The sequence below is a fragment of the Apus apus genome, chromosome 3, assembly GCF_020740795.1.
Source record: "Apus apus isolate bApuApu2 chromosome 3, bApuApu2.pri.cur, whole genome shotgun sequence".
Lineage (NCBI taxonomy): Eukaryota > Metazoa > Chordata > Aves > Apodiformes > Apodidae > Apus > Apus apus.
In genome coordinates this window covers 3037584-3148771 of record NC_067284.1, presented here as the reverse complement: position 1 = coordinate 3148771, position 111188 = coordinate 3037584, and the positions used below count along the sequence as shown (strand labels likewise).

General features: G+C 45.4%; 2 protein-coding genes and 1 long non-coding RNA gene across 3 annotated transcripts in view; 1 reads left to right on the top strand and 2 right to left on the bottom strand.

The window, feature by feature from the left end:
- Nucleotides 1-24144: 24144 nt before the first annotated feature.
- On the bottom strand, nt 24145-84365 carry SEC63 (SEC63 homolog, protein translocation regulator). Its single transcript, XM_051613112.1, has 21 exons — nt 84201-84365; nt 65064-65163; nt 64102-64216; nt 59926-60038; nt 57427-57488; nt 53510-53568; nt 52697-52747; nt 50343-50451; nt 48674-48768; nt 46010-46142; nt 44817-44909; nt 40632-40786; nt 38712-38859; nt 36753-36835; nt 34409-34468; nt 34010-34171; nt 33121-33279; nt 32140-32241; nt 26109-26207; nt 25147-25251; nt 24145-24569 (listed from the first exon to the last, which is right to left on the bottom strand). Exons 1-21 carry the CDS (start codon nt 84322-84324, stop codon nt 24426-24428), a joined length of 2271 nt encoding a protein of 756 aa, XP_051469072.1. The 5' UTR covers nt 84325-84365; the 3' UTR covers nt 24145-24425.
- Nucleotides 84366-84594: 229 nt separating this feature from the next.
- Nucleotides 84595-92665, top strand: LOC127382082 (uncharacterized). Its single transcript, XR_007888865.1, has 2 exons — nt 84595-84657; nt 91348-92665. It is a non-coding gene; the product is annotated as an uncharacterized LOC127382082 (long non-coding RNA).
- Nucleotides 92666-107510: 14845 nt separating this feature from the next.
- Nucleotides 107511-111188, bottom strand: part of OSTM1 (osteoclastogenesis associated transmembrane protein 1) — an 8889-nt gene continuing 5211 nt past the window's right edge. Inside the window, exons 3-6 of the mRNA XM_051613171.1 lie at nt 111008-111105; nt 109634-109798; nt 108202-108367; nt 107511-107905 (exon numbers count right to left, since the gene is read on the bottom strand). Of these exons, the coding sequence (XP_051469131.1) occupies nt 107850-107905; nt 108202-108367; nt 109634-109798; nt 111008-111105 (485 nt within the window). The 3' untranslated portion in view covers nt 107511-107849. The remainder of the gene's footprint in view (nt 107906-108201; nt 108368-109633; nt 109799-111007; nt 111106-111188) is intronic.

Below are 111188 nucleotides of genomic sequence, written 5' to 3'. Positions count from 1 at the left end.
CACATCATACATTTCTCCCTTTAAGATGGGCCTGGAGCATTTTGCTTTGCATAAGTCAACCCCTTATTGTCCATTCTCACTGCAGGGAGCCCAGTGCTGAGTGTCTCCTGTTAAACACTGTAGCTGCTCTTAATGGTCAGCTGGAGAATTCAGCTGGGAGTGTTTCATGTAAATAAAGCTGACTCCTCCTTTGCACCATTTTAAAGCTAGAGGGACAAAACTAGGGCAGGATTTGAGGAACAGGGGATTTTTATTTTTTTTTTTACCTCATTGTTACATCTTTCTTTTAAAATACACCCTGATGCCATGGAGCATACTTTGGGAAAGGGAACTGGAATCCCCTGCAGACAACAGGGTTGTGCTGACTTCAGTGTTATCGAATATAAATATTTGCTCCATTCAATTTTTAAGAGAAATCATTGCTGTCTTACTCTCACCAACTATTCCCAGAAGGTCTTCCTTACCTGACCACCCTGCATTTATGCTTTATATTTGTTTGCCCAGCTGACAGGGCTTGCCTACCTCCTGTTCCCAAACCATCCCACACCCCTTTCCTTGCCTCACCCTACAATCTGTGCCCTCTCTTGTTTTTTTTCCCCTTTTTTTTTTTGGTTCAGTTACCTTCAAGGCACCAGGGAGACATCTGTGCAAGTTCCCATCTCAGCCTCCTGAAGCTCAGGGTGTCACCCACATGATGGGGTGCTCTAAAGTGTTCCTCTTTTAAACTTTTTTAAAAAAATACCCATTAAAAAAACACTCAATTGCTTGTGCCAAGCACAGAACCAAGGGAATGGCTGAGGCAAAAGCATCCTGCTGCAATTCCTTCTTTCTGGGTTCTGTAGCCACCATTAAGCACCTGTACAGTCATGTGTTCTCAGCAGGTGAGAAACCTCAGGACAAGACACTAAATTGCCCAAGAAAGAATAGTGCTTCTTTCTACCCACTCTTTTCCACAACAGACAGGAAGGTGCTCAAGTTAAAAATCTCCAATAAACAACAGAAATATCAGAGTGACTTTGCTGCATCAACAAAGCATTTATCAAGGTAAGCCCCCCCCAGAGAGTTTCTGAGCCAATTCAACACATGTACCTTTTCTGCTGGCAGGGTTTCTTCCTCTTCCACGCTCCACCATTAAAAGCCCATGCCCTGCCAACCTTTCTAAGCTGAAGGGCATGTGCTTCAGGGAGGTAACTTTTATGATGAGGCAGAGGGGTTCTGCCTTGCTGGGAAAATCAGTGTGCCACCTGAGTTAAATGAGCAAGTCACCCGCAGCTGGAGAGGACTGGGAGACACCTCATCTAAACAGAATCAGAAAACCTGAGCTTGCAAATCTCCCATCCAGACCCTCAGCTGGGGTCAGATGAGGCTGGAGCCAAGGAAACTCTCTTGATTTACACCCCCAGCTGACTGGGCTGGGTGTGCTTAGCTGAGCCAGGCAGCACAGTGTGGTGGAGGGTGCTGGAAGTGCTCCTGTAGCACAAAGACACTTTTTAGACTCCAGCCCTGCTCCCACAAATAACAACACCCCCCCACTTCTCAAGTGTTTGCTGTTCAGCCCCCCTTCACGTGCTTTGCTTCCCATTGTGCCTTTACTCCGCTTGAAAAGCCCTTGGTCTATCCTTGAGCAAAGTGTCTTCAGCTGCCCTTTGAAATAAACCCAGGATTAAACAGCAACTCAGAGAATTCCAGCACCTCTGCAGCTCACCAGGCTCCTGCCGCCCGCCTCGCCTGCACCGGCACCAACACCAACTTCTTGCTGCCAGATGGCTGCTGTTTGGCTGAGCCCCAGGCAAAGAAACCAGGGCTCACAGCTATGGAAAGGGAAGCAGCACCAGGATCTCCAAGGCTGAGTTGCTGCCAGAACCACACCGGGGGCTTCAGCCTCCCTCAGCGAGCCGTGGGCTGGGGCGGCAGAGCCTCGCGGGGAGCAGCAGGGCTAGCTGGGCACACACATGCACCCCATCCCCCTGCTCTGCCCTCTCCCAAAGCTGCCTTTAAATCACCTGGAAAGACAAAGCTCAACAACTCTGCCCAGGTATGCTCCTTGGTGCCTCTCCATGCCTGTTAGTCTCAAGAAAAACAACCAACCAACCAACCCCCTTCAGTTTTCTGACAAAAATTCAACTTAGGATCTGGAGATTATCATTAAACTCCTTGCTCCATGAACTACACAGGGATCAATACTGCCTGCTACGTACATTGCAAAATAAGTTGCTTTTAAAATGGAAGAGGCATTTACCTGGCAGCCAAAAAAAAAAACAAACCCACCCCTGCTTGGATTCAGGTTTGGAGAAGCCCGAAGCCGCCCTGCATGCAGAGTGCTCTGTAGTCAGAAGTCTTCGCCAACTACTGCACACACACCCAGGCACACACACAGCCACGGACACGCTCCCGAGCAGCATGGGCTGATCTGCAGCCCCTCTCCTCACACAAACTGCTTCCCCGGGCTAAGGCAGGGCGTGCTGTGGTGAAGCCTCCAGCTGAGGAGCTGTAAAGTTCCCGCACGGCAGAACGCGAACTGCTCCGGCAAGGCTCAACAGCAAACACCAGGCAGAGGAGGAGGAGGAGGAGAAGAAGAAAGAAGCATGCTTTCCCCTTACCTATGGCTTAGGTTACAACACTGAGCAGTGCCTTTAGAGAGCCTGGGCACTGGGACTCCAGGGGCAGAGGACTTTCAGCACAGCCCCACTGTGGCCAAAACCATCTTCTCCCTGTCTCTGAGCACAGCGTTAAGTCTCCGGCAGCTCCGCTCTCCAGCTGCAAACATCTCATTAGACTAATGCATTCAGCACAGGCAGAAAACTCGATTTACCATAGCTACAGCAATGAATTCCCATTACGATGACAGCTTCAACCACATCATGTCCGGAACAGCAGCCAACCACTGCCTTTTAAAGAACACACACGTTTTACACACAGAAAACGAGGCCTTCGCGCCGGGTTTCCCCGCTCTCCGCAGCTACGCCGAGAGGGGGGAAAAAAAAAAATGAATGAATTGCCATTTCATTTTATTTCAGAAACTCCACCAGCTGAAAGGGAAAGGAATTTGGACTTTTCCCTCCCTCCCCCCCAAAAAAAACCCAACCAACCAATAAAAAACCAAACAAACCCAACCCAAAACAACACAGCAGCGTCTTTTGCGACGCCGCGCGTGGGGCTGCGATGAGCAGGAGGGGTGTTTGCAACATTTCTGGATTGGCTGCCCCTCCTCTGTTGCCGTGGAAACCGGGTTGTAGCATCAGCCTTTTGTCCCCCTCCTGCAGCAGCCTGGGTGCCACGGAGGGGAAGGACCAGTCACTCCAGTTTGGATAATTTGCATGGAAATCGGGGGAATAGCGCTGGGGATCTTCTTGCCGGCAGCACTAGGTGTGCGTGTGCAGTGTTGCTCACACACACACACACACCTGTACACAAGCACCCCAAGTCAGCTGTGGGGAGAAAATTACAGGTATGGCCAGGCAATGATAGCCATAATTGGTAGAAATACCAGGTAGTGCAGCCACACTGTGGTATTTGGGCAGGATGAGGGGGCAGTTTGAACCTGTATTTCCACTCACATCAGAGAAGGCACCGGGTCTTTCCATATTTAGCACAGTACTAGCAGCTCTTACCAGAAAAAAAAAGTATATATATATATAAATCAGTAATACATATAATAAATCATGCTCATAAGTATCCTGCCATGCTAGGCTGGGCTAGATCACATTGTCCCAGCAAAGGGGTTTGTCACAGCTGCTGGTGAGCGCAGGGCACAGCTCCCACCGCCCACTGACGGTGGGGACATGCAGGGTTACTCAGGGTTTGTTGCAAGCCCAGATGTGCTCCTCACCTCTCCTTGCTGCCACTCCTGGAAGTGCCCCAGCAGATGGGATTGCAGCCCTGGTCTCATCGGTCCTGCTGGTTTCATGGCCCCTGCACACGGGTTTGGTGTTAGCCTGGCTTTGGGTTAGTTACTTCTGACTTGTCAGCACAGAAGGTGAGATGAGCATTAAGCCTCTTGTATTTGCTGAGGGAGAAGAGGAGAAGCAAGGAACTCCTGGACCATTCGCACCAGTAAGAGCCAGGGCTCTGCCAGTGTCCTTGCCCAGCAGAGGGGGAGGATGGTGAGCACCTGCCCAGCAGTGACTGTGAGCAAGGAGAGATGCTGGAGCTCACATCACCTTGCAAGCAGGACGAGGCTGGGAGGATTGCTGGGCTGTTGATTTCTTTCTTAAAAGCACAGCTAGAAAAAAAATTTGTTACATTAAAGTAAATAAATAAATAAATGAATAAATAAAAGTTTGTAGGTTCAGGGGAAAGAAGGCACCCTTTTTTCCTCTGCTTTTTGCTTGCATTACTATAAATTTGACAGACGTTGTAGGTGTGTGAAAAAAATGTATTAGCAGCACAGAACTGGAGCAACTGGTTTTTGTCTGCCACTGCTGGAGAATGAAACCCATGGGAGCCACAAGGACACTGGGTAAGGATGTACACGAGTGCTCCTCAGCCCAGCCTTCATCATGGCAAAGTCAAGTCACCCTCTTCTCCTTTTTTTTTTTTTTTTAATTTTGTTTGACAAAATCAGACACCAGGAAAAGATTCTTTCCTGTGAGGGTGGGGAGAGCCTGGCCCAGGTTGCCCAGGGAAGCTGTGGCTGCCCCATCCCTGGCAGTGTTGAAGGGCAGGTTGGATGGGGCTTGGAGCAACCTGGGCTGGTGGGAGGTGTCCCTGCCCATGCAGGGGGTTGGGACTGGATGGTCTTGAAGGTCCCTTCCAACCTGAACCAGTCTGGGATTCGATGGAAACCAAGGTCAGCAGGCCCACACACATGGATTTCCATCCCAGAACAAAATGGAGGGAACTGGAGCACAGTGCAAATTCCACTTTCAAGTTCTCTAATAGGATCAATGGGAAGAGGTATTAGTGAGTAAGAAAATCCATGGCAGGATCTTTGGAAAAGCTTGTCTTCTCTTTTAAGTTATTTAAAATTTCAAGCATGAGTCTTAACCATCCCTGCCATTTCCCACAGCCTCAGCAGATGTGTTGCTGCTGTGCCTTGTCACACCCAGAGCTGTTGATTGTTGGGTCACACCCAGGGCTGTTGGTTGTGTCACACCCTGGGCTGTTGGTTGTTGGGTCACACCCTGGGCTGTTGGTTGTTGTGTCACACCCAAGGCTGTTTGTTGTGTCACACCCAGGGCTGTTGGTTTTTGGGTCACACCCTGGGCTGGTGGTTGTGTCACACTCAGGGCTGTTGGTGGTTGTGTCACACTCAGAGCTGTTGGTTGTGTCACACCCAAGGCCATTGGTTGTGTCACACTCAGGGCTGTTTGTTGTGTCACACCCAAGGCTGTTTGTTGTGTCACACCCTGGGCTGTTGGTTGTTTTGTCACACCCAGGGCTGTTTGTTGTGTCACACCCTGGGCTGTTGGTTGTTTTGTCACACTCAGGGCTGTTGGTTGTTGTGTCACACCCAGGGCTGTTGGTTGGGTCACACTCAGGGCTGTTGGTTTTTGGGTCACACCCTGGGCTGGTGGTTGTGTCACACTCAGGGCTGTTGGTGGTTGTGTCACACTCAGAGCTGTTGGTTGTGTCACACCCAAGGCCGTTGGTTGTGTCACACTCAGGGCTGTTTGTTGTGTCACACCCAAGGCTGTTTGTTGTGTCACACCCTGGGCTGTTGGTTGTTTTGTCACACTCAGGGCTGTTGGTTGTTGTGTCACACCCAGGGCTGTTGGTTGTTGGGTCACACTCAGGGCTGTTGGTTGTTGTGTCACACCCAGGGCTGTTGGTTGTTGGGTCACACCCAGGGCTGTTGGTTGTTGTGTCACACCCAGGGCTGTTTGTTGTGTCACACCCAGGGCTGTTGGTTGTTGGGTCACACCCAGGGCTGTTGGTTGTGTCACACCCAGGGCTGTTGGTTGTTGGGTCACACCCAGGGCTGTTGGTTGTGTCACACCCAGGGCTGTTGGTTGTTGTGTCACACCCAGGGCTGTTGGTTGTGTAACACCCAGGGCTGTTGGTTGTTGTGTCACACCCAGGGCTGTTGGTTGTGTCACACCCAGGGCTGTTTGTTGTGTCACACCCAGGGCTGTTGGTGGTTGGGTCACACCCAGGGCTGTTGGTGGTTGGGTCACACCCTGGGCTGTTGGTTGTGTCACACCCCATGTCACCTAGCATGGGCAGGCTGGCACAACAGCACAGCTCAGGGGCATCAACTGCAGCCTCTTGCAAAATAAAGTATTATCTTAATAAAACACAGCACAAGAGCAAAATGCTGGGGGGGACTGGAAATGTGTCCTTGCTGTTGCTGTCCATGCCACGAATGTTTTTGGAGGCCCCAGACCAGCCAAATCCCCACTGCTTTGGGAGCAGGTTGTGCTCAGTGAAGGACTGCAGAGTTTTTGAGGCTGTGCTCTTTGCAGGGTTTACTTGACAGCCTTGAATTTAAAGTTTAATTTAAAGAGTCTTGAGTATTGGTTTAAAACATCCAGTTGGTCTGTAGGGCAGCTGAACTTACAGCCAAGGAAGGATGAGACAGCATCAGGGGAAGGGTTTGAAGCATTCACATCTGCTATGAAGCTAAGTGGAAGGCTCATTTCCAGAGCTTGGGTGCCCCAAGACATGGCCAAGGGGCAAAGGGACACGAGCCAGAGGTGGAAGGTTTTGCCCTGACAGTTTGAGCCATGGGCCACCATCAATCTCCAATTCCTTTTTAAAAAACACAAATGTTTTTCATTGTGCCCTCCATCCCCCCCTCTGCTCTTTTCACCAGTGCCCTGGTATTTCTCTTTCATCTATTTTGTATTGATTATTTTTCAGCCCTTCCCTCCACTGCTTGTCCTCACAACCTCTTCTGAGCTGGAGGAGACACCAGAGGTGGCAGTGAAGCTCTTGGGGCAGGCAGTGGCTGCAGGTCAGGGCTTTAATGACCAGCCAGGAGGCAGCCTGGTGTCTGGGGTCCAGACAGGACCAGTGCTGGGTTGCCAAGAGAGCCAATGGAATCCTGGGCTGCCTAAGGAAGTGTGGCCAGGAGGTGGAGAGAGGTCATCCTGCCCCTCTGCTCTGCCCTGGTGAGGCCACATCTGGAGTGTTGTGCTCAGATCTGGGCTCCCCAGTTCAACAGGGACAGGGAACTGCTGGAGAGAGTCCAGGGGAGGGTGACAAAGATGACTGGGGGGTTGGAGCATCTCCCTGATGAGGAAAGGCTGAGGGAGCTGGGGCTGTTCAGCCTGGAGAGGAGAAGGCTGAGGACAGACCTTATCAATGCCCACAAGTGTCTGAGGGTGGGTGCAGGGAGGCTGGAGCCAGACCCTGCTCAGCAGTGCCCAGGGACAGGACGAGGGGCAACGGGCACAGGCTGGAACATGGGAAGTGCCCCTGAAAGATGGGGAGGAACTTCTTGGCTGTGAGGGTGACAGAGCCCTGGGACAGGCTGCCCAGGGGGGCTGGGGAGGCCCCTTCTCTGCAGATATTCAACCCCCTGGATGCAGCCCTGTGGGATGTGCTCCAGGGGGTCCTGCTGGAGTGGGGGTTGGACTAGATGATCCCTGGAGGTCCCTGCCAACTCTGACAGTGCTGTGGTTCTGTGATGAGCCCCTGGCTCACCCAGCATCCTGGATGCAAGGGCTTCCTCCAGACTAGCTGGGTATTTTTCTCTCTCCTGGATACAAATTTTACCCTAATTTTACACTTGCAGACCTGAAGTTGTATCTGAAATGCCAACAGCCACACCAAAACCCTGCCCTGCTCTCTGCTACAGGCTCCTCTTTTGCTGGTGATGTTGGTTGGGGTCATGGATACCCATCATCATCCATGTGGATACAGAAATGGGTACAGAAACATCCCTGATGCCCAGGGTAATCTCTGTCACCCCGCAGATGCCATTCAACACCTCCAAAGAGGGCCTGACCGACCAGCTCTTGGACCACTCGTGCCAGTTTGAAACCAGGACAAATCTGGCCACAGCCTGAGCTCTCCCAGTGAGGGATGAGCCTCCCAGAGGTTGCCACCCTCGGAGTGTGCCAGATCCTGACCTCGTGCCATCATCCCTCCCCAGGCGCTGGGTCCCCAGCAGCCCCATCCCTGCAGCCCTGCTCCGGGTGGGATGTCACACAGCATTCCATCACTCTCCACCCACCAACAACGTCCATAACTCCCACAGGTTGTCATTTTCCTTCAAGCACTACCCAATACTTGTAATAATTCAGTCCTTTAAACGATTACATTCAATTACCTTCAGATTTCCGTTAAATCAGAAAAGCATTCAGGGCAAGTGAGGAAAGGAAATGGAATATCCCAAAACAGCCTAAGCACGTGCAGCCCTGCCTGCTGTTTGGGCAGAAGATGAGGGGGGCAATGTGGGGTGCAGAGGCTTGGAGCACTCCTTTCTGCCTGGCTTGAGGGGTGACATTCACCCTGCCAGTCACCACTGCACACAAGGCAGGGGTGGCAGCAGCAGGTCTCCTGGGGCAGCTGCCTGCTCAGGGTGTGCCCTGTATGGGATTTCCCCCCCCACCCTGCATCTTTCTTTATTAGGCATTTCAGTTTAACAAGGTTTTCACCTATAAATCTTTCCAGGTGCTGAATCCATCTGGTGACACCTGCCCCCGACCCTCCCCACGCTCACCTAGACAGAGCAGGTTAAGTCGTGACGGGGTCCGGTTTAAGGGAATGAATTGAAACAATTACCTTAATTACAAGAGCAGGATCGTCTTTCAAGCCAGCAGGTCTCCAGGGAGGAAAGCTGCTGAGAAGTCATTTAGATGTGTGAGCCCTTGAAGGCAGCAGTGAGAGGGGCTGTGACTCCAGCCCCAGCTGCCACCGCTCCCCTCCCGCATCCCGGCCTCTTCCCCCTCTCCCAGCAGAGGAGCCAAAATGGGATGGCAGCTCTTGGGCAAGCAAGAAACCCCCAGACTGTTGGGACCCCACAGCACCCACCAGTCACCCCCCGTGCCCACAGCCCATCCCTGGACATCACCTTTCGTGCAGGCACGTTGCTGAACTGGAGTCCGGCCGCCCAGACTGGCTGCGATTTGCTCAGGAACGTGAAGCCCACGCCTGAGGCAAAGGGAAACTCCCAAATTAAAGCCTGGCAGCAGCTTGGATGGACAAAGGGTGGCAGGGCTGGGTTCCCATCTCGTTCAGACCACCTCCCAGCCCAGCCCGTGCCCACCAGACACCCCACAAACCCCCAGGACAGGCTCTGGACCAGCTCTGCCTCCTCCAGCCCCTGCAAGGTCACCCCCTCTCCACCCTGACTCTCTGCTGGCTTGAGGACACGATTATTTCCCAAATCACTGAACATCAGGAGGGGCTCTGTAATTTGCTTAGTTCTTTATTACATCTATTGATTTTAAAATAGTTTAATGGCTCGTTTATTGCCGTGTTAAAGAGCTCAGAAAGGCAATAAAGTCACGCCGCATCCGTCGTGATAAAAGAAACAATCCTTGGAGCTGCAGAAATGGTGCCTTCTCCCTTCCCTTCTGAGCTTCTTCCAAGCTAAAGACAGAGTGTGATGGCACCCAAAAGGCCAAGTGCCTGGGTAAAAACCCCACCCCTACAGTGGGCAGGTAGAAGCAGGTGCAATGAGCTGTAGCCAAAGCTCTGGAGAAGCCAAGCAACCAGCTGCAGCAAGGCAACAAAGGGGTCTTGCTCATCCCCCTTGGGGAAGGTGCTTGACACACACGGTCATTTTTTGGTCTGTTGGCTTGTATGACTGAAGTGTCTGGCCATGGACCACCTGTGTCTGCCCAGTGATGCAAAACAGTGATGTGCCTCCAGGTCCAGCAGAAGGAGGGTGTGTTGATGCCGGCTGGGATATGTCACACTAAGTTGCTGATCTGCAAATATCTTCTAATGAGACTGCTCTAGATCCTGTGCTGGTCCTGCTCTGGCAAGGGGGTTGGACTCGATGCTGAAGGGAGTGGAACATCTCCCTGATGAGGAAAGGCTGAGGGAGCTGGGTCTCTTGAGCTTGGAGGAGACTGAGGGGCGACCTCATCAGTGTTTATTATGTTAAGGGCAGTGTCAGGAGGGCAGAGCCAGGCTTTGTTCAGTGATGTCCAGTGATGGGACAAGGGGCAATGGGTGCAAACTGGAATATAACAGGTTCCACATAAACATCAGAAAAAACTTCTTTCCTGTGAGGGTGACAGAGCCCTGGGACAGGCTGCCCAGAGAGGCTGTGGAGTCTCCTTCTCTGGAGACATTCAAAACCCACCTGGACACGTTCCTGTGTGATGTGCTCTGGGTGACCCTGCTCTGGCAGGGGGGTTGGACTGGGTGATCTTTCCAGGTCCCTTCCAACCCCTCAGATTCTGTGATTCTGTTAACTCCAGAGGTGCCCTCCAACTTGGACCATTCTGTGACCCTGTGATGTTGCTTTGAGAGCCAGAGCGAGTCATTCTGCTGGGGCAGAGCTGGAAGGGCTCCTGGCCCCCAGGTGCACCCAGTGCCTGCTGCAGACTCATGGTGCTGTCCTGGTGCAGCATCCACATCCCTTGGAGAGGTGGGTCTGGTGCTGGTGTAAGGAAAAGCTGTGGGGTGACAGGGAAAAGCTGTGGGGTGACAGGGAAAAGCTGTGGGGTGCGGGGGAAGGAGTCCCTTTCTCCCCTCCATCCCCTGGCCCCAGCTCCAGCCCTGTGCACGTCACCCTGCAGGATAGCAGCCTCACCACTCAACACCTGGAGGCTTCACCCTGGGGGCTGGGAAGGCAGCAAACAGAATCACAGCATCAGCAGGTTTGGAAAAGGCCTCTAAGATCACATGGTCCAGCCACCCACCCAGGGAAAAAACAAAAAGAACCCCACAAACCCCCCCCAAAACCACAACCCCACACCCCACAAAGCCACCACCACCACACAACCCACAACAAACCCCCCCACACCCACTAAAACACGTCCTGAGGTGCCACATCTACACATTTCTTTAATATCTCCAGAGGTGGTGACTCCACCACCCCCCTGGGCAGCCTGTGCCAGCTCCTGACCACTCTTTTGGTCAAGAAATTCTTCCTGACATCCAGTCCAACCCTCCCCTGGCACAACTTCGGGCCATTTCCTTTAGTCCTACCGTTATTCCCTCGGGAAGAGAGGCCAAGGGATGGCCCCAGAGGGTGGTGCCAGCCTTGGGGTGAGGCTGACACAGCTCCTGCTGGCTCCTGAATCAGCATCTCTGGAGGCTGTTCCCAGGAGAACAGACAGGCTGGCACAGCCCAGCAGCTTCATTCAGCACTAACTCAACAGGTGCTGGGCAGGGAGGCTCCAGGAAGCCTGAGATGGGTGGCAATCACTGCATCCCATTCCACAGAAAGATGAAGGAGCAGCCAGGACTTTCTGCTGCTGATGACAGGAGAAGTGCCTGACCAGGCATCAGAAAGCTGAGTTAGAAACTCCTCACTGAGCACACCCCAGACCTGTTGTTTGTGAGCTGAGGCACTGGAACATCAGCTTGTTCTTGCAAGAGCCACAGAAGCACACAAACAGAGGGGGGGTTTATAACCAGTATAATCCCCCCCTCCCACAAATCCTGCAATTGCCCCCAGGCAGAACCAGCCCCGTGGTCTCCTCAGACCCAGAAGTGGCCTTGGCAGGGGTCACAGCCCATTTTCCCTGGTGCCTGGAGCACAAAAGGTACTTGCTGGTCTTCCCAGTGAAGCTCAGGGGATGGAGCAAGGGAGCTTGGAGGCAATTTGGGTGCACATCTGACAGCAGCTCATCCCTTGCAGCCCCAGAGGCCTGCACACAACTCCTGCAGGGAAAAAAACAACCCATCACTTTTGCCACAGTTGAAAGCAAACCCAGTTAGGGTGCCTTTCTTAAAAAAAGGGATTTTCCTGATTCTGGGAAATTGGCAGCAGTTGATTCACTAGTATCTTAAGTTTTGGCTTTTGAATAGTGAGGGGTTGTGAGCTGGGAAGTGTTGTTATTTGTCAAATAAAAGTGATGTGATTTAACAAATACACAACAATAATACAGTAATAGATGCAATTAATAACTCAATTACATGAAAACAGAAGCAGCAATCGAAGCATTTTCTATTTTGAGCATCTCTCTTGGCTCAAATACTCTAACTTTCCACAGTAGAGAGAACTGGATCTGGGCAGTAATTAAAAAAAACCCACCTCTTTCATAGAATCATGTCCCAGAATGATCAGACAAACAGATGAGGGGTTTTGTTCCTTGCTCCCCCTCTTCTACCCCAGGCTTAAGAGGACTGCTCTGGCACTAGGAGAGCAGATGTTCTTCCCACCCCCCAGAAAAGATGGGGTTGCTGAGAGCGTGTGAGGACAGAAATCCTGGAGGAAATGGTGCTGAAGAGGCTCAGCAGGAGGGGTGATAGTGGCCAACATGTCCCACCTGAGGGGGGTGAAGGCCAAGAAAGCCATTCCCAGCAGGGGATTCAGCCCCAGAAATGTGGTCTCCAAACATGAATGACCGCAAGGAGGAGGAAACGAAGCTGTTGGTCCCCAGGCCAGGAGGCACAGAAAAGCCTCTCCTCCCCAGGCTGAGCACTTGCTCACACCCCAGAGAGAGATGGGGCACCATGGTGCCACCTCCACCTGCACCTCCCTGGCTGGGGTGGGCTCAGCAGCCCTTCCTCCAGCTGAACCCACCGGGGAGAAAGTCACTCCCAGCAATTTCACACAACAAAACCCTGCACAAATGCCCAAACCCAGCAGCTTGGCTTTTCCTCCATAGCTAAAAGAGCAGCAAAGATACATCTATAAGCTCTGTTTGCACACTCCCCTTCACTTAATTCAATAGAAAAGACAAAATCAGTCGCTATCCAAATTCTCTGCAATTCTCTCTCTCATTTTTTTCCCCTTGGCAAGTGCCTGGTTTCGCTCAACACGCAGGCACCATCATCCTATAGCACAGCTATTTGGGGGGTTTTTTTTGGTCTAAAATTACATATGCCAGCAGAGTTTCTAGATTTTAATTACCCAGGAAGTTGGATAGCCATCAGCAGGCAGGAGCTGCATGCTGTTTGCATACAAACTCAGGCAGGAAACTTCCCCAGATGGCATCTGCTTGTACAACAAGAGGAGGGCCAGACCCCCTCCAGCAGCCCAACCCTGGGAGTTTAGAGCCTGTGGAATGGTAATGGGGATCCCAGGGCTCAAACACCAAAGCTCTAGAGCACAAATCTTATCAGGAACTTCTAGAGGAACTGGGGGTGTTTAGTCTGGAGAAGAGGAGGCTGAGGGGAGACCTCATTGGCCTCGACAGCTGCCTGAGGTTGTAGGGAGGTGGGAGTTGGGCTCTTCTCCCAAGTATTAGGTGATGGAACAAGAGGAAATGGCCTCAAGTTATGCCAGGGGAGGTTTAGATTGGGTGTTAGGATGAATATCTTCCCTGAAAAGGTTGTCAGGCCCTGGCCCAGGCTGCCCAGAGAGGTGCAGGAGTCACCAGCCCTGGAGGGGTTTAAAAGTCACGTAGATGTGGTGCTGAGGGACCTGGATTCGTGGCAGACTTGGCAGTGTGCTAGGTCAATGGGTGAGCTTGATGACCTTAAAGGTCTTTTCCAACCAAAAGTGTTCTATGATTCTACTCTATGATTCTTCACTTGAAGGAGAGAAGGGGGGCTGGGTGGGAGGGGGTGTTTCAGTGATGAGCGTGGATTTAGGAGCAAAAATGCTCCTAACTTCCCAAACTTCCCAAAAACCTGACAGATGGGCACACGGGACAGGGACCCCTCCTCTGCCAGTTTATTCACAGGCCATATCCAACACTGGTCAGAGAGGTCAGTTGCTGTCCAGGGCATGGGACCCATATCCCCCAGCTGGAGCCACTGCAGAGACTCCTTTCCTTGAATGTGTCAGGGGTGGGTGGTGGCTGCAAGACACACTGAAACAACCCAACAAACTGAAAATACCAGCAGAGGACAGAAATATCATAGAATCACAGAATGGTTTGGGTTGGAAGGGACCTTCAAGATCATCCAGTCCCAACCCCCCTGCATGGGCAGGGACACCTCCCACCAGCTCAGGTTGCTCCAAGCCCCATCCAACCTGCCCTTCAACACTGCCAGGGATGGGGCAGCCACAGCTTCCCTGGGCAACCTGGGCCAGGGTCTCCCCACCCTCACAGGAAAGAACTTTTTCCTCATGTCCAACCTGAATCTCCCCTCTTTAAGCTTCAGCCCATTGCCCCTTGTCCTCTCACTACACACCTGTGTAAAAAACCTACCCCAGCCTTCTTGCAGGCCCTTCAGGTATTGGAAAGTTGCTATGAGGTCACCACGGAGCCCCTTTTTCTCCAGGCTGAACAACCCCAACTTCCTCAGCTTGTCTTCATAGAGAAGGTCATCTCCACCAATGGCCTTCTAGGGGGAAAAGTTAGAGGTGCACTTTGCAGGGATACCTGCAGCATCACAGCATCACAGACTCACAGAGTGGTGGGGTTGGCAGGGACCTCTGGAGATCACCCAGTCCAACCCCTGCCAGAGCAGGATCCCCTAGAGCAGATCCCACAGGAACACGTCCAGGTGGGGCTGGAATGTCTCCAGGGATGGAGACTCCAAAGCCTCCCTGGGCAGCCTGTCCCAGGGCTCTGGGACCCTCAGAGTCAAGAAGGGTTTTCCCATCTCCAGGTTCAACCTCCTGTGCTCCAGTTTGTGCCCATTGCCCCTTGTCCTGTCCCTGGACACCCCCGAGCAGAGTCTGGCCCCAGAGATGCTGGAAGACAGGAACTGACTGGACAAACAAAGTTGTTTGTATCCTGATTATTTCTCTTTTTTGCCTTCTGCTTCTATGGATCTCCCAATAGAGATGGTCTCCCCGGCCTTGCCACCCAACCTTCTCTTGCCTGCAGTGCTCAGCTTGCCTCCTTGCTTCCACAGAGCTCAACACAGCACCCTGGGTGCCTGGCAGAGCCAGCTCTGCTGTCACTGCAGCAGGGACCAGGTCGTGGTGCCAGGAGCAGCAGCACCCAGCGGTCCCCCCAGCCATCCCCACCAACACCCTCTTGCCAAAACAAGACCATCCTTCAGGTGGTGGGGACCACCACCCTGCCTTCCACAGCTACAAAACACCCAGAGGACAAGAGGATCTTCATCCAAAAGCAGCCTGACCCCTTGCTCTGGGGCCCGGGGGCAGAGGGGTTGGGACGAGCAGGTGACATGGGCCACTTGCATCCCAACTATGAAATCCAGCCCCAGCTGCCCTGCCCCTTTGCTCTGAGCCTTGTAAGCCTGACCAGAGAGGGCTCAGATGCTTCTAAACGAGTTTGAGCCAAGAAACGAAAAGCCTGTGCATAGAAGTCTCTGTATTTTTAAATCCCCAGTGACTCTTGGTGCACACACGACGTACGAAATGTGAACTTGAATGTAAAATATCAGGGGGCAGCTTTTCCTCAGCTGGGTGAACTGCTCAGCCCAGGCTGCAAGGAAGGAGTGGGGAGGGGGGGAAAAAGGGATCACACCTAACAAATCTACCTCAGGAGGGAACCATAAAAAGGTACAACTGAGATAAAACCCGATGTGAGGAGGTTAACTGCCAGGAGTGTATCTCATAACCTGGGGAAGAAGTGCCTGTGTGCAGCAGCCCCTCCTGCCACGTGATGTTTAAGAGCATCTAAGGACCTAAAGGAGGTTGCTTAAATTGCCTGGGGATGGAAAACTGCCCCTGGTGTGGTGGGAGCAAGAGAGCAACTGGCTCTCCTGCATCTGAATTGGTTTGAAGGGACCTGCATGGCTGGGTGGTGCGGGTGGGCCAACAGCTGGGTGAGAAACAAAGCAAGAACTATTGCCCTTGTGGCGAAGAAGGCCAATGGTATCTTGGGGTGCATCAAGAGGCATGTCTCCAGGAGGTCAGGGAGGTTCTCCTCCCCCTCTACTCGGCCCTGGTGAGACCTCACTTGGAGTGTTATGTCCAGTTCTGGGCTCCCCAGTTCAGGAGGGACAGGGATTTACTGGAGAGAGTCCAACAGAGGCTACAAGGATGATGCAGGGACTGGAACATCTGTCTGGTGAGGAAAGGCTGAGAGACCTGGGGCTGTTCAGTCTGGAGAGGAGAAGACTAAGGGGGGATCTAATTCACGTCTATCAATACATGAGGGCAGCAGGAAGGCAGGGACAAGCTCTTGTCACTTGTGCCCTGTGGTAGGACGAGGGGCAATTGAGTCAAACTGGAGCCCAGGAAGTTCCACCTCAATACAAGGAAGAACTTCTTTCCTGTGAGGGTGACAGAGCCCTGGGACAGGCTGCCCAGAGAGGCTGTGGAGTCTCCTTCTCTGGAGACTTTCCAGACCACTCTGGATGCCTTCCTGAGTGACCTGCCCTGGGTGTTTGGGGTTGTATTGGTCCTGCTCTGGCAGGGGGGGTTGGCCTTGATGATCTTTGGAGGTCCCTTCCAACCCCTAAGATCCTGTGATCCTGTGATTTCATCTCTTCATTTCAAGTGCCCAAAGTCGTTGTCACCAGGGCCTCCAGATCTTGCCACCGTGTCATGGACAGTGTCTGTTTTACAGCCATTATAGCCTAATCCCAGCTGATGTGATTTACAAGGAGCAATTAATGGAGCTTCAGCTGCAAGGAAATTGGTCTTTCAATTGGAGTTTAATTTACTCCCCACACACACACACGAGGAAGCACCAATTCCAAAGCTGTGATCCGGGCATCAAGAGAAGATTGTGTGCTGGGAAGGAAGAAATAAACCAGCCCAAACCCAATATGCTGCTGGGCTTCCACACCTCCTGCTCCTGAAGGGTCTCCACAGTGGGAGGATGGGCAGGCAAATAAATCTGGGCATCTCAGTATGGATGCTTGGAGGTGTGAAGGCGAAGTCCCCACGGTCACTGCCATCCCATTTCATCCCCCAGCCTGGTGTGCTGGTGAGTGTGGGCTCAGTGTGACCCCTGTGAACATCTGGGATGTGTCCATGAGCCAGCCATGTGCCCTGGCAGCCAAGAGGCCAACACCTCCCTGGGGGGCATTGAGAAGAGCGTGTCCAGCAGGTCAGGGAGGTTCTCCTGCCCCTCTGCTCTGCCCTGGGGAGGCCTCCCCTGCAGCACTGGGGGCAGGTCTGGGCTCCCCAGTTCCAGAAGGACAAGAACTACTGGAGAGAGTCCAGCACAGGGCACTGAGGTGCTGAAGGGGCTGGAGCATCTGCCTGGGAGGAAAGGCTGGGAGAGCTGGGGCTGCTCAGCTGGAGAAAAGGAGGCTGAGGGGGGATCTGATCAGTGCTGGTCAATATCTGCAGGGGGTGTCAGGAGGATGGGCCAGACTCTGCTCAGGGGTGTCCAGGGACAGGACAAGGGGCAATGGGCACAAACTGGAGCACAGGAGGTTGAACCTGGAGATGGGAAAACCCTTCTTGACTCTGAGGGTCCCAGAGCCCTGGGACAGGCTGCCCAGGGAGGCTGTGGAGTCTCCATCCCTGGAGACATTCCAGCCCCACCTGGACGTGTTCCTGTGGGATCTGCTCTAGGGGATCCTGCTCTGGCAGGGGTTGGACTGGGTGATCTCCAGAGCTCCCTTCCAACCCCTTTCTGTCATTCTCTGGATACAATGGTACTGCCTATAATGGCTACAAAAGGTGCTGTACCTGTGACACACACACATGAACAGCTCCAGCAGTGGAAAAGCATTCCTAGAAGCCAGGACAGCCTTTCACATATCAGCCTGGTCTTTGGAGCATCTAAGAACTGTGCCCAAGCAAAGCCAAAAGCAACACCAGGGCAATCCTCACTGGCCTGTGTGGGACAGGGAAGTGCTCAAGGTGTCCATGCAGTGTCCTGTGTGCCATCAAGTGCCACACGTGCCACGTGTCAGTAACATCTTCCCTCTTGAATTATCAGAGCACAGACGTGGGAGCCTCATACACAGGGACAGGCTGAAAAGGCTTCCTGGTTCAGCACACATCTGAAATTAAATTCTAGGTAGAGTATGTGCAATTTGGCTTAAAAATACGGTCACTAGCTTTGCAATCTATTGTGGTAATTAGATTTATTATTAGGTTTCACTGTTAGTAATGCTTCTGTTATTTAGATGAATGATAAATATGAACAGTTCTTGGTAGAAAATTACTTCACCCAACTAAATGCTGTCTGTGTGGGCTCAAGTTGCATCTTAAAACAAAACATTGATAGGGAAGAAATTAATTGCAAGCCATGAGCATCACCCAGATATACACTGTATACAAATTGGTGTCCCCTCTGAAGTCCAATACTGAATGTGAGGCACCCAAAGTCTGTTTGTTCCCAACTTGCTAGAGCCCCAACAGCACAGCCAACAGAGGACCTGCTGCCACTGCTGAATAGAGAGGAGTTTAAACACCCCCAGCCTCTAATCCAGCACTTGGGTGCCCTGACAAGCCTTCAGCAAGCCTAAAAAAATGAGCAAGCCATCACCCTGAGCTCATCACAGAACCACAGCACTGTCAGGGCTGGAAGGGACCTCCAGGGATCATCCAGTCCAACCCCCACTCCAGCAGGACTCCCTGGAGCACATCCCACAGGGCTGCATCCAGGGGGTTGAATATCTGCAGAGAAGGGGCCTCCCCAGCCCCCCTGGGCAGCCTGTCCCAGGGCTCTGTCACCCTCACAGCCAAGAAGTTTCTCCCCATCTTTCAGGGGCACTTCCCATGTTCCAGCCTGTGCCCGTTGCCCCTCGTCCTGTCCCTGGGCACTGCTGAGCAGGGTCTGGCTCCAGCCTCCCTGCACCCACCCTCAGACACTTGTGGGCATTGATAAGGTCTGTCCTCAGCCTTCTCCTCTCCAGGCTGAACAGCCCCAGCTCCCTCAGCCTTTCCTCATCTGGGAGATGCTCCAACCCCCCAGTCATCTTTGTCACCCTCCCCTGGACTCTCTCCAGCAGTTCCTTTTCATGCTGCTTCCAGGGGCATTTTAAACCCTGTCGCTGCAGGGAACGTGCCCCTGGAGCGAGCACAGCACCTGTGGATGCCCACGAGGCACAACAATGCACCCCATGAACCAGCTCTTGAGACACGAGCAGCCCCGTGGTGGAACCACCTGACGAGTCTCACTTGGCAGAGCTCAAAGCCCAGTTGAATCGGAGACACCTTCATGACCTCCACTTCATGCAAACACCTTTCCAAAAACATGCAAAGCAACAGTTAAGGCTCGAAACGGACCCATGAACACCCCAGTCCCCACTACAGAAGGAAGCTCTGCCTTCCTTTCTCTGACGGGCTTGTATTTCTAAATAATCAAACCATAATTTATATAATTCCAATTTTAAAATGGGTTTCCCTCAGCAGTTCTTAAATAAAGAGTCATCAAGGAGCCTGGGGGAAAAAAAACCCCAGCACAGATCAGCAGATATAAAAACAGGGGGGATGCAGAAGTGACAGCAGAGTTTGTTGAAAAGCAAAGAGAGAGAGAAAAGTAACTTTCACGTCCGTTTTTCCCCCCCAGAAAGAGGGAAAATAAGCCCAAATCAGGAGGTCTGGGCAGGCCAGAGACCCCTGGGCAGGACCCCCGGCAAGATCCTCGGGAAGGACCCCCAGGGCAGAACCCCCAGAGCAGAACCCCCTGGAGCAGGATGCCCAGGCTGGACCCCCAGGCAGGACCCCTGGAGCAGGATCCCCAAGCAGAACCCTGGTCGGGAACCCCAGGCTGGACCCCCAGGCAGGACCCCAAGGCAGGACCCCTCAGCAGGACCCCAGAGTAGAACCCCCAGGCAGAACCCCCTGAGCAGGACCCCCAGGCTAGGACCCCCGGGTTAGGATCCCCAGGCAGGACCCCAAGGCAGGACCCCAGAGCAGAACCCCCAGGGCAGGACCCCTGAAGCAGGACCCCTAAGCTGGACCCCCAGGCAGGACCCCTGGAGCGGGACCCCCAGGCAGAACCCTGGGCAGGAATCCCAGGCAGGACCCCAGAGCCGAAGTCCTGGGGCAGGACCCCCAGGCAGGATCCTCAGGGCAGAACCCCGGAGCAGAACCCCCCCTGGGTAGGACCCCCAGGCAGGACCCCCATGGCAGGATCCCAGGGCACAACCCCCTGGATAGGACCCCCAGGCTAGACCCCCAGGCAGGACCCCAAGGCAGGACCCCTGGAGCGGGACCCCCAGGCAGGATCCCAGAGCAGAACCCCCAGGCAGAACCCCCTGGGTAGGACCGCCAGCTTAGGACCCCCGGGTTAGAATCCCCGGGCAGAACCCCCTGGGTAAGACCCCCAGGCAGGACCCCCAAGCAGGACCCCCGGGCTGGACCCCAAGGCAGGATCCCAGAGCAGAACCCCCAGGCAGAACCCCCAGGTTAGGACCCCCGGGTTAGGATCCCCAGGCAGGACCCCAAGGCAGGACCCTAGAGTAGAACCTGCAGAGCAGAACCCCCTGGAGCAGGGCCCCCAGGGCAGAACCCCCAGGGCAGGACCCCTAAGCTGGACCCACGGGCAGGACCCCCAGGGCAGGACCCCTGAAGCGGGACACCCAGGCAGAACCCTGGGCAGGACCCCCGGGCAGGACCCCCAGGTTAGGACCCCCGGATTAGGATCCCCAGGCTGCACCCCTGGGCAGGACCCCAGAATAGAACCCCCAGGCAGAACCCCCCGGGCAGGACCCCCAGGGCAGGACCCTCGGGCAGGATCCCGAGGTTAGGACCCCCGGATTAGGATCCCCAGGCAGGACCCCTGAGCAGGACCTCCGGGCAGGACCCCCAGGTTAGGACTCCCAGGTTAGAACCCCCAGGCAGGACCCCCAGGTTAGGACCCCCAGGTTAGGACCCCCGGGCAGGATCCCAGGGCAGCATCCCCAGGTTAGAACCTCCGGGTTAGGACCCCCCGTTTGCCGGGCCCTGGCGCCCCCTGGCGGAGCGCGGCGGAACGACACCCCGGCGCGGCGCTCCCGCCTGTGCCGTTTGGGGGGGAATCTCTCGGGTTTGGGGTTTTTAAGGGCTATTTTGTGGGTTGTTTTTTTTTTGCACCAGTGTCATTTTCTAGCCCTCAGACTAGAGGAAAGTCGCAGCTTGTTTTCATGTGCATCAACCACTGACAGCGTTGGGGGGGCAGGAGTGTTGCAGCTTTTTACACAAGCACAGCAAAAAAAAAAAAAAAAAAAAGCCTTTTATAAGTTATAGAATCTTAAGAGTCGTTTTTTGGGGGGAAAGGCCTTTGAGGTCATCGAGTCCGACCGTTAAACTGGCACTGCCAAGTCTGCCACTAAGCCATGTCCCTCAGCACCACATCTACAGGACTTTTAAACCCCTCCAGGGCTGGTGACTCCACCACTGCCCTGGGCAGCCTGGGCCAGGGCCTGACAGCCCTTTCAGGGAAGATATTCATCCTAATATCCACTCTAAACCTCCCCTGGCAAAACTTGAGGCCATTTCCTCTTGTTCTATCACCTCATACTTGGGAGAAGAGACCAACCTTCACCTCACTACAACCCCCTCTCAGGTAGTTGCAGAGAACATTAAGATCTCCTCTCAGCCTCCTCTTCTCCAGACTAAACCACTCCAGATCCCTTTCACCTACACATACCCACTTCAAATTTATCCCTTATTTTAACACAGGGTGTTTATCTACCCCAAATCTAACTCATTCCACCTACTAATTGCAAGCCATCACACCCCACATTGAAACACAGGCTGGGCCAGGAGGAGCAGGACCAGTTGCTCTTCCATTACCTTCCTGCCTGCTCTAGCCAAGTCCATTTTTTAACCCCTTGGAAAGTGGCTTCTGCAAGCTCTGAAAGTATTTGCAGCATCTCTGCTTGTTTGGACAGTCCAGCTGCCCACGTGCCTGCTCTGAACAAGAAGCTACAAAAAGGAGCACGACAAGAGAAGGGCAGAAAGAAGTCTGTCCTCACTGAAACAATTCTAGATGCTTCCAAATTATGCCTGGGCCATCATTGCACGGGGGGTGTAGCAGCAGAACATTTTATTTCTGGAGCTATTTTATTCTGCAGTTACCATTCCACAGTTTCACAAGATTTAGGTGCAAAATCAATTCCTAAACTCATTCAAAAAGCACGATGTCTATGACAGGGAACATAAAATGTTGCTGCTCTTTGTTAAGGTCTTACCCTGGTAACTCAAGCACAGTTACTGAACCTTTGAATGACAATTCAAATTGTCCTTCAGAAAATGGTCCTTACTGGTCACGCCACACCATGGACCAGCCAGCAGTACAGTAAGAGTCCTGCACCCACAGTTGGTGTTTTTAACTCTTTTAAATTTGAATTTCAAATACCTCCTCAGACCCCTGTTTCCATCTGCCTTGGAAGGTGGTGGAAAGTGATGCAAAACTACAGAGCTGGTGTTTTGGGGGAAGTCTCAGGATGCTGCCTGCTCATGACGAAGATTCCCCAACACCACTGCAGTTCTTTTCCTCACATCTTCTGTTAAGTTACCTTGACCTGACAGGAGATCCACATCTGGAGCAGCGTTAAGATTTTGCCTTTCCCAGCTCAGACTTCCAGTGCAACCCCAGCTGTGCCAGCTCCAAGTGCTCAGACCAGGGACACAATGACTCTTTCTTCCTTCTTTTTAAATGGCTCCAACGCATCCACACCTTGCAAGGACACACATTTTGAACAGGAGAAATCAGGGATCAGCAGTGAGTGCTTCCCCCACCCCACCATGCTCTTATTACCAGTTATCTCACCTCACCATGATCATTCCCAACTTCTAGCCACCACAGCAGTGCCCGAGGAATTTCTCCCTCAGAACGATGTCAGGTCAGTGTTCATTTTGCCCACCTGACAATAAGAGGGCAGGTGACTCTTCCTCAAGCATTTCTATCATCTCTGGCTTGAAAGCCTCTGGGATGCAACCAATGCTTTTAATTACGTCAATACTGTATTTTGCAAACACAAACTGGAGTTAAAAGGCATCAAGTGTACAAGTAATTTCATTTTGACTTAGTCTTCATCCTGGAGCCTGAACACCCGACACTGCTCAATGCTTTGCAAGACCTTTCTCTGCACCAGATGCACTTCAGAATACTTTGAAAGATACCATCACCTCATTTACAACACTTCCAAATTTTATTTGCAACTCCTGCAATTACAAAGAATATAACAATGTCAATTTGCATGTAAAGTGACAACCCTTCCTCAGCAACAAGGTCACAAATTAGTGTGCAACTATTCTGCCTTGGGGCCATTTTCATAGGATGGAACATGCCCCTGCATGACAATTTGTCCCATTTTTCCTGCATTTTCAGAGTTCAATAGATAGGGACAGAAGTAAGTCTGTTCCTACTCGAAGAACACTCATGGATTTCTGAAGTATAGAAATCCAACTTTAAATTAATCACTTCCATTTGTTTTATTGAGAGGAAATGAAGAATCCATTCATGGCTTTTTTGAAGTTGTGTCACACAGGAACAGCCCTGATCCTCTCCCTCCCTCTTTTTGTTCCCTATTTACACTTGTGTGGGGTGGTTTTCTTTTTAACAGGGGTAGGGACAGAATCACTGTCTTGTTTGCAGCCCTGCAGGAGACTGAGGTAAAAACAAAACAACAACTCAGAGATGCACACTATTACAAATGCAAACAGCCATCAAATTGTCCAGTTTATTGGTGGGAATTCAAAATGGATACAAAACATGCCCTTCTCTGCATGTTGTGTTTTACCCTTAAAATGTTTCCAACAGTGTCAAACAGACTCAGAGTTCAGAATATACCTTGGCTTTCAGCACTTTACCTTTCATAAAGGCATGATACAAAAGCCACCAACTTAAGTAACACGTGGTCCCAAAACTGCTTTCAGACATTTTGTTTTATCAAAAGATTCAGATCTCCTGCTGATCTGATGAAATTAAAGGCTTAAAAATGTTTTAAGCCATCAATAAGTATCCTACAGCAGAGTCAAGGAAGTTTAGGATTTCCATCATCATCTCGGGCATAAAAAGGCAACAGCCCTAAAAAAGCAGCCCTCCAGGATATATGGAATGTGGCAAAATGGGTGGGATGCCAGTTGATAGAGTTGATTAAAAAGAGATGTTTAAAGCAGTATCACAGCAAAATACTGAATGGATGCCACAGAACCAATCCAGTTTGAAAGTTGAGCAGATGTTTTGATGGACAGACTCTGGTAATGTCAAACATACCAAAAAAAAACAACCCTTTCCTAAAATAAATTCCTAATGCAGAAAAACTGATTTCAAGTTTGCTCCTAGCTAATAGTACCTTTTTTTTTTTTAATTTCAATCAGACCCCTAAACTGACCAGACAATTCACAGCCCACACTTCCAGACATTTATATTAAAAAAAGCTTTTATTTTCAATTGAAACAAATGCACCATCCTGCACTTGAAGGCTATAAATGAGCCAGAAGCATTTTCCAAGGTGTATCAATGGCAACAGATTTGTTTCACCTCCACTGAGAAGATACATAATGCACTCTTAATTGGTAAAGAAAAATTAAATTCAGCCTTCTCAAAGCTTCTGTACTGTGTTCCTTTGTTACTGTACAGTTCCACAGTCAGACCAAGAAGTTTGCAGTGTGTGCAGATATTGTAGTCAATCAATAGTATTGTTTAATCATCATCTTCCTCCTCTTCCTCTTCCTCCTCAAAACTGTCTTCAAAGCCCTCACTGTCCTCCTGGTCCTCATCACCTTCTATTGCTGTATCCCATTGTGGGTGATTTTCTGGCACTGGTTTTGCTTCGTGAACTTCCAGCTGGAATTGGATAAAGAAATAAGGGGGGGGGGGGGCAGGAAGGGTTATGGGCAACACACACCAATTTAGGAAAACAAAAGGACCCCCAGAATAAATGACACATCACACCAAATTGACAGTTTCAAAAAAAAAAAAAAAACCACACCAAAAAAACCCAGCTAAATTTATAAAAATCCCCCAACAAACCCAACAACTGCTTCCAGATAAAAGGCATGCCAGTTTTTTCCCCATCACCTGGATGTATCTAGGGCTAAGGGCAGGGAGATGGGATGCCAGCCCTCAAGGTAGAAAGCCAGAGCCAACCCTACTGCAGAAACTGAATACAGGTGAGAAAACATGCATTAAAATATACAGAGGCACTGGAAAGCCTCACAAACTTCAGTCCCATTTAATCCATCATTAAATTGCCACCACTGGCATCAGGCAGCAAGCTTCCCAAAACTTCCCAGTCCCTCCTTGCCACTGTTTTAAAATCAGGGCAGCTTGGATTCTGAGAGATGACAGGATTTCTGGGGTTTCACAGCTGTATGAAGCAGCTTTCAAGATCATACAAACACAGGATACAATGACACTTTACCTTCAAAGGTTTAATCTGGTCCAAACCCATATATGAATCTGATCTTAAATAAACTGTGTACTGATAGTTTCCAGGCTTGCCTGGTGCTGGGAACTTCAGCTCTACCTGCAAGACAGAATTCACACCCTTAAGTTCTTAACTGCTTCCAAGTGACACACTAGAGCAAGTACCTGACTTCTCTTCTGAGACATAAATACTCCCACAAACCAGGTTTTTTTTCCTTAAAATTCTTTCACTTCTTACAAGTGACACTTAAAATCTCTACCTAGTAAAATACCCACAGAAAAAAAGAACACAACACCTTCCATGAAAGGTCAATAAGCATTGAGTCTCATAATTATTTATTCTCAATTAGACCAAGTAACTGTGCATTAAGTAGACAACTTCACCATGTTGCATGCTTCCTAAATCTCCAAAACCCAAGCAGGTTAAAATACTTATTATGCTAAGTATTAGCTTCACTCTGCTGTTACTTGAAATTCAAAATAAGATGTAGTTTGAAAGGACAAAATAGGTCAAATCTCCATTTTTCAGAAAAGCAAAGAACACAGGCAAAGGTCACAGTCTCAGAAAGGTTCATATGAGCTGAAGCCAATTAATTTGTCACACTCTCTGCTTTACAGAAAAAGAACACTTAGTATTTCTCACACAGTTGCATAACTTTTAAGAATGACCATTGTGTATGAACACTGGTTTTCATCAGCTTTTGGTATCAGGGAGAAAAAAACAAACCCCAACAGTCTGCAAAGAAACTTGAAAGTCATCTTCAATTATCTTTTCTTTCCCCATGATCCATTTCCCCAGTTAAAAGACTCTTTTCTACTTTGATCAGGAGAGCAAACTTTGCTTCCCATCCTGAGTATGAAAAAATTCAAATCTAGATGTATTTGCATAACACAAGATACTTCAGGAGTCTGGCAACACCCCACTCCCCAAAATGATTAATTATTCCAGTACTTTACCTCTTCTTTATCTTTTAGTGTACAAACATGGTATGGCATACATATTAGCATCTGCTCCTTTCGGTCTGCAATATACAGCCACCACCACTCTTGTTTTTCCTTTCATAAAAGAAGAGAACAAAGCAAACAGGATTGTTGAAGTTAATATAAGATGATGCACCTAATGCTTTTACAACAGGTAATTATGATTCACTGGTCCTTACCATCCAGATGAGAAAGGAGGTGGTTTGGGGTTGAGGTTTTTTTAAACTCTGGGATGTGTATGAGTAAAATCTACAGTTGGTCAAGAGAGGTTCTCCTCCCCCTCTGTTCTGCCTTGGTGAGGCCACATCTGGAATATTGTGTCCAGTTCTGGGCCCCTCAGTTCAGGAAGGACAGGGAACTGCTTGAAAGAGTCCAGGGCAGAGTCACCAAGATGCTGAAGGGAGTGGAACATCTCCCTGATGAGGAAAGGCTGAGGGAGCTGGGTCTCTTGAGCTTGGAGGAGACTGAGGGGCCACCTCATCCATGGTTACGAACACGTTCAGGGCAGTGTCAGGAGGACAGAGCCAGGCTTTGTTCAGTGATGTCCAGTGACAGGACAAGGGGCAGTGGGTGCAAACTGGAGCACAGGAGGTTCCACGTAAACATCAGAAAAAAATTATTTCCTGTGAGAGTGACAGAGCCCTGGGACAGGCTGCCCAGAGAGGCTGTGGAGTCTCCTTCTCTGGAGACATTCAAACCCACCTGGACACGTTCCTGTGTGATGTGCTCTGGGTGGTCCTGCTCTGGCAGGGGGGTTGGACTGGATGGTCTTCCAGGTCCCTCCCAACCCCTAGGATTCTGTAATTCTGTGATATAGTGTAGAGAATCACAGCCTGGTTTGGGTTGGAAGGGACCTTCAAGACCATCCAGTTCCAACCCCCTGCATGGGCAGGGACACCTCCCACCAGACCAGGTTGCTCCAAGCCCCATCCAACCTGCCCTTCAACACTGCCAGGGATGGGGCTTCCATACATACACTGCACACAGAAAGCAAACAGGTTATCACCAGTAACTGTTGGTCTCCAAAGGCTTCATTCTGTACATTCACCCTAAGCTGCCATGTGAGACATGAAACCATCCTGAAGAATTCTGTCCACCAAGGATTAATAGGCAACTTCATGCAACACAGCACTACCTTAGGTCCTCCAGCAGCAACCCAGCCTGGATAAAAATGTCAGCACACAAAGTAAGGCATGCCAAAAGACAGGTAAAGTACTCTTCCCAGTAAACCATCTTTTTCAGAAAGTATGTTTTGCCCCACTTCTTCTCTCTCCTGAAAGCTGGAAGTTGGACACACTGAGGCTTCACTTCAAGGAAGTATGAAACACAGGTAAGACTGGTATTTGTGAAGGACACCCAACAACTGCTGTCTATCACCTACATGTGTCAAAGGTCTTGCTGCTGCAGACACTGAAGCAGAGTTTCCAAACCAAACCAGTGCAGTTCATAAAAGACTGCAGCACTGGACAAAAATCATATTTATCCCTCAACTGGAGTTAGGCACCCTGGTGCAGTTCAGCAGCAGAGACACAACCATTCTCAAATGGGCAAGACTATAGCTCCTCAACATCTGCTGCCCTTCATGTTAACCACTATCCATTTTCTGTCTTCCCTCTGGCACACATTTTAAGCAAAATCCACTTTTGTTTTAATAGAAGCTGAAGCTTCCTGTTGCAAAGTGGTCAGTTTAGTACTGCAAAGCAAGTTTCTCCTCCTTCACCTCAAGTCTTTTCTTTAAAAAAAGTGAGGGGAGGCTAGAAGGAGACTTCTCCATGTTTATGAATGACTTTAGTAGGTAGATAATAGTCCTAACAGTGTCATCTTACCCTTAGGGAAAAAGGGGAAAACACCAAACCTTTTAGACAACCTAAACAGAAGATTGTTCAACTGTGTTCCCAAACAATTTTCACCCATCCCTGATGGCCTGGTAAGTCATCATATTTCTAACAGACTGGAGCCCAGAAGAGTCCATCTTATCAGAACTCTGCTCAGCAGTGCCCAGGGACAGGACGAGGGGCAACGGGCACAAGCTGGAACATGGGAAGTGCCCCTGAAAGATGGGGAGAAACTTTTTGGCTGTGAGGGTGACAGAGCCCTGGGACAGGCTGCCCAGGGGGGCTGGGGAGTCCCCTTCTCTGCAGACATTCCAACCCCCTGGATGCAGCCCTGTGGGATGTGCTCCAGGGGGTCCTGCTGGAGTGGGGGAGATGTCCTAGATGATCCCTAGAGGTCCCTTCCAACTGACAGTTCTGTGATTCCATGACTGTGACATTTACAAGTCAAGCTCCAAACCAGGAGGCCAATTTTCCTGTCTTTACACCAACAACGATCAGGTTGGTTGCTTCAGTGCCACATGAAAGTGGCTGGTTGTTCTGTTTCATTTTTCATCTAACAGCAGGAGAAGGACTGAATGAAAGATGCAGTGGACACACACTGAGCCCCTTCCAAACTCCACAGGTGGGAAGCAAATGCTGTTGTTGTGTAGAATTTGAAGAATTTTTATCTCTCCTGGAGGAGCCAGAAGTTCAGCATTTTTGGTGTGGGATTTTGTTGTTGTTTGGTTGTGGGGTCTTTTTTTTAAACACTTCAGAAGCCAATGTTTGGTGATCTGAAATCTAAATAATGCAGTTTGAAAAAAATACTAAAGCTCAATTAACTCCTTTTCTCTTCTGAAGTGACTAATTGTTATGCTAGTAGCAATTACCACCATCTCACAGATACATCCAGCTAGCAAACTAGATTTACAATGGCAAGACACTCACACCAGTAACCAAAACACCCTGATTAGCCCTGTTGACTCCCAGAGCAGTGTAAAATTGACTCAGTGTGTTAATGCCCATTTTAGAGTATATAAAAGTAGTAGCACCTGCATCCCTTCATGCAACTGAACAGGCACCAAGAACAGGATAAAAACCTATTCACATACTGTTTAAGATCAGAAATTGCAGAATGATGTGAAGTCCTTCTGACAACTATTCTACATTCTTTTCTTCATGAAAAACTGTCCCATGTGACTACAAGGCATAAGTTATTTTATCTGTAAGTTTCAACAGTAAATATACTGTCCATCTGCTAGACAGTTGCAGCATAGGAGAATCTTCTGCAGTCAATGTGTTTATTTCCTGGCCAAGGGACCTCTAGGAATAGAAGGATAAACAGCATCAATAGTAGAGATGAACAAGAACTACAGAAACCAGATCCAGTACAGAAATGGCTACTTGCCATTTTGGGCCTACAAGGACTCTGACCATAGAAAAATATCTGCATTGCCATGAATATTATATTTTTGATGTTACTAAAACACTGTCCAGACTTACTATATACATTGTGCATGTTTCCAGTGCTCTCAGTGGCAAAGAGTAATATTTCTTTTAGAAATAAGACCAAAACTGTTAAAAATAACAGCCACTGGGCAAAAGAAATACCAGAACATTCATTTTACAGGCTAAATTTTTGGGAAGTAAAGCTCCTGACCCCAAAGCACCACTTTTTTATAGAGAGGACAACTGTGCAGGGGTGTCATTTTCCTCTCTCCTATTGGGTGGAATTTAAAGTTTATGCCTGTGAGAATTTGGCAAGCTAGGAGGCAAGTGGGCAAAATGCCCTTTAACAGATGGGTGCAGTGCTTGGTGTGCCAGGAAGCCAGTATGTTCATGAAATTGGAACACCAGGACCAGTTTCTACCTAAAAATGTCAAAACCACAATCTGTGCAGTTTCTGGATCCACTGATGCAGGAGCAGAAGATAATTATTTAGGAACCTGCATAGATTAAAGATGCATCTCTGGCAGAGTAATCAACTGGCCCAAATCAGATGAAACAGTGTTAAGGCTTCCTCCTGAGAACAAGTGTATCAGGCTTGGCTACACTTTTAACATCTGTAAATTCTGGAAATAGGGAGATTGACACAACTGCAGGGTTTGATTCTTAACTCTGCACCTCTGAACTGGCCATAATACTCTAAACCACAGCTGAAAAAAAACCCACTCAGGGAGAATGATGAACTTTGTTCTTCAGAAGCTGCAAATCATCCCTACCTGAGCATGCTCCAAATGCAGCTATAGCACCAAGGGCAGCTGCATTTAACTTCTAGGAGATCAGCAAAGTGTGGTTGGAACATTTACAACTGCAGCACCACAAAATGGCACGTGTTCATCTTTCAGGCCCCAGCATTCAGTTCAGCATTCATTTTAAATCCTTTTTTAGCATAGCACTGAATTTAGGTGTTATCATAAAACCCCTCAGCAGGTTGGTTACACACAGCTGAAGCAGCTTTGGACAGAGTATGAGTGAAGTCTCTGAAGGAAGCCTCAGTGCAGTGAGGAAGGAACAGGAATAGTTAGCACCCCTGGGGCACTGGGCATGGCACAGACTCAATGTCTGAGCTAAAGCCAGCTGCCTTCTCAGCAAAGGAGGTATTAAGGCCCTGCTGCCTATTTGACATGATCTAAGGCAGCCATGAGAGCAGAATGCCAGTACCCCCTTATCTGTGATGCTGGTGGGCTGCTGGCAGCTGTACTGAGAGATTGGAGGGCACCTAACAGTGCCAGGAAAAATACTGCACTAGGATCAGTCATTAAAAAACATCACAAGGCCACACAACTCTCAGCTGAGGCCTTCAGGAAAACAAGGTCTTTGGTTTCTTAGTGTATCTTGTCTGGCTCTTTAGCAACAAGTCTTGCTTCCCACACTTTGCTTTCTCATGATGGCAGGACTAGGCAAAAACAGCAAGAGCAGTATGGGGACAACAGAGGATGTTTTGCAGATGCAACAAGCTGTACAGGGTAGAGACATAAAGAGCCCTGGGGACTGAAAAGAGGCAGCAAACATACACAGTGTCTTCCTTTTTTCTCACATTTTCTTGTTTCCTGTCTCAGTCGTCTCCTTTAAACCACAAAAATAAACTCAAGCCTTGCATCCCACCTCACTGTTCTTGGAGATAGCATGATGAGAGAGAAAAGAGAGCCTAGATCAGCTCCCTAGTCAGACAGCAGGCAAGCAAACAAAACCCTCTGAAACACTAGCCTGGAAAGAAAGTGTGCCCAAATACTCCTTCCTCCTGGTTCCAATCTGGTCGTATCCCAAAGACCTAACTACCTTACTTACTCAGAACACAGAACTCACACTTCCAAAAATCCCACCTTCAGGGTTTCCTTGCTGTGATGGGTTTTCAGACACCTGCTGAGTGGTTGGCTCCTTGGGTAAGTAACAACTGATAGATCAAAACATACTTTCAACACCCAAGGCTGCTGTAGAGACCCCTCAGTCTATCTACTATACCGAGTCACCACTCTCACATACGTCCCTTTCTCTGACACCCACCCACACCTGATCTTGTGTTTTTGAGCTCTGTAGGAAAGACTATTTCACAAGTGGCTTCTGCCACTTCCAGACTCCACTGTGGTAGAAGCCAGCTTTGCCAACCCTCTCTTTCTTCCCCAGCTGCAGGCTGTGTTGCCACCATGCTGCTGCATAGAGACTCACTGTCAAGCAGCAAACCTAAACCACCTAAACCACTCTGCTGATCTCCCCCAAACTGTTTTGTCACTGCTGCTAACTCAGAAGGGGTCAGGATCTGCCTTAATCACAGAAAGATGAAGAGCAAGTAATAATACTCTGTCCCCAGCTCGACACTAGAGCCACTGCTGTGCTTTCAGGTTCCATAGCAAATAAAAAGAGAATAAAAGGTCTATAAATTAGATGCCTATAGATATGAAAAGCTTAATTACTAATCTATCTATACGTAGCAGATCATCAGAAAAAAACCCCAACACTTTATTTCCATCAAAAAGGAACCTTAAAGCCTATAAAGTTTGCAAGTCTTTGGGGACGAGATAGAAAGAAGAATACACGACAAGTTTTTAGGCAAGTATCTGAAGGAGTTTGAGGGGATTTCAAGTATTAGATTGTTAAAAGCCTAGTATTTACAATAAAAAGATGAAAAGAGCAATTCATTTGTATTATTTTACTTCTCAAGTTTCACAACTGCAATGTTTGCTCTTACTGACCTCAGGAAAAAAAAGACTGTAAACGGGATGCGTTATCTTTGACTTGGTTTCAAGAAGGGCTCGTTCCTTTCTCTGTATACTTTGCTGTAATTCTTGCCACTCCTGTCAAAGATAAGTTTAAAGAGTTACTGTGCACTGGCCATCTTTTGCATTAAAAACCACAAACAGACACTTTAGCCCATGGAAATGATACATACACCAAGTTCTCGTGCTACGCTACACGTTATAAAAGGCACTTAGGGACTAAGTCATACAGTAGGGTTAAAAGCAAAACAATCAAACAGTAAAACTAAAGGGATCACTCATGCAAATATTTTTTTAAAACCCCAAAATACACATCTGCAAGGACTGCAAACATTATTCAAAACTCACTCCTAAAGCACTGCCTATAAACACCCACTACCTGAGCTGTACGAGTCCTGACAACAAGCTTGAGGATTCTTTTCCCATCAGAAGTTTATTCTCACCCTATATGGGACTTCCAGCTGGTACACTCAGGTCTTCGTGGTGCAGACATCATCTACCATCACAATGCCTCCTTCTCAATTGTAATTCTGAACAATTAACTTAGTAACTAACAGTTACTAGAGTTTAGTGAGCACAAGTTTGTTGCACAGGGGACACAATATGCAGTATGGAATAGCCACTGCATGGAAAGAACCATGTTCAGAGGACCTTCTCTCACACAAACTGCAGCAGCTAGTAATCAAATGAAGCTGGAAGAAACACCACAATCTTTCCCTTAAGTCAAGCTATTTTTCTCATTTCATGTTTAGGTCTACGCTGCAAAGACCCTTCCCTGCTCTCTCTGACTTGCAATGACAAAGCTCTTATGCCGGAATGAATTCTCAAAACCTCTGGAGAACTGATATTATTCCTTCATCCCAGTGTTGCCCAGCCTGAGGGGATGCTAGAGGATTAAAATGCATTTTCTCTCAACCCCAGAGGCAACATTACCCTTCAAGAAAAAGTAAGGCTTACAGCTTCATCATCTTTGTTCTGCTTCTCATCTTGTTCTCTGTCAGAATCTCTGTCACTTCCATCATCTTTTTCACTCTGAGAGTCTCTGTTTGTTTCTTCTTCTTCAGATTCACTACCTTTATCAGAGATCTCCTCTTCTTCTTCCTTCGCAACTACTTCCTAATGGGAAAGAAAAATCAACAACCACCAAAAACCTCAAACTGAGTTTGTCTGCATTGTTGGAACACGCAGCATTCACAGCACCCATCTTTGTGTCATAGCCCTGATTTCCTGTTTTGATCCACACACTTCTTGTGTCACAGAGTATGTCTACAGTGAAGCTTAATCCTTTTTACCTCATGTGCTAAGAGGAGCAGGGAAGCAATTTTCTCCTTCTCCATATGGTGTTTGCAACACCAATAAGGAGAAAACAGTATTTGATCCTAGGGTCACATTTCAAAAAGCCGTAAGAAAATTAAGAGAGAATATAAGAAAGTCCCAACAACACAGCCCCTGAGGGGGTGAAAACACCATGTAGTGGGAGCATCAAGATACTAAAGCTACTTCATTTAACAGAAGAAAGTCAGATTTTAGCTTTTTCCTTTAAAGGAAAAGTAGAAGGTACAGAACAATCCACCCCCCATAAGGCAGCGTAACAGGAACTCCCAAGAAGGGGCAACGAGGACAGGCTTCCAAAGCAGGAACTCTGAGCAGCCCACTGGAAACACCACTGTGGTGATTCCCTGATTATTTTACCAGTCATTTTCAAATGTAAAGGAAGAAAATGCTATTTTAGGAGATGTTCTTTACAAAAGCACTGAACAAAAATATAACAGACAAGATCCAAAACCCCCATCAGATGCAGAGTGACCAACCAAAACATGAAAATATCAATGAATCTGTGAGCTACCCCATTAGCCTGTCTCTGCTTCTGTTGCTTTGGTGGCTGCAAAGAAGGTGGCACAGGTTTCTTTTTCAATGGCTGCTTCTTCTTCTTTGATTTTGAAGCTTTCTTAGTTCCTTTATTCTTTTGCTGCCATCCTTTGCTCTTCACTTTGCTGGCATCTCCTTGCTGTAGGAAAGCAGGATTTAAAATATTTATCCTGTTCATTAAGCTGCAGGCATTCACTGCACTTGAAGCATTTTAAGCTGAGAACTAAAGTTAGAAAGAAGGGCTCAAGACACATTTCAGTAGGCTTTTCTAAAGAAAAATTAAAAAAAACAGGCTTGAGAAGCACACAATTAGCAATTCAAGATCTGAAAGAAAATTCCCTTCAGCTAACAAGAGGAACATTCCTTCTTCACTCACCCCATCTTCTGTTGGTTGCTCTTCTGCTGCACATATAGACTGTTCCTTTTCAAACACTTCCTAGTTAGGGAAAGATGTGAAAAACAATTAATGCCTCTTCTGTAACAAAAGAGCACATTGCTATTTTAGATTTGAACTCAAACTAAATCACCTTAACCAGATCTGCAGGTTTTACTCATTGTGGCAAACTCTTTTATCAGTGACAAACACAACAGGGGATTAACATCAAAATTAAACACCATTTTGAACATTCCAGGATTTCTCTACCACTAGCATACTAAAGAAGTTTAGTAACAACATGTCATCTTGTTCCAAGGAATCTACTTGTTTTATAAAGCATAGAAATCCTGTAGCACAAAAGCAAGGAGTAGTAAAATACAAAGTCTGCTCCAGTTGCCAAAGCATTAAAAACTTCAACAGCTGCACTGCTGCTAAGGGACACAGGAAAACACACCAGAAAAAACAGAGCTGAAATCAGAAGTCTGACACATTAAGACAAAACACAATGTTAGTATCATGCAGACCACAACATCCCTATGCAAATGGGATTTTTTTAATGCATTTTTTCTTCAAAACATAGCATGTGCCATTTAGAAACAATTCAGTCATTAAGGAGGTGTCTTACCAGATACATTATAGTGCAAAGATGAGGTATCACTACCAAAAGGCATCATATAAAAGGCAAGCCCTAGTTTTTAGGTGGTGTATCTCAATGCCAGATTGCCTAGTGAGTTCACTTAGAAAACATGATAAATGAGCTTTCTATCTGCTTCAAACGTGTAAGTTAACTTTTAAGTACATTTCAATATGCTCAAAATTGTCAGTTTCCTTCATGTTTAAGATCTAGCACACGGACAGGATGCTTTTCCTTTATACCTGCTGCATCCTCAGTTATCACTGAGGTGATGCATTCTGAAATTCCACAGCTTAAACACATGGTACTTATATACAGACAGCTTTCTGCTGAACTGGCTTCAGGCACAGAATCACAGGATGGTTTGGGTTGGAAGGGACCTTCAAGACCATCCAGTTCCAACCCCCTGCATGGGCAGGGACACCTCCCACCAGCCCAGGTTGCTCCAAGCCCCATCCAACCTGCCCTTCAACACTGCCAGGGATGGGGCAGCCACAGCTTCCCTGGGCAACCTGGGCCAGGCTCTCACCACCCTCACACTCCAGAATTTCCTCCTCATGTCTCACCTCAATCTGCCCTCCTCCAGTTTTCATCCACTTCCCCTTGTCCCAAGCCCCTCCCCAGCTTTCCTGGAGCCCCTTCAGGCACTGGAAGGTGCTCTCAGGTCTCCCTGGAGCCTTCTCTTCTCCAGGCTGAACACCCCAACTCTCCCAGCCTGGCTCCAGAGCAGAGCTGCTCCAGCCCTCCCATCATCTCTGTGGCCTCATCTGGACTCTCTCCAACAGCTCCATGTCCTTCTTATGCTGGGGGCTCCAGAACTGGCCACAGCTCTCCAGGTGGGGTCTCACCAGAGCAGAGCAGAGGGGACAATCCCCTCCCTGGCCCTGCTGCCCACGCTGCTTTAGGTGCAGCCCAGGACACGGGTGGTTTCTGGGCTCCAGCACACATTCAATGACTAGCCTGTTCCTCAGCTGTAATACTCATGTTTGTGTGCCTTACCTTAGAGGAATAATTCAGACTTTGTTTATTGAGACCTGAATACCACAGATGCAAAATTTGACACTGCAGCTTTTGTCATGTAAAAGTTTGATCAGTTTCTGTGCATTTTTTTGTTCAAGAAAGTTATTACAACGTTTTAAGCTAAAAGATAAACACAAGTCAGAAATCTAACTGCTAGGGTGTAGTACTACCTCAGGTTATGCCACACTCCTACCAGTTCAGCAGTCCAGTTTTTCCATATGGCACTGCTGTACCTTCTTTACATGAAGTTATGTCTATTCTGCTGCACTGAGTGTCTTTCATAAAAGTGTCTAAAACCCCCCAATGACACATAACGTTACGAGCCCACATACAGTGAAATCAAACACTGTCCTAAGGACTTAAGTGAGTATTTTATTCTAGTTCAATAACTAAGTTTCTGAATGTCTCTTTTCCTGTTATTTGCTAACCTCAGGGAGTATCACTTGCCATATTCTTTCACTGTTTCCTAGACAACTGCAACGGGTCAGACTGAACTTTGGGTTGATTCCAGGAAAACTTTCTCATTCAGATACAAAAACATAAGGGAGGATTAAGAGCACGAGTTCTCCATTTCAAATCTTAGTGTTACAGTTATATTTACAAAACACTATGTTAGCTTGCAAAGAAATATGCCTGTTATTACCATATACTTGCAGTTAGCCTGAATGAAAAAGCAGTCTTAATACTTACTGCCATGGTCTGTCTTGTTAGGGTGACCAGAACAGTGACAAGAGAACCTACTGTAATATTGTTGCTATCTTCATCATCCAAAACTAGTGTAAAAAGAAAAGCAAAACATCTATTAAATTTCTTTCAAGCCCTTTTTTCCATTAAACTTTGCTTTTGCCATGTCTAACTATAAGCATACAAATGTCAAAATTTTAAAAGAAAAAAAATCATTTCAAAATATTATTTAGTAGGTCTCTAACAACCCCAAATACAGTATGTCAGGATGAAGGCTGGTAATTCAGCAAACTATAAAACAGCAACATTGAGTCTGAACTTTTAATTGCATGAAAGTTAGGAAATTCAAAGTTATAGCTGTTGTGGGAACCATCACTCTCAAATATGGTGCTTTATATACAAAAGCATAAAACTTCAGAAACATGAAATACCACCCATGACCAAAGGGATCCTGTTACATTTGTTCTGGGAATCATAACTTTGATTTTCCTGACTTTCATGATTAACAACTCAATTTCAATGCCACATTAAATGCACTATTGTTAATTCTTTTTTTTTTTTTTTTTAAGTATGAGGTAAGGAAAATAAAAGAACAGTAATGATTATTTTAACTAAAACATTCAACATAAAATCCACAGGAAAACCACTGAGGAGTTAATATCTCCAACCTATGAACTGGAGAATGCCCCAGGTTGGGTAGGAATAGAGTTATATCCCAGTGTAGAAGTTTTATTTACTTTTTTCTACCCCCCTGAGAAAGAAGTTTTACTATTCACTAGTTTTATACATATATTTTTATATAACAGCAGGACTGAACTAAACAGAGAAGCATACAGACTGGTTTGGGTTGGAAGGGACCACAAAGACCATCAAGTTCCAACCCCCCTGCATGGGCAGGGACACCTCCCACCAGACCAGGTTGCTCCAAGCCCCATCCAACCTGCCCTTCCACACTTCCAGAGATGGGGCATCTGCACTGCTTAATTCTCCATTCCACACCTGAATTGTTACACATTGTGTAACAAATTAAGACCCTGGGCAGAAAAGGGTTGCTTGCCAAAACATGGGAAGGTATTCCAAGACTGCATTTTAAGCAGATTAACAGGACTGTGCACAATCCCCTGCTACAATGAGATGAAGTCTTTTTGTTTGTTTGTTTGTTTTAAAAAAACAATCAGATAAACAACATTTAGAAGTACCAAAATGAACAGACATTTGCTTCCTGAATGGTTATTTCCATTCACATTTGCTTCTCACAAAGGGCTACCCATAAACCAACTAACAAATTAAGCTACCCCAAACATATCACATCCTTAATTTGATAATTGCAACCACAGTAATAATATAAATTAAAAACAAGTCTTGGATGGCAGAACCAATTCACTTCCCACTGAAAGGCTGCATGACAGGAACTGCTGTACCTCATCCTCAGAGTAGAAAAGCACTGTACAGTCATTAAAATAGCACACACAAAGAAAGGGTGGCTAAGCAGAGCACAAATTCTGCCAGATATAAAAATTATCCAGGGATTGTCACAGAGGAACCATGAATATTTAGTCATCAGTATCTCCAACTCAAAAGTCTCACAAAGGACTCCCAATGCTGCAGCAAGTGGAGCATAAATTCTGGAATAAGCACAACTTTTTAAGATAGCTAATAAAAGTGGTATTTCCACCAGAATTCCACATTGCTGGTGATACATTAAATCAACAGATGAAATATCAGATAGGCTCCTGTAAGAGAAACTACTGCTGGCTTGGGAACCTGTGAAACGTGTCCATGGGTTTTATCTCCTCCGACCATAAATCTCACCTACAAGAGCCCACCACTCGAGAAGAGAACCTCATTCCCAAGCCACATAAATAACTGGGAGTGGTGTCCCAGTCTCCTCCAAAACCTCACTGCCAACAGACCAGCAAAGGTCAGAAAAGCAACACACACAGAAGAAAAGGACCTCCCACTCACCCTGTGGCTTTATATCCATGGTGACATAGGGGAAGCTGCCAAGGACAGCCATAACTTCATCGTATTTCTTATCTTCCAGGAAGTGCAGCAAATTGCGACGATCAGGACCTTTCAAACTCACCAAATCCTGAATACTTTTGATTTTATACTGCATGAAAAGGGGGAAAAAAATAAATACAAGTCAGTCATGTGGTAGGAAAGAACACAGTCCACAAACTCTTGATAATACATCACTCGCGTCCCCACATTACTAATACAAACACCATTTGATTTGTTGGGTGTTTTTTTTAAAAAACATAGTTTAGGAAACTAGCAAACCTATGTTTTGAGAGACAAGTCAAAGAGGATGTATTCAGACCTCCTAAACAGCACTGCTTTCAACACTGGTGTCTTCCTTACTATGTCACCCCTTGGAAACTGGACATCTTTCTTATAAAACTGTCATTTCAGCCAGCTTTTTCAGAAAGCTGAGCCAAGAAATCTTACTAATCAAGCTCTTTACTCTGATAGAGCACTTCAGTGTTTTGAGATTTATGTCAGCAGGATCAACTAAGTGTAAGCTACTTTTTTTTTTTCCCATCATGAACTGCAACAAACAGTAAACTACTCCTTTTCATATTTGCAGAGCAGAGGGAAAAGGATAAAATACACACAGAATTGTCTGAAGGCTTCATTACCTCACCACTATAAATGTATGTATTTTATTATTAAGAACAACATGCATCCAGGTTGACTGATCATATCTCCAGTCTAGGAGACTATTTTTGAAGAGCTCTATGCATGGGCAAACAAGCCTAATAAATTAGTCTCTTCCCTCTTTCAGGAGAGGGATAGGAGGGATTATGAGGTATCCAAAGTATTAACTCTTGTACTTAGTTACACTGCACATGTCAAAAAATACACCTAAAAACGGGTACTTATTTTTTTGTCTCCTCCCTGTAGTTTAGGGCTGGATTATGAAAAGTGATGGTACCTCTAGGAGAATGATTCTTTTACTTTATACCAAGGAAAAGGCTACTTGACTATTTGATGAACAAGCATCTTCAAAGGGGTTTAAAAAAATGCAGTACTTAAGAAAACTTCACATGGACACTGAAGCATTTAAATATCACCTAAGGCTGTTGTTACAGCTAAACAATACTCCCATTAGATAAAAAATATGTTTAAGATTGATCCAAATTAACCACTGGAATGAGACAATCAAAACAAGTCAACAACTTCTACTAAAAGATACCTTGTTGGTTGCTAACCAGGCCTTCCCAGAAGGTCTGAATTCCAAGCAGGTTTGAATACAGGGTCAGTGAAACAACGTGAAGAACTGAATGCAGGTATTCAGACAAGACTATTCTTTTTTGTCCTGAAATTCTACAAATACCAACACTTGCCCAACTACAATTATATAGCAATAGCTTTTTTTTAAACAAAACAAAAAACAACCACCCTCTTTCACACATAAATGATCACAAAATCTTAAATACTTCTCATGTTAACTGACGTTTTTTAAATTCATTCATTCCTCTGTGTATTTTCTGTCAAACTAGATAAAGAATTATGTAAAGCCAAACCAGGAAAAAAAAGTCCCAGTAGGGTATTCCAGCTGTATTCTGCAAAAATCTTATATTTGATAGGACATAATACTTTGTAATAAGAAGGAAACACTGTTTCTTCTGTTTGTGAGGCCAACACAGCCCAATATTTTGTTCTCTTTTACACTTGTAGGATCTCTGATCCTAATTCCTACCTCCCAAGATGGGCTTTAAAGAAATAGATTCAGGAACATTGTATGGAATTCCTGGAAAGATTCATGTATTTTTATTCTCTTTAGTTAATTCAGGACCTTGCTTCCTTCTAGGCAAATAGGTAAAAGAAGCAACAGAATACGTTTTAAGATGTTGACAAGTAGAATTCATAGTTTTATACCTTTTTATGATTGGAGACCCGCCTAAGATTGTCCTCTTCAATGTGGGGCAGCTGCAGAAGGGGAGACTTGAACTGCTGAAGTCCCTGGACAGTCATCTGGGAAAGCTTCATACAATTTTCCAAAGATCCCAAAGATGGAGCACGGAACTCCCTTTCTTGGGGAGAATGAAACAGATGGCAGAATCTTTAATATTATTTTGTCTTCTTACAGTTTTACAGTGTATACTGGTGTTCCAGACTGCAGAAAACCTTGCTTTCAGGCAAGCCAAATAAAGAGGCATCTTAAAATGTCCAGCATAATTAACCAGGCAACCTTTTTGTCAGCAGACATTTTCTTCCCTCTCTTTAGGCTATGACAGCTGAACACTAAGAAAGGGCAAGACTTCCATCTAACACTCTCTCAGGGAACAACAGCACAAGGTATCTATGCAGTTACTATAGACAAAACCACCACTTCAGTTTAAAAAGAAAAAAGCAACTTGTTTTAAATTTGTAGAACATGTGTGTGTAGAACGTGTTTAGCCTTGCTTTGTAAACCTATCATTAAATGCATTTTATCAGTAGACATAAAGCTTTAAGAACACAATGCATTATTTATAAGATTTTCATCTTGAGACATGAACATAAAGGTATCAGCCTATTACATGCCAGAAAAAAAGAAGTATATCTGAAACTAAGCAGAGCATATGATGCTAGAAGGCAACAAGAATAGCTGTGAAAAATATCAAAGGCTTGACTTACAGAATTAAACCTAAAGGTGAAGAGGGGTGTCCTGAGCAAGTATCTGTTTGATTTTTCCTTTAGAAATTTCCTATCATTCCCTTACCATTTAAAAGTACAAAGAGGTAAACACTAGATGGAATTAAACGGTTAAAAGACAAGAAAAAAGTTTTAATCAGACCAGAGCAAAAAGAAAAATAATGTAATACTCATCATCATGTCTGCAAAGCAATCAAAAAAGGAGAGCAGAGAGGTTTCCACATATTGCTATCTAACTTTGCTAGACAGCCATCCACTCCTAAGCAAGACTTTTCCAAACCCTGTTTAGAAAACTCATTGTAAAATTCCCCTGGAGCTGCTGTGAGTCAATGTTCAGGTTTCTCCATATGTACTTTACTGTGAGCCAAGAGGAATTTCAGCTACTTAATTTTTTCTTTCCTGAACTCATATGGGGCATATGAAAGAACTGAAGGCAATTTTAAACATTTATTACAGAAAGCACCTGTAATTTGTGATGCCTGTCATTTTATTGAAGGGTCAGTATGTCTGTTCTCTCTATACTTTGGAACCTCTCCTGAGGAAAAAAAAAAACAATCCACAATGCATATAAATAAATAAGGAGGAACAGAAATATCTGTGTGTGTACAGCCACAAATACATGTATACAAATGTGTGTATTTGGGATGGATATTTGGTAGGTGGCTGGTGTCAGTACATTTGGGACACAACAACAGGGGCTCAGAGGCAATTTTCAGGAGGATGATGCCCACCCTGCCAGGGCTGTAGGATCCAGTTTATCACACCATCAAGGTAAGGACAAATGTGGATAAAGGCAGGTTTCCTGACACCTGGGTGAAGAGGCACCCAGGCTGGAACCTGCACCTGACCAAAAAGCTACCCAAGCCCAAACTGCTCAATGTTTCAGTGCCAACAGCCATGCCTGTTGATACAAGGCAAGTTTAAGTGCATTTTTCAACATCTTACGGATGAAATATGAAAAAGTAATAAGTCTGACCAAAAAAAACCCAACAAAACAGAAATTTGGTGTCTTCAGCATGTTGTTTTCTCCTCCCTTAATCTTGCTGCAAATTTCTAAGCAGCTACTAGACCATGGTAAATGCACCTGAAAGATCCCTCAGACACCTCTGCTCCATGTTCCCCTCTCCCCTCAAGTGGCCTGTTTCTTCATTAATTCACCAAACTATAAATATAATGAGCTTTCCAATCAAACTACATAGTAGAACTTTTTTTTAACCCAGTATATTTATAAACACTGAAGACTATATGGAATGCAAAGAGAAAAATAACACCTGAAAGGAACTCCCCAGCTAGAGATACTGGTAACACATTTAGAACTCCTACCTTTAAAAGAAAAAGTTATTGAAAGACTGATCTCCCAACTGAACAGCACAAAGTTTACTTTCCATCTGACCTACCTTCCACCTCCCCCATCATTTTTTTTGGTTGCTGCTAAGGAAAGTCATAGGTTTCTTTAAATTAAAAAAAAACCAAACAACAAAACCAACCAACAATATAAAACAAGCTAATAAAAGTATCCTAAATATTTTCTGACAAACTGACTTTTGCAGGAAATTAACCTAGAGCTTTGAGACCACAGAGCACTAGGCAGAGTAGAAATTCTTCTCTTTCTTAAAGCACTGATTTATCATCCATATGACAGTAGAAAAATATTTTCACTAAACTGGAGAATATTATTTGGGTTTCTGAAAATAACTCGGACTTTATATTGTCTGAGAATGGACTGTGAGGACAGTACAGCTTTTAACAACACCCAGCTGCCCCCACCACAAAATTAATGCCACTACAGCACAGGCAAGAAGGCTGGGGAAGAGCTGTTCACAAGGACATGGAACATCAGGACAAGGGGTGATGGTTTTAAGCTAGAAAATGGTAGATTTAGGTTGGACATTAGGAAGAAGTTCTTTACCGTGAGGCTGGTGGATCACTGCAACAGGCTGCCCAGAGAGGGGGTGGAGGCCCCATCCCTGGAGACATTCAAGGTCAGGCTTGATGGGGCTCTGAGCAATCTGGTCTAGTGTGAGATGTCCCTGCTTGTTGTCGGGGGTTGGACTAGAGGACCTTTAGAGGTCTCTTCCAACCCAAGACATTCTAATGATTCTATATTTCAACAGCTTCTGCTTGTCAAAGTGCACGAGACAAGACGACCTTGAACCTAAGGTCATAAAGTCATTCAAAACACATGATATTAGAGATCCCAAATTTCAATGCAAGTCACAGTTGCTTGTGAAGGAACAGTGCACACCTGGGTCAGACCACAACCTCCACACTACTCTGCAGCTTCCAGCCTGAATTAAGAGCTGCACTTGGACTGTGACAGCTGAACTGCTGCCTAACTCTTCTCAGGCATTTCCTAGAGCACATGCCATGTTTTTTCAGCAAAGTTGGCAGGGCAGCTACCTACTTAATGATACTTCAGGATGATCTCAAAGAAGCCATCAAGGTAATTCAGACCTGCTGGTTAGTGACTACCAGTTAACTGTCACCAAACACTGGATGCAAGGAAGGGATGCCACAGAGCAAAGCACATTTTCAGGGATGGAAAGTCTCTCAGACTATGCAGAAATCAGGCAAGAGAGTAGAAGAAATCTTATCTCACAATTGTCATCTTCTCCACCAGGCTTGAAAAAGCTGAACAGTAACTAAAAACTGACTGAACTGATATATATGCCACCTTAAGAGAAATCTGTCAGAGGTTTGAAGTATTTTTATTTTTTAGAATATCCAGATTTAAAAATATATATATACACAGCAACATTTGACATATGGAAGGGTTTATGAACAAGTTAAAAATATGTCTCCATTTAAGCCCCTTAATAATATCTGAACTTTGTTATTTTACACTGCTAGCAACCATCTTCAAGCATAATTGCTTTTTTAAAGTAAAAAAAAAATATAGCTTAAATATTACATTTCAATTAAATTGTCATTTCTATGGCAATTACAGCAAAGCCCCTGCAAGTTCAGAACAAAGCTACAAAGCAAGATAAACAGCACAGGATCTTGAAATGGAGAAATATGAGCAACCTACAAAGAAATGATCCAAAAAAGCAAGTGACATAGGAGAGGAAGAACTTTAAAAAAGACAGATGAACACAAGGTTTAATGTATCTTATACTAAGTGTTTTGCTACCAAAACCAGCCCAGATCTTTAAGAGAAGGTTTTCAAAAGGAGAAACCTTTAACTGCAAAAAGAAGCTGAGCACACATACTCAACATGTCAGAGTAGGGGTTGGTGGCAGATTTCAATTCTCAAAATTGGGAGCTCAAATAAAAATAGAGAAGTAGAATAAAAAGAGCAAAAGTGCATTTAGGCATTTGTAAATATCACAGGTTAAGTTTCCCACAAGAACCAAAGACTTGACTGACAAATGTTGCCACAAAGAATCATGTGTATTAGTTTTACTCACACATTTCTTTGCTTACCTTCCCGGCTTCGAGCCATAATTATTAGTTGGCAGATGACATTGATCATTTCTTGAAGTAGTGCAGGACTCTTTTTCAGGATGAACTGCTGATCTGCAAGACATAAGTGGCTGCAATTATGCTGCACTGCTATTAGGGAAAAAAAAAAAAACCAACAGCCAAGTGAACTGGACATTTAACAACGTGGCCTTCATTTCTATCCATTCTTGTGTTATTGAAAATGTCACTTTATTCTCACTGGCACATCCACCTGTAACATTCCCCAACAAAACAGGGAAAAGCAACTAAGAGGGAGCACAAATTTTGTAAACCAGAGAAGCAGCTTTCATACCAAATGAAGAAGCACTTCCTAGATCCACCTAAAAAAGCAACAGAAGGGCACAGACAACTGACCAGTCTTATTAAAATAGCATTAAATATTCAGGTCATCACAGGATTAAAAAAGGATTTTTGATTTTAACTGAAACATCAGTTTTGGGAAAACCATTTGTAAAGTACTAACTACTTTTGGATACACATCTGTTAAATTGTAAGCATGCACAGTAACTAAGTAGCAAGGAAAATGAGTGATTTTTAGTGACTTAAACCTGATCACTTTTCTTCTGAAAGAAACTGGAAAATTTGAACCAAAGCATCTTCACTGGTTTGTTGTGGGGTTTTATTCTTAATTTGCATTAAAATAGAGAATATCTCAAGGTTGCTGGTCAGCCTGAGAAACCATCAGTTTCATGGTAGAAATTTAAGAATCAAATTTAGAAACATTTCAGTTTGTATATTTACAAGCAACAAAAACTGAAGCTCATACATATCCTGCCACTCCTGCTTTAGTGGACTAAAATAATCCAAAAATAATCATGCATGGAAATGTCTGAGAGCAATATTAAGTTTATCTTGGATTTCTTTACCCTAAAAAGCAAATACACTTCACATGCTTAACTTTTCATTTGGCTACAAAGAGAAAAAAATTATCAGTTATGTTTGTAGCCAAAAAGCATTAAAAAGTAGGATATCAGTATTACAGGGCTGTGAAGAGAAGGAGTAAATGCTAAGCAAATGTTTTCAAGAGTCATTGAAGTTGAAAAATTAAGTACACTGCAGAGAGATTATTGAGCAGAGATCCATGTAACTCCTTAATGGACAAGAATTATAAATACTGCAGCATGCAATGGATTTATCTGGGGAGGAGCCACTACCTTCTTCAAGGACCTCAGGAACTTTCATCCTGGCAAGGTGAGTCAACAGCAGAACTCTGGCTTTCAGGCTGTAAGGGCAGGTGAGTGGGGGCTCATTCTTCTTCAAGTTTATGCCACCAATTTCCCTGATTAGCTAAAATAAAAAAACCAGTTAATCCAGTAGCTATTTTGGTGCTAAAGAGAAACAAATACAGGAGCAGAATAGTTTACAAGGAAAAGAGTTCCATTCATAAAAGCAAGCTTTTAAGTAAGGCTGATTTTGAAAGCCTGATTTTATTCTGACAGTTGACTGGATTCAACCATATTTCTAAGGTATTTATATTAAACTCAACAAGCACTAGCAACAGGATCACCCTGAGACCTTTCACACCCCTCTCAGACCTAGTCAAGCTGCTCAGAAGTTGTCTTGGGTATCTCAGGAAGGAAGGTTATAAAGTCTGAACTCTCTGGTAGGCTGAAGATGAAGTGTTTTAACTTCAATATAAACAGCATCACCTTGAGCAAAATGTGTTCTTTATTCAGGGTGACCTCCCTTGATCCTGATTAGACCAAGATGTGCAGTTCAAACAGGTCTCTCCCAGCTGAATTTGGAGACCCTGGATGGAGAGACTGCAAAGCTGAGTAACAGGAGCTCATCATTTATAAGAATCAATGTCCCAGAAACTTCACTTTTGAGGACAAGGAGTCACCCAAGGAGAAACTGAGGTTCCAAAATCTCCAGCCACAAAAGGAAGTTAGGATATCAACAGCCAGGATAAGCTGGCCTTTGAGTAATTTTTCCTTACACCAGAAAAAAGACCTTCTAACAAGAAGTTCCTTATAAGCACATCCTGGTATAACACTAGACCATGATTACTAAAACTGATAGGAAAACTTTTAATAAAAAGTATCAATACTGGATTTATGATAAAATAGTGAAATAAAGCAGGATACACTAACAAAAATATTAGCAATTATTAGCAATACCCTCATATATTGATGCTTCAGAGCTACTCATACTGCCATGTGCTCAGAGGAAAAAGAAGGACACAGATGACAGTGATTACTGAAGTTTTAGAAATGGAACAAAATCCAAGAGTATTAAATGCAAGGTCATGCACTTGCACACTAACAAGGACTGTAGCTCAAAGATGGGAGCTTGTTAGCTGGCAAACAGGGGTATATAAGAGAAAAGCAGAAAATTTAGCAATCCCACACTAGTTGTATTAAACCACCGTATGAAACAGTTGTGGAAAGGAAGGTGGTGCAAGTTATTCCCTGCAGAGCTACAGGAATAGTAGTGCCACTGACTAAGGCACTGCTAAGACCTACCACAGGATCACCTGGTTCCCTGCTCATGGCAGGGGGGTTGGAACTTGATGATCTTTTAAGGTCCCTTCCAACCTTAATGATTCTATGATACTGCGGATAATTCTGAGCAGACCATTTAAAAAATAATATCCTATTCAGAAATGTATCAACTGGGAACAGGACCTCTTTCAGCATTTAGCAGCATGAAGGACATGAGAAGCCTTCTGGGAAAGAGGGGATTAAAAGACAACAGCCCTTTTAGTTCAGCAAATTAAAAGACAAAAAGAGAACAAATGGACTATTGCTTCTGTCTGTAAACACATTAAGGATACATACAGCAAGAATTGCTTAGACTCAAGAATAATGATGACAAAAACATGGGGATAAATTGATCACAAACAAGACTTCTAACCACTAGAACAGCAAGTTCTGGAACAGCTTCTCAGTAGGACAGTGGTTACAGGAAGCTTGACTGCCTTTTAAATACAGAATGATTAAATGTAAAGGGCTCACACAATGCCAGTGCTTGCAGCAGCACAGGAGAAGAACCGATCAGCAAGGTGATCTTTCCCAGTCATGTGCTCCCAAGCACAATGCCTGCTGAGAAACCACACCTAACTACACTTCCAGCTCCTTCTCTTAAAGTCCTCAAGATGAAAAAGAATTTGTAAGAGAGACAAAAGACAAGTAAAGAGGCATTTCCATCTATTTTCTTCGTGTTTATGACTTGAAAATTCAATTGTGTGCATGCAAAGCTTAAACCTGTAAGACTACTTCCCCTCATTTTGCCAACTCAAAACATTTCATTGGAGCATTTTGCATACTGTGCTTTTAAACCAGTCAGTTTCTGATAAATAAGACTTCCTAAAACTCTGCTAGCAATCATTGTTTGCCACAATTTGCATTATGGCACCTCTGTTGGGAAGACTTAATGGAAACAAAAATAAAAGGCAACCAGAGGGGAACTGAAATTAATGGAGGAATCTCTTTAAAGAGAATTCAGACATCAACTACTAATTTCATTTCAGAATTAACATATTTCACCAGATACGTGTTAATGATCTAGAAAAACTTTATCAAATGGCAATCACCACCTTATATGAATACTCAAAATTTATAAGGACTGACACACTAATTCCAGACTTAGCTCACTCCTCAAAAATATATTCAGTTTAAGCTAAGCACTGCCACCAATTAATGTTATCTTTCCATTCAAAATTAAATCAAATCTAGTTTCTAATTCCTATTTCTGAAAAGACTCAATTGCATCTCAACAAAATTAATGCCTCAAGAAGTTTAAGTCTCTTAGCTGGTCATCTCCCTCCTCTCATGAAGGGGTCAGCTATTCCCAAAACATCTCTGGATATGACTCACCTGTGGTATCTGAATGTTGTCTGCTGGTCTGCTTGTAGCATCTTTATTGTACTGAGGATCAAATTCTGATGCCCCTGCTAAAACCATGATCAGCCCTGCAGAGATAATTGGAGGCAGAGAGAGAAAATATCAGCAATATCCTATGCCAACAAGTGATTTCTTCAGAACCCTCAGCCATAAAAACCTCATTCCCACCCATCAGTAACTCAGGGTTACCTTTTTAACCAATCTGTAGGAGACACAAGGCAAGCCTCAAAGCTGTGGTTCTGAGCAAGGCTCAATATGAAATAATCTGCTGACAAGACATTTGGTGAAAGAGGAGACCAGGTTTGCAGTGAACTCCCTAAACTAAACAAGTCTCACCTACTCTCCCATTCTCACCTACCTGTCTGGAGAGGGGGAAAAGTGTGAGAATGACAAGGTAGAGAACTTAAACTGGTCTGAATTAATCCCACACACATGGATTTGTGTGTGCTGTGTTCTTTCTCTCCCAGACACTTAAATCTTTTCACAGACTACTCTCCACTTGCATAAAGTGAATGTATTTCCATATGTTGCTCTCCTAGACCTCTCTCAGTTTATCTGCAAAGCATTTGTTTGGTAGGATAAGGATATATCAAGAGTGGATGAGTCCAGCAAATGTAAAACTGAACAACAGTGCAATTCAAAGAGCAAGAGAACACACTTATGAACCCTTTTTAGAGGGTTTCTGCTTTTTTTTAAATTTTATTCTGCTTTTCAATTGCTCTGACAAACAATATAGTAAAAACCAATCTAGTATCATGCTAATTTTTCAGGCCCCTGACAGCCTTCAAATGGAAAGATACAGTTCTGTATCAACATAATACATCTTCATACTGCCCCAATAAAAGGTTTTTTAATTTCTTTAAAAGTAGACAGACAGGAAAATTAAGTATATAAAAAACTATACACGAGTAACAAAGGAACATGAAATTGACAGGGAGCACAACTTTTAAGCTGAAATTCAGCTTTAACATAAGAGCTAAGAACAGAGAATCAGAAATGGAAATTCATTCCTGATGACACAAAAAATTTATGACAACTCCCAGAAAATTCCCAAAGCCCATTTTGTTAAACTAACAGAAGGAAACACACAGATAGCAGCTATGGTCCTAATGGCCACAGAGCAACCTAGGATTAGCATGTTTTTCTGAACATTGTAATATCACCTTCTCTTTTTTTTTTTTTTTTTAATGTATATATAGGCAGACAAATATACATCCATATCATTCCCTCTCTCAAATACTCCATAGAACAGTTTGGGTTGGAAGGACCTTCAAGACCATCCAGTCCCAACCCCCTGCATGGGCAGGGACACCTCCCACCAGACCAGGCTGCTCCAAGCCCCATCCAACCTGCCCTTCAACACTGCCAGGGATGGGGCAGCCACAGCTTCCCTGGGCAACCTGGGCCAGGGTCTCCCCACCAACACACTCAAGGATCTCCTCCTCATGTCTCACCTCAATCTCCCCTCCTCCAGTTTTATGGAGCAATTTTCACCTGCAACTAAATGAAGTTTTTAAAAACACCCTAAAAGAACCAGAAACATCATTTTAAGATAACAAAGGCTCCTAAAGCAGAAGCATTTTAGCATCAGACTGAGAGTTCCAGATGAACACAACAACATTTCAAGATGCCTTTTACTCACGTTTCATGTCCATGTTCCGTGTTTTATAGACAAAATACGTGTAGATCTGAGTTGTCCGGATGAGAATCTGATCCCCGCTGTAACGTATCGATCGGTACCACCAGGAACCCTGACACGTGTCAGAACAACAACATTACATCAGCTAGCATGATCATAGAATGGTTTGGGTTGGAAGGGACTTTCAAGACCATCCAGTCCCAACCCCCTGCATGGGCAGGGACACCTCCCACCAGCCCAGGTTGCTCCAAGCCCCATCCAACCTGCCCTTCAACACTGCCAGGGATGGGGCAGCCACAGCTTCCCTGGGCAACCTGGGCCAGGCTCTCACCACCCTCACACTCCAGAATTTCCTCCTCATGTCTCACCTCAGTCTCCCCTCTTCCAGTTTTCATCCATTCCCCCTTGTCCTCTCCCTCCCTGCTCTTGTCCCAAGCCCCTCCCCAGCTTTCCTGGAGCCCCTCCAGGTACTGAAAGGTGCTCTGAGGTCTCCCTGGAGCCTTCGCTTCTCCAGACTGAACACCCCAACTCTCCCAGCCTGCCTCCAGAGCAGAGCTGCTCCAGCCCTCCCATCATCTCTGTGGCCTCCTCTGGACTCTCTCCAACAGCTCCATGTCTTTCTTATCTTGGGGGCTCCAGAGCTGCACACAGCACTGCAGGTGGGGTCTCACCAGAGCAGAGTAGAGGGGACAATCCCCTCCCTGGCCCTGCTGCCCACGCTGCTGTTGATGCAGCCCAGGACACGGGTGGTTTCTGGGCTGCAAGTGCACATTGCTAGCTCATGTTGAGCTCTTCATTCACCAATTCCTCCAGGTCCTCCTCCTCAAGGCTGCTCTCAATCCATTCTCCCCCCAACCTGTATTTGTGCTCAGGATTGCTCCTACCCAGATGCACGATCTTGCACTTGGCCTTGTTAAAACTTCATGAGGTTGCCATGAGCCCACCTATGTTAAGGAAGCTGCCCCAACTGCTTTTGCAGATACAGGTCTTCTCTCTCACCTACTCTACAGAACAGCATTCAGGTCAATAGAAGGAACTACATATCAGTGTTTTCCTCTTCTGTGTATCTGGATTCAAAGGGTGGAACCAGCCTCACTTTACTTTAGATGCCTACCTCAGATACAGGATGACTACAGCATAGTTAACTTTGGCTTCTTTATTGATACAGGAAAGAGAAACAGGCCCATTAAAGGCATGAATCATCTTGCATGTCTGCTTCAGAATGAAAAGATAAAATAACTTGCTCCATAAAAATGACTATTCCCCTTCTCTGACTATAGAAGAAATGTACTGTGACAACTCTGAATGCAGAAATCTACCCGTGGTATAGGGGCAAGAAGAGGCAGATTATTCTTTTTCTCTGCTCAGGACATTTCTTCATAACACCAGGAAGCATGTTTACTTTCACTGGAGCTGTGACAAACCTGCTATAAATCACTAAAAGTACATGTACACAAAAAAGCATTCACAGACAGCAAATGAAACCCAAGAAGGAAAGATGGGAAAAATATGTAGAGATTGTACCCTGGATTTTAGGCTTATTCAATAATGTGATGACATTTCACTGTCTACAGAAAGTCTCCAGTTATGCAGAAAGACTCTCAAAGAGAAGGGATAATGCCTGGCTAAGCCTCCACACCCAGAGATGCAAGCAGTTCCCAAGACCTCAGGACATCTTCTCAAATGAAAATCATCTTCTCAAGAACATGAAGGTTTTCTGAGTGTCAATTTTCTGAGACTTTCTTCATGTCATGCCCCAGATGCACAATCACTGGATAAGCAACATGGTTCAAAAGCAAGACTGTAGGGCAAGCTTGAGCCCTGGAGTATCACTCACTTAGCAATTGATTCCTCACACAAAGAAATCCCAAGGGCAGACATTTCGTAGTGTACAGAAGATCAATAAAAACTGAAGCTATGAAAACCAAGGCAGCCAGGAGAAACCAAAGCAACAACTTGTTTCACCTGCAGTAATCACTCCAGTGCCACCAGCCAGACACCCGAGTCTTGGCTCTACAGTAACAACACGGAATATACTCTTGAGTTCATCATATAACATTAATTTTATGTGATGAATGACAGAAGGTGCAAGGCAAATGACATAACTCACTCTCTAACTCTTGCTTTGTCTAATATTTTCCCTGCAACCCTCTCTCTATCATGGCACTGCATTTTTTTTTTTTTTTGGAAATTCTACAGCAGCTACATTTTTTCCATAATAAAACATCCACATGTGTTAAAAAAGAAACACTCACTCTCTCCATGAAAGGCAAGAATGAGCAACTCTACTTATGTCTAAGACAGCTTAGTTTACAGCTTGGTTACAGAGGGTAGAATATTCATCAGATAATACTTACCACAACAACTGGAAGAATAACCATAAATGCTAACCCATACACAAGCAAAACCTAAAGAAAAATTAGGAAATACAGTACATGAGACACTTCAGTTACTCAACACCACTCCTGTGTAATCTTTATTCCAAAATACAGTCAAGTAGTATTACCACAAGCCTACTACAGGTTAATGCAAGCTTATTGCATAATGCCTGTCATCATCTCTGAAGCACAACTTAAAAATAATGTAATCAGCTGGGGAGTGTTTAAATAAGGACTATCAGTTTAGCACAGTCATCTTTTAAATCATCCATGCATTGTCTCAGGTGGGTTTCTTTAATAATTTAAGAGTTGGCAGGAAAAGGGTGATGCAGTGGACAGGGATGATTAGCACATCAAAAGAAATCAGGCAGGTGAGCCAAGGATCTTACAACAACAACTAGGACAGAAAGAACACTCAGACACTGTGTGATTACAGCTTTGCTAGTAAACCAAACGGAACTACAGAACCCCAGTAAACCAACTGTTCCATGTCCATTTCTTTGCAACAACAAACACTTTCTAGCAGGGGTGACCACAGTACAGCCTCATTATCAGATCTGCAATTAGGTCCTTACAAGCCTATTAATACTTTACTCTCAAGAGGTTTTTACATTTAAGCTGCTCTAACACTTTTGACTCCTGAAATTTGCTCCACAGATGTGCATTTGGACCAAAGTCTTACATGGACCAAACACTGTGTTTTGACTAAAATGTTCAGGTTTAAGCACAAACATTTTAAGGTGAACACCTGAAAGTTCATCTTAAAATCTTGACCAAAGAAAGCTGACTCACCAAAATGGAATTTTTCTGATCCACAATCCAAGCTGGCAAAGCTATACCAAAGCTTGTAGCTGTAGGATGAAAGAAAAGAAATTCACTGTCAAATATTAAATAACTGTTTTAAAGTCACATTAACCCTAACAAAAAAAAAAAAATCCCAACAAAACCACCAAGCCACAAAAACATCCTCATGTTTATCACTTCAATAAGCAAAATTCCAACAAATTTAGCAAAATCAAAAACCCAATTAGAAACAGACTCAAGTATTCAATAAAACAACAAGACTTAAACACAACACCTGAACACCAAAGATTTTAGCTACACATATTGCAGTGAAATAGATATGCAAAATGTATTAATATATGAAAAAAATATAAATATTTTAAAAATTGAAAGATTTATGAGCTTTGCCTTGTAGAGTTTTCAGCAGTTTCAAAACATATAGTGCAGTGAATACATGAACTGCAAGAAAACTGTTTGAGCAAATTAATTCTATGGAAAAAGTTTTATTAGTTTGTCACATCAGGGAAGTGATCAAAATGGTAAAAACAAAATCTTCTGCCACTTCAAGTTTCTGTATGATTGGAATGAAACACTTTTCAATTCAAAAGGACTTAGGCTGCAGAAAATAGAAGACGATTCTCTTAACAGCAACATCTACAGGACACAGATCTGAATTAGCATAAAACAATCCAGAGGGACCTTGACAGGCTTGAAAAGTGGGCTGGTGCAAACTGCATGAAGTTCAGACAGGCCAAGTGCAAGGTCCTGCACCTGGGTCGGGGCAATCACAAGCTCAGATGCAGGTTGGGTGGAGAACGGATCGAAAACAGCGTGGAGGAGAAGGACTTGGGGGTGATGGTGGATGAGAAGCTCAAGATGAGCTGGCACCATGTGCTGGAGCCCAGAAACCACCTGTGTCCTGGGCTGCATCAACAGCAGCATGGGCAGCAGGGCCAGGGAGGGGATTGTCCCCTCTGCTCTGCCCTGGTGAGACCCCACCTGGAGAGCTGTGGCCAGTTCTGGAGCCCCCAACATCAGAAGGACATGGAGCTGTTGGAGAGAGTCCAGAGGAGGCCACAAAGATGATCCTTGGGCTGGAGCAGCTCTGCTCTGGAGACAGGCTGGGAGAGTTGGGGTGTTCAGCCTGGAGAAGAGAAGGCTCCAGGGAGACCTGAGAGCACCTTCCAGTGCCTGAAGGGGCTCCAGGAAAGCTGGGGAGGAGCTTGGGACAAGGGCAGGAGTGAGAAGACAAGGGGGAATGGATTAAAACTGGAAGAGGGTAGATTTAGATTAGACACGAGGGAGAAATTGCCCAGGGAAGCTGTGGCTGCCCCATCCCTGGAAGTGTTGAAGGGCAGGTTGGATGGGGCTTGGAGCAACCTGGGCTGGTGGGAGGTGTCCCTGCCCATGCAGGGGGGTTGGAACTGGATGATCTTGAAGGTCCCTTCCAATCTAAACCATTCTATAATTCTGTGAAAACAGCTTTTCTTCAGACACTTTAGCTACCTATCCCAACAGAAAAAAGTCCTAGGAAACAAAGAATTAAAATTCAAAAACTCCATACTTTCTAATTTCATAGGGCCTGATTAAAAATAACTGAACAAACAAAAACCAAACACAAAAGCAAGACCACAGCAAACCAAATGTGCTTTCCTCAGTTCCAGCAGGTATCAATGAAAAATATTGCCTTATAAAAGGCCTGACTAGGATCCCCTATGTAGTTAGATATTATTCTGACACTGTGTCCAACAGGTTGTGACATCCATCAATTCAGACAACCAGATATTATGCACAAACCTACCATGACTTCTATGGAGTTAAGTTGGAAACTACTATTTGTTGAGACTTCAATTACACATGTGAGCAACTTGACCACAGCTGAGGCTTAGGAGGGAGTTCAGAGTAACACCCAGTGAACTTAACACATTAAGTTAAAGGAAATGCCCAGCTCTGGAGTAGAGTCTGGAGACTCTTCCCTATCTGATAATGGTAATAGATTTTTGGAAGAATGTACTAAAATACTAAAAATGTGTCTTTTACAGTTGGTATCAATATCAATTTCCTACAATATTTCTGACCTTTAGGACTGTATTTTCAAACTGTTCCAGATCAGAGGCAGTTCAGTACAAAGTTCTTTCTTTTCTGGTCTGAGAGTCTCCTTGCCCCCATCCATGCTGACTGAGCTGAAGCATTAGCAAATACCAAGGCAAAACAGTCTAGCAAAACTGCCTTACTTTATTAAAAGCATACCTTTTAACTTTCTGGGTCCCCTCACCTGCTTTTAAACACTCTCCAAGTTATTTTGCACATTTAGGATTTTACATTCAGTAAAGAAGAAAGTCATTATGAAGTCAAGAAAATCCTGTTTGTCTGCCTTTGACCAGAGAGAAATCCTGCCTGCTGTTCTTGCTGGGCACAGGGGGTGGGATGTACTTCATCTAACTTGGTTAGACACATCTAACACCAGATGTGCTTCATCTCATCCCAGAATACCTCCCTATAAAGGACTTTTCCCATTCTTGGACTACACAGAACTGAAAACCTAGAGTGCCTAGCTTAGATACAGATTTTTACACTGAAGGTGTATAAATGAAAAGATGAATCTCACCAAGTTAGAAAGCAAAAGCAAAGCATAGAATTCCAATTCCCCCATAGTCTGAGTTAGGGTTTCAGAACAGCAGGAGGCTTCACTCTAGCAGTAAGAACTGTTGTCCTACCGAAGGATGATTTTATTTTGCCCTTTGGGAATCCCCTGAGTCCCTTCAGTTTGTTAAAGCAAACTGAGCCAACCACAGAAGGATCTTCATGTCTTTATATTCCCAGCTTTTGGCTGAGTTTTCTTTGAAGTCACAGCTTCAGGTCCATTCAAGGACACTGTCATATTGTCTGACTTGAAACCCCATGCCTTGGCAACACTAAATTAGTAGCCCATGTATGCAAAAAGCAGCTGAGCATCAGGAAAGGTTCTAGGAAAGCTATTTGTGCATATACCAGGCTAAAATGTACAGCTTTGCTGATATTGTGACAACCTTTCTGAAGCAAGATCTTGTTTGTATTTTGCAAGAGGAGAAACAGAGACCTCCTCCTTGCCTGGTGAGGAAACAAAGTGAAGCTAGGAGGTGATTTGTTACACTATAAAACACAGTGGTTAAAGAACTGAACCATCAGAAATGCCTTTGTCAGACTATGATTTAAGTGGCATGGTTGTTTTTTTGAAGAGAAAGGAAAGACTTTTCCTTTGAAACATGGGTTCAGGGGCTGGGTTGTTTGTTCCCTTTTAAATTCAGTTTGAATCATTTACTGTAAAACATTAATATTTCATAATCAGGATTATTTTCATGTGGCTACTTGCTCAGGAACAACCCACCTCAAGCTGAAGGTAGCATACAGCTACATTCCAACAAATAGAAGCCTCCAGCAAATAAAAGGCAGGTATGTGTCCAGCATTTATTTCAACACATGCATATCTTCACTTACATCCATTTGAAGTGTGTTTCTGGGTAGTTGTTAATTTTTCAATATACATTTATAAGTATCTGATCATAAATACTAAGAAATGTTTTAAATTGACAGGTTTCTGATGAGCACTATTCTGTTTTTTGCTTATGCCTCCTTTTAATTATGGCAAGTCTCTCTAAATATTTACTGAAGCTGACTAATTAAAAAAACCAGAACAACCAACCCTTCTTTTTTTTTTTCCCCTAATAAGCCATTTGAGAAATGTGAAAGGAAATTCTTTCCTGCCTTTCCCTCCCAGCATCACCCCAGAGCCAGCTTCACAAGCAAAGAACTGATTGGATGCATTGCTTCAAATCACAGGAGAAAAGTTACTCTACAGAGTAACATCTGAGTGATTCTGAAATGATCAGATATTACATCACTCAATGTACAGAAATTACAGGGCTTCTGTTATTCATAATTGTTACCTTGTGGTCCATCTGGATTACCAAATTCTTCCCAATTTTTTCTTGATTCTTCATCAGTTAAGCTGGTTTCAAAGAAGAGACATGAGGTTAAAACAGAAGTAAAGACATTTCTCTGAATCATTTCACATAAAGTTTTAAAAGTGGCACTTCTACTATTCTCCAGAGATGGTCTGATGAGCTGAACAGCTTCTGCTGTTGTTTGCATGAACTCTGGTATGACACAACACTGCTGGGTTCCTTCTTGATACACAGGCAAATCCCTGTAGCACATGGACAGCAAAAAGAAATCAGACACCTAAGGGGCACCCTCATACAGGAGATGGAACAATCACATCTCCCTTTCATGAGGGTGGCTGTGCACCCACCAGCAAAGAGCACTTCCCAATGCCAGGTTACAGAACAGCCAATCTTGAAAGAAAACTAAGGTTGAAGATGTTATCTCTTTTTCGGAAGGAAGGTGAACATGCAATATGAGTCACAGCAGAAGTTGTCCACGTGGGCTTTTAATGCTCTCATTTTAGACTTTTAGCCTTTCATAGTGTGTGGTTTTCTACTTTTTTAGGTTTTGCTAGTTGTTGTTTTTTTTCCTGGAAATGCCTAGTTTCATCTTTAGGAAGAGAGAAAGAAATTAAGACACCACCTCCTGAATTTTACAGTTTCTCTGCCTGTGCTGTAGTGACAGTTCCTTGGCAATAACAGACCATCCCAAACTGAATTCTGTTACTAGAAGGAAGAACACTGCTTCAGGGAACACCACCAGGCATGCACTATACAGAAGATCGTCTCACAGAAGAAACTCAATGAACAATTCAGACATCCCCTGATAATTTCTAAGTCTCACATTGGTTACAAGAGATGTTGCAGGAGTTCAGAAAGCAACACCAAAATGTCCTAGTGAAGAGACTTTGACCACGATGCAGGTATGTTTAAGCAGAAAGTATGATTTCAAAACTGCTCAAGTGAGCATGGTGCCAGTTCTTCAAACCTTCCCCCACAGAGGACTCTCAAATTCAGGGAAGTCAATCACCAACTTGCTAGCTCCTCTGGTGATGTGACTGACCAAGTAAACCCCTACAATGGAAGAAGGCTCAGAGGGGCAGGGCAAGGGTGATGGGCCATGAAGCTCTGGCTGTGACCCACTGCAAAGAGGCTGACTCTGTCCCAATACAAAGGGGACCAGAGGATGGCCTTGGTTATAAACACTCATCAACAGTTGAGCAAATCAACTGATGGTGTAAATGTTTCTTCCCCAGCACATTAAAAAGTATGAATTTTTCCTCCAGTTGGGAAGTCCAGCATGGTGGAAGTGCAAACCTGGCTCAGCACAACAGAGTATAAAAACTGGACAAAATTAGGGAAAGAATTTTAAAAAGAACTCAAGCTGGCTTCAGCCCACACATGCCTTCCCAGCACCTAGGGGTGCCCAGCAGCATGACAGTGAGCTCCTTAGGGACTGGCAATGGGAATCACGTTGGTACTGGGATTGAACTGTGTACTGAAATTTGTATATTTTGCCTAGTCTAGCTTACAAAATATACCAAACACACAACAGAAATGTATCACTCTGATAAATCAGGAGTCCCATGGAACATCAACTGTCTTCAGAGAAGCAAATCTGACATAAAACATTACATGCTTCATACATGGAATATCTATAAGACTGGTCTGAAAGAACTGGACTTTGACAGATCTTTTAGAGTAGAAAAGAATATAAAGCTGTATTAACATTCTGTGTATTACAAAACCCAAGCCCACATCTTGATTATGGAAAAAATTCAATAAAAAGGGATCTCCTTTATGCTGAATTCTAACATTGCACATCAGCATCTCTCAGATAAAAAAAATGCTCCAGCAAGAGTAAAGCCAAAAAATACTCTGGAGTAAAAGAGGATTCATGGATTCAGCTTTTGAGAACTATATGGGTATATGAAACAGTCACTGAGTGAAAAATCAGGACTGCAAGACAAGTGCAAATGAAAAGGGACATGGGGGAGCTAAGAGAAAACCAAGTCAGAACCAGAATGAAACACCTTTGTCCCTAGATGGGAACAGAGTTAAAACACTGTCTCTTCCTCTTTGGTTTTATCACCAAGTGAAATGAACAGTGTATGTGTTTTCTAAGCAATGCTTCAGAAACCCTGCAACAGGGTTGGCTGGTTAAAAACCCCAACAGCCATTTTGTTCTTGACAGGTCACCTCGGAGATTTAATATGTCCTGCACTGCAAACTCTCTTCCTAGCCAACATGGAAGTTTAATACAAAGACCTAGCACCTCACAGTATTCTGACAGCAGCTAAACAATTGAGTTATCCTTCCTAACTTGTAAAAAAAGAGTATGCATTAACTGAGACATGTTTCGACTTTCATTACACACCCAAACACACTTTCCCTGGCTGCTTTGGTCACCCCTGCTATTACCCTAGAGGCTTCCCTCCCCATAATATCAAGTTCCCATGTTTTGTAGGCAAAAACACCAACAACAATCAAAACCCAACTTACGCTGCATAGGCCTTAGCAATCCTCATGAACATCACTTCATCTCCTCCTTTATCTGGATGGTATTTTAGCGAGAGGGCACGGTATTGTTTCTTAATCTCTGATATACTTGCTCCCTTCAAAAAGGAAAGTTTAGTAAGTACCTTAAATCAAATCCATTCTTCTATATCTGAAGATCTTCTATCTCTGAACTACTTATTGAACTAAAGAATTCTAATCTAATATATATGATATGATCATGAAACTACATATGTACTTATGGAAACATTATTATTTCTCTAATACCATTTTATAACCACTACATTTTTTCAACAAGTTACAAGTTCTAGTCTACCAAAGACATTCAGGTGGCTGGGTATTGTGTTGGGTTTTTTTTCTGGAATATCTTGTCTATCCATCCACAGGAAAAAAAAAATGCAAGGCTGCTTTATCTGCTTGATAAATCCTGTATTTCCCTAAACATATTCATGAATACGAGGAATTCTCACTTGCAATATTCTTCTATTTAAGCAGAGAGATCATAGATCAAGTATGATGGTTCACTTGCAGACATAAATCTGTCAGTCACCAGGAACAGTGGATTGCCCTGCCACTTCAGAATACCTTTGACTAGAATCATCCTACCCATAAATTATTTCAAACTCCTTGAACAAAGGGAATACATTACCTATACCTGACAAAGAGATCCATTTTTACTCTACTACAGCATGTTGTTAAATGCCACCAACACAACTCCCTGTGCATTAACTTTCAGGTCAGTCTGTGAACTCCACTACTCAAGAAAACCCACAAAACTTGATAACAAGCACAGATAAAGTTTTTCTACTGAGCTAGCTGCTGAGTTTCACAAAACCATTACCAGGGGCCTTTGCAGCATTTTGTGGCAGACAGGCCTAGCATGCTGACCTTATTTGCATAATTAAAAAACTTCTTGGGGGGTTAAGATGATGGCACTGTTTCAATAAATTTAAACCAGAAAATATACTACTCTGAGGCTTCATTTGCTGTACTCTCTTTTATACACTGGGTCTACCATATTCCAACATATTCCAGCAGCATGCCTGGCTCACTTAATTCACAGGATCAATTTGCTCCATAATAAACCAGACTTCAAGTAAAAAGAGTCATTTCCAGACTCAATGAGGAATGCCAGAGGAGTAGCAGAAGCTGGAAAATGGAAACAAAAACAACCCAACAGGTTGCTGGAGAAGAAGAGATGGGTTTTCATTGCTCATATAAATGCTGCCCATAACAACAAAAAAAATTTTTTTAAATCCTGATTTTTCTTTTCTCTCATGCATGTGATCTCTGAAAAGCTGATGACAAATTTTTCATCTACCATTAATTGCTTTCTACTCATTTTCAAAAGCTAGGCTAGAGGTTAGGTCTGACTTACAGAAATGCTTAGCAGCCTAGGACAGCTGGTATCACTCTACTTGGAACACAGAGCTTCCCTGGATTAACTACATGCAAAAAAAAAAATATTAGGGTACTGATTGTCTATCTTAAAGAATCATAATCAGAGTTGAGCTTCATCTTTCTACCTTAGATCTCACCTGTAACATGGCAGTAGGGACACTCAATAAATCAGTAATACTACCTGAGCACCTTCTGTATTAGTGAACTTGAGTGACGTGCTCCAAAAAGAGCTATTTTCTATTCAAAACAAATCACTGTTATTTTGATTAAAACAAGGTGCACGTACATTATCTGGATTATGTCTGTGCTGTAGCTTTCCTCTGGAGGAAAAAAACCTCTTGTTACAAGCTGATATGCTAACATAAGATTAATAAAAAACCACCACCCTGACCATGGTGTGAATGCAAATCAGCAGAAGAATTCCCATTTACCAAAAGTTTTGAGGGCTTGTCTGCAGCCCCATCTCTTGTTATTTTTAAAAAGTTCAGATTTAAGAGCAACATTTCCATTATCTAACAACACTTCAACATCTGCCTCATTTCCACATCAGCAGGGCTGGCAACAACTCTGAAGGTTCCACTTGAATTGTAACAGAAACATGCTGTTAACTTTCATGTAATCTGTACTAGAAGTTTTTCATGGGGATTTAACAGACATCATCTGACAGCACAGAGATATAAAACACAAACACACTCTGGAATCTTTGACTCTGTTTTGAGCCCTACTCCAAGTATCTTCACAGCCAACTCTTCGTTCCCCCTTTTTAACATCTCTGGTTTTAATTCAGCTTGTCTTTTTGCTCCATCCCTCTATCAGTTCTGGGAACATGCCAGGATTGGTTTCTTCACCTGGATGAACTGCACGTGTCTTGAGCCCGTGGACAGGTTTTCATTAATAAACATTAAATTACAATTCACTCCATACATGTTTCCCCTCAGGGTTGTTAATTGTGGAAATTTGCCAAAGACGACAAAAAATATCCTCTGATGACCTCATCCCCAGCCTGATTTGTTTAACCAAGGTTAACTCAGATACATGAACGTTTAAACTGCACAGTTCCAGCAGATTCCATTCACCAGGAAAAATTTATCTTGTTCCTGTGCGTCAGTGAGAGAAGACAAGTCAGCAATCAGTCACTCACAGAGCAACTGAATAAGGAGGTTGAATATGAATAACTTGCCTCCACACATGACAGGCAGGTCTTGTTCTACCCGTCTAGCTAGAAATTGGCTGCAGTCACATCTCTGCTACAATGGTTTTCATAAAAAGCAGCACCAGTGATGCTTCTCCTTACGCTGGGTAAGGGCTGGAGCAGCTCTGCTCTGGAGACAGGCTAGGAGAGTTGGGGTGTTCAGCCTGGAGAAGAGAAGGCTCCAGGGAGACCTTAGAGCACCTTCCAGGGCCTGAAGGGGCTCCAGGAAAGCTGGGGAGGGGCTTGGGACAAGGGCAAGGAGGGAGAGGACAAGGGGGAATGGATGAAAACTGGAGGAGGGGAGATGGAGGTGAGACATGAGGAGGAAATTCAGGAGTGTGAGGGTGGTGAGAGCCTGGCCCAGGGTGCCCAGGGAAGCTGTGGCTGCCCCATCCCTGGCAGTGTTGAAGGGCAGGTTGGATGGGGCTTGGAGCAACCTGGTCTGGTGGGAGGTGTCCCTGCCCATGCAGGGGGGTTGGAACCTGACGATCTTCAAGGTTCCTTCCAACCTTTAACAATTCTATGATTCTAGGCTGACCAGCAACAACACTAACAGCACGTGATGCAAAGTGATGTGTTTGTTAATGTGCATGTACATTAGCTCTCCAACACTAACAAGACACATCAAGTTCAATCAAAATAGGTACGTTCAGAGTTCTTCCGTATCCTTGTGTTGAGCTGTATCCACAGGGTATTTCCTTACATGGGAGAGTAAAACACCTCAGACTTCAGAACTGAGAGGATGACCCTACTGCTATTCAAACAAGAAGTTTTGTATCAGAAAATAATTAACATAAGCAGAGAACTTGCTTGAGGTATTGTGGTTAAGATGAAGAGCTTGACAAGACTAAATAAGAGTTTAAGACATGTCCAGGATGTCTGTTTGTCTCCTTGGGATATGTAACTTCATATATAAATTTTCAATCAGACCTTCAATACAAATAAAGCACTGCAACTGTTTTCTAGCTAAACACTTATGTCTTTTTTTTTTGGTTGCAGTTTAATAAACCAAGTGGCTGGTATCACTATTTAGAATTTGTTGTTTACATTCACAAAAGCAACTGAGATTCAAGGTAACCTTTACTACACCAAAATGTGTATCACCAACCTTTCATTTACAAGGAAATATTGCCACAAAACAACTTAAATCAAATTAAGCTCCATTCTTGTTTATACAGTGTCTTCAGCAACATCCCTAAAAAGGGGTATTGAGAGGACTTTCACAGGGTGCACAAGGCACAGTGACTTCCGTTTTGGGGGGGGAAACAACATCACAGTTTAGATTCAAAGTAGATTAAAAAAATCCAACTTATTATATTAAGAAAGCCATTAGAATTTTAAAGGAGTTAGACACAGAAACTATAAATTAGGACAGATCTAGGAAATTAATACCTAATGACTGACTACAACAAGCAGCAGTAGCAACTTTCAGATGCCAAAAAAGAACAAGACCACTAGATACATTCACAGAACTTATTTCCTTTAAAAAAACAAGTCTTAAATTTGCTCTCTAGACATAGAATATACAGTTATCATGGTACAGACTGCTGAGAGATGTTATGACTTACAGGATCCAAATGTAAGACCTCATAAGGGTTGTACTCTTGATACTCTCTGTCTGTTTTGGAAACTTTGTATGCAAGGAACAAAAATAATGCCCAGCCAGCAAGGAGGACTATTTTCCTGTTTGGAAAAAAAGAATTTTTTAAGTATACAAATCTACAAGCCTTAGTGTAATTCTACAAATAACATAAAAAGCCATTTGGTATCAGTCTTCAAGACAAAATATTAAAATAGCAGGAAATTTTAAAGCAGCTATGAGAATTTCAGTTATAACACCAACTTTGACACAGATGAAAAAGTTGCTCTGACTTCTAATTAATTTCTTTTCTCTTATTTTTTTTTATACAGGCAAGTCACTATCAATAAAGACTCCTTCCATTTTTTAGTTCTCTGTCCTCAGCAGGTATACAACTGTATTTTCTGTTTTTAAAGGATGACTTTAACCTGATCCCAGCCAAAGTCAATGCTAAAAAACCCAAAAGCCTGCAACAGAAGGCATAACAGCAGAATACTTTGAGGGTGGGAGTAATAAACAAAGAACTCAGGGAGATAAAGCCATTCACTTTTAACATACAGATTATTGCTATTGTACACCTGAATGTATATGTTTACATATTAAATATTTAAATCAAAAGACACCACTAGTACCACAAATTTCAGAGGGAGGATTATCTTTTGGAACAAATAAATGCACTGTTTACTCAATTATTAGTGCTGAGGTTCACTGGTTTCATTTAGCAGGTATTTTGTAAAGGACAAACAGCATCCATCTTGATTTCAAGCACTACTCAATAATAGTGATCAACTATCAATTATTCAAATATAGCAGACTGCAAAGGTCTCTTCTGTGACACAAAAGCCATTATTATGTAACTAATTCCAGCTGCTTTGGTTTAAAAAATGTATTTTTATAAAAATAATGTTAGAATGGCTTTAATGGAAAGTCATGCAAATGAAATGTACTTACTTTACTGTAGGAATTATGTTCTGTTGTGGTTTTAACAGTCGCAAACGATACCACAAACATCTTCCGTAGACGTTTCTTATGTTCTTTAATCGAATTTGCTCTACAAAAATGAAGAGAAACATTGTGATTAACCAACCTGATCAAAAGCAGAACGCCAAACATGCTCACTGCAACCTGGAGTAAGTAGTCCAAGGTCAGTTAGAGGACTAGCAAAAGGTTGGATGGGGCTTGGAGTAACTTGGTCTGGTGGGAGGTGTCCCTGCCCATGCACTAGATGGATCTTGAAGGTCCCTTCCAACCCAAACCATTCTGTGATTCTGTGAATATAGGAGGAAATAATGTTTTTATCCATTTAAGTGACACTGCACACCCATAAACATAAAAAGTTGGTCAGATTACTCTGACCAATCTACTGCATTTTCCACGTGCCACGTAGCAACCCCTGTGAACACAGCCACACCTGCCAACCCAGCCTCTGCCTGGCTACTGAGCACCTGCAGATTTTACACCTGCCATTTTATACTCAACTTCAGCAAGTTCCTCCTTCCAGTATGTCAGCTAGGGTGTGCAGGACAAACAAACAAACTCCCAGAAAAACTAACCTACTTGGAAAATCTTTTTCTCTCTACAACTTAAGAGTGCAGCCAGAGCAACAGTTATTTCAATTCAAAAAATTCAAAACACGATGCACTTTCCTCCTCTTTGTAACATCTGCTTTTTGTAAGTTGCCTTCATTTAGGTTTTTCCTGTTCAAGGGGGAAAGGAAGGAAGAGTAAGATAATAGCTTCTTGTAAGCCAGTAACATCAGTCCTTGGCAAGATAGTATATGGATTAACAGCAACTAGCCAAACAGATTTTCTCCCCAGTCCTTTCAGGAGAGGACGGGGCTGGAAGGAAATTGTATTTACACTGTCACCAACACTGTGACACAGCATGGAAGGTCTCTCTGTCAAGAGCGAGTCCAGAGGAGGCCACAAAGATGATCCTTGGGCTGGAGCAGCTCTGCTCTGGAGACAGGCTGGGAGAGTTGGGGTGTTCAGCCTGGAGAAGAGAAGGCTCCAGGGAGACCTGAGAGCACCTTCCAGTGCCTGAAGGGGCTCCAGGAAAGCTGGGGAGGGGCTTGGGACAAGGGCAGGGAGGGAGAGGACAAGGGGGGATGGATTAAAGCTGGAGGAGGGGAGATTGAGGTGAGACATGAGGAAGAAATTCTGGAGTGTGAGGGTGGTGAGACCCTGGCCCAGGTTGCCCAGGGAAGCTGTGGCTGCCCCATCCCTGGCAGTGTTGAAGGGCAGGTTGGATGGGGCTTGGAGCAACCTGGGCTGGTGGGAGGTGTCCCTGCCCATGGAGGGGGCTTGAACTAGATGATCTTGAAGATCCCTTCCAACCCAAACCATTCTATGATTCTATGACTTGAAGCATGTTTATCTTTTAACTAGTCCATCCATAGCATATGCAAGCTGACCCAGAAGTGACTTCTGAAGTGAGGAAGTCACTGTAATCACCTTTCCTGCAGAACAGTAAGACCACTTGCCCCTTTTCAGATTAAAGTAGAAAGAAGAAAATAATTCATCCTGTCTCAATACATTTCAATATTGCTGAGGAACAAAGTGACTAAATTAGCCAGCTTATAAGATTGTGAATTATCTAAGTGCAGGAATTATATTAACAACTTGGATCCAAACCACATGTCTACCATATCCTAAGAAGTATTAAATGTCAATTTTGCACTTTTAACAAAGTGATGCCTTCATCTTAACTAAAGCAGCAGTTATGATACATGGAAATACTTTTCTTTAGCAAATTTCTAAAGGTGATTGGGGAAGCCAGTGACAACCTCTGTTTATTCTGAAGATACTGGAAGGTGGGATATGGTGCTCAGTGACCCACCTGAATTTCTAAGCAAGCATGCAATTCAGATATAACATCTAGAACTTCAGCTTGCAGTCAGCAAAGGTGACTCAGGTGAAAAGAAACATGACCATAAATGCCAATATTGTATTCAAGATCAACCATGACTTTAGATTTAACCTGGACCAGATGTGAGCACAGGATGGTATTTCTAATTCTGGCTGATTTGGCCAAAGTACAGAGTGGGAGCATAGATGACATCTGGCCACCTGCAAATTAGTAAAGCAAACCAATATTAAAGCTTGCAGGGACAAGGTACCAGAACAAGTATATCAGCTTTTTCTGAACTACTCAACTCTATAAAGTATATCTATCCCAAAACTCAGTGTGACATTATATAGCTTGATGGGATTCCTTGGGAGGATTTTATTAGTAGTCCCATCACCCCCAAAGAGGGAGAGATGGAAATGAGGATTTTGCTCTCTACAACTACCTGAAAGGAGGTTGTAGCAAGGGGGCAGTTGGTCTCTTCTCACTAGTAACTAGAGAAAGGGCAAGAGGAAATGGCTTCAAGTTACACCAGGGGAGGTTTAGGTTGGATGTTAGGAAAAACCTTTTTACAGAAAGGGCCATTAAGCACTGGAACAGGCTGCCCAGGGAAGTGGTTGAATCACCATTCCTGAATGTGTTTAAAAATCATATGAAGATGGTGCTTAGGGACACGGTTTAGCAGTGGGCTGGTAGAACTGGATTAGCAGAGTCAGGTTAAAGGTTGGACTGGATGACCTTATGGGTCTTTTCCAACCTGAATGATTCTATGATTCTATAAGGGAGCATCACGGTTTAACTCTGAGCCCGCAATTAAACAAATGAAAGGAGAGAGAGTAGGGAGAGACACTTATGGGTTGGACACTGAACTACACAGCTTTACCAGAATAGTAGTGATGAAAAGGAAAATATGAAATAGGTACAAATATATACAAGCCATATCATGTTCCCCCCCCCGCCCCGTAATGCCCACATCACCACTGAGGCTGCAGGGCAGGCCCTGGAAAAGTCCCAGGCTTGACCCCTGGAGTCAGGGGCAAACAGGAGCTGGATGCAGGAATGCAGGGATTCAGGAATGCACGGATCAGGATCAAAGGCAGATAAAGGGATGGAGTCTTCTCAGGATGCCAGCCATGAACAAAGAGAACCTGATCCTCATGATGCCTCAAATTTCTACGAGTGTGACACATATGGGATGGAAAACTTCATTTGGGCAATTTCGGTCACCTGTCTGGCCCACTCCTCCCCAAAGGATGGTTGGAGGTGTGACCCCTTTGTTCCCTTCTGGGGCATAAGATATTTTTAAGAACCAAGCAGTGGCCTTGGTTCTACACATCGTTCTCCAGCAGTAAGTATAAACATCGAGTGTTATCAGCACTAGAAGCAGACACTGATTGAAAAACACGTTAATTTCAGCAAGTGCAGCTACCTAGAAAAGACTTAACTGAGAAGGAAAATCACTAGAAAGAAAATTGGTTCTACCCTGGCTGAAACCAGGACAGGGAAGATAACTCAATCCCTTGCATCTGATCCAGCTCATGCAGGGCTTCAAAATAAGCTTTGAAACATGTCTCACAATTTTATGCATCAGATAAACCACACAATAATTTGTGGTTCTCCTGATCTGCACTGATTGTTCACATACTTAAAACCAGTAATAGAAAGAAATCAAAAAGGATATGACTAACATTTGGTTAAGCAACTGCCCGCTTAGTTCCAGTTGTGTAAGGCTTTAGAAAGCACTGTGAAGGAAAAATTCTGAAGTCAATGAAAACAGGGTTAATATGTAACACCGACTCCCTGCTGCTAGAATGTAAATCAATTTGGCATTTACTCTTTGCAACTTTTTTTTTTTCAAGACAAAAAATTGTGGGGAATCTTCGTTGGTTTAGAACTGGATCCATCACAACTAGAAGCAAGCTAATGGTTCCTTAAAATTAAACTACATTTTTAAATGCAAAACTAAAAGGCATTACCAGCACATAGAACTGGCATTTCAAACAAGCTGATAGCATTAAAGACAAGACAACTTGAGTTATGAGGACTAAAAAGCTCTGCTACAGAATCAGGGAAGAAAAAATTATGGGAGTTTTAAATGGACAACTACGAGCCAGAGTGATGATTTTATGAAAAAGTCAGCAGTGGTACTTGAACAAATCAGGCATCACAAACCTCATGGAAGACATGTGCTTGTGTTAAGCATAAATCACTTATTTCCAATACTGTTGATAGTCGTGCAGTGCTGAAGCAAGACAAACCCAACTGTTGAGTTCAACCCAACTGACCCAGATCAGCTTCCTGATCCAATGTGTGTCAGACCCACAGACATTGCCAAGGGGCAGTGCTGTTTGGTACCTGTCTTAACTGACTGCACTGCTTGCACAAATCATGAAAAGTAATGTGAAAAGGGTTTACCAGTGTGCTGGGAGAAACAGAAAGTGACTAAGAGAACTTTGTTTACTTAATCCTGTAGAACTAAGCCTAACAGGATGTGACTCCTTCTAGTGTTTTTGCTAGGATGCTTCTAACAAACTGCTGTGTCTTGTCTTTAAAAATCTGTGCCAGCCTGTGACACAACGCCCCAGTTCTCAAACCTGTCCACTACCCAGTCCTGCAAGGGCCAGATGACCCTCTCCTTTCCCCCCCTGCATCCCTCCTGCAAGAACAGCCAATACCCTATCACGCCAAAAAGTTTCCAAAAGGCCCTTAGGGGAAGGAGAAAAGAAAAGTATTTGTGCAAGGTAAATTAAAGAGTTGGCACAAAGTCAAACAAAAACTGACCATGGGGAAAATCAGACTGGGAACCTAAAAGGTGTTTTATAATAACCAGAGAGGCTTTGGAGCAGCCTTCCAGCAACAGCTGCAGGAGTCACATTTTGTGACCAGTATGACAACAGCACCAAGGAAAAAAAGAAAAGGAGGCAAGTGGTATGAACAAAAAATGAAGCCCTTTGGAGAGGTGACCACCACACACCTAAGCCAGTTAAGACATGTCCTGGAACAGTTATGCTGCAGTCAGACCTCCTCAGATGTTACCGAGTGGCCACTGTGTTCGTTTCTAAACAGGCATCTGCACAGCTCTGGATCCAATCTAATTACAGTTGATTAAAGCACATCAAAGCAAAAGCAGCTCATTAATTTCTTTCCAGTCTTGGGATGGTAATAGTCTCATTTGATTAACAACCCTCAAAGGAAACAGGACACTAAAAAGATGACTGTTTATAGTTATTTGTCCAGAATATAGAAACTCAAACCCTTCCCAAGTTGAGGTTAAAGTCCAGACTGTGCAAATTATTCGGAGCTAATCTGAGGCATTGCCTCTGTCACATGGCATCATTAACACCTACTACCTTGTGGAATTCAAAGCCAGGCAGCTACCTGGGAGAAAAAAGGAAGAGTACAAACAGCACCACTCCTAACATGGAGTTGCCACTGGCAATACATGACCCTGAGTAAGAAATCTGTATTCCTGCTGTATGCATGAAAAACAAACTTCCTGTTTATTTACAGACAATGTATGTGATTGCACCAAAGAAAATACTTGTTCAGAAGAAACTGTTGCAAGAAAAAAAAAACAACAACCAACACAACCAAGAAACAGAAAAAAGGCCAGCAAGAGCGGGAATACCAGATAATTACTGTGCTTAAAACCAGTCATGTATTCCTAATGAGCAAGTTGTGGATAAATCAGGTCGTTTTTTGCTTTGCCCTCCTCTGTCAAGGAGCTTTCTTTCACACAACTGGATCTGCTGTGCCACAGAACCATCATCCTGCTTCTGCAATACCCTGCACACCCCAAGCCTGCAGGAGTAAATATATCATATGCTGCTCAAGGCAAAGCTCTGCAGAAGAACAGGAATGGTACGTTCTTTGGATTTTAGCCCTGGAATCCTTGCTCTGGCAGGGCAAGTGGTTCAGTCAGAAAAGGAGATAAGAGGTCTCTGTTTCTTCTCACTTCAGATCATAGCTCCCCATTAAAGCCTAAGGACTTCAGACAGCATCCTCTGATATGGGATGACAGGGAGACAGTGAGGGGGGAAAATGCTTTTCCTCTAGTCAAAACAACTTCTCATTTGAGGTTAAAGACCTTAACAATAATGAATCTCTCCTATGGTTTTTAAAATAGGTATTAAACAGCCTTGAAAAGCAAAGGCATAATGCATCCTTGGGTTTTTGAATTTATCTCACTAACAATAGTCCACACACTAAGGTATTGTTAAAGTATCCCTCAGATGAGGATGTGAAGTGTCAGTTTACCCCTGGAAATTATTTGGTGAAGCATCTTGTGCTTCCTCCATTTCCTCCAAAACGCATCCAAATTTCCTGAGATTGACAAACAATCATCAATACAATTCTCCTAGAGGGCTTTCTTAAGTCCCTATCACAATGTATGTGACTATCCAGCCAGAACTAGACCCCGATACACTCTTAAGTTCTCAAGAAATAACACAATTACCAGTACAAAAGGAAATTTGAGTGCCACCTCTTCCAATTACTCTGGAAGAGGTAGTCAGGCCCTCCAGTGATACTAAAAGGTTCACTGACCCACCACAGGATGGGTGAGGAACACAGGGCACACAAACACAGAAGAAGGTTGGATTCACTGTTCCCACAGGTGACATACAACCTGTGGCCTACAACTCAGCCATGCCCAACTTTGGGCTTGATGCTCACCCACCTTACTTACTGGCACACACACTGCCTTACTGCACGTCTCCATCCTAAGAATACAAAGTCTTTATCTTTTTATACAAATAGTGTCTTCAAAACCAAGGCATTTATGAAATGCATATTGTTGTACCACCCTCCAATGGCCACCTCAGCAGTTCTGCTGGTGACCAGTGAAGCAAACAGGCTTCTGTAAGCACATGAGGAACACATACAAAGGACACTGGCAACACAGGGGCTGCCAGGCAGCTCAGGAACACAAGCACTTCTGTTGCCAGAAGAACCTGTGACACACATGTTGGCAGGAAACACAGTAAGAAAAGTACAACAGAGAGAATGAACCACTTTGGTGGGCAATGGCAAGGGCACCAGATAACTGAGCTATGCCAAGTCACCAAATGAGAGACCTACCTCCAAGTCATTTATAGGTGAACACCACAAGGCAACACAAGTACAGCAGCACTGCTAGAGTTTTGTTTCATTTTTAGTAACACGTGTAGGGTAACCTAACCGAGCCATCACTGAGGAATAATTTCTGCCCTGCTCCTTTCTGACAGTGAAGCAGGAGTGGTCTTCACTTTCTACAACAAAGGAAGTTCCACCCCAACATGAGGAGAAACTTCTTTCCTGTGAGGGTGACAGAGCCCTGGGACAGGCTGCCCAGAGAGGTTGTGGAGTCTCCTTCTCTGGAGACTTTCAAGACCCACCTGGACACGTTCCTGTGTGACCTGCCCTGGATGTTCCTGTTGCAGCAGGAGGGTTGGACTCAATCTCCAGAGGTCCCTTCCAACCCCTATGATTCACTGTTCTACTACTGAAAATTCTTGAGTTTTAATTATTTGCTCCTGAAGATAGAGGAGGATCCATTTTATCCTTACGAAAGCCTGACAAATTATGCCTAGCTAGACCTAAGCTTTTTGTCTCAGTTCCTAAGGAAATCCAACAAGTGCTCCAAAAGAAAACTAAGGGAGATGGTTTTTCATTTATCTCAACTCTGGAAGAGAGGAAGGAAATACACTTGGAATTGTAAAGGAAAAGTTTTCATCACCAGAATCTTGTTTCAGCTGCAAAAACACAGGTCAGTTTTAGGAAAAAATCCTGAGTACTAGTAGTCTTATTTTGTATCTAAAGCACGTAAGAGTTTCCATAAATGACACTGTCAAATTTTAGGACAGTCAAAATATTGAGAATAAATTAAATCCACAGGTTTTCTATCATTCTATCTCCAAAAGTAGGAAAGATATCTTTTTCTGATCTACTGGGGCTGCCTTTTAGACTTGCTGCCTTTGCTCTTCTTACTAGCCTGAAGACAGAAAGGATGCAGAAAAACTGCTCTAATGTCTAGTTCACAGTTCTACAGTTTGAATTCTCTAAACTGTGCACTAAAAAAAGGCTCCAGTTTCCTTCCAACAACTATCTACACGTGTACATATACCCTATGTATACACATATGTAAGCAAAGGCTGAAATCTTGGACTTGCTCCTACTTCAGCAATCACAGAAATTAAACAATGGTACAGACAATTTATTTACCAAAGTCTTAAACTGGCAATTTCTGAACAAATTTGCTTTTTTAATCACAGAACCTTTTCTCAGACAACAGGTGATGAATACTAGTATGAAAATACTCCCCTACTGCCTTACTAGGCCATTTTAGCTTTTACCTCTCTTGGCATTTTCCTTGACAATTACTGTAAAATAGACTCCACATAAATACAGCATGGTAGCTGGGAATCATTTAAAAATCACAGGATGAGGGAAAACTGCTGCACTTAGTTTCAAAAGAAGCTACTGACAAACCCTGACAACAACGTTTTAAAGCAGTAACCCATCTTCCCAGCAACCAAGAGGCAGATTCAAACTCACAGTAACTCACAAAACCAGCAGCTCCTCTGAAGCACTAAATGATTTCAAACCTTATTATAACAGAATTGACTTCTAGAATAAAACTCCAAGTTATGAGGCATGAAGCCAAGTCAATTGATTTAAAAGCTTTCTAAAATGCAGCTGCTTCAATCCAAAAGCCTTCAAATGACCACTAGTGTTTCAGTTAAGATTTTCTTTATCTGGATAGCATGTTTCAGGAGACTAGTCACACAAAACACTGATCAAAGACTTTGAACTGATCGTATCAATGGAGAATTAAGTGATCTGAATAGATGCTTTCCAATCTTGTCTATTATTGCAAGAATTGCCCTCATTACCCTGAGTTTATCTACAAAGAGCTCGTGTCCAAGTTAACCTCTTCACTAAATGTTCATAGCTGAATTATCTGACCCTAGTTGTTTTCAAAAGTGGGGGTTTTTTTGTCTAATTCATGTAAGTAATCAAAAAATACCAAGTGTTTAGAGTAACATGTTGTTGTTAACTATTAAAACTCCAAACAATTCATAAACTACAGAAAGCCCTGTGAAAGACCTTAACAGCAAGGCTGCTTCTTTTCTAGAGCATATTTTCCAGCAACTAGATTAAGCATAAAAGGTACAAAACACAGATTCAGATACTGTTACACACATTTTATAACACAAAAAGTAGCATTTGCTATTAATGTCTTTAATAAATAGTAATATAAGGTGATTCAACATCTTGAAAGTTAATTTCAGAGCTTGCTTACTTGAGCTTTTGGTTCACAGTGAGCCTTGCTGGTCTCAGGACACAGTTCCACATGTTATTACTCCTAACCAAGCCATTTCCAAACGTTCTTACTCCTATTAGCTTACAGCCTCATTCTGCTGACAGAACTGTTAGTGGGATTAACAATACTAACTTCTAAGCAACATCACCTTAATTAAGTTTTTAGTAGGGCTGAACCTATGGTTCCATCTGCAAAATAACGGAGTCTGAGTGGGGCTTTGGTAGAGGAAAAGTGACATCTACAAATCTGAGTCCTCTATGTAAGAGGAGATCATACTGATATAGCCTGGGGCTTCAAAAAAGGCTCTTAAAGGTTCCTCTCAGAAGTCTTTCAGGACAACCACCTGACTATAGCAAACATAAATATGTGGCTAGAAGACAGAGTGAATGGCCAGCTCTCACAGCAGAGGGAAATTGCCAGGAGACCTGCAGGAATCCATGTTGGAACCACAAGACTCACACTTCACTAATAAGTAACCTGGATAAAGGGGTGATATGATGGATTGACCCTGGCTGGACACCAGGTGCCCAAAGCCACCCATCACTCCCCTCCTCAGCTGGACAGGGGAGAGAAAACAAATGAAAGGCTTATGGGTTGAGATAAGGACAGGGAAAGATCACTCACCAATTACTGCCATGGACATAACAGACATAACAGGGAAATCAGTTTCATTTCTTACCAATCAAATCAGAGGAGGTAATGGGAACTCAAACCAAATCTTTAAACAGCTCCCCCTGCCTTTCCCCTCCTCCCAGACTCAAATTACCTTCTACACAGGGGGACAGGGAATGGGGGTTGCAGTCAGTTTGTCACATGTTGTCTCTGCTGCTGCTCCTTCCTCCTCAGTGGGGAGTACTCCTCACACTCTTCCCCTACTCCAGCCTGGGGTCCCTCCGATGAGAAACATTCCTCCATGAACTTTTCCAATGCGAGTTCTTCCCCTGGGCTGCAGTTCTCCATAAACTGCTCCAGCATTGGTTCCTTCCATGGGGTGATGTCCCTCAGGAACAGACTCCAGCCTGCATGCTGCATGGGGTCACAAGTCCTGCCAGTAAACCTGCAATTGTGCAGGTTTGTTTCCTCCCCCCTTCCTAAATATGTTATCACAGAGGTGCTGCCACTGATGGGCTTGACCAGCCTTGGTCCACCTTGGATCCAGCTGGCCTTAGCTCTATTAGACACAGGGGAAGCTTCTAGCAGCTTCTCACAGAAGCCACTCCTGCTACCAAAACCTTGCCACACAAACCCAGTGCAGGTGAGCAATTAAAATAAAGCTTCTGGACAATATTAATTTACTCTGGGTAATACATCCAAGGTTATCCTGAAGAATTCCAAAGGTTAAGAAAGTGGACTACACAATGGCACATGGAATTCAGGGTATCAAAACATGAAGAGCAATGGGGACTATCCTAATCTTATGTATATAAGTAAGGATGAGCTTGTGGCTGACCATTACCTCTCAGGAATGTGATCTTGGTTGTGTGAGAAACTGTCCTATGAAAACCTCAGCTGAACACGTAGTAGTTATAAAAAGCAAAGCCAACATTTAGAGGAAAGGAAGAGAACATTATTCCACAATACAAGCTTAAGATATGCACAACCTTGAGCATGATGCACAGTCCTAGTCCCCACCTCTCGAAGAGGGGCAACAAGAGAACGTTCAATTAAGGTGAACAAGGGCCAGTGAATGTATGAGAAGATTTATGGCCAAAATATAAGCTACAAATCTTCCAGCTGGGAGAGAAAGAAGTGCAAAGAGGCAATGGAAGGCTGTAAAAAACCTAAATGACAGCCAGGACAGGCAGGATTGAATGTTTACTGCCTCTCCCAGCAAAGCAAATAAGGATTGTCAAATAAAATCAGAAGCAGATGCAAAACAAAAGTGATTATTTGCAGTGTGGGCAGCAGAGCTGGTAAGCTCCTTGCCATAGGATGGTGGAGATGTTATGCTAAAAGAGTCATCAAACTGAAAACCATTGGAAACTGAGAAAGTGTGCAAAGGAAGCAACATTTCTGCTTGTCCTGTTATTCCCTCCTGAAGGCATACACTTTTGTAATATCACATAAAGAGGAAATCTGACCTAACCCAGTATATCCACTCTTTTGTTTCTTAAAAAAAAGTGACAATATCTGAAACTTTATTGCTAAGCCTTTGTAGAACTCCCAATGCCTGCAAATATCCTAGTTTCAAATAGTCCAACCAAGATAAAGGCATCTTTTGAATCTAAAATGCATCTCCTCCAACAGGTATATATTTAGAATGCTCTAAGTAATTTTCTGAACAAGGGTAATATTAAGTTAAAATCTGAAAACATCTCTTCAATCTTCTAAATTGTACACTTACTTAAAAACTGGTGCAGACACAAATATTTCTGCTCAGGAAAAAGCAATGAAGCACCTGTTTTGGGCTTCTCCCACCTGACATGGTCCAGCCAGCACAACCTCTCTCACCATGAAACAAAGGCCCAGTGTGCATGGGGTCCTGGCTAACAACTGAGGAGGGAAAGGACAACAAGTCCCTCAGGAGGAGAAGGCAGCACCACAGGCTCAAAGGACACAGCAGCCCCAGCCTAGCAGTGTTCAAATTGCTGCAGATGTGCAGCCTTCTTCACGAGCCTGAATTTGAAAAGGGGAAGAGGGAGGGGAGGAAAAAAACCCACACCAAATGAACCAACAAAACCACCAAATCCTCACTTTGGAACTTCTGTTTATCCCAGTCCTAGTCATTTACTTTGCTCCTCTCTCCCACTGCAAGGACGGTTTAGCTGCTCATGAAACCATAACTGAACCATCACACTTTACCCTTGGATATAGTAGGTCAAATAGCACTAACCTGACTTCTCTAAAAACATACCCTGTACATCCTGGTTGTTCAGTGTCATCTACTTGAGCAGCCAAGATACCCCTGCAGCAAGTAAGAAAATTAAAAATAAGGTATGTAATAAAACTTCTACAACGGTGTTTTCAAAAGCTTTCATAACAAAGGTGGAACTTTTAAAGAACAGAAACACCTTAATTTTCACATACATATAATGAAAGAATTTTTTTGTAGTAGTTTGATCTTTATCTTGCAACAAAAAGCTTTTCGTAATTAAGTGTTCTGGACAACCTTGAAGCTACCAAACTAATCTCTAATACAGGGTTATTAATTTAATTTTTATTGGTAGGAGGCTACAACACTTCTAAGATCACAATACTTCCAAAAAGTTCCATTAAAAGACATGGTTTTTTTTTTCCAAGTAACAATTCAGAAAACTCTATCCAAATACTTTGTTTTGAAAAGTATCTTTAGAAATAATTGCTAGGCATTACTAATGACATCTCATGATGTTTGCCCTTTCTTCAAATGTTTCTGCAGAAAACTGCTTCAAAATAGCAATATAGGAAAAATGAACAGTGTTAAGCATCACCATTATGTTCTGCTCTCCCCTTTTAATAGTCACCTAATAAGCTGTATTTTTCTGAATGTTAAATGGTTTACATCAACCATAGTACACTCCACCTCTCAATACCTCAAAAAATTCAATTTATACGTGATAACAATTCTTAAATGCATATGTGAGTTCCACTGACTCCTCTTCCACTTCCCAACACTATGCTTAGAGGTTGTATTAACAGGAAAGGAAAAGCACAGGCAAAAAATGCTCATATTCACAGATAACAAGTTTTCAGCCCCATGCTCATCCACCACATAACGACTAGCAAGGTATCCTGTGTTTTTATCCTGTCCTTAGGTTCTGTACTTCTACCAAACACCAAAATGCTGTGAAACACTTGTGAGTTAAGGCTACTGAGATTTCAATGAGCTGTGAGCAAGGATGGGGGGGAGGTGTTACACTCAACCCACTCCAATCAATCCTGCCTCAATTAGAAGCAGCACAGAAAGAATTTTACCCCAGGTGGGAGGAGCAGCACTGGGTAGCACCAAGATGCCTCTCCTCTCCCCCAGCTGCTGTGAGGTGTAAGTGCTCATTACTCCATTACAGATAAAAGAGAAGAAACACTGCCTGCATTCCCTACAGTGCCTCCAGTCACATCCAAGTTGCAGACTCACTGTTTGTCCTCAAGGAGCCAAATAAACTTTATAGCCTCAGTTCCACTAGTTCCATCTTAAAGGATGGGATTCATACTGATCTCGGGAGATCTACAGACGAAAAACTCCATTAAAAAAATGTCAGAGAAAGCTTTGTATTTACACTATTACATAGGGACATCCAGAAGAGTGGGCAAATATACAGAGAAGTATGGTTCCTAACACAGGAAACATTTCCAGAAGGTCTTTCCTGGGACTTCTGTGCAAGATTTTGAATGTGGGTGCCAAGTACTACCTATCTACAGTTGTATGAAAAAAATCCTGCTGCAGCAGAAGAGCAACACAGTAAAAACTTTTGAAAATAGTATTAACACCATCATATTCTGCCTTTTAACAATCACCAAGTAAGCTATATTTTTAAAGTATTTCTGTACTTTGCCCAGCCTTGATGCAAAAAGGCTGCACTAGAAACAGACTCTCAGACTGCCTCTGTTACTTCCTAGAGGGACAGCATCTGCAAAGATTAACAGGGAATAACCTCCTTTAACCAGATTTATTTAGGTTTTTATTATTAGCCCTGTGAAAGAAAACTAGCAACATCTCAGAAACATTTGAAAGGGAAAGGTGCAGGGGAAAAAGGTTAGTGAGCAACAGGAGACCATATAGGTGGGAAGGGATCAAGAAGAAACCTTACACCCTTTATATGGATTTCCATCACAATTAAACTGAACAGCTTCTACCAATTTCATAGCAATATTTTTTCCTAGATACAAAAATGCAGCAGCTCATTTCCCCCCCTTGCCCCATTCCTACAGTAGATTTTTCTGTTCTGACACTTCAAGAAAGAAGATCTGTGTTCCAAGCAGAATAGCTCCTACAGCCTCTTTTCTCTGAAACTGCAAGAGAAAACTTAATGAATTAACATTAACCCTGCATTCACAGCTATTATTCTTTGTGGTTTTCCAAACGTTTTTAACACCTTGGTTTGTTATAGCTGCTGCAAAAGACTCAGGATAGAGACTTTTACTCTTTCCAGCAGCTTTGTAACACATTAGGAATACCCAGTACCCTAACACAGAAGGGTTTTTTTTAAATGTAGACATAAATCAACTCAAAAATTGAATGAAGTTACCAGCTTTCACAGATACATGTACTTAACTATGAAGAACATCACAATTTATGACCACCTGTTTTAGCACAGCTTTATAATTATGTGTCTCAATTCAGCAGCACAGGGAGAAGTCAAAAAGTACACCAAGTTCAGCAAACACGTCAGCATTGTGCAACAACTGGCACATTTTCCAACTCAATTCATTCACCTCTTGCTCTGCGTCTCCTTTTTGGATGGTGATGTTTAATCCACACAAGGCTACAGTGCAGCTGGTTCAAAGCAAGTCCATCAACATGAAGATACTTTGATAAGCACTTAGCCATCCCTAACTGCTGAGAAAAAAAAAAACAAGTCTCCTCTTCATTTCTTACAATAATTTTTTGAAAAACAACTTAAACTCTAATTTAAGAAAATATTTCTTAATTAAGAAATTAATCTGCACCAAAGTTTCTGGCAACCGCATTTTTTTGCTCCAATCAGAAACAGTCCTTGCAATAGTTTTGCTCACAATAATTATGTTCAAGTCATACCAGTATTTACCTGAAACACAAGTAATCCACAAAGAGTATGAGCTCTTTTTTTTTTTAATAATAACAACAATAATAACAACAACAACAAAACACAGGTTCTAAAGACATGTCAAGGATAAATAACATGGCATTTTCACCAACACCTAAAACCATCACCACCATCACCACCACAGCAAGAATCCATCTTTTCCCCATTCCAGCTCACAGCCACATCCTACACCATCCCAGATGTCCCTGAAGTGAATCCTACCCAGAATCTAACACAGATTAAAAGTAACACACGAGAAAAGCGCCAAGAATTAGTTTTAGCTCAAATTAACTCCTTCCAGTCCCTCACACTGCTCAGGTGCTCCATTTGGCACAAGGAAAGGGGAAAAATACAAGACTTGCTTTGTTAGAGCACTGTTACCTTGAAGCAGTTATGAAACTGCAGTCCAAGATACAAAGCTGAACAATTAACCTTTTAGAAGAGCCTTATTAGCGCTACAATGAACACGGAGGAGATAAAGTCATTGGGACAAATCCGTTTTATGAAGTCAATTACCTCTTTGTTTGGTTTATCAAAGCTGAGGTAATGAAATTACAGGACAGTTCACTGGGTGACTACCATACAGCAAAGCCCTCCCAAATATAAATAACTGAACTTTGCTGCAGACTGCAGCAACACTTCACATGGACTCCCTCAGAATGCCTGGAGAAAGCAGACTTAGACACCAGTGAAATAAAAGCAGCTCAGATTCTACTCAGGACTTGAGTGAGACAATTTAAATCATGCTATTCTTCAAGACAGTAGTAGTATTGAAAAGGCCTGTCAGAAGTTTACTTTGAAAAGAACTAAGATAAAAATCTTAATGGCTTACCAAAATAAGAACCTATCCTGCTAAAAAGCTGACATTAGGTAACAGATTTTGAGTTGTCTTTCAGTAGTAAAGCAGTACCAGTCCTGAACCAACACTGATTTATTTATTTTTTTCTTTAATTTACTCTAGGGGCACTTATTACAAAACTACAGCACAGAAAAATCCTAAAATGTTGCAGCAATTCCCAGATTTTTGGTGCTCAATCTCACCTGAAGAGAGCTCTGGGATGTTTTGCACTCTCGTTCCTCTCCCTGCCCTGCTGCTCTCTGCTGTATCCCTACCAGGGATCCGTGGCAGTGCCTTTGCAGAAGAACCCTCCACACTACAAGCACTTCATTCTCACCTCAGACCAGCTCTAGTCCATTCTCACAAATCCATGTGGCTGAAGCTATCTTCCAGCCCTGCTTTTACCAAAAAAGGAACCTGCTCTGTGTCTTTCGGGGGCTCTGGTTCCCATTGCAAATGGCTCTTGGAAAGGAGGAGGACAGGCCTGTGATTTGCTTCACAAAAGTTTCCTCTGATCCAGTCTTCTCAATGCTGGCAGGCTGAAACAGCTAGCTAGTCTACCTAGGCCTCACCGACTCTGCCCAGGGCCACAAAGGCAACTCTACACTGGGCTATCTAGCACAGGTAGGACAAAACACAATTCCAGAGCAAAAATGGTAGTTGGTCCTGCACAGAGAGAGCAAAAGCCTTGGCAGAGCTTATTCAGTTTGGCCCTGTATTGTGCCTCGCTAGTTGGAAAGCCTGCTCTGAATTATTATAAACATCTCTTATCAAAGTCTAGATATTCCTGCTCCTTACAGGAATCAGAAGATAAAAGTGCTGGAAAAATTACCTTCTGACGACACAGGACTCCTCGCAGCTTCCAAAATTAAACAAGTATCTCACTCAGGCTGGGCATTAGGAAGAAATTCTGGAGTGTGAGGGTGGTGAGACCCTGGCCCAGGTTGCCCAGGGAAGCTGTGGCTGCCCCATCCCTGGCAGTGTTGAAGGGCAGGTTGGATGGGGCTTGGAGCAACCTGGTCTGGTGGGAGGTGTCCCTGCCCATGCAGGGGGTTGGAACCTGATGAAATTGAAGGTCCTTTCCAACCCAAACCATTCTATGATGTGGTTTGGGTTGGTTGTTGTTTTTTTTCACTGAACTATTCTAAAAACCAGAAGTCACAGCTAAACAATGGGTACTTTGCACCATCACAAGATTTTAATTTATTCCTGAAATCTGGAGCAGGTGCAATTGAACACATATGAACTTGTCTGAAGACTATTCAGAGGATTTTGCTGGAAAAGAGTCACAGAAGAGCTGCACAATTCAAGAACTAGAACACCACAATGAGGCACAGGAGTGCACCAGTAGTCCTGAATTTAATCTGCACAACACCTCAACTCCTTATTCAAAAACAGCCTGCAGACAACAACTCAACCAGGAGACTGTGGGCCCACTACTAAACCACACACTAAAAACTGGACTATACTCACATTTTAAAAGCCAGGAGGACGATTACGAGGCAGAAATAATTCTTCTCTTTCCACTCATTGCCATGCCTGGTGATTTTCACTCAGTTGACTCATTTTTGTACCAACAGAATAATAACATTTCTCTTACGTTTTGGAAAGCACAGTTTGACAAAGCTTTTTAAGCACCTAGTACTAATTGCAGAATGATATGCCCTCCACACACACAACAAGGCTGGCTGGAGGGAAAAAAGTGAGTCATGTTTAATGGCAGGGCCTGCTTGGAAACTGGGTAAAATCCATACAGCTGTGTAGCCATATTCCAAATGTACTTTGTTTTCTGTCATCCTGGAAGGCTAGCAAAGTGTTTCCAAGCTTGACAGCATCTCTATGGCTTTTGCTGCTGCTGTCAGCCCCCTGAAACTGTGAAGTCAAGAGCACTGAGGGTCACTGTGGCCATGCCATTCTGTGCAGCTTCTCAACCAAGTCACACCAATTTTCCCAAGAAGCAGCTGCTAAGAACTATCAGAGAAGATAAAAGGTTATTCAAGAGTAATTTTCTCCCCAGTTACCTCCCACCCTTCACCAAATAAAAATCTTAAGTTTTGGGGAAAGGCTATAGAAGCAGAGTTATTCTCTCTGTATGATCCCCAGCTCCTTAATAACAATCCAACCATTGCAAAATGTCTTCAATGACAGTAATGCCTCCCTCTTGCAAGAGCCAGGACTCAGCAAGACAGAACAAAGAAAGCTTTCTTTCCAACAGAAAGAACAACAGGTAGCACTGGGAGGGCAGAGATGAATCCTCCTAGGAGCCTCTCCAGCCAGTGGAAGTCCCAGGCATGCTTCTCAACAACCAAGATGGTAAACAGCCACGATTTAGCACCAAAACAGCATTTGTTCAATCAGGTGTTTTTTTTCTACTTCCTCCTTACTGGAAGTCAGAGGAGTAAGATTTCTTTGTTGATTACTTCTTTTCATATAGAACTAAGTTAAAGAGAACCACACGAGCCATTTAAAGCGGCACACAAAGCCACCAGATACTGGATGTAAAAAGATGCAGGGAACTGAAAGCATCTTTCTCAGACTGCAAAGCAATCTTAAAAGTTCTGAAATGCAAGTTCTTAAAAGGTTGGTGGTTTCAGCAGTGGGAATTAGCACCAAGCACCTCTGCTCTACTGAGCATTTACTATCCCGCCTTTAAACACAACTTCTACAGCCTTTTTCACCTCAAAACGCAGCTAAAAACGTGTTCCTGGCAGCTTTTATCCCAAAACGCCTTCCCCCTCCAGAAACAGAGGGATGCAGGAAAGACAAAGAGGGAAAACGACTGCGGGAACAAAACGCAGGAGCATCCAGAGAAACTTTCCGAGCACTGTTTGGGCGACAAAGCATCAGGGCAAGACGAGCAGGGGCCGGGGCACTCGGGACATGCGACGGGAAGAAACGCAAGCCCCGTTTTCACGCTTGCGGTGACCTTAAGAGCGCACAAACAGAGCCTGGTAACTTCTCCCCGGCTCCAACAACGTTCAATAGCCGATTCTTCTTCTTCCCACGGCGACGATTTAGGTCAGTCTCCCTCAACACACCCCCCCCCCCCCAGGAAGACAAAGGGAGGCAATAAAAACCAGAACTAGGGGTTAAAAAAAACAACAACAACCCTGTAACAAAGCGCAGCGATGACTCTGCAAGAGCTGAGGCGCAGGGGGGGGTGTTGGGGAGGCGGGCTCGGACCCTCCTGCCCGCGGGGCCCGTTCCAGGCCTGACACCGAGCACGGCCCGGGGGGCTGGGCCGGAGCGGAGCGGCCGCGGGAAGGGCCGGGCCCGGCGGGAGGCACCGGGGATGGAAGCGGGGAGGAGAAGCAGGGAGGAGGAGAAGCGGGGGAGGGGAGGGGAGGAGAGGGGAGGCGGCGGGCCCAGGCGCAAGGCCGGGCCCGGGCCCCGCTCACCGGCGTGTTGGTCCCGCGGCCACAGGTAGTAGGTGGCGGGGATGACGATCAGCCCCACGAAGCTGGTGAGGAAGTAGAAGAAGGTGTTGCCGCTGTCGTCGTACTGGAACTGCTGCCCCGCCATGGCCTCTCAGCGCTGACCGGGCACACACCCCCCGTCCCCTCCCTCCTTCCTTCCCTCCTTCCCTGCCCCCCGGCCCCGCCGCTGGGTCCCGCGTCCCGGCTGCGCGGGGCCGCCCCGGGATCCCGCGAGAACGGCCGCGGAAGGAGACGTGTCACTCGGCAGCCACCATAGCCCCGCCCGGGCCCCGCCATTGGCTCTGCCCTCCCCCGCCCCGCCTCCCGCTCCCTCAGGGCGCTCGCCCCGGGCCCCGCACCCCCTGCCCCGCACCCCCCCCCCCGGGCCTCGCCGCGTCCCCCGGGCCCCGCCGCGTCCCCGCCTGGCTCCCGCAGGAAGGTAACCGACCGCGCGGTCCTGCCGGGAGCGCCGCGCTGCCCACCCCCCTGCCCCTTGCGCCTCCGCGCCTGCCCCACAAGATGGCGCCGCTGCCCCGCCGTGCCGCCTCAGCCCTGCCCGCCTCAGCCCTGCCCGCCTCGGTCCTTCCCTTCTCGGTCCTTCCCTTCTCGGTCCTTCCCGCCCCGGCCCTGCCCGCCTCAGCGCCGCGCCGGGGGTAGAGCCCCGGGAGCTGCCGGGGGCTGGAGGGAAGGCGACCGGCCTGCTCGGTGTGCCGAGCAGGGCCCCGCTGCGTCTCGGGCGGGAAGGGCTACGAGAAGAGCGTGGGCAGCAGGTGAGGCTGCCCCTTGCTCGGGTGAGACCCCCGCCCGGCAGCGCTGTGTGCCTGCCCCCAGCACGGGAGGGACCTGGAGAGGGGCCAGAGGAGGCCACAAGGATGAGCCAAGGGCTGGAACAGCTCTGCTCTGGAGACAGGCTGGGAGAGTTGGGGTGTTCAGCCTGGAGAAGAGAAGGCTCCAGGGAGACCTTAGAGCACCTTCCAGTGCCTGAAGGGGCTCCAGGAAAGCTGGGGAGGGGCTTGGGACAAGGGCAGGGAGGGAGAGGACAAGGGGGATGGATGAAAACTGGAGGAGGGGAGATTGAGGTGAGACATGAAGGAGAAAATCTTCCCTGTGAGGGTGGAAAGGGGAAAGGGAGAAGCAATATTGCTTTTTCCACTCATGGCCTATCTGGATGATCATCCAGACCTGAAGGTAACATTCCTTACCGAGGGAATGTTAAAAAAAACACAGGCTACTGAGTTCAAGCCTGCCTTAATTCCCAACCACACAAACCAGAGACCCAAATTACTGGCAGAAGCATAAGTGCTGTGACAAGATCCCTTAATCTCTCTGGAAGAAAAGCAATAACAAACCTGGTAAGGTACCAAAAAATGACAGCCAGACTGACTGGTTTAGATGGTGAAACTTTGAACATTTCAACTGTAGCAGGTAAGCAATTTCCAAACAGAATGGAAGATTTCATGATTGTGAAATGGAAATTACAGGCTAGGAGATAGGCCTACAGCTGTGGGAACTTGTGTCCCAGATATCATGGCCTTCCTGATCTTCTGTGAGGTAGTGGCCTCCTTCCCACAGCCAGTGGAGACTGGAGAGCAGGCATCTACAGAGGCAGGGGCTGGCTGGCAGATGGTGTTCATGGAAATGACACATTCCAGTTTCGGTAACAGGGTTTTGCTCTGGGATCCGGCCGAATCAAGAAACTGGAAAGAGATTCTTCTCTAAAGTCCTTTTTATGAATAGCAGTTGCACCCTTATCATCCAAGTTGCTCACCCTTCACACGAGAGTTTGGACCAGTAAGTCTGGGGTTTTGCTTTGTGTTGGTTTGTTTTGCTTGCTGTCTGGTTACTAAGCAGTTTCCAAGGGGTCACCTTGTACCATCTATACAGTGGGTTCTGTTTCACACCCTCTGGGGCAGTTTCAGCCAGTTCTACTTGGCACCGTGTGATATGGTTGTTACACTTCATATACCACAATCTATAGGCTTTGTCCACCCTTCCTATTAATATTTAAGCTGCTAGAGCTAAATTTTGACTAACTTCTACACCACCCCTCCCTTTTTTATAATGAGCATTCCTGCTACATGGGAGCAGAGTGTTTGTAGCCTCCTCAGGTGTGAGCACAGCCGAGAAAATATTACAAAGATCATTATAAAAATTAATAACCCATCAAGAATTTGTTTTGCCCAAGCTCCTAAATCTGGGACCCAGAGGGGGAGACAAGACCAGACTTCTTGGGATCCAGTTGTGCTTTACATAAATGTAGAGTATCTTTTAAACAGTCATTAGAATCTCTACCAGCTATGAGTAAATCATCTACAAGTTGCACTAAAACTGATCCACCAGGTAACTCAATATCCTTTAAACCTTTTATTAGCTGAGAAACTGGAGGAGGGGAGATGGAGGTGAGACATGAGGAGGGAATTCTGGAGTGTGAGGGTGGTGAGAGCCTGGCCCAGGTTGCCCAGGGAAGCTGTGGCTGCCCCATCCCTGGCAGTGTTGAAGGGCAGGTTGGATGGGGCTTGGAGCAGCCTGGGCTGGTGGGAGGTGTCCCTGCCCATGCAGGGGGTTGGAACTGGATGATCTTGAAGGTCCCTTCCCACCCAAACCAGGCTGTGATGCGATGATCCCGAGGGCGCAGCGATGCAGTCGGTCGCGGCAGAGCCGTCATCCCGATGCACAGCAGAGGGCCCTGGCGCCACAGGCTGCGGGACCGTCGTGTGCTGGGTTATCGCTCTCCAATCTTGAGCGGCCAGGAGCTGCGGGGCGGCAGGGGGAGCCCTCCCCTCGCTGCGCGTCCCCCCGCACCGCCCCGCTCCCCGGCACCGCTCCCCGCGCTTTCGGGAGCTCTGGGTCGGGATCCTGGGCTTCGGATCCCGGCACTATCGAATCAGTACCACCGAGGTGACAGACCTAGCTGTACATCCCGGGTTTGGAGGAGAGCTCTTCCTGATAAACCAGCTGGGGACTCTCCTGCTACCACAGATCTTCCCCACACCCCCTTGTTTCCTGTTGTTAATAGGAATTGTTTACATGAGAGTTGTTCTCCTTTTCCTGTTACCACTTGAGTACCTTGCCCTGTGGTACAGGTCCCCTCCGTGCAAAATCAAAAAGACAAGAGTGTTGCCCCTGTGTCTTGTAAAGGTTGCACTTCCCTTCTGTTTTCCCAAGTATGTGTCCCTGGGGATTCAGCCAAGCTTTCCACATCCCATTTCCTCAGAAACCCCTGAGCCCCCTGCCTCCAGTCACTGCGGATGAGTTCTTGATTCCTGTCTGACACTCCCATGTCCAGTTCCCTCCGAGGCCACCCCCAGGAGAAGTGACCAAGTTTCCCACAGCAATGACACTTTTCCTCCCAGTTATTTCCAGTCCTTCTCATTCCTCTTTCAAATCTCCAGTCTGACTTGCCTCTTGTTTTGTTCTCTTTGAGGGGAAACCCCCTCCCTTGCACTCTGGGTTGTAAACTCCCTGCTGGTGCTGCTGTTGAAAGCCTGGCTTCTCCTTGCTTTCCCTGTTTCTTCTCTTTTGCAAGTCCAGCCTTATGTTGTTCCTCCCATCCCTCAAACATAAACACTTAGCAATCCTTTATAATTGTCTCCTCTTGCCACCCAGGCATGTGTTCTTGAAAATATTTCCATATATCTAGGGTGGCTTGATAACAAACCCACTTGCTGCTGGCTCATTGGTGAAGTTCTTCAAGGTTGTTCCTCCATAGTTTAATAAAGCTCACTGTCCTCATCCCCAGTAGTCACTAGGGTGTTCATCTGGCCTCTGCCTCCATTCCTGTGCTTCTGCCCATCCAATCCCAATTTGCCACAAGCTCTAATAGTTTCCACTAAATTCCAGATCACTGTCCTTCAGTTGGCTGTGTCTCCCACATTATCGTAATCCCAACTTGGATCATTTGACAGCCAAGGATTCTCATTTCCCCCAGCCTGTCGCATCAACTCTGCATCCTTTTCAATTACTTGATCCCTTTCATCAGATCAAAATTACTTCTTCAATAATATTTGAGTATCCCCCCCCCAAGGGTTTATACCCAGTACAAATGTGTGGAAATAACTGGGCACACTGACCCACATCTTCCCTTCAACCAACTTTTCCAGTAACCCTGGCAATCCAGCCCAGCACTGCAAAGTTCTCTAGCTCACGCTGTTGCCAAACAAGTCTGATAAGGAGAAGGATTTCTACTATTTTCCTGTTTTGTAGCTATCTTAGTTTCCAGCAAAATGCAGTGGGACACGACAGAAGTCCAGCCTATCTAGGTCATTAAACCAACACAGGAAGAAGGCTCTTAGTGTGTGTAGGTGAGAAAGAGAGAACAGGTTTGCATGGCACATTTCATTTAAATGAGCATTGCTAGCAAAATAGCTCTTTGTGAGAGCTTCAGAAGCACCTGTAGCCATGGAAAAGCTCCAGGCATGAGAAAGGCAGCAGGATCTGCCCTGCCTGGGTAGCTGGGATGCCATGGGTGCTGGGTAGCCAGGCATATCTCTGCCTTTTTTCTGCTCATGTTCCACTCTGCTGGCAGTGTCACTCAGGAGTCTTTGTGTTTGGCCCAGTGGTGGTAGAAATGTTCTTCCTCTGTGTCTCGTGACACAAGATGGGTCATTAAATTATTTCCAGTCAGCAAAAGTTGAATGTGACCAACCTGAAGAGCCATGAACCAAAAGAAGACTCTCATGAAGAGAAAGACACAGTGAGAGGGCAGGTGCCTGCACTTAGTTCCACTAGGGCAGGTGAGCACTTGCACAGAAGCCAGATTCAAATTGATGGCCCAGTGACCCACCCTGGGACCACAGTGGACCTGTCTCTGTTAGATTTGCCTGTTTGTTTTGGTGGGAGTAAAATCAGCAGTTGTCTAGGACCATAGAAGAGTTGAGCTGTACAACACACCTAACATGACATCACAAGGCTCTTGTAAAAATTGCAGTGCCAGAAGAGCCAGAAGAGTGACAGAGAAGAGTTTATGCACCCCTTAATCACATCTTTGGCTTTTGGGCTATGATTCCCTGGAGTCTTAGCATAAAATCCAATTATTAAGTTACATCAGGAATCAATCTGGTTGGCATTTTGGCCCACTTTCTTCTGTCCTGTTGAGTGCACAGGAGTGAGGAACTCAGCAGGGCTTTAGGGGTTGAGGGTTTCCACTGACCCAGGTCCAAAATGCTGACCTGTAGCACATTGGCCAAGGGAGTCCTCTCTCCAGCCTTTCTAGGCTTTTTGTGAAGATAAACCCTTCCTCTCTTTCTTTGCTTTCTTTCCTTTCTCCTCTTCTTTCTCTTTTCTCATCTTTCTCTCTTCCTTTCTTCCTCTCTTTCTTCCTCTCTTTCTCTTCTCTCTTTCTCTCTCTCCTCTTTCTCTTCATTCTCCCTCTCTTTTTCCTCTCTCTCCTTTCCCCCACCTTTCCCCCAGCTTCACACAGGGAGCAGCAAGAGGTTTGGCCCTTCAGGAGGTGCAGGCTTTTCTGCAGGGTTCACAGGCACCAGGCACTAATTTTGGGAATACCAACCATGGAAGCTGGAGCACAGCTGCTGCTTCTCTGGAAATGAACGTGTTGCAGTGAAATCCAGCAACTGGGACTCAGGGGAATTATAAGGATAGGCACAACAAAGATGCAGTAAGTGGATTATCTCAAAAGTCCCCCCTCCACCACCACTTTTTTTTTCCTCCGAGTTTCCCATTTTTCTTTAAGTGAACCGTTTTATGCTGCATTTTTAAACACGGCCTAAAAATGATGCACTAGCACTGCCTTCAGAAGTAGGAAAGAATTTGTAAATCGTGCTTCCTCCTTGGCATTCAGAGCTCTCCAAACAATACCTGGCTTGATAGTTGACCTCACAAACCGGGGAAGACAGAAACAAGTCACAAAGATTCCTGCGGGTTAAACTATTTTCCAAGCTGCTTATGAAGCTTAGAGCTCAAGTGGCCTTTGCACAGAAACTCACAGAATACCTTGTCTTTTTTGAAAGGGTTACCACCACCTAATTCACTTTACCTCTGCTGTCGAATTAGAGGTATTGTTTACTCCTCTGCTGCTCAGAAAATGCTCAGGAAGTGTGATATTATGGTCCACCCCACGAGCCTGCTCCAAGGCACAGCAGCTTAGCCCAGCATAACACTCCCGTCTGTTCACTGGGCCTGGGCTTGCTTAATGAATATTATTTGAATGTTTAAGAAGGACTTTCCCTGACATTTTTATTTATTCCTCCATAATCTCAACCATGCTGCCAGTGATCAGGCAAAATTCCCACTGACACCATTGCCTGGCTGACACCGACACAGGGTTTGCCCAAGAAATAGGTGCAAAACCAGGAGCTGGTGCTGGATTCCAGAGAGTTTTTTTCAGCTTTCATGAACAATTCCTAATTAAGTACAGTTATCTGGTTTAAATTGCCCACTGCTTATGTTTCAGGGGCATCTGGGTTTAGATTAAAGTGTCAGAAGGCAAAGGATAAAAATGGTTTTTCATTAAGATCAAAAAGAAATTAATATCAAAGAGAAGTCCTAGCAAAAATAAAGGGACTTTAAAAACAGCATCTACTGGCTCAGCTGATCTATACCCCATGTTTGTGGCTGAAGCAGATGCTTGTTGCTAGAAACTCTTGATGCAGAAAGCAGAGCTAGAGGAGACACAGGGAAGGGCAACTGAAGTCATAGAATCATAGAATGGTTTGAGTTGGAAGGGACCTTCAAGATCATCCAGTTCCAAACTCCCTGCATGGGCAGGGACACCTCCCACCAGCCCAGGCTGCTCCAAGCCCCATCCAACCTGCCCTTCAACACTGCCAGGGATGGGGCAGCCACAGCTTCCCTGGGCAACCTGGGCCAGGGTCTCACCACCCTCACACTCCAGCATTTCCTCCTCATGTCTCACCTCAATCTCCCCTCCTCCAGTTTTCATCCATCCCCCCTTGTCCTCTCACTACAAGCCCTTCCAAAGTCCCTTCCAGGGAGCAAGGAGACAGGCTGGAGCTCTGCAGAGGAGGTGGTCAGGAAAGGACATGTTAGAGGTTTATGAAGCTTTGGCAACAACAGCCAAGGGGAAGAACTGCTCAAGAATTGCAACAGCAGCGTGAGGGAAACTGGAGGAAACCAGTTGGAGATTGGCTTAAAACAGACATTCTTTCTGCAGAGGGCAGTGAAGGTTTGTTGCTGGCAGCTACACGAGGCTGGGGGAGTCAGACTGCATCACCAAGCTGCTAAAGGATTTGATGGGCAGTAGATCCATGGATGGACACTAAAAAGAGTAAGCCAGGACATCCCTCTGAAGATCCCTAGTAGCCTCTACCCAGTGAAAGCAGCAAGATACCTTGTACTGATAAATGCCCACTGACTGCAGCCCCCTCCCTCTGGTAGAGAGGATCCTTTGCTTCAGAAAAAGACCTTTTTCATGAGCAACCTTCTTGTCTGCAGTGTGATCAACCACCTCTTGTGGACACATTGACTTTTCTGCTTCTGCATCAGAAAGGTCCAGCCCAAGGTGATTTCCACATCATTCCAACCATCCCAGCTGGGACCTTTCCTGCAGGATCATGCTGGCCACCCAGCTCCATGACACTTGCTTCAGTGCTGCCCATGGCAAGAGGTGGGAAGCCTGCAATAGGGTGAAGGCTCTTTTGTGAGCAGTGGAGCCAGGGAGTGGTCTGAAACTGTCCTGGTGCATCACAGCAGCAGCCCGGCCTGTGTCACTCCCAGGATGGGACAGCAGCAGTGAGATTTACTGGTGAGGAGCTGGGACAGCTTGTGAAAAACCAGAACATCAGCAAGTTACAGCTGCTCCCCTCCAGGTACACTGAGTGCCTGCCTGGCCTGTGCGCCCAGAGCATTAGGAGCAAGATGGCCTTTGGTGCCAGATTCTGATCATAGAATCACGGAATCCTAGAATCATAGAATGGTTTGGGTTGGAAGGGACCTTCAAGATCGTCCAGTTCCAGCCCCCCTGCATGGGCAGGGACACCTCCCACCAGACCAGGCTGCACAAGCCCCATCCAACCTGCTCTTGAACACCTCCAGGGATGGAGCTTCCCTGGGCAACCTGTTCTAGTGCCTTCCTGCCCTCATGGGGAAGAATTTCTTCCTGATGTCTCTCCTAAATCTACCCTCCAGTTTTCCATCTTCTGCTCAGTGAGGTAAAATAATGATCATGGGAGATTCAGGCACAGAAGGCAGGGAGCTCCAGTAAATGTTTGAATCAGAGAGATTTAGCCTAACCTGGGGGACAGGGACATGCACATCTTTGCTGTAGGTGGGGCCAGGCCATCACTCCAGGAGGTCCTGACCTAGTGATTCACACCAGGCCAGCAGACGCACAGGATCTTCAGCCCAGCTAAACACAACCCTCACAGCTGCCACGGGGATGGCCTCAGTGGAGGTGTATTTTAAAGCTTTTTTGTTTGTTTTTACCTTGATGTCTGCCAATCTGTATGAAGTAAAGACCTGCAAAAACACCATGATGTGTTTCCACATTTATTTTCCCTTCACTTGTTTCCAGTTCACTTCAACTCAGGCTGACGAACTCCAAGTCATATTGTGTTCTCCACCTTGTATCTCAGGCACCAGGTGATAAAGATGTGCAAAGCAAATGCAGAGGCTGTGCAAGCATAATGAAGGGACTAATGTCATTCTCCAGAGCTTTTATTCTCATTCCTCATGAAAGCTGTGTGCTCTGGGACAGAAACCTGCCACCACAACCTTCTGAAACATGGGCTGCTATGGAGAGTTGTTACTGAGGGGAGGCTGTAAGATTGATTTCTACCGTGTCACCAGCCCTGATGACATTTATTCCATTACCAGTATTTATTTTCTAAGCTTTTTCCATACACAGGTCACTGACCTTTACTTAACTGCCTCAGCAAATGGAAGGGCTGTGTTCAGCACCTCACCCACAGCTGTATTTGGGGCTCCCCTCCTCACACCCCCTGCCCAAACATCTCACCTTGTTCTTTCAGATCTGTAATACTCTGCATTTTGCTACAATGAGATAATTTTCAGAATTAGCAAAAAGGAAGATGTACTAACATCTGGGTGCCCCTAAAACCCCCTTTCAATTGACTGAGCAGATTTTTCAAGGCCAATGAAAGGACCTTCAGCACTCTTCTCCAGCTCTGTCAAAGGATTAGGGGAGACTGAGACTTCGTATGATGTTACACTCATTTTTTTTGTTTATAGCTGAGCTGTACATGTCTGATCACCAGGGTTTCTGATGCAAATGCTGCAGCCTTTGGTGGTAGCAACTTGGAGGAGCAATGCTGTGATTTTAACAAAGCTGTCAGATTAAGTGACTGCATGGTTACACCATGATATTAATACACGTTCTTATCTGTCAATTAGTTAACTGGCTAATAAAAAGAGCCTAGCTTATAGGATTTTACTAATGAATATAATGCTTTGTTTCTGGGCAAAACATATGCTTTGGATATATAATTAGAAAAAGCCCCCCTCCCTCTCCCCTATGGAGGGAGCATGTGCAGCTGAAGAAAGGAGCTCATTATACCTGCGAGGGGTCAAAGTCTGTGGATCTGTAGCTTATGGTATTATGACAGATTACAAAATCACTCTATTATGCTAGTCAATCTGTTTCCAAGCACCAGCTAGCAGGGAGCAGGGCACTAGAACCTCCCAAGCAGGTCGCCCGTTGGCTTTCCCCAGAGGTCTTATGATGGGTCAGCTGGTGGTGACACCACCTCTGACAGCTCAAGAGGTCAGACGTTCCCTGCCCAACTTCTGCCTTTGTGGTCACAAAGCCTCTTCACTCCCTGCTTCAGGTTGCAAAGAGCTCCTAGGAAGAGCTGAAGCAGCCTGGGGTAGCCATCCCTGGTGCTAATGAAAGGGGGAAGCACTCCTGCTCCCCCTGACCTCTCCCAGGCTCTCACCTTGGAAAGAAAAGCCATGAAAAGAGGTTTTTGAGAAGGGAGCAGCTCAGCAGCAGCAGCTGGGAGAGAAAGCCTTGGGTTCAGCTTTGGTGCTTGGGTCAGTTGAAAAGGAAAAGAGTGAAAACATAAAAAGGGGTAAAAACAGAAAAAGGGATAAAGAGATTTCAGACATGATAGAGATCCTCAGAAATATTTGACTTTCCGAATCTTCCAGGGAAATTATTTTGCAGGAAAGTCTTATTCAGTCAACTCAGCATAAAACTCCTGGGTACCAGGGGAAAGAAAAGCCTCGTGTGTTTGAGAAAAACAGCAGCAGTCAGCACTGGGGGCACGTGTTTCTGATGGGCCACACCTTAAAATTAAAAAAAAATCAAATAAAAAAATTAAAATCAAAGTAGAAAGACTTTTCTTTTCTCTTTGGACCATCAGCTCAGGTGAGAAGAGGGAGAATTTCCCTAAATCCAGCTTTGCTGTTATTGTAACACCTGGAGGGAACTTCTCCTTTTGGAACTTCTCCAAACACCAAGCAGTCAAAATTGGAGTATTTGGAGCAAAGTGAAGTTTTGAATAAAAATTACCAGCTTTTTGGGAAAGAGGTGCATTTGGTGCTGGTTTGTTTGGTTTGGTTTGGTTTTGTTGGTTGTTTTTTTTTTTCCTTTTAATCATCTCAAAGCCCATCTCTCAGCCTCTTTCTCTTGGAGAGAACCTGTGTGGTACTTCAGGAGGTACTTTTCTGCTCAAACCCATTCCCAGAGACCTCACTCACATTCATCCCGTTGCTTTGCAGCACATTAGGCTTTACTGCTCATACAAACGTCCTGCCGATCTCCAGAGGGCTGAATCCCTATCCCTGGAGATCAGCAGAGGGACATGAGGTGCCACTGGCCAAGACTTTGGCCCACAGGCTGTGATCTATTTGGCTGGCAGCTGAGGAGTTCCTGACTTTGAGATGTTTCAACAAAGGGCGTTGAAAAGAGCTTTTGATATGGTGATGTGGTGAAAGAGATCAAACGTTTCCCCTTTGCATGAATCCTTTTCATGTTGTCCCTAGATAAACTCATTTAAAAACAACCCTCATCCTGCAGGTGTTCAGGCACAGGGTTTGAGAAGCAGGTTTTTGGGACAGTTGTGCCACAAGGGGAACTGCAGAAGAGAAATGGCAGGTTGAGGCAGCCACGACCAGCATAGAGAACATGAGCTGAGGATCAGACTCACAGAATGTGTGGGGTTGGAAGGGACCTTTAAAGGTCACCCAGCCCAGCCCCCCTGCAGTGCACAGGGACCTTTTTAACTAGATCAGGTTGCTCAGAGCCTCCTCAACCCTGACCTTGAATGTCTCCAGGAATGGGGGCCTCCACCACCTCTCTGGGCAACCTGTTCCAGTGCTTCACCACCCTCATGGTAAAGAACTTCTTCCTAATGTCCAACCTCAATCTCCCCTCCTCCAGCTTTAATCCATCCCCCCTTGTCCTCTCCCTCCCTGCCCTTGTCCCAAGCCCCTCCCCAGCTTTCCTGGAGCCCCTTCAGGCACTGGAAGGTGCTCTAAGGTCTCCCTGGAGCCTTCTCTTCTCCAGGCTGAACAGCCTGACTCTCCCAGCCTGTCTCCAGAGCAGAGCTGCTCCAGCCCTGGGATCATCTCTGTGGCCTCCTCTGGACTCATTCCAACAGCTCCATGTCCCTCTTGATGAGTCCTACCCATTGTGCCAGAACTGGCAGGCACAGGGGAGACAGGGTCCTGGGTGGCAGCTCTCACGTCCTTCACTCAGCATTGCTGTGACAAGTTGTCACCCCAAAGCTGCCCCCCAAATGAGATTTACTTCTAAGAAATAACAAAGCCCAGGCAGGCAGTCATACTCTCTTCCTCTTTCCTGGGTTATTCATATCTTTTTTTAAATGACCTCTAAAATATTTTTCCATTAAAACCAGGTCTATTTTCAAGCTACCAATGTCATTTCATTAGTCATTTCTCACAAGAGGTCCATCTGACTGGAATTTATGCCCTTTTTATCCCCTTTGAGCAGCATACAGGTTTTTTTTTTTCTATCTACCAGTGGGTAAGATGGGGGCTCTTCGTCTCAGGTCTAACAGTCTCTACTTCTTTTTGTCCCCTTTCCCCTTGTCTTCCTCCTCAGAGGCTGGAGCTGCATAGCAGACAGTCTGTGCTCCCCCATTTCAGGGACTATCAGGCTCAGGAGCTGAGAAGTGATGCACTCTGAAACCAGGACCATGCACTCAGCAGAAGAAGAAATACGTATATATATATATATATATATAAATCAATCTTTTATGTTTTTATCTGTCACTTCTACACCTCTCCATGTTGCTTTATGCTTATTGTCCCCATGGAATGAGTTTCCAGTGTAAAAATATGAGAGTTTCATAGAGTCATAGAATCACAGAACCATTCAGGCTGGAAAAGCCCCTTGGGATCACCCAGTCCAACCATCATCCCTACTCTACAAAGTTCTCCCCTAAACCACGTCCACCAACACCACATCCAAACCACCCTTCAACACACCCAGGGATGGTGACTCCACCACCTCCCTGGGCAGCCCATTCCAGTGTCTGACCACTCTTGCTGGGAATAAATGTTTCCTCATGTCCAGCCTGACCCTGCCCTGGTGCAGCTTGAAGCCCTTCCCTCTTGTTCTGTCACTAATGACCTGTGAGAAGAGACCAGCACCCATCTCTCTACAATGACCTTTCAGGCAGTTGCAGAGACTGATGAGGTCTCCCCTCAGCCTCCTCTTCCCCAAACTAACCATTCCCAGCTCCTTCAAGGGTTCTTCATCAGGTTTATTCTCCAGGCCCTTCCCCAGCTTCGTTGCCCTCCTCTGTCCTCACTCCAGCACCTCGAGATCTCTCTGGAATGTGCCCAAAACTGGACACAACACTCCAGGTGTCAGACCATTAAGATAAGACAGAGCTTGATCTCTGCCCCAGTCACATCAAGGATGGTGCTGTTTTACCCAGCACTGGCACAGGCTGCCCAGGGAGGTGGTTGAGTCACCATCCCTGGAGATACTCAAAAGCCATGTAGACTGGGCACTTCATTTGGTTGAACTCAGTGATCTTAGAGGTCCTTCCCAACCATGATGGTTCTGTGAATCTCTGCTGTGCCTCAGCTGAATAACTCTTCCCTGGGGAATGCTGTTGTCAGCATTTGCACTACCACAAGATATCCAGCTCCCCTCTGGTGAAACCACAGGACACTGCACCCACCCTGCTTGGATTGTGAATGTTGAAGGTGGAGCAGCAACCCCAGGGGACAGAAACCATGCTGAGATGGTAAATGTTCCTCCATCACATTGCAGTGGTGTGGAGCCAAAAGAACCAGCAAACATCATGGTCTTTAAAGCTGGGAGATGTGACACCAAGGCCTGGGAGAACAGGAGAACACCTGAAACGTATTGCTTGTAGGTTTTAAAGTCAGAAGGAACAGAGAAGTCAGAGAAGCTGAGGATGGTCTGCTTAAATAAAGCAAACTCAAAACCTCACTAGTGAAAAAAAACAGGAGACTGTCAACTGATACAAGGTTGACAAACATGAACTGACGAGCATTTGAATGCTGAACTTGATCAAGTATTTTTAAAAATCTCTTTTCTGTGCTGAAAAAGAAGGAATATTGTTCAGAAATAGTAAGTCTCTTGGAAGCCCAAGTCCTGCTTTCAGGGCAGCTTGGCTGTAGGGATGCTGCCCTGTACTGGGGGCCTGTGGGTTCAACCACACTTCTGAGGGCTGGATTTGGACTCCCAAGTCACTCATGGTTATTGTTTTTTCCCCTCAGAACTCCTACCCGTTCCCACGTGGGTACCACAGATGTGGGGCCAGCTGCCCCAGGGAAAGAAGCTTTCAAGCTGCAAACATCAAGCCAGACTGTGGGCTTGGGCAGGGGGTCAGACTCCAGCAAACAGCCCCTGCCCAAAGGTGCAGCAGGGCTGCTGACAGCAGGCTGAGGGGTCCAGTGCCTCATGCTGCCATGAAGAGAAACCCAAAAGGCAGAAAGCCCAGAGCTTCCTGGAGAACCTGAGCTTGGGCAAACCCTGTAGGCCTCGTGAGCAGTGAGAGCCCCGTTTTATTTAGGGAGCTTGGAGGTGTTTTTTGCTAGATTGAAGGGGGTTGTTACGTTTGCCACATTTTTCTTCCTTTCCCCAACAGTGCCGTTACCAGGAGGGAACAGGCACCATTTCTGGTGGGTGGTGAACCTCCTGCTGGTGGCCTTCCCTGGTGAGATGCTGCTGTGGGACTTCATGGGGGAAGCTGGACACATGCTGGGCTGGAGCTGGCTGAGTATCAGAAACAAGCGAGGTGGCCTTGGCCATGCCAGCCAGCCAGCAAGCTAAAAGCCAAGGAAATTGTTCCAGGAAAAAGAAAGAAAAGAAAAGCTTAATCTTAGTAAAAATATAGTCCCTGAGCACTGGCAGGGTCAGGGTCAGATTGGGTTACGTGTTGTATAAGCCCTCGTTATACAAGCCAAGCCAGAGGCTTTCCCAGGACTATTCAATCCTGCTTTTCCTCTTGCTTAGTTTTGCTGTTGCTCCCTCATTCCTTCCTTCTCACCATCCCTTCTCCTGATGGACACCAAACAGGTCAGTCCAAGTGCTTCCATCGCCCTGACTCAGGAGATCACTTAAATCACTTGGTCCTTAAATAAAATACGAGTCTTGGAGCTTCTGGGGGGGCCTGAAGGAACTCACCTGAGTGGCTGCAATCAAAGCAGCTCCTCTGTGGTGCTCATCTGTGGAACAGCCAGAAAAAGGAATTATACCCTGGGGCCAACATCTCTGTCAGCCACATGGAGAAGCTGAGCATGGAGAAGAGAAGGCTCCAGGGAGACCTTAGAGCACCTTCCAGTGCCTGAAGGGGCTCCAGGAAAGCTGGGGAGGGGCTTGGGACAAGGGCAGGGAGGGAGAGGACAAGGGGGAATGGATGAAAACTGGAGGAGGGGAGACTGAGGTGAGACATGAGGAGGAAATTCTGGAGTGTGAGGGTGGTGAGAGCCTGGCCCAGGTTGCCCAGGGAAGCTGTGGCTGCCCCATCCCTGGCAGTGTTGAAGGGCAGGTTGGATGGGGCTTGGAGCAACCTGGGCTGGTGGGAGGTGTCCCTGCCCATGCAGGGGGTTGGAACTGGGTGGTCTTGAAGGCCCCTTCCAGCTCAAACAGAATCACAGAATCTGAGGGGTTGGAAGGGACCTGGAAAGATCACCCAGTCCAACCCCCCTGCCAGAGCAGGGTCACCCAGGGCAGGTCACACAGGAACGTGTCCAGGTGGGTTTTGAATGTCTCCAGTGAAGGAGACTCCACAGCCTCTCTGGGCAGCCTGTCCCAGGGCTCTGTCACCCTCACAGGAAACAAGGTTTTTCTGATGTTTACATGGAACCTCCTGTGCTCCAGTTTGCACCCATTGCCCCCTGTCCTATCACTGGACATCACTGAACAAAGCCTGGTTCCGTCCTCCTGACACTGCCCTGAACGTGTTTGTAACCATGGATGAGGTCGCCATCTGTGGTGAACCAATGAACCCTTCTATGGTTCCATGATTCTATGGACAGTGGCACTGAGAGCACCCTCAGCAGCTCTGCTGATGACACCAAGCTGTGTGGTGAGGCCAGCACCCCAGAGGGAAGGGATCCATCCAGAGGGACCTGGACAGGCTGGAGAGGTGGGCCCATGCCAGCCTCATGAAGTTCAACAAGGCCAAGTGCAGGGTCCTGCACCTGGGTCAGGTGTTCTGAAAGCATCTTCAAGCTATTATTTTTATTTTTTTTTTTCCAAAGGAAGCAAAGCAAAGCAAGGCTGCTCCTCCTGACAGACCAGAGGGCATTTCCTCCTCCAGGAACAGCAGCCTCCGCTCCCTTTGCCAGATCCCTTTTGATTCTCTTCAGACCACCTGGAAAAAAGCAACGTTCACCAAAAGAAACATCAACTTCCCAGAGTCAGCAGCACATGATGGCCAGAACCTCCATCTGAAGCTCACCCCAGCACACTACAAATGCACTCACTTTGGACATTTTTTTTCTCATTTCTGCCTGTTTGTGCTTTCAACTCAGCACACTTTGCAACACTTGGAAGCTCATTTCTCTGGTTTTAATCTTCTAAGTCTTGACTCCAAGACTCTCAAAAGCTGCTGAAACACATCCTGGCAAACTCCTCATGGTCACCCAGAGGAAAAGAACTAGACCATTGTACTGCAGACAGAACATTCATTGCAGGTTTTGGAACTGTGGAGAATATACAGATGCCCTAACAAATACAACTTGCTTCTTAACCACCAAGAAGGGGAAGCAATTATCCAAAGCAGTCTTTTCATGACAGACGGGAAGTACAAAGAGCAATCAAAACCCACTGACTTCAGAGACCCCCAGATGAGGCTTGGCCCTGTAGTAGGAAGAGAAGAATACAGAGTTTTACCTGGAAATTGGAGAGCTTAAACTTTTCAGCTAATATGTTCTTCAGATAAATAATAATTCAGATAATATAACACTGGCCAGTATTCATGATGGAACAGACTTTCTATCCTGTGTTCTACAATACCAGACAGGGATAACATGTCTGCATCCCTCATATTTCTCTGCCCCCTTCCAGAGGGAGGCTCCTTTGAAAATCTTCAGTCTTGACCACATCTACCTGAGGACTCTCTACTTGCAAACCCAAAGCTCCTGCTCCTGGCAGTCTGTTTTTCCTGCAGCCCAGGAAATTGCTACTGTTTCAAATGCTTGGAAAAAGGAGGGGGGGGGGGGAAAAAAAGGTTGTTTGACTGGAGTCCAAAGGACTATTCCAGTTGCCAGTGGCTGTTCTCGCCGTCTTAACCTAGATCAGTTTGACATAAGCCATTTACTTCGTGGTTAACCCCGGAAAAATCCTGCAGGGCATATAAATTCATGCATTAATCCTGGTTCCCACTTAGGTGGGGATGAAGGAGGTGCCGTGTTGAAAAACCCAACTCAGATTTTGCTGCTTGGAAGAAAACTCGGGAGCCCTTTGTGATCCTCACCCGAACTCCCGGCGGCAGAGCAGGGCAAGAGGCGCCGCTCCCAGGGCTGAGCTGGACAACGAAGCTTCAAGCAGCATTCAAGTTGCTCCGTGCTTAAAGCTGTGGTTTTAAGCAGCTAATCTTGTTTCGGTTGAATGGCACCTTCATTCCAGCAAATCAGGCAGGAACGTGGAGGGTTATTGGAGAGGAAAGACACGTTCAACCAGTCCAGGGCGTCGCATCGATTTGTATTTCTTTTCGAGCGTCCGATTTAACTCGGCCTTTTTCAACAGTCAGTTCTAATCAATGCTTGTGTGGCTCAGCTTAAGCAGGTGGGAAAGCTGCCCAGAAAGAGTATTAAGAATAACTTAAGGCACTGGTTTAATTGCAGCAATCCATGATACTTACTGTGTTGGCACCAGAGGGGAATTCTCAGCATTAAAACTTCGACCGAGCCACTAGGGAGTATCTCTCTTTTATGAAATGGTTGAAAGAGCTTCCCAATATTTTCACCTCCGAAGGGGAAGGTTTCAGAGTTGACTTAACTATTCAGCTTCTTTCCATCACAACTCATTATTTTTTTAAAAACAATGACCAGTTTACTCAATGCAACTCTGGGTACCTGACCCTGCGAAACACTGCAGCAGTGTCCCTGCCACCCAGTCAGCCCCATCCTGCCCAGTCCCACTTGCAAGGAAGATGCACAGGAGCAAATCCAGCCCCAACCTAGCTCCCACCTCAAGCAGCAGGCTCCTTTCAAAGCTGGGCTATCAAGTATTCCCATATTCCTTCCCCACGCGGCCAGGTCCCTGGCACTATCCTTGCCACAGCTCCCAGAAACAATTAGGAGCAACTTGATCCAACTTTGGAAATCACAGAATCATCAGGGTTGGAAAGGACCTCTAAGATTACCAAGTCCAACTGTCAACACACACACACAAAAGACCTTGGCCACTAGAGCATGTCCTGAGGTGCCACATCTACATGTTTCTTGAACACCTCCAGGGATGGTGACTCCACCACCTCCCTGGGCAGCTGTCCCACTGTCCAACCACTCTTTCAGGATAGAAATTCTTCCTAATGTCCAATCTAAACCTCCCCTGGCACAACCTGAGGCCACGTTCTCTGATCCTGTTGTTACTCACTTGGGAGAAGAGGTCAAGACCCACCTCCCTACAACCTCCTTTCAAGTGGCTGCAGAGGGTGATGAGGCCTCAGGAGATGGCCCTGCTTGAGCAGGGACCTGGACTATGTGACTTCCAGGGGTCTCAGAGTAGGACTGACAGGAGGAGAAAGAGGAAGGTGTTCTCAATGCCAGGTGGCCTCCTCTCAGCAGCTTGTCTATGTCCACGTAGAGTGGAGATCCCCTGTGACACACCACTGACATCTGTGGTAAGCAAGCTCCTGTCCCACACCCCAGCACATCCAAAGATTCAGCAGGAAGCAGGGCTGAGGAAGTTGTTTTGCCTGGGGGGAGAAGTGACAAAATCTCCCTGCAAAACAAAAACCTCCCTCTTCCCTCACCTCTAATCTGTGCAAGGTAGGAAGGTCCATCTTGGGTCTGCATCTCCAGAGGGGGAAGTGTGCTCATGGGTGCTCCCCAAGCTCATGGGTGCTCCCCGAGCTCATGGGTGCTCCCCAAGCTCACGTTAGCCAGCACAAACCAGAACTGCCCCAGGCAGCTCCCCTGGCCCCAGAGAGATGCTGGGGGAAACCAGTTTGGACCAGCACCACCTGTCAAGCAAGAGGAATTGCAAGGGCATGAAGCTGTGTGGCACAGCAGAAGACACTGGTCAGACAGCTCCTTCAGCCCAGTCCCAGGCAGGGATCATGCCAGAAACCCTCCCAACAGCCAGCAGAGATGCTGGTATCGACGTTAAATATCTGTGCTTGGCAAAGGGGATCACACAACTGACCCTGGTCACCATCTCAGCTCTCAGCACCACACAAGGCTACTAGTAGCACATGAGCCCTCTTGGCTGGTTCCAGCAACCCCAGTGCTGGGAGAAGCAACACTTCAGAGAAGCTACACAATTGACCTGGTTTTGCTCTTCCAACGTGGAACTTTTTGCACTGGCAAAAAAAAAACAAAACAGGAGGTTCATCCTCATCACCAGCTGGATGAAGATCAGGCTGAAAACGCCCACACCAGCCCCAGAAGGAAGATTCACAAGAAAGCAGAAGAAGAAATTATTAAGTTACCCAAAGGTTCTGGTGAGGAGAGCTGTGACTTGGCTGATCACACAGCTTGTCAACCCAGGGAAACTCTACATTCAGGGCATGAAAATTCATGTTTGAATTAAAAGAAATGCAAGAAGATTTGATGGTACTTGAACTGGACAGTAAGCAGCAGAAACAGTAGGAACTGAATTTTGGGATCGTAGGAGGCATTTAATAAAGATGGAAAAAGCAGCCACTACCCAAAAAACATCTCTGGTTTGCTTAAAAGAAAAACAAGTCCTGTTTAGGGCTAACCAGGAGTCCTCACTCAGCTTGAAACAGGAGCTTTGTAAAGACCTTTGGCCCAGGATTAATTCCACACCATTCACAGCATCACACAACTCAGATACCCTCCCAGAAGGAAGCAGTTCCTTATAAGCAAGTCCCTGTTGCCATCCCACTCCTTGCTCCCTCCCCCTGGAGGTCCCTTGCAAGGGACACATTGATTTAAATTTGCCTTCAAGTTACCCACATCCCACCAGCAGTGCCCAAGGCTGCACCAGCAGGTGAGACACCCACCTCTCTGCATGGTGAGGCACTACTCTGCCACCTTTAAAGAACCCTAGAATCATCCTGCTTGGAAGGGACCTTGAAGATCATCAAGTCCAACCATAACCTAAATCCCCCAACCATAACCTGATCTACCCATTCAGTGCTTAAATCATGTCCCTCAGCACCACATCTACATTTCTTTTAAACACCTCCAGGGATGATGACTCCAGCACCTCCCTGGGCAACTGTTCAGTGTCCAGCCACTCTTTGGGTAAAGAAATTCTTCCTAACATCCAATCTAACCCTCTCCTGGCACAACTTCAGGCCGTTTCCTCTGGTCCTGTCATTATTCACTTGGGAGCAGAGCCCAACTCCCACCTCCCTGCAACCTCCTCTCAGGCAGCTGCAGAGGGCAATGAGGTCTCCCCTCAGCCTCCCCTTCTCCAGACTAAACACCCCCAGCTCCCTCAGCCTCTCCTCACAGGACTTGTTCTCCAGCCCTTCCCCAGCTTGGTGTCTCTCCTCTGGACACGCTCCAGCCCCTCCATGTCCTTCCTGCAGTGAGGGGCCCAGAACTGCCCCCAGGGCTGGAGCTGCAGCCCCACCAGTGCCAGCACAGGGCACCAGCACCTCCCTGCTCCTGCTGGACACACCATTCCTGATCCAGGCCAGGATGGGGCTGGTGTCCTTGCCCACCTGGGCAACCTTCCAGCTCAGCAGCAACCCAACACCATGCCTGTGAAGCTGGAGGAGTGGCCAGTGCAGGCAACCAAAAGCCTCCCCACAAAGACAGCAAGTCACCCCCACCAGCCTTACCCAGGTACCCCCCAAGAAGCTCCATTGCTTTGAGGGAACTGCAGCTCCCCCTTCCCTCCACAGCTGCAGTTCAGCTGTTCCCTCAGCAGGCACAGTCCTGCTCTGAAAACAGACTCACAGAATCACCAAGGCTGGAAAAGACCTTCAGGATCATCAAGTCCAGCCTGTGACCAACACCACCACATCTCCAGACCACGGCACTAAGTGCCACATCCAACCTTGCCTTGAGCACCTCCAGGGATGGTGCCTCCACCACTTCCCTGGGCAGCCCATCTCAATGTCTGATCACCCTCTCCACGAGGAAGTGCTTCCTGATATCCAACCTACACCTCCCCTGGTGCTGTCTTCCTGCAAGTGGCATCAGGAGGAAGGATAAGCAGGTGCTTCTGCACACCAACCCAGCACAGCAGTGCTCTCAAACCAGTCCAAATGAAGCAATTAAGTAACCACACTGCTCACTGTTTATTGACAATCTTTATTAGAGCTGACTTGCCACCTTCAGAGGCTTCCAAGGAGGTATAAATATGAACCCAAGTGCTACCCCACAGTAAGAAATCTTTATTTGCACAAAAAGATACAAACAACTAGTATCTCAAAGTCCATCCTAGTTAGTATGTATAATACCAAAAAAAGGCAAAAAATCAACCAAGGTGAGAGACTAGCAGCAAAAAAAGGATTCTAATTCAGCATCCACAGCCTGTGTGCTTCCACATTGCTCTAAGAAACAGGTTATAAAGAGAATTCAATCCATTTCTATATGAAATATCCTACCAAAAATATAACACTGTGTACAGAAAGTTAGCAGTACAAATTTTTTTTTATTTATTTATTTATTGGGGGAGGAGGGGAAATGAAGAAAAAGGATAAAACAGTAGATGCAATATGAAAAATCTCAAGTGTAAACTTTACTGCTGCTTTAAAATAAAAACCAACACAAGTCTCATGAGCATTTCCATTTGGCTCAACAAGCCAGGAAAATAAGAAAAGCTGGGGGGAAGGGGTTATTATTATTATTATTTTTTTTTTTAATTTTTTTTAAAAGTGCTTAACCACCATATCCAAAAGGACTGACTTTCAGACCTACTTAACATGAAGGTGCTGAAAAAAGCCACTGGTGCCAGTATGAAAGCTGTGGTTCTGAAACCCTGCACACCCCCTCTGCCTTTATCTGCAGGAATGAAAGATGGCTTTCAACAGCTCCCCATCATAGGATGGCTCAAATCAGTGTCATGCTATCAGAGCAGGCAGCTGAAAGTCCCAGAAAGTTGAAGCTGAGGAGATATAAACAAAAAATAATCTGGTTTTCTTTGTTTAAAGGCAGCACGTCCCTCCCGGCCACATGGTAACCATGTAATAAGCAGGAGGGCTGTAGTTTTATCATTGTAAACTACCTAGAACAGGCTGTTGACTTAGTAATTCACATGTTTAACCAACTGAGATTAATACTTCTACCTGATAAAACACTAAAAGGCAACAGAGTGGGTGGGACCAATCACTATGACATTATTTTAATATTAAACATAATGTCATTGTGGCTTTAAACACTGATAGTACAACTGAAAAAAAACCACCACCAAATAAAACCAGAAAAGCAATTACTTGAAGAGCTCTAGGACTGTTTTGTGACATTTTTATGTATTTACTTGAGCCTTAGTGCAAAGGAAAAATTTAACATTCTAGGCTCCAAAGCAAGTCAAATATATAAGACTATTTCACAGGGGTTTTTTGACATGTCAGACACACAGATCCCATCAGGAATTTGATTTTTTTTAGCTGTAAAAGCCAGTCATTTTCACCTCAGGGTTACAAAACATTTAGAAATGGGAGCAAAGACTCTGGCATTCATTCACCTGTACAGCTCCAAGCCTTCAAAATCCCACTATTCTCCCAAAACCAGGGCTGTCATCACCAAACTGCTGCAGCAGTTGGGCTGTGCCCACAGCCTGGCAGCAGCACCATCCATCCCTGCAGCCATTGTGCTCATTTCTCCAGCAGCTTTGGCATCATGGAAGCTTCAATTTCTTTACATTCATCTATTTCACAGGTCTAATCTTTGCAAATATTTCTCCCAAGTCATCAGTTCCCCACACAGTATCTTCATTGTCCTTCAGGACAGTTTTTAAGTTAGAGAAAGCCCTGCTACACTTACCAGTAAAATACACATTATTTGGAAAAGGAAACTTTTTCCCTGCTAAATTCCTCTAAACACCTACCTTTGCATTAAGCCATAGCAAGCTCTACACCAGGAAATCCAACATCTCCAGTGACTTGACTTTACCTCACTTCTCCTTTACGAGAGCAAAAACAAAAACAAACCCAAAGCAACAAAACCAAAACGAAACCAAACCCCTCTCAATAATTAAAACTGGAAATAACAAAATAAACAGAAACCATGAAGCATTCAGTTACTCAAGCAGACATCTAAAATAAGCCTCTGAAAATTTAACATTTGAAAAGCAATTCTTTTAGTGGTTAAAGTGTGCAAATGGCTAAACATGCTGCTTCAGAGATAGCTGAGTGCTCTAGTCATCAATGATTATTATTCCTGTCTAGCACTGGCAGTTCTGTTGCTTTTGTTGCTTTGGACATTATATGTTCTCACTTTCCCTGCATATTTCATGTCTGTTGGGTTTTTTTTCCCCCCCCCCAACAGAGACCAGCAGCCTGACTTTAGAGAGAGGTATCAGAAAGGTGGGAAGTTCTCTTTTTAAAGGTTTCCCATCCAGCCCGAGTCTGGCAAAACCAAAAGTTACTTAGAATTAAACATAACATTTCAAGCAGGAACATCAACTGTTATTTTGAATTTTGTCTATAAAAACCACCTCAAACAGATTTAGAATTTCAGGTTCCTGCAAAAAACAAATCTGATAAATGAAAGGGGGGGGTGGGGGGGGGGGGGGGGGGGGGGGGGGGGGGGGGGGGGGGGGGGGGGAAACGTGCCAGGAAAGTGTAACAATTCTATTGATGAGAAATACAAAAGCTTAGAAAAAAAAACCCCACCAGTTTCAGCCCAAGACTGAAAAAAACCACAGATTATTATTTTTTTTTCCCCCAAAACCAGAGTCCACACAGTGTCCCACAGCCCTGCCTTGTCATGCTTGTTAATATCCTTGCTTAGAAGTCAGACAGCATTTTGTTTAACTTGTGTTGCTCTGTATCATTACACTAAACCATCATTAACTCCTCTTTTGTGCCGGCTTCATTCCAACACAATTGCAGCCACTGTGGAACCAGCAGCAGTTCTCAGGTTTTGTTCTGCAGCTCAGCTGTATTTTTCTTGGATGTTCACGAGACTGGCATTTGACTGGATGCGTTTGGCTAGGAAGGGGGGAGGGGAAAAAAGAATATGAAACACAAAGAGTTCCACAAAACCAGCCTCTCCACTCCCTCTGCTGAGCACACAGCTTTCTGCTCACGTCCAAGGAAGTTTTCATGAAAAGATATGGCTGAAGCTCTTCACCAGCCTTCTTCAGGGGACAGCAGCAGTGACAGGGGCTATTAGCACCACCAGCACAGCTGCAGGCACATCTGGCTGGGCTCCCTCTCCCACCAGAGCCCAGCCTGGCCCTGACACCTCCCCATTCCCCCAGGGAATTGCCAGCACCGACACTCACGCAAAATGAGGATCCGTTTCTTCTGCTTGGAGTGGAGGAAGCTACTGAGGTAAAAAACAACAGGTAGGAAGAGAATAAAGGATGAAACTGCAATCACTGGGACTGTGTCACTGCAGGGAACAGAGCAGTTGAAAGTCCTGCTCCAAAGCTTCCGGGTGATGTTCATCTGCAAGGAAAAGAGAAGGAAGCTGTGGAATGTTTTGCTGTGCTGCTGGCAAACAGGCCTCAAGACATTCAGGTGTTCAAATAGCACCTCAGAAAACAACACACCCCCACCTACCCATGCCCAGAAGCCAGCAAATCCCTGGAAACAGAATCCCCATGGAGCCAAAACTGCAGATCAAAACTTCTCCAAGCTTCCAAACCAGCCTGTGCCCAGACACACCACAGACACTGCCACACACCTGCTGCCCAGAGAAGTCCCTGGCAGGCTGCAGGGCCAGGGCCATCCCATGCTTCCCACAGGACTCCTTTGGCCCAGCCACTTAAACCCCCACAGTGTAACACAGCTTTTCCCAATCATATGTCACCAGTGCTGAGAAGCCCTAGAAACAGCTGCTCTAATAAGGAATCAAGTTTTACACTGGCTAGAACAGCAGAAATGAAGCTGCACATTGAAAGGCAGGAAATTAAGACTTTTTCCTTTAATCCATTCCCTTTGCAGCTACAAGAAATTCAAGTGCAGCTACTTAAGCTAGAGTGCACTTGGGTGATCAGGAGCTTCAGCCACACTCCTGCTGCACTGACTGAGGACAGGACCAAGCAAGACAGCCCCACCAGCTCTGGAGCCCCCAACACAAGAACGACATGGAGCTCCTGGAGAGAGGCCAGAGGAGGCCACCAAGATGACCCCAGGGCTGGAGCAGCTCTGCCCTGGAGACAGGCTGGGACAGTTGGGGTGTTCAGCCTGGAGAAGAGAAGGCTCCAGGGAGACCTTAGAGCACCTTCCAGTGCCTGAAGGGGCTCCAGGAAAGCTGGGGAGGGGCTTGGGACAAGGGCAGGGAGGGAGAGGACAAGGGGGAATGGCCTTAAACTAGAGCAGGGCAGATTTAAGTGAGACATTAGGAAGAAGTTCTTTACACTGAGGGTGGTGAAGCACTGGAACAGGCTGCCCAGAGAGGTGGTGGAGGCCCCATCCCTGGAGACATTCAAGGTCAGGCTTGATGGGGCTCTGAGCAACCTGGTCTAGTGTGAGATGTCCCTGCTTATTTTAGGTGGTTGGACTAGAGGACCTTTAGAACTCTCTTCCAACCCAAGACATTCTAATGATTCTATGATTCTACCTTCATCCTCACAGGACATCAGCCTGACAAAGGCACTGCTGCCAGAGCTGTCCCACACCAAAAGGGAAAAGTCAATCTCTAGCAAGACAAGCAGGGCAATAAAGACCCCCATGACAAAGTGTCCCTGCTGAGTGTTAATCAATACTTACTGCATCTTCCACGTCGATGCACAAGTGTGCAGAGTGCCCAGACTCACCACCTTGCCTGTTCATCCTCTGCAAGTTGTTGTACAGGTCATTCAACATTTTGTAGGTTTCGTTGCAGTTTTTACATACTTCTGTGTAGTTATTTGGTGACAGATAGACCATTTGTCCCTAGGGTTATAAAACTCTGAATGAATGATGGTTTAAGGCACTATAAACTAAAAACCAACAACCTTTAAAGCTAGAGTCAAGTTTGAACTGAAATTCAGATTTCTGCCATCCTGGAGTAGAGGCCCAGACAGAAAACTTGCATGACAATGCAGGGAAAAAAGGGACCAACTCTAATTCACTGGCTACAGGATCCACTGCCTGCAGGTTCTGCATCTCAAAATTGTTCTTTGGACTGGCAATTAAATGTTATTCTGGAGTCAGAGACATCTGGCTCCTTAATAGTTGGGTTTTTCTTTTGTTTGCCCAGACCTAAATACTGTCAGATGGCTACTGCTGAGCTCTACTGACAGGGACAGACTGTGCCATAGTAAGAGATCCTCTTCATTTACAGCCTTCACCACCCCTGAATGCAGCACAACACACCTGAAAACAAAGCTACACTATCTAAAGATATTCTAGCCCAATAATGCTGGGACCAGCTTCACCACTGGGTTAAATTCTGGTTCAGACACTTGAAGTGATCAACAGGCCAGTCCAGGCTGCTCCTGGCCAAGGCCTAGAGAGGCACACATCCTAGAAATCATTGATTGCCCCCTCAGAAATTGTCCCATCCCCATCAGTTCCCATTTTCACTACTGAATGATCCCAGAACTTGGCCAGTTTCTGATTGAACTGGAATATACACAGTTTCTTGGGCTATTTAGGGCATTTTCTTTGAGGACAATCACCACATTTTTGCAATAGAGATGAACTTGACCCACAATTTTACTAGTCACCAACATTTTTACAGTGATTTAAGGTAGCTTGTCTTTCTGAACTAGTCTATATTATCATTAGGTTATTTAAAAACTGGATAGTTAAGTTAGGAGACAACAATGCCACAGAGATGGAAAAAGAGACTTAGAACATGCAGACGTGCTGCTTCTTACTCTGTAATTATCAACTATTGTGAATTCAGAAATTCTGAAATGAAGTAGCACTGCAAGTACATACAAAATGAAGTCAAGGTGAATATCAGCTTGAATTAATTTTAGGCTCTTCATCTGTAAACATCCACATTTTACAGCTCATTGTTTCCTCTGCCTAAAACTCACCAACTCACCAGCAGTTTACTTGCCTAGTCTGCATCTGCAGTTTATTCAGCATCAGGAAGACTTTACTAGCAACTAGAGGACTGAATGCTTCTCTTTAAATTCACAGCATAAATACCTGAAGGTTTTGTTCAAAACATGTCAGAGATGTATTGAATAAGTCCAGGAATTCTACAGTAGAATTTGACAATCCCTCACTGTTGTTCTTTAAACAATCTGTCAAAAAGAGAAAGAAAAACATCAGGATATTCTCATTTCTAACGTTTCCATCACCAACAAGCCCCAGACACTCCTCTCCT

Coding starts and splice junctions, on each gene's coding strand:
- SEC63 (XM_051613112.1), bottom strand. CDS start 84,324: ATGGCGGGGCAGCAGTTCCAGTACGACGACAGCGGCAACACCTTCTTC. Junction 32,242..33,120: donor AGAACAAAGATGATGAAGCT/GTAAGCCTTACT, acceptor TATCTTTGACAG/GAGTGGCAAGAATTACAGCA. Junction 25,252..26,108: donor CACTAAAAGATAAAGAAGAG/GTAAAGTACTGG, acceptor TCTGTCTTGCAG/GTAGAGCTGAAGTTCCCAGC.